A 121,942-nucleotide genomic window follows, 5' to 3' on the forward strand; every position below is an offset into this window, starting at 1 on the left:
GAATGCCTCCCCAGGCCCTGATTTCACAGAACTGCTCTCTGCCCTAGAGGGCTTGGAGGAGCCCTTCTCCTCCCCCAGGCCCTGGTATTTTTGACTTTGTGGGCGACAGCGACGTGGACCTGTTCCAGTTACCGGGTCGCCACGTCCTGCAGATGCCGCGGCACCCTAGGCGACCAGAGCGAGCGCCCGCGCGGGGCCGGGCTGGCGCCAGAGGCGCTGGGCAGTGCGTCATGGCCGCCAGTTGCTCCAAGCATCCACCTCGCCCCCACTGCGCATGCGCGTGCTGTCGTGGACAGGCGGGCAGGAGTCCCCAGGGCTGCACCTCCCTCGCCCAGGCTGCCCCCATTCGGAACTGCTGCCAGAACTTTCCGAGGGACCCGGCCCAGCCTCCATGCTCCTCCTGGCAGCGCGCCGTGGCACCCAGAGGACTGGGATAGCTTTTTCTGTCTGCACACCTGTGAGTCCTGGCTGCCTTGTGCTTCTCCTACTGCATTCCCCGCACTCGCACAACGGACCCCCTTCTCGCGGCAAAATTGGACACCAGGAGGACTCCTCACGTGTTTGCGTTTTATTGAAATAATGCCATGCATATAGGGCTCCATTTTCTTCGTTAACTGCAGTTGACTCTATTTCCTGCCAATGAAGTGTCACAAACATTTGTCCGGTCTGAATTTTTTTTCAATCGGTAGAATTGCTGGATTTTAATGACTATTTCAGTGCTTCCCATTGCCTCTTCATATATCTGTTTGTCCGTTCCATCTGTGACAAACTGGTGCTGTAAAACCGAATGAATTTATTAATAAAAGTTAAAAATGATTTTGACGAGGTGGTTTATTTTCAAATTGACATGAAACTCTACAGAAACCCCCCTGTCCACCACTGTCTCTGCTTTCCCGGTTGTAAACTGTCTTTTAATACATCTAGCAGTGAACGTGTGTGGTGTGAGGTGGGGCTTTAGCTTCCGGGTGGTTTGGGCAGCGGGATGTGTGTGTGTGTGTGTGTGTGTGTGTGTGTGTGTGTGTCCGTCTTCCTTTCCTCCGAAAGTTCAACCTCCACTTTATGGGGAGGCTGGTAATTTGTCATAAGTTAAGGGTCCAGGTAACCACACACCAGGAGGTACACAAGAAATAAGAGAAAGGAATTCAAACATAGCACTGCAGAAAGTCCTCAACATGTTGGACAAGAGAGCGGTGTCATACACAAAAAAGGGGGTGGGGTGGGAAGAGGAACAGAGGACCCTAAGGCAATCAGCAACCCAAACAATGACAAGGACACCTAAGTAGCAATAATCTCTTCACATGTAAATGGCGGACCAGCTCCCATTGAGATACAAATGGGGCCCTACCGGTGTGGCTCAGGAGGTTAGAGCATCCTTTCAGGTATTGGAAAGCTGAGGGCTCCGGTCTGGGTCAAAGGAGTCCTGGTCAAGGGCACAAACTTGGTTGCACGTTCTATCAATGGCTCTGGTAAGGGTGCTTTTGGGAGGCAATCAACCCATGTTTCTGTCACATCTCTCTCTCTCTGTCTCTCTCTCTCTCTCTCTCTCTCTCTCTCATCAAAAAGTAACAACATTTCTTTCAAACGTTCTTAAAAAGTAAAGAAACCGACATTTGCTCCACCACTGGTGTCCTACTCGTGGTCTTTGGCTGAGGGGGCTGTACAGATATCAACAAGTCTGTCTCATAGAGCAGCCCACATGCCAAGGCAAAAAAAAAGGCCCGGTTCCCAATCCTCTCCCCCAAAGCCAAGCCTGGCCCCTCTTCTCAGCTTTGCCCATCCAATCAGCAGCATGTGTCCCCTACTATTTTGATTCTAACACCCAGTTTTTCATTTCGAGGTCATGGAGAAGGGAACCTCTGGACACAATTTATAAAACAGGGAATCGGTTGGGTTGTCCCTTGGGGACATCAGGGCCATCCACTGTCGCGGTGACCAACGTGCTCGCAGGAAAGCAGAAAGCACGGCCAGTTAGGGGAGACCCGACCCTGGGACAGGGCGAGGCAGCTCAGAAGGTGAACTGAGTCTAGCAATGACATCTCATGCTTTCCTTCCCTTTAGCATTTCATCACCCAGGTCACTGTCTCTCCTGTGGATTCTAACAAAGGCCCCCGGGGGCAGTCCTCTTAAGGGCAGGAACGAGGCTGTCTGTCCATTGAGGTCTCCCAGGTCCGGGGGCGTGCAGCGGGTGCAGTAGGTGCTCCATCAAACGACTAATCAATGATTGCGCCTCCCCGCGCACCCTGCCCCCAGGCGCTACACACCACGCGCGCCCACACACATACACGCACGCACGCATGCACACGCAAACACACAGCTGCACAAGGGGCGGGGCCTGAGGGAAGAGCCCCATAGGTTGTGACGTGTGGGTGGCGAGTGCCTACCACGGATTTAAGGAGGCGATCACAGGGCTGCTTGCCAGAGCGTCAAACGCAGAGGGCCCAGCAGCATCCAGGATGCAAGAACCCGGGTCTCCCAGCGGTGAGTCTGGGCCCACCGTGAGGGCCTGGGAACCGTAGGTGGGATCCTGTGGTGGGGGATGGAGACCCCTGGGCATCCAGGCCGAGGCCAGCTTCTCTGTCAGGATTAGTGCGTTTTGGGGGGTGGGACGTCACTGGCGGGGTGAGGGCCGCGGGAGGGGAAGCCTGGGTGAGTCTGAGGGCCCCGCCTTGCCTGGCTCTGGGCCCCGGAAAAAAGAACACGGGCGCTGGTCCCAGTCTCTTTTGGGAGATGCGGACGCCGAGCCCTAGAGCGCCCGGTGGCCCGGGCGGGCGGGTGCCGGGTCGGGGCCCCTGGGCCACATGCCATGCGCCCACGCACAAGCCCTGTTTCCCCCCACCCCCCGCCCTCCAGCCCGAAGCCCCCACCTGCTCACGGGTGTGTGTGGCCCAGGCCCGTTGGGCTGGGGACAGTCCCTGGAGCTCCTCTGACTCCCTTTCCCCCTTCTGCCAGGCTTCGGGCTGTCCCCGAGCGCCCCGAGGAAGAGGAGGCGGCGGCCGCGCACGGTGTTCAGCGCAGAACAGCTGCGGGTCCTGGAGACATTCTTTAAGGAGAAACCCTATGGGACCTTTGAGGAACGCGAGGCCCTGGCGGCCATGCTGGATCTGCAGGAGTATCAAGTTCAGGTACAGCCCCGACCCCAACCCCAACCCCAACCCCGGAATCACCCCGTCCGCTCCCTCTGCCTGCTGCCCGCCCACTATCCCAATCCATGCCCTACCATGGTGCAGAAGGGGGGTGAGGGTTGGGGGCGAAGGGGGTCGGGGGAAGGGAGAGGGCGGAGATAGAAGGGCGTGGGAAGCGGGAGACCAGGCCAGAAGGACCTAGCGCTGCCCAGGGTCACCCGTGTGGTCCGGGGCCTGGCCCCCGAGTCCACCTCAGCCCGGTGTGGGACAAACTGGCCAACACGATACAGCCCCTCGCTTCTCCCCACGCTCGCCCCCAGACCGCCGTGCCTCTGGGAACACGGGGACCCTCTCACGCAGACCCCTTCCTGGTTTCTGGGTGTCCCAGCTCTGCCCCTCCTGCTCTTTGCGCCTCTCCCGGAGCCCTGGCCAACCCGGGGCCAATTGTGGGATCTGGGGGCGGAGGGAGAGGTTTTAGGCCGGCCCTTCTTCCCTGAGCCTCCTCAGCCCCTGGCGGGCGATCACAGGTGTGTGCACACAGAGCTTCTCCCCTCTCACACTTGCTCACGTTCCGTTCCCTCTCTCCCTAGGTGTGGCTCAAGAACCGCAGGGCCAAAGAGCGCAGGCTGCAGAGACCACCGCGCGGGCAGAAAAGCCCTGGAGCCCAGCACGCTTTGCCCCAGGAACCGGGAGCCTGCGCCCCTCAGCCCGCGCCTGCGCCTGCGTACCCTTCCTTCCAGGAGGGCCTTGTGCTCCCTGCCAGCCCCGTGCTACCTCCGCACAGCTCCTGGCAAGTCTTCCCAGCAGCAGATGCCAGCGCCTCCAGCTACAGCCAGGCCTGCTGGCACCCCGCCCTGGGCGTCCGGGGCATGGTCCCCGCTGCACCTGCACCTGCTGCCGCTCCTGCTCCCGCTCCCGCTCCAGATCCAGATCCAGCTCCAGCCGAGGCCACAGTCTGGCCTCAGGTCCCCAATGATGAAGACAATGCCGAAGACGAAGCCGAGGCCGCCCGGAATGCCTCCCCAGGCCCTGATTTCACAGAACTGCTCTCTGCCCTAGAGGGCTTGGAGGAGCCCTTCTCCTCCCCCAGGCCCTGGTATTTTTGACTCTGTGGGCGACAGCGACGTGGACCTGTTCCAGTTACCGGGTCGCCACGTCCTGCAGATGCCGCGGCACCCTAGGCGACCAGAGCGAGCGCCCGCGCGGGGCCGGGCTGGCGCCAGAGGCGCTGGGCAGTGCGTCATGGCCGCCAGTTGCTCCAAGCATCCACCTCGCCCCCACTGCGCATGCGCGTGCTGTCGTGGACAGGCGGGCAGGAGTCCCCAGGGCTGCACCTCCCTCGCCCAGGCTGCCCCCATTCGGAACTGCTGCCAGAACTTTCCGAGGGACCCGGCCCAGCCTCCATGCTCCTCCTGGCAGCGCGCCGTGGCACCCAGAGGACTGGGATAGCTTTTTCTGTCTGCACACCTGTGAGTCCTGGCTGCCTTGTGCTTCTCCTACTGCATTCCCCGCACTCGCACAACGGACCCCCTTCTCGCGGCAAAATTGGACACCAGGAGGACTCCTCACGTGTTTGCGTTTTATTGAAATAATGCCATGCATATAGGGCTCCATTTTCTTCGTTAACTGCAGTTGACTCTATTTCCTGCCAATGAAGTGTCACAAACATTTGTCCGGTCTGAATTTTTTTTCAATCGGTAGAATTGCTGGATTTTAATGACTATTTCAGTGCTTCCCATTGCCTCTTCATATATCTGTTTGTCCGTTCCATCTGTGACAAACTGGTGCTGTAAAACCGAATGAATTTATTAATAAAAGTTAAAAATGATTTTGACGAGGTGGTTTATTTTCAAATTGACATGAAACTCTACAGAAACCCCCCTGTCCACCACTGTCTCTGCTTTCCCGGTTGTAAACTGTCTTTTAATACATCTAGCAGTGAACGTGTGTGGTGTGAGGTGGGGCTTTAGCTTCCGGGTGGTTTGGGCAGCGGGATGTGTGTGTGTGTGTGTGTGTGTGTGTGTGTGTGTCCGTCTTCCTTTCCTCCGAAAGTTCAACCTCCACTTTATGGGGAGGCTGGTAATTTGTCATAAGTTAAGGGTCCAGGTAACCACACACCAGGAGGTACACAAGAAATAAGAGAAAGGAATTCAAACATAGCACTGCAGAAAGTCCTCAACATGTTGGACAAGAGAGCGGTGTCATACACAAAAAAGGGGGTGGGGTGGGAAGAGGAACAGAGGACCCTAAGGCAATCAGCAACCCAAACAATGACAAGGACACCTAAGTAGCAATAATCTCTTCACATGTAAATGGCGGACCAGCTCCCATTGAGATACAAATGGGGCCCTACCGGTGTGGCTCAGGAGGTTAGAGCATCCTTTCAGGTATTGGAAAGCTGAGGGCTCCGGTCTGGGTCAAAGGAGTCCTGGTCAAGGGCACAAACTTGGTTGCACGTTCTATCAATGGCTCTGGTAAGGGTGCTTTTGGGAGGCAATCAACCCATGTTTCTGTCACATCTCTCTCTCTCTGTCTCTCTCTCTCTCTCTCTCTCTCTCTCTCTCATCAAAAAGTAACAACATTTCTTTAAAACGTTCTTAAAAAGTAAAGAAACCGACATTTGCTCCACCACTGGTGTCCTACTCGTGGTCTTTGGCTGAGGGGGCTGTACAGATATCAACAAGTCTGTCTCATAGAGCAGCCCACATGCCAAGGCAAAAAAAAAGGCCCGGTTCCCAATCCTCTCCCCCAAAGCCAAGCCTGGCCCCTCTTCTCAGCTTTGCCCATCCAATCAGCAGCATGTGTCACCTACTATTTTGATTCTAACACCCAGTTTTTCATTTCGAGGTCATGGAGAAGGGAACCTCTGGACACAATTTATAAAACAGGGAATCGGTTGGGTTGTCCCTTGGGGACATCAGGGCCATCCACTGTCGCGGTGACCAACGTGCTCGCAGGAAAGCAGAAAGCACGGCCAGTTAGGGGAGACCCGACCCTGGGACAGGGCGAGGCAGCTCAGAAGGTGAACTGAGTCTAGCAATGACATCTCATGCTTTCCTTCCCTTTAGCATTTCATCACCCAGGTCACTGTCTCTCCTGTGGATTCTAACAAAGGCCCCCGGGGGCAGTCCTCTTAAGGGCAGGAACGAGGCTGTCTGTCCATTGAGGTCTCCCAGGTCCGGGGGCGTGCAGCGGGTGCAGTAGGTGCTCCATCAAACGACTAATCAATGATTGCGCCTCCCCGCGCACCCTGCCCCCAGGCGCTACACACCACGCGCGCCCACACACATACACGCACGCACGCATGCACACGCAAACACACAGCTGCACAAGGGGCGGGGCCTGAGGGAAGAGCCCCATAGGTTGTGACGTGTGGGTGGCGAGTGCCTACCACGGATTTAAGGAGGCGATCACAGGGCTGCTTGCCAGAGCGTCAAACGCAGAGGGCCCAGCAGCATCCAGGATGCAAGAACCCGGGTCTCCCAGCGGTGAGTCTGGGCCCACCGTGAGGGCCTGGGAACCGTAGGTGGGATCCTGTGGTGGGGGATGGAGACCCCTGGGCATCCAGGCCGAGGCCAGCTTCTCTGTCAGGATTAGTGCGTTTTGGGGGGTGGGACGTCACTGGCGGGGTGAGGGCCGCGGGAGGGGAAGCCTGGGTGAGTCTGAGGGCCCCGCCTTGCCTGGCTCTGGGCCCCGGAAAAAAGAACACGGGCGCTGGTCCCAGTCTCTTTTGGGAGATGCGGACGCCGAGCCCTAGAGCGCCCGGTGGCCCGGGCGGGCGGGTGCCGGGTCGGGGCCCCTGGGCCACATGCCATGCGCCCACGCACAAGCCCTGTTTCCCCCCACCCCCCGCCCTCCAGCCCGAAGCCCCCACCTGCTCACGGGTGTGTGTGGCCCAGGCCCGTTGGGCTGGGGACAGTCCCTGGAGCTCCTCTGACTCCCTTTCCCCCTTCTGCCAGGCTTCGGGCTGTCCCCGAGCGCCCCGAGGAAGAGGAGGCGGCGGCCGCGCACGGTGTTCAGCGCAGAACAGCTGCGGGTCCTGGAGACATTCTTTAAGGAGAAACCCTATGGGACCTTTGAGGAACGCGAGGCCCTGGCGGCCATGCTGGATCTGCAGGAGTATCAAGTTCAGGTACAGCCCCGACCCCAACCCCAACCCCAACCCCGGAATCACCCCGTCCGCTCCCTCTGCCTGCTGCCCGCCCACTATCCCAATCCATGCCCTACCATGGTGCAGAAGGGGGGTGAGGGTTGGGGGCGAAGGGGGTCGGGGGAAGGGAGAGGGCGGAGATAGAAGGGCGTGGGAAGCGGGAGACCAGGCCAGAAGGACCTAGCGCTGCCCAGGGTCACCCGTGTGGTCCGGGGCCTGGCCCCCGAGTCCACCTCAGCCCGGTGTGGGACAAACTGGCCAACACGATACAGCCCCTCGCTTCTCCCCACGCTCGCCCCCAGACCGCCGTGCCTCTGGGAACACGGGGACCCTCTCACGCAGACCCCTTCCTGGTTTCTGGGTGTCCCAGCTCTGCCCCTCCTGCTCTTTGCGCCTCTCCCGGAGCCCTGGCCAACCCGGGGCCAATTGTGGGATCTGGGGGCGGAGGGAGAGGTTTTAGGCCGGCCCTTCTTCCCTGAGCCTCCTCAGCCCCTGGCGGGCGATCACAGGTGTGTGCACACAGAGCTTCTCCCCTCTCACACTTGCTCACGTTCCGTTCCCTCTCTCCCTAGGTGTGGCTCAAGAACCGCAGGGCCAAAGAGCGCAGGCTGCAGAGACCACCGCGCGGGCAGAAAAGCCCTGGAGCCCAGCACGCTTTGCCCCAGGAACCGGGAGCCTGCGCCCCTCAGCCCGCGCCTGCGCCTGCGTACCCTTCCTTCCAGGAGGGCCTTGTGCTCCCTGCCAGCCCCGTGCTACCTCCGCACAGCTCCTGGCAAGTCTTCCCAGCAGCAGATGCCAGCGCCTCCAGCTACAGCCAGGCCTGCTGGCACCCCGCCCTGGGCGTCCGGGGCATGGTCCCCGCTGCACCTGCACCTGCTGCCGCTCCTGCTCCCGCTCCCGCTCCAGATCCAGATCCAGCTCCAGCCGAGGCCACAGTCTGGCCTCAGGTCCCCAATGATGAAGACAATGCCGAAGACGAAGCCGAGGCCGCCCGGAATGCCTCCCCAGGCCCTGATTTCACAGAACTGCTCTCTGCCCTAGAGGGCTTGGAGGAGCCCTTCTCCTCCCCCAGGCCCTGGTATTTTTGACTCTGTGGGCGACAGCGACGTGGACCTGTTCCAGTTACCGGGTCGCCACGTCCTGCAGATGCCGCGGCACCCTAGGCGACCAGAGCGAGCGCCCGCGCGGGGCCGGGCTGGCGCCAGAGGCGCTGGGCAGTGCGTCATGGCCGCCAGTTGCTCCAAGCATCCACCTCGCCCCCACTGCGCATGCGCGTGCTGTCGTGGACAGGCGGGCAGGAGTCCCCAGGGCTGCACCTCCCTCGCCCAGGCTGCCCCCATTCGGAACTGCTGCCAGAACTTTCCGAGGGACCCGGCCCAGCCTCCATGCTCCTCCTGGCAGCGCGCCGTGGCACCCAGAGGACTGGGATAGCTTTTTCTGTCTGCACACCTGTGAGTCCTGGCTGCCTTGTGCTTCTCCTACTGCATTCCCCGCACTCGCACAACGGACCCCCTTCTCGCGGCAAAATTGGACACCAGGAGGACTCCTCACGTGTTTGCGTTTTATTGAAATAATGCCATGCATATAGGGCTCCATTTTCTTCGTTAACTGCAGTTGACTCTATTTCCTGCCAATGAAGTGTCACAAACATTTGTCCGGTCTGAATTTTTTTTCAATCGGTAGAATTGCTGGATTTTAATGACTATTTCAGTGCTTCCCATTGCCTCTTCATATATCTGTTTGTCCGTTCCATCTGTGACAAACTGGTGCTGTAAAACCGAATGAATTTATTAATAAAAGTTAAAAATGATTTTGACGAGGTGGTTTATTTTCAAATTGACATGAAACTCTACAGAAACCCCCCTGTCCACCACTGTCTCTGCTTTCCCGGTTGTAAACTGTCTTTTAATACATCTAGCAGTGAACGTGTGTGGTGTGAGGTGGGGCTTTAGCTTCCGGGTGGTTTGGGCAGCGGGATGTGTGTGTGTGTGTGTGTGTGTGTGTGTGTCCGTCTTCCTTTCCTCCGAAAGTTCAACCTCCACTTTATGGGGAGGCTGGTAATTTGTCATAAGTTAAGGGTCCAGGTAACCACACACCAGGAGGTACACAAGAAATAAGAGAAAGGAATTCAAACATAGCACTGCAGAAAGTCCTCAACATGTTGGACAAGAGAGCGGTGTCATACACAAAAAAGGGGGTGGGGTGGGAAGAGGAACAGAGGACCCTAAGGCAATCAGCAACCCAAACAATGACAAGGACACCTAAGTAGCAATAATCTCTTCACATGTAAATGGCGGACCAGCTCCCATTGAGATACAAATGGGGCCCTACCGGTGTGGCTCAGGAGGTTAGAGCATCCTTTCAGGTATTGGAAAGCTGAGGGCTCCGGTCTGGGTCAAAGGAGTCCTGGTCAAGGGCACAAACTTGGTTGCACGTTCTATCAATGGCTCTGGTAAGGGTGCTTTTGGGAGGCAATCAACCCATGTTTCTGTCACATCTCTCTCTCTCTGTCTCTCTCTCTCTCTCTCTCTCTCTCTCTCTCTCATCAAAAAGTAACAACATTTCTTTAAAACGTTCTTAAAAAGTAAAGAAACCGACATTTGCTCCACCACTGGTGTCCTACTCGTGGTCTTTGGCTGAGGGGGCTGTACAGATATCAACAAGTCTGTCTCATAGAGCAGCCCACATGCCAAGGCAAAAAAAAAGGCCCGGTTCCCAATCCTCTCCCCCAAAGCCAAGCCTGGCCCCTCTTCTCAGCTTTGCCCATCCAATCAGCAGCATGTGTCACCTACTATTTTGATTCTAACACCCAGTTTTTCATTTCGAGGTCATGGAGAAGGGAACCTCTGGACACAATTTATAAAACAGGGAATCGGTTGGGTTGTCCCTTGGGGACATCAGGGCCATCCACTGTCGCGGTGACCAACGTGCTCGCAGGAAAGCAGAAAGCACGGCCAGTTAGGGGAGACCCGACCCTGGGACAGGGCGAGGCAGCTCAGAAGGTGAACTGAGTCTAGCAATGACATCTCATGCTTTCCTTCCCTTTAGCATTTCATCACCCAGGTCACTGTCTCTCCTGTGGATTCTAACAAAGGCCCCCGGGGGCAGTCCTCTTAAGGGCAGGAACGAGGCTGTCTGTCCATTGAGGTCTCCCAGGTCCGGGGGCGTGCAGCGGGTGCAGTAGGTGCTCCATCAAACGACTAATCAATGATTGCGCCTCCCCGCGCACCCTGCCCCCAGGCGCTACACACCACGCGCGCCCACACACATACACGCACGCACGCATGCACACGCAAACACACAGCTGCACAAGGGGCGGGGCCTGAGGGAAGAGCCCCATAGGTTGTGACGTGTGGGTGGCGAGTGCCTACCACGGATTTAAGGAGGCGATCACAGGGCTGCTTGCCAGAGCGTCAAACGCAGAGGGCCCAGCAGCATCCAGGATGCAAGAACCCGGGTCTCCCAGCGGTGAGTCTGGGCCCACCGTGAGGGCCTGGGAACCGTAGGTGGGATCCTGTGGTGGGGGATGGAGACCCCTGGGCATCCAAGCCGAGGCCAGCTTCTCTGTCAGGATTAGTGCGTTTTGGGGGGTGGGACGTCACTGGCGGGGTGAGGGCCGCGGGAGGGGAAGCCTGGGTGAGTCTGAGGGCCCCGCCTTGCCTGGCTCTGGGCCCCGGAAAAAAGAACACGGGCGCTGGTCCCAGTCTCTTTTGGGAGATGCGGACGCCGAGCCCTAGAGCGCCCGGTGGCCCGGGCGGGCGGGTGCCGGGTCGGGGCCCCTGGGCCACATGCCATGCGCCCACGCACAAGCCCTGTTTCCCCCCACCCCCCGCCCTCCAGCCCGAAGCCCCCACCTGCTCACGGGTGTGTGTGGCCCAGGCCCGTTGGGCTGGGGACAGTCCCTGGAGCTCCTCTGACTCCCTTTCCCCCTTCTGCCAGGCTTCGGGCTGTCCCCGAGCGCCCCGAGGAAGAGGAGGCGGCGGCCGCGCACGGTGTTCAGCGCAGAACAGCTGCGGGTCCTGGAGACATTCTTTAAGGAGAAACCCTATGGGACCTTTGAGGAACGCGAGGCCCTGGCGGCCATGCTGGATCTGCAGGAGTATCAAGTTCAGGTACAGCCCCGACCCCAACCCCAACCCCAACCCCGGAATCACCCCGTCCGCTCCCTCTGCCTGCTGCCCGCCCACTATCCCAATCCATGCCCTACCATGGTGCAGAAGGGGGGTGAGGGTTGGGGGCGAAGGGGGTCGGGGGAAGGGAGAGGGCGGAGATAGAAGGGCGTGGGAAGCGGGAGACCAGGCCAGAAGGACCTAGCGCTGCCCAGGGTCACCCGTGTGGTCCGGGGCCTGGCCCCCGAGTCCACCTCAGCCCGGTGTGGGACAAACTGGCCAACACGATACAGCCCCTCGCTTCTCCCCACGCTCGCCCCCAGACCGCCGTGCCTCTGGGAACACGGGGACCCTCTCACGCAGACCCCTTCCTGGTTTCTGGGTGTCCCAGCTCTGCCCCTCCTGCTCTTTGCGCCTCTCCCGGAGCCCTGGCCAACCCGGGGCCAATTGTGGGATCTGGGGGCGGAGGGAGAGGTTTTAGGCCGGCCCTTCTTCCCTGAGCCTCCTCAGCCCCTGGCGGGCGATCACAGGTGTGTGCACACAGAGCTTCTCCCCTCTCACACTTGCTCACGTTCCGTTCCCTCTCTCCCTAGGTGTGGCTCAAGAACCGCAGGGCCAAAGAGCGCAGGCTGCAGAGACCACCGCGCGGGCAGAAAAGCCCTGGAGCCCAGCACGCTTTGCCCCAGGAACCGGGAGCCTGCGCCCCTCAGCCCGCGCCTGCGCCTGCGTACCCTTCCTTCCAGGAGGGCCTTGTGCTCCCTGCCAGCCCCGTGCTACCTCCGCACAGCTCCTGGCAAGTCTTCCCAGCAGCAGATGCCAGCGCCTCCAGCTACAGCCAGGCCTGCTGGCACCCCGCCCTGGGCGTCCGGGGCATGGTCCCCGCTGCACCTGCACCTGCTGCCGCTCCTGCTCCCGCTCCCGCTCCAGATCCAGATCCAGCTCCAGCCGAGGCCACAGTCTGGCCTCAGGTCCCCAATGATGAAGACAATGCCGAAGACGAAGCCGAGGCCGCCCGGAATGCCTCCCCAGGCCCTGATTTCACAGAACTGCTCTCTGCCCTAGAGGGCTTGGAGGAGCCCTTCTCCTCCCCCAGGCCCTGGTATTTTTGACTCTGTGGGCGACAGCGACGTGGACCTGTTCCAGTTACCGGGTCGCCACGTCCTGCAGATGCCGCGGCACCCTAGGCGACCAGAGCGAGCGCCCGCGCGGGGCCGGGCTGGCGCCAGAGGCGCTGGGCAGTGCGTCATGGCCGCCAGTTGCTCCAAGCATCCACCTCGCCCCCACTGCGCATGCGCGTGCTGTCGTGGACAGGCGGGCAGGAGTCCCCAGGGCTGCACCTCCCTCGCCCAGGCTGCCCCCATTCGGAACTGCTGCCAGAACTTTCCGAGGGACCCGGCCCAGCCTCCATGCTCCTCCTGGCAGCGCGCCGTGGCACCCAGAGGACTGGGATAGCTTTTTCTGTCTGCACACCTGTGAGTCCTGGCTGCCTTGTGCTTCTCCTACTGCATTCCCCGCACTCGCACAACGGACCCCCTTCTCGCGGCAAAATTGGACACCAGGAGGACTCCTCACGTGTTTGCGTTTTATTGAAATAATGCCATGCATATAGGGCTCCATTTTCTTCGTTAACTGCAGTTGACTCTATTTCCTGCCAATGAAGTGTCACAAACATTTGTCCGGTCTGAATTTTTTTTCAATCGGTAGAATTGCTGGATTTTAATGACTATTTCAGTGCTTCCCATTGCCTCTTCATATATCTGTTTGTCCGTTCCATCTGTGACAAACTGGTGCTGTAAAACCGAATGAATTTATTAATAAAAGTTAAAAATGATTTTGACGAGGTGGTTTATTTTCAAATTGACATGAAACTCTACAGAAACCCCCCTGTCCACCACTGTCTCTGCTTTCCCGGTTGTAAACTGTCTTTTAATACATCTAGCAGTGAACGTGTGTGGTGTGAGGTGGGGCTTTAGCTTCCGGGTGGTTTGGGCAGCGGGATGTGTGTGTGTGTGTGTGTGTGTGTGTGTGTGTGTCCGTCTTCCTTTCCTCCGAAAGTTCAACCTCCACTTTATGGGGAGGCTGGTAATTTGTCATAAGTTAAGGGTCCAGGTAACCACACACCAGGAGGTACACAAGAAATAAGAGAAAGGAATTCAAACATAGCACTGCAGAAAGTCCTCAACATGTTGGACAAGAGAGCGGTGTCATACACAAAAAAGGGGGTGGGGTGGGAAGAGGAACAGAGGACCCTAAGGCAATCAGCAACCCAAACAATGACAAGGACACCTAAGTAGCAATAATCTCTTCACATGTAAATGGCGGACCAGCTCCCATTGAGATACAAATGGGGCCCTACCGGTGTGGCTCAGGAGGTTAGAGCATCCTTTCAGGTATTGGAAAGCTGAGGGCTCCGGTCTGGGTCAAAGGAGTCCTGGTCAAGGGCACAAACTTGGTTGCACGTTCTATCAATGGCTCTGGTAAGGGTGCTTTTGGGAGGCAATCAACCCATGTTTCTGTCACATCTCTCTCTCTCTGTCTCTCTCTCTCTCTCTCTCTCTCTCTCTCTCTCTCATCAAAAAGTAACAACATTTCTTTAAAACGTTCTTAAAAAGTAAAGAAACCGACATTTGCTCCACCACTGGTGTCCTACTCGTGGTCTTTGGCTGAGGGGGCTGTACAGATATCAACAAGTCTGTCTCATAGAGCAGCCCACATGCCAAGGCAAAAAAAAAGGCCCGGTTCCCAATCCTCTCCCCCAAAGCCAAGCCTGGCCCCTCTTCTCAGCTTTGCCCATCCAATCAGCAGCATGTGTCACCTACTATTTTGATTCTAACACCCAGTTTTTCATTTCGAGGTCATGGAGAAGGGAACCTCTGGACACAATTTATAAAACAGGGAATCGGTTGGGTTGTCCCTTGGGGACATCAGGGCCATCCACTGTCGCGGTGACCAACGTGCTCGCAGGAAAGCAGAAAGCACGGCCAGTTAGGGGAGACCCGACCCTGGGACAGGGCGAGGCAGCTCAGAAGGTGAACTGAGTCTAGCAATGACATCTCATGCTTTCCTTCCCTTTAGCATTTCATCACCCAGGTCACTGTCTCTCCTGTGGATTCTAACAAAGGCCCCCGGGGGCAGTCCTCTTAAGGGCAGGAACGAGGCTGTCTGTCCATTGAGGTCTCCCAGGTCCGGGGGCGTGCAGCGGGTGCAGTAGGTGCTCCATCAAACGACTAATCAATGATTGCGCCTCCCCGCGCACCCTGCCCCCAGGCGCTACACACCACGCGCGCCCACACACATACACGCACGCACGCATGCACACGCAAACACACAGCTGCACAAGGGGCGGGGCCTGAGGGAAGAGCCCCATAGGTTGTGACGTGTGGGTGGCGAGTGCCTACCACGGATTTAAGGAGGCGATCACAGGGCTGCTTGCCAGAGCGTCAAACGCAGAGGGCCCAGCAGCATCCAGGATGCAAGAACCCGGGTCTCCCAGCGGTGAGTCTGGGCCCACCGTGAGGGCCTGGGAACCGTAGGTGGGATCCTGTGGTGGGGGATGGAGACCCCTGGGCATCCAGGCCGAGGCCAGCTTCTCTGTCAGGATTAGTGCGTTTTGGGGGGTGGGACGTCACTGGCGGGGTGAGGGCCGCGGGAGGGGAAGCCTGGGTGAGTCTGAGGGCCCCGCCTTGCCTGGCTCTGGGCCCCGGAAAAAAGAACACGGGCGCTGGTCCCAGTCTCTTTTGGGAGATGCGGACGCCGAGCCCTAGAGCGCCCGGTGGCCCGGGCGGGCGGGTGCCGGGTCGGGGCCCCTGGGCCACATGCCATGCGCCCACGCACAAGCCCTGTTTCCCCCCACCCCCCGCCCTCCAGCCCGAAGCCCCCACCTGCTCACGGGTGTGTGTGGCCCAGGCCCGTTGGGCTGGGGACAGTCCCTGGAGCTCCTCTGACTCCCTTTCCCCCTTCTGCCAGGCTTCGGGCTGTCCCCGAGCGCCCCGAGGAAGAGGAGGCGGCGGCCGCGCACGGTGTTCAGCGCAGAACAGCTGCGGGTCCTGGAGACATTCTTTAAGGAGAAACCCTATGGGACCTTTGAGGAACGCGAGGCCCTGGCGGCCATGCTGGATCTGCAGGAGTATCAAGTTCAGGTACAGCCCCGACCCCAACCCCAACCCCAACCCCGGAATCACCCCGTCCGCTCCCTCTGCCTGCTGCCCGCCCACTATCCCAATCCATGCCCTACCATGGTGCAGAAGGGGGGTGAGGGTTGGGGGCGAAGGGGGTCGGGGGAAGGGAGAGGGCGGAGATAGAAGGGCGTGGGAAGCGGGAGACCAGGCCAGAAGGACCTAGCGCTGCCCAGGGTCACCCGTGTGGTCCGGGGCCTGGCCCCCGAGTCCACCTCAGCCCGGTGTGGGACAAACTGGCCAACACGATACAGCCCCTCGCTTCTCCCCACGCTCGCCCCCAGACCGCCGTGCCTCTGGGAACACGGGGACCCTCTCACGCAGACCCCTTCCTGGTTTCTGGGTGTCCCAGCTCTGCCCCTCCTGCTCTTTGCGCCTCTCCCGGAGCCCTGGCCAACCCGGGGCCAATTGTGGGATCTGGGGGCGGAGGGAGAGGTTTTAGGCCGGCCCTTCTTCCCTGAGCCTCCTCAGCCCCTGGCGGGCGATCACAGGTGTGTGCACACAGAGCTTCTCCCCTCTCACACTTGCTCACGTTCCGTTCCCTCTCTCCCTAGGTGTGGCTCAAGAACCGCAGGGCCAAAGAGCGCAGGCTGCAGAGACCACCGCGCGGGCAGAAAAGCCCTGGAGCCCAGCACGCTTTGCCCCAGGAACCGGGAGCCTGCGCCCCTCAGCCCGCGCCTGCGCCTGCGTACCCTTCCTTCCAGGAGGGCCTTGTGCTCCCTGCCAGCCCCGTGCTACCTCCGCACAGCTCCTGGCAAGTCTTCCCAGCAGCAGATGCCAGCGCCTCCAGCTACAGCCAGGCCTGCTGGCACCCCGCCCTGGGCGTCCGGGGCATGGTCCCCGCTGCACCTGCACCTGCTGCCGCTCCTGCTCCCGCTCCCGCTCCAGATCCAGATCCAGCTCCAGCCGAGGCCACAGTCTGGCCTCAGGTCCCCAATGATGAAGACAATGCCGAAGACGAAGCCGAAGCCGCCCGGAATGCCTCCCCAGGCCCTGATTTCACAGAACTGCTCTCTGCCCTAGAGGGCTTGGAGGAGCCCTTCTCCTCCCCCAGGCCCTGGTATTTTTGACTCTGTGGGCGACAGCGACGTGGACCTGTTCCAGTTACCGGGTCGCCACGTCCTGCAGATGCCGCGGCACCCTAGGCGACCAGAGCGAGCGCCCGCGCGGGGCCGGGCTGGCGCCAGAGGCGCTGGGCAGTGCGTCATGGCCGCCAGTTGCTCCAAGCATCCACCTCGCCCCCACTGCGCATGCGCGTGCTGTCGTGGACAGGCGGGCAGGAGTCCCCAGGGCTGCACCTCCCTCGCCCAGGCTGCCCCCATTCGGAACTGCTGCCAGAACTTTCCGAGGGACCCGGCCCAGCCTCCATGCTCCTCCTGGCAGCGCGCCGTGGCACCCAGAGGACTGGGATAGCTTTTTCTGTCTGCACACCTGTGAGTCCTGGCTGCCTTGTGCTTCTCCTACTGCATTCCCCGCACTCGCACAACGGACCCCCTTCTCGCGGCAAAATTGGACACCAGGAGGACTCCTCACGTGTTTGCGTTTTATTGAAATAATGCCATGCATATAGGGCTCCATTTTCTTCGTTAACTGCAGTTGACTCTATTTCCTGCCAATGAAGTGTCACAAACATTTGTCCGGTCTGAATTTTTTTTCAATCGGTAGAATTGCTGGATTTTAATGACTATTTCAGTGCTTCCCATTGCCTCTTCATATATCTGTTTGTCCGTTCCATCTGTGACAAACTGGTGCTGTAAAACCGAATGAATTTATTAATAAAAGTTAAAAATGATTTTGACGAGGTGGTTTATTTTCAAATTGACATGAAACTCTACAGAAACCCCCCTGTCCACCACTGTCTCTGCTTTCCCGGTTGTAAACTGTCTTTTAATACATCTAGCAGTGAACGTGTGTGGTGTGAGGTGGGGCTTTAGCTTCCGGGTGGTTTGGGCAGCGGGATGTGTGTGTGTGTGTGTGTGTGTGTGTGTGTGTGTCCGTCTTCCTTTCCTCCGAAAGTTCAACCTCCACTTTATGGGGAGGCTGGTAATTTGTCATAAGTTAAGGGTCCAGGTAACCACACACCAGGAGGTACACAAGAAATAAGAGAAAGGAATTCAAACATAGCACTGCAGAAAGTCCTCAACATGTTGGACAAGAGAGCGGTGTCATACACAAAAAAGGGGGTGGGGTGGGAAGAGGAACAGAGGACCCTAAGGCAATCAGCAACCCAAACAATGACAAGGACACCTAAGTAGCAATAATCTCTTCACATGTAAATGGCGGACCAGCTCCCATTGAGATACAAATGGGGCCCTACCGGTGTGGCTCAGGAGGTTAGAGCATCCTTTCAGGTATTGGAAAGCTGAGGGCTCCGGTCTGGGTCAAAGGAGTCCTGGTCAAGGGCACAAACTTGGTTGCACGTTCTATCAATGGCTCTGGTAAGGGTGCTTTTGGGAGGCAATCAACCCATGTTTCTGTCACATCTCTCTCTCTCTGTCTCTCTCTCTCTCTCTCTCTCTCTCTCTCTCTCATCAAAAAGTAACAACATTTCTTTAAAACGTTCTTAAAAAGTAAAGAAACCGACATTTGCTCCACCACTGGTGTCCTACTCGTGGTCTTTGGCTGAGGGGGCTGTACAGATATCAACAAGTCTGTCTCATAGAGCAGCCCACATGCCAAGGCAAAAAAAAAGGCCCGGTTCCCAATCCTCTCCCCCAAAGCCAAGCCTGGCCCCTCTTCTCAGCTTTGCCCATCCAATCAGCAGCATGTGTCACCTACTATTTTGATTCTAACACCCAGTTTTTCATTTCGAGGTCATGGAGAAGGGAACCTCTGGACACAATTTATAAAACAGGGAATCGGTTGGGTTGTCCCTTGGGGACATCAGGGCCATCCACTGTCGCGGTGACCAACGTGCTCGCAGGAAAGCAGAAAGCACGGCCAGTTAGGGGAGACCCGACCCTGGGACAGGGCGAGGCAGCTCAGAAGGTGAACTGAGTCTAGCAATGACATCTCATGCTTTCCTTCCCTTTAGCATTTCATCACCCAGGTCACTGTCTCTCCTGTGGATTCTAACAAAGGCCCCCGGGGGCAGTCCTCTTAAGGGCAGGAACGAGGCTGTCTGTCCATTGAGGTCTCCCAGGTCCGGGGGCGTGCAGCGGGTGCAGTAGGTGCTCCATCAAACGACTAATCAATGATTGCGCCTCCCCGCGCACCCTGCCCCCAGGCGCTACACACCACGCGCGCCCACACACATACACGCACGCACGCATGCACACGCAAACACACAGCTGCACAAGGGGCGGGGCCTGAGGGAAGAGCCCCATAGGTTGTGACGTGTGGGTGGCGAGTGCCTACCACGGATTTAAGGAGGCGATCACAGGGCTGCTTGCCAGAGCGTCAAACGCAGAGGGCCCAGCAGCATCCAGGATGCAAGAACCCGGGTCTCCCAGCGGTGAGTCTGGGCCCACCGTGAGGGCCTGGGAACCGTAGGTGGGATCCTGTGGTGGGGGATGGAGACCCCTGGGCATCCAGGCCGAGGCCAGCTTCTCTGTCAGGATTAGTGCGTTTTGGGGGGTGGGACGTCACTGGCGGGGTGAGGGCCGCGGGAGGGGAAGCCTGGGTGAGTCTGAGGGCCCCGCCTTGCCTGGCTCTGGGCCCCGGAAAAAAGAACACGGGCGCTGGTCCCAGTCTCTTTTGGGAGATGCGGACGCCGAGCCCTAGAGCGCCCGGTGGCCCGGGCGGGCGGGTGCCGGGTCGGGGCCCCTGGGCCACATGCCATGCGCCCACGCACAAGCCCTGTTTCCCCCCACCCCCCGCCCTCCAGCCCGAAGCCCCCACCTGCTCACGGGTGTGTGTGGCCCAGGCCCGTTGGGCTGGGGACAGTCCCTGGAGCTCCTCTGACTCCCTTTCCCCCTTCTGCCAGGCTTCGGGCTGTCCCCGAGCGCCCCGAGGAAGAGGAGGCGGCGGCCGCGCACGGTGTTCAGCGCAGAACAGCTGCGGGTCCTGGAGACATTCTTTAAGGAGAAACCCTATGGGACCTTTGAGGAACGCGAGGCCCTGGCGGCCATGCTGGATCTGCAGGAGTATCAAGTTCAGGTACAGCCCCGACCCCAACCCCAACCCCAACCCCGGAATCACCCCGTCCGCTCCCTCTGCCTGCTGCCCGCCCACTATCCCAATCCATGCCCTACCATGGTGCAGAAGGGGGGTGAGGGTTGGGGGCGAAGGGGGTCGGGGGAAGGGAGAGGGCGGAGATAGAAGGGCGTGGGAAGCGGGAGACCAGGCCAGAAGGACCTAGCGCTGCCCAGGGTCACCCGTGTGGTCCGGGGCCTGGCCCCCGAGTCCACCTCAGCCCGGTGTGGGACAAACTGGCCAACACGATACAGCCCCTCGCTTCTCCCCACGCTCGCCCCCAGACCGCCGTGCCTCTGGGAACACGGGGACCCTCTCACGCAGACCCCTTCCTGGTTTCTGGGTGTCCCAGCTCTGCCCCTCCTGCTCTTTGCGCCTCTCCCGGAGCCCTGGCCAACCCGGGGCCAATTGTGGGATCTGGGGGCGGAGGGAGAGGTTTTAGGCCGGCCCTTCTTCCCTGAGCCTCCTCAGCCCCTGGCGGGCGATCACAGGTGTGTGCACACAGAGCTTCTCCCCTCTCACACTTGCTCACGTTCCGTTCCCTCTCTCCCTAGGTGTGGCTCAAGAACCGCAGGGCCAAAGAGCGCAGGCTGCAGAGACCACCGCGCGGGCAGAAAAGCCCTGGAGCCCAGCACGCTTTGCCCCAGGAACCGGGAGCCTGCGCCCCTCAGCCCGCGCCTGCGCCTGCGTACCCTTCCTTCCAGGAGGGCCTTGTGCTCCCTGCCAGCCCCGTGCTACCTCCGCACAGCTCCTGGCAAGTCTTCCCAGCAGCAGATGCCAGCGCCTCCAGCTACAGCCAGGCCTGCTGGCACCCCGCCCTGGGCGTCCGGGGCATGGTCCCCGCTGCACCTGCACCTGCTGCCGCTCCTGCTCCCGCTCCCGCTCCAGATCCAGATCCAGCTCCAGCCGAGGCCACAGTCTGGCCTCAGGTCCCCAATGATGAAGACAATGCCGAAGACGAAGCCGAGGCCGCCCGGAATGCCTCCCCAGGCCCTGATTTCACAGAACTGCTCTCTGCCCTAGAGGGCTTGGAGGAGCCCTTCTCCTCCCCCAGGCCCTGGTATTTTTGACTCTGTGGGCGACAGCGACGTGGACCTGTTCCAGTTACCGGGTCGCCACGTCCTGCAGATGCCGCGGCACCCTAGGCGACCAGAGCGAGCGCCCGCGCGGGGCCGGGCTGGCGCCAGAGGCGCTGGGCAGTGCGTCATGGCCGCCAGTTGCTCCAAGCATCCACCTCGCCCCCACTGCGCATGCGCGTGCTGTCGTGGACAGGCGGGCAGGAGTCCCCAGGGCTGCACCTCCCTCGCCCAGGCTGCCCCCATTCGGAACTGCTGCCAGAACTTTCCGAGGGACCCGGCCCAGCCTCCATGCTCCTCCTGGCAGCGCGCCGTGGCACCCAGAGGACTGGGATAGCTTTTTCTGTCTGCACACCTGTGAGTCCTGGCTGCCTTGTGCTTCTCCTACTGCATTCCCCGCACTCGCACAACGGACCCCCTTCTCGCGGCAAAATTGGACACCAGGAGGACTCCTCACGTGTTTGCGTTTTATTGAAATAATGCCATGCATATAGGGCTCCATTTTCTTCGTTAACTGCAGTTGACTCTATTTCCTGCCAATGAAGTGTCACAAACATTTGTCCGGTCTGAATTTTTTTTCAATCGGTAGAATTGCTGGATTTTAATGACTATTTCAGTGCTTCCCATTGCCTCTTCATATATCTGTTTGTCCGTTCCATCTGTGACAAACTGGTGCTGTAAAACCGAATGAATTTATTAATAAAAGTTAAAAATGATTTTGACGAGGTGGTTTATTTTCAAATTGACATGAAACTCTACAGAAACCCCCCTGTCCACCACTGTCTCTGCTTTCCCGGTTGTAAACTGTCTTTTAATACATCTAGCAGTGAACGTGTGTGGTGTGAGGTGGGGCTTTAGCTTCCGGGTGGTTTGGGCAGCGGGATGTGTGTGTGTGTGTGTGTGTGTGTGTGTGTGTGTCCGTCTTCCTTTCCTCCGAAAGTTCAACCTCCACTTTATGGGGAGGCTGGTAATTTGTCATAAGTTAAGGGTCCAGGTAACCACACACCAGGAGGTACACAAGAAATAAGAGAAAGGAATTCAAACATAGCACTGCAGAAAGTCCTCAACATGTTGGACAAGAGAGCGGTGTCATACACAAAAAAGGGGGTGGGGTGGGAAGAGGAACAGAGGACCCTAAGGCAATCAGCAACCCAAACAATGACAAGGACACCTAAGTAGCAATAATCTCTTCACATGTAAATGGCGGACCAGCTCCCATTGAGATACAAATGGGGCCCTACCGGTGTGGCTCAGGAGGTTAGAGCATCCTTTCAGGTATTGGAAAGCTGAGGGCTCCGGTCTGGGTCAAAGGAGTCCTGGTCAAGGGCACAAACTTGGTTGCACGTTCTATCAATGGCTCTGGTAAGGGTGCTTTTGGGAGGCAATCAACCCATGTTTCTGTCACATCTCTCTCTCTCTGTCTCTCTCTCTCTCTCTCTCTCTCTCTCTCTCTCATCAAAAAGTAACAACATTTCTTTAAAACGTTCTTAAAAAGTAAAGAAACCGACATTTGCTCCACCACTGGTGTCCTACTCGTGGTCTTTGGCTGAGGGGGCTGTACAGATATCAACAAGTCTGTCTCATAGAGCAGCCCACATGCCAAGGCAAAAAAAAAGGCCCGGTTCCCAATCCTCTCCCCCAAAGCCAAGCCTGGCCCCTCTTCTCAGCTTTGCCCATCCAATCAGCAGCATGTGTCACCTACTATTTTGATTCTAACACCCAGTTTTTCATTTCGAGGTCATGGAGAAGGGAACCTCTGGACACAATTTATAAAACAGGGAATCGGTTGGGTTGTCCCTTGGGGACATCAGGGCCATCCACTGTCGCGGTGACCAACGTGCTCGCAGGAAAGCAGAAAGCACGGCCAGTTAGGGGAGACCCGACCCTGGGACAGGGCGAGGCAGCTCAGAAGGTGAACTGAGTCTAGCAATGACATCTCATGCTTTCCTTCCCTTTAGCATTTCATCACCCAGGTCACTGTCTCTCCTGTGGATTCTAACAAAGGCCCCCGGGGGCAGTCCTCTTAAGGGCAGGAACGAGGCTGTCTGTCCATTGAGGTCTCCCAGGTCCGGGGGCGTGCAGCGGGTGCAGTAGGTGCTCCATCAAACGACTAATCAATGATTGCGCCTCCCCGCGCACCCTGCCCCCAGGCGCTACACACCACGCGCGCCCACACACATACACGCACGCACGCATGCACACGCAAACACACAGCTGCACAAGGGGCGGGGCCTGAGGGAAGAGCCCCATAGGTTGTGACGTGTGGGTGGCGAGTGCCTACCACGGATTTAAGGAGGCGATCACAGGGCTGCTTGCCAGAGCGTCAAACGCAGAGGGCCCAGCAGCATCCAGGATGCAAGAACCCGGGTCTCCCAGCGGTGAGTCTGGGCCCACCGTGAGGGCCTGGGAACCGTAGGTGGGATCCTGTGGTGGGGGATGGAGACCCCTGGGCATCCAGGCCGAGGCCAGCTTCTCTGTCAGGATTAGTGCGTTTTGGGGGGTGGGACGTCACTGGCGGGGTGAGGGCCGCGGGAGGGGAAGCCTGGGTGAGTCTGAGGGCCCCGCCTTGCCTGGCTCTGGGCCCCGGAAAAAAGAACACGGGCGCTGGTCCCAGTCTCTTTTGGGAGATGCGGACGCCGAGCCCTAGAGCGCCCGGTGGCCCGGGCGGGCGGGTGCCGGGTCGGGGCCCCTGGGCCACATGCCATGCGCCCACGCACAAGCCCTGTTTCCCCCCACCCCCCGCCCTCCAGCCCGAAGCCCCCACCTGCTCACGGGTGTGTGTGGCCCAGGCCCGTTGGGCTGGGGACAGTCCCTGGAGCTCCTCTGACTCCCTTTCCCCCTTCTGCCAGGCTTCGGGCTGTCCCCGAGCGCCCCGAGGAAGAGGAGGCGGCGGCCGCGCACGGTGTTCAGCGCAGAACAGCTGCGGGTCCTGGAGACATTCTTTAAGGAGAAACCCTATGGGACCTTTGAGGAACGCGAGGCCCTGGCGGCCATGCTGGATCTGCAGGAGTATCAAGTTCAGGTACAGCCCCGACCCCAACCCCAACCCCAACCCCGGAATCACCCCGTCCGCTCCCTCTGCCTGCTGCCCGCCCACTATCCCAATCCATGCCCTACCATGGTGCAGAAGGGGGGTGAGGGTTGGGGGCGAAGGGGGTCGGGGGAAGGGAGAGGGCGGAGATAGAAGGGCGTGGGAAGCGGGAGACCAGGCCAGAAGGACCTAGCGCTGCCCAGGGTCACCCGTGTGGTCCGGGGCCTGGCCCCCGAGTCCACCTCAGCCCGGTGTGGGACAAACTGGCCAACACGATACAGCCCCTCGCTTCTCCCCACGCTCGCCCCCAGACCGCCGTGCCTCTGGGAACACGGGGACCCTCTCACGCAGACCCCTTCCTGGTTTCTGGGTGTCCCAGCTCTGCCCCTCCTGCTCTTTGCGCCTCTCCCGGAGCCCTGGCCAACCCGGGGCCAATTGTGGGATCTGGGGGCGGAGGGAGAGGTTTTAGGCCGGCCCTTCTTCCCTGAGCCTCCTCAGCCCCTGGCGGGCGATCACAGGTGTGTGCACACAGAGCTTCTCCCCTCTCACACTTGCTCACGTTCCGTTCCCTCTCTCCCTAGGTGTGGCTCAAGAACCGCAGGGCCAAAGAGCGCAGGCTGCAGAGACCACCGCGCGGGCAGAAAAGCCCTGGAGCCCAGCACGCTTTGCCCCAGGAACCGGGAGCCTGCGCCCCTCAGCCCGCGCCTGCGCCTGCGTACCCTTCCTTCCAGGAGGGCCTTGTGCTCCCTGCCAGCCCCGTGCTACCTCCGCACAGCTCCTGGCAAGTCTTCCCAGCAGCAGATGCCAGCGCCTCCAGCTACAGCCAGGCCTGCTGGCACCCCGCCCTGGGCGTCCGGGGCATGGTCCCCGCTGCACCTGCACCTGCTGCCGCTCCTGCTCCCGCTCCCGCTCCAGATCCAGATCCAGCTCCAGCCGAGGCCACAGTCTGGCCTCAGGTCCCCAATGATGAAGACAATGCCGAAGACGAAGCCGAGGCCGCCCGGAATGCCTCCCCAGGCCCTGATTTCACAGAACTGCTCTCTGCCCTAGAGGGCTTGGAGGAGCCCTTCTCCTCCCCCAGGCCCTGGTATTTTTGACTCTGTGGGCGACAGCGACGTGGACCTGTTCCAGTTACCGGGTCGCCACGTCCTGCAGATGCCGCGGCACCCTAGGCGACCAGAGCGAGCGCCCGCGCGGGGCCGGGCTGGCGCCAGAGGCGCTGGGCAGTGCGTCATGGCCGCCAGTTGCTCCAAGCATCCACCTCGCCCCCACTGCGCATGCGCGTGCTGTCGTGGACAGGCGGGCAGGAGTCCCCAGGGCTGCACCTCCCTCGCCCAGGCTGCCCCCATTCGGAACTGCTGCCAGAACTTTCCGAGGGACCCGGCCCAGCCTCCATGCTCCTCCTGGCAGCGCGCCGTGGCACCCAGAGGACTGGGATAGCTTTTTCTGTCTGCACACCTGTGAGTCCTGGCTGCCTTGTGCTTCTCCTACTGCATTCCCCGCACTCGCACAACGGACCCCCTTCTCGCGGCAAAATTGGACACCAGGAGGACTCCTCACGTGTTTGCGTTTTATTGAAATAATGCCATGCATATAGGGCTCCATTTTCTTCGTTAACTGCAGTTGACTCTATTTCCTGCCAATGAAGTGTCACAAACATTTGTCCGGTCTGAATTTTTTTTCAATCGGTAGAATTGCTGGATTTTAATGACTATTTCAGTGCTTCCCATTGCCTCTTCATATATCTGTTTGTCCGTTCCATCTGTGACAAACTGGTGCTGTAAAACCGAATGAATTTATTAATAAAAGTTAAAAATGATTTTGACGAGGTGGTTTATTTTCAAATTGACATGAAACTCTACAGAAACCCCCCTGTCCACCACTGTCTCTGCTTTCCCGGTTGTAAACTGTCTTTTAATACATCTAGCAGTGAACGTGTGTGGTGTGAGGTGGGGCTTTAGCTTCCGGGTGGTTTGGGCAGCGGGATGTGTGTGTGTGTGTGTGTGTGTGTGTGTGTGTGTCCGTCTTCCTTTCCTCCGAAAGTTCAACCTCCACTTTATGGGGAGGCTGGTAATTTGTCATAAGTTAAGGGTCCAGGTAACCACACACCAGGAGGTACACAAGAAATAAGAGAAAGGAATTCAAACATAGCACTGCAGAAAGTCCTCAACATGTTGGACAAGAGAGCGGTGTCATACACAAAAAAGGGGGTGGGGTGGGAAGAGGAACAGAGGACCCTAAGGCAATCAGCAACCCAAACAATGACAAGGACACCTAAGTAGCAATAATCTCTTCACATGTAAATGGCGGACCAGCTCCCATTGAGATACAAATGGGGCCCTACCGGTGTGGCTCAGGAGGTTAGAGCATCCTTTCAGGTATTGGAAAGCTGAGGGCTCCGGTCTGGGTCAAAGGAGTCCTGGTCAAGGGCACAAACTTGGTTGCACGTTCTATCAATGGCTCTGGTAAGGGTGCTTTTGGGAGGCAATCAACCCATGTTTCTGTCACATCTCTCTCTCTCTGTCTCTCTCTCTCTCTCTCTCTCTCTCTCTCTCATCAAAAAGTAACAACATTTCTTTAAAACGTTCTTAAAAAGTAAAGAAACCGACATTTGCTCCACCACTGGTGTCCTACTCGTGGTCTTTGGCTGAGGGGGCTGTACAGATATCAACAAGTCTGTCTCATAGAGCAGCCCACATGCCAAGGCAAAAAAAAAGGCCCGGTTCCCAATCCTCTCCCCCAAAGCCAAGCCTGGCCCCTCTTCTCAGCTTTGCCCATCCAATCAGCAGCATGTGTCACCTACTATTTTGATTCTAACACCCAGTTTTTCATTTCGAGGTCATGGAGAAGGGAACCTCTGGACACAATTTATAAAACAGGGAATCGGTTGGGTTGTCCCTTGGGGACATCAGGGCCATCCACTGTCGCGGTGACCAACGTGCTCGCAGGAAAGCAGAAAGCACGGCCAGTTAGGGGAGACCCGACCCTGGGACAGGGCGAGGCAGCTCAGAAGGTGAACTGAGTCTAGCAATGACATCTCATGCTTTCCTTCCCTTTAGCATTTCATCACCCAGGTCACTGTCTCTCCTGTGGATTCTAACAAAGGCCCCCGGGGGCAGTCCTCTTAAGGGCAGGAACGAGGCTGTCTGTCCATTGAGGTCTCCCAGGTCCGGGGGCGTGCAGCGGGTGCAGTAGGTGCTCCATCAAACGACTAATCAATGATTGCGCCTCCCCGCGCACCCTGCCCCCAGGCGCTACACACCACGCGCGCCCACACACATACACGCACGCACGCATGCACACGCAAACACACAGCTGCACAAGGGGCGGGGCCTGAGGGAAGAGCCCCATAGGTTGTGACGTGTGGGTGGCGAGTGCCTACCACGGATTTAAGGAGGCGATCACAGGGCTGCTTGCCAGAGCGTCAAACGCAGAGGGCCCAGCAGCATCCAGGATGCAAGAACCCGGGTCTCCCAGCGGTGAGTCTGGGCCCACCGTGAGGGCCTGGGAACCGTAGGTGGGATCCTGTGGTGGGGGATGGAGACCCCTGGGCATCCAGGCCGAGGCCAGCTTCTCTGTCAGGATTAGTGCGTTTTGGGGGGTGGGACGTCACTGGCGGGGTGAGGGCCGCGGGAGGGGAAGCCTGGGTGAGTCTGAGGGCCCCGCCTTGCCTGGCTCTGGGCCCCGGAAAAAAGAACACGGGCGCTGGTCCCAGTCTCTTTTGGGAGATGCGGACGCCGAGCCCTAGAGCGCCCGGTGGCCCGGGCGGGCGGGTGCCGGGTCGGGGCCCCTGGGCCACATGCCATGCGCCCACGCACAAGCCCTGTTTCCCCCCACCCCCCGCCCTCCAGCCCGAAGCCCCCACCTGCTCACGGGTGTGTGTGGCCCAGGCCCGTTGGGCTGGGGACAGTCCCTGGAGCTCCTCTGACTCCCTTTCCCCCTTCTGCCAGGCTTCGGGCTGTCCCCGAGCGCCCCGAGGAAGAGGAGGCGGCGGCCGCGCACGGTGTTCAGCGCAGAACAGCTGCGGGTCCTGGAGACATTCTTTAAGGAGAAACCCTATGGGACCTTTGAGGAACGCGAGGCCCTGGCGGCCATGCTGGATCTGCAGGAGTATCAAGTTCAGGTACAGCCCCGACCCCAACCCCAACCCCAACCCCGGAATCACCCCGTCCGCTCCCTCTGCCTGCTGCCCGCCCACTATCCCAATCCATGCCCTACCATGGTGCAGAAGGGGGGTGAGGGTTGGGGGCGAAGGGGGTCGGGGGAAGGGAGAGGGCGGAGATAGAAGGGCGTGGGAAGCGGGAGACCAGGCCAGAAGGACCTAGCGCTGCCCAGGGTCACCCGTGTGGTCCGGGGCCTGGCCCCCGAGTCCACCTCAGCCCGGTGTGGGACAAACTGGCCAACACGATACAGCCCCTCGCTTCTCCCCACGCTCGCCCCCAGACCGCCGTGCCTCTGGGAACACGGGGACCCTCTCACGCAGACCCCTTCCTGGTTTCTGGGTGTCCCAGCTCTGCCCCTCCTGCTCTTTGCGCCTCTCCCGGAGCCCTGGCCAACCCGGGGCCAATTGTGGGATCTGGGGGCGGAGGGAGAGGTTTTAGGCCGGCCCTTCTTCCCTGAGCCTCCTCAGCCCCTGGCGGGCGATCACAGGTGTGTGCACACAGAGCTTCTCCCCTCTCACACTTGCTCACGTTCCGTTCCCTCTCTCCCTAGGTGTGGCTCAAGAACCGCAGGGCCAAAGAGCGCAGGCTGCAGAGACCACCGCGCGGGCAGAAAAGCCCTGGAGCCCAGCACGCTTTGCCCCAGGAACCGGGAGCCTGCGCCCCTCAGCCCGCGCCTGCGCCTGCGTACCCTTCCTTCCAGGAGGGCCTTGTGCTCCCTGCCAGCCCCGTGCTACCTCCGCACAGCTCCTGGCAAGTCTTCCCAGCAGCAGATGCCAGCGCCTCCAGCTACAGCCAGGCCTGCTGGCACCCCGCCCTGGGCGTCCGGGGCATGGTCCCCGCTGCACCTGCACCTGCTGCCGCTCCTGCTCCCGCTCCCGCTCCAGATCCAGATCCAGCTCCAGCCGAGGCCACAGTCTGGCCTCAGGTCCCCAATGATGAAGACAATGCCGAAGACGAAGCCGAGGCCGCCCGGAATGCCTCCCCAGGCCCTGATTTCACAGAACTGCTCTCTGCCCTAGAGGGCTTGGAGGAGCCCTTCTCCTCCCCCAGGCCCTGGTATTTTTGACTCTGTGGGCGACAGCGACGTGGACCTGTTCCAGTTACCGGGTCGCCACGTCCTGCAGATGCCGCGGCACCCTAGGCGACCAGAGCGAGCGCCCGCGCGGGGCCGGGCTGGCGCCAGAGGCGCTGGGCAGTGCGTCATGGCCGCCAGTTGCTCCAAGCATCCACCTCGCCCCCACTGCGCATGCGCGTGCTGTCGTGGACAGGCGGGCAGGAGTCCCCAGGGCTGCACCTCCCTCGCCCAGGCTGCCCCCATTCGGAACTGCTGCCAGAACTTTCCGAGGGACCCGGCCCAGCCTCCATGCTCCTCCTGGCAGCGCGCCGTGGCACCCAGAGGACTGGGATAGCTTTTTCTGTCTGCACACCTGTGAGTCCTGGCTGCCTTGTGCTTCTCCTACTGCATTCCCCGCACTCGCACAACGGACCCCCTTCTCGCGGCAAAATTGGACACCAGGAGGACTCCTCACGTGTTTGCGTTTTATTGAAATAATGCCATGCATATAGGGCTCCATTTTCTTCGTTAACTGCAGTTGACTCTATTTCCTGCCAATGAAGTGTCACAAACATTTGTCCGGTCTGAATTTTTTTTCAATCGGTAGAATTGCTGGATTTTAATGACTATTTCAGTGCTTCCCATTGCCTCTTCATATATCTGTTTGTCCGTTCCATCTGTGACAAACTGGTGCTGTAAAACCGAATGAATTTATTAATAAAAGTTAAAAATGATTTTGACGAGGTGGTTTATTTTCAAATTGACATGAAACTCTACAGAAACCCCCCTGTCCACCACTGTCTCTGCTTTCCCGGTTGTAAACTGTCTTTTAATACATCTAGCAGTGAACGTGTGTGGTGTGAGGTGGGGCTTTAGCTTCCGGGTGGTTTGGGCAGCGGGATGTGTGTGTGTGTGTGTGTGTGTGTGTGTGTGTGTCCGTCTTCCTTTCCTCCGAAAGTTCAACCTCCACTTTATGGGGAGGCTGGTAATTTGTCATAAGTTAAGGGTCCAGGTAACCACACACCAGGAGGTACACAAGAAATAAGAGAAAGGAATTCAAACATAGCACTGCAGAAAGTCCTCAACATGTTGGACAAGAGAGCGGTGTCATACACAAAAAAGGGGGTGGGGTGGGAAGAGGAACAGAGGACCCTAAGGCAATCAGCAACCCAAACAATGACAAGGACACCTAAGTAGCAATAATCTCTTCACATGTAAATGGCGGACCAGCTCCCATTGAGATACAAATGGGGCCCTACCGGTGTGGCTCAGGAGGTTAGAGCATCCTTTCAGGTATTGGAAAGCTGAGGGCTCCGGTCTGGGTCAAAGGAGTCCTGGTCAAGGGCACAAACTTGGTTGCACGTTCTATCAATGGCTCTGGTAAGGGTGCTTTTGGGAGGCAATCAACCCATGTTTCTGTCACATCTCTCTCTCTCTGTCTCTCTCTCTCTCTCTCTCTCTCTCTCTCTCTCTCATCAAAAAGTAACAACATTTCTTTAAAACGTTCTTAAAAAGTAAAGAAACCGACATTTGCTCCACCACTGGTGTCCTACTCGTGGTCTTTGGCTGAGGGGGCTGTACAGATATCAACAAGTCTGTCTCATAGAGCAGCCCACATGCCAAGGCAAAAAAAAAGGCCCGGTTCCCAATCCTCTCCCCCAAAGCCAAGCCTGGCCCCTCTTCTCAGCTTTGCCCATCCAATCAGCAGCATGTGTCACCTACTATTTTGATTCTAACACCCAGTTTTTCATTTCGAGGTCATGGAGAAGGGAACCTCTGGACACAATTTATAAAACAGGGAATCGGTTGGGTTGTCCCTTGGGGACATCAGGGCCATCCACTGTCGCGGTGACCAACGTGCTCGCAGGAAAGCAGAAAGCACGGCCAGTTAGGGGAGACCCGACCCTGGGACAGGGCGAGGCAGCTCAGAAGGTGAACTGAGTCTAGCAATGACATCTCATGCTTTCCTTCCCTTTAGCATTTCATCACCCAGGTCACTGTCTCTCCTGTGGATTCTAACAAAGGCCCCCGGGGGCAGTCCTCTTAAGGGCAGGAACGAGGCTGTCTGTCCATTGAGGTCTCCCAGGTCCGGGGGCGTGCAGCGGGTGCAGTAGGTGCTCCATCAAACGACTAATCAATGATTGCGCCTCCCCGCGCACCCTGCCCCCAGGCGCTACACACCACGCGCGCCCACACACATACACGCACGCACGCATGCACACGCAAACACACAGCTGCACAAGGGGCGGGGCCTGAGGGAAGAGCCCCATAGGTTGTGACGTGTGGGTGGCGAGTGCCTACCACGGATTTAAGGAGGCGATCACAGGGCTGCTTGCCAGAGCGTCAAACGCAGAGGGCCCAGCAGCATCCAGGATGCAAGAACCCGGGTCTCCCAGCGGTGAGTCTGGGCCCACCGTGAGGGCCTGGGAACCGTAGGTGGGATCCTGTGGTGGGGGATGGAGACCCCTGGGCATCCAGGCCGAGGCCAGCTTCTCTGTCAGGATTAGTGCGTTTTGGGGGGTGGGACGTCACTGGCGGGGTGAGGGCCGCGGGAGGGGAAGCCTGGGTGAGTCTGAGGGCCCCGCCTTGCCTGGCTCTGGGCCCCGGAAAAAAGAACACGGGCGCTGGTCCCAGTCTCTTTTGGGAGATGCGGACGCCGAGCCCTAGAGCGCCCGGTGGCCCGGGCGGGCGGGTGCCGGGTCGGGGCCCCTGGGCCACATGCCATGCGCCCACGCACAAGCCCTGTTTCCCCCCACCCCCCGCCCTCCAGCCCGAAGCCCCCACCTGCTCACGGGTGTGTGTGGCCCAGGCCCGTTGGGCTGGGGACAGTCCCTGGAGCTCCTCTGACTCCCTTTCCCCCTTCTGCCAGGCTTCGGGCTGTCCCCGAGCGCCCCGAGGAAGAGGAGGCGGCGGCCGCGCACGGTGTTCAGCGCAGAACAGCTGCGGGTCCTGGAGACATTCTTTAAGGAGAAACCCTATGGGACCTTTGAGGAACGCGAGGCCCTGGCGGCCATGCTGGATCTGCAGGAGTATCAAGTTCAGGTACAGCCCCGACCCCAACCCCAACCCCAACCCCAACCCCGGAATCACCCCGTCCGCTCCCTCTGCCTGCTGCCCGCCCACTATCCCAATCCATGCCCTACCATGGTGCAGAAGGGGGGTGAGGGTTGGGGGCGAAGGGGGTCGGGGGAAGGGAGAGGGCGGAGATAGAAGGGCGTGGGAAGCGGGAGACCAGGCCAGAAGGACCTAGCGCTGCCCAGGGTCACCCGTGTGGTCCGGGGCCTGGCCCCCGAGTCCACCTCAGCCCGGTGTGGGACAAACTGGCCAACACGATACAGCCCCTCGCTTCTCCCCACGCTCGCCCCCAGACCGCCGTGCCTCTGGGAACACGGGGACCCTCTCACGCAGACCCCTTCCTGGTTTCTGGGTGTCCCAGCTCTGCCCCTCCTGCTCTTTGCGCCTCTCCCGGAGCCCTGGCCAACCCGGGGCCAATTGTGGGATCTGGGGGCGGAGGGAGAGGTTTTAGGCCGGCCCTTCTTCCCTGAGCCTCCTCAGCCCCTGGCGGGCGATCACAGGTGTGTGCACACAGAGCTTCTCCCCTCTCACACTTGCTCACGTTCCGTTCCCTCTCTCCCTAGGTGTGGCTCAAGAACCGCAGGGCCAAAGAGCGCAGGCTGCAGAGACCACCGCGCGGGCAGAAAAGCCCTGGAGCCCAGCACGCTTTGCCCCAGGAACCGGGAGCCTGCGCCCCTCAGCCCGCGCCTGCGCCTGCGTACCCTTCCTTCCAGGAGGGCCTTGTGCTCCCTGCCAGCCCCGTGCTACCTCCGCACAGCTCCTGGCAAGTCTTCCCAGCAGCAGATGCCAGCGCCTCCAGCTACAGCCAGGCCTGCTGGCACCCCGCCCTGGGCGTCCGGGGCATGGTCCCCGCTGCACCTGCACCTGCTGCCGCTCCTGCTCCCGCTCCCGCTCCAGATCCAGATCCAGCTCCAGCCGAGGCCACAGTCTGGCCTCAGGTCCCCAATGATGAAGACAATGCCGAAGACGAAGCCGAAGCCGCCCGGAATGCCTCCCCAGGCCCTGATTTCACAGAACTGCTCTCTGCCCTAGAGGGCTTGGAGGAGCCCTTCTCCTCCCCCAGGCCCTGGTATGTATGACTTTGTGGGCGACAGCGACGTGGACCTGTTCCAGTTACCGGGTGGCCAGGTCCTGCAGATGCCGCGGCACCATAGGCGACCAGAGTGTGCGCCCGCGCGGGGCCGGGCTGGCGCCAGAGGCGCTGGGCAGTGCGTCATGGCCGCCAGTTGCTCTAAGCATCCACCTCGCCCCCACTGCGCATGCGCGTGCTGTCGTGGACAGGCGGCCAGGAGTCCCCAGGGCTGCACCTCCCTCGCCCAGGCTGCCCCCATTAGGAACTGCTGCCAGAACTTTCCGAGGGACCCGGCCCAGCCTCCATGCTCCTCCTGGCAGCGCGCCGTGGCACCCAGAGGACTGGGATAGCTTTTCCTGTCTGCACACCTGTGAGTCCTGGCTGCCTTGTGCTTCTCCTATGACATTCCCGCACTCGCACAACGGACCCCCTTCTCGCGGGAAAATTGGACACCAGGAGGACTCCTCACGTGTTTGGGCTTTTACTCTAATGATGGCACGCATATAGGGCTCCATTTTCTTCATTAACTGCAGTTGACTCTATTTCCTGCCAATGAAGTGTCACAAACATTTGTCCGGCCTGAATTTTTTTTCAATCGGTAGAATTGCTGGATTTTAATGACTATTTCAGTGCTTCCCATTGCCTTTTCATATATCTGCTTGTCCGTTCCATCTGTGACAAACTGGTGCTGTAAAACCGAATGAATTTATTAATAAAAGTTAAAAATGATTTTTGACGAGGTGGTTTATTTTCAAGTTGTCATAAAACTCTGCAGAAATCCCCCCTGTCCACCACGGTCTCTGCTTTCCCGGTTGTAAACTGTCCTTTAATACATCTAGCAGTGAACGTGTGTGGTGTGAGGTGGGTCTTTAGCTTCCGGGTGGTTTGGGCAGCCGGGCGTATGTGTGTGTCTGTGTGTGTGTGTGTGTGTGTGTTTGTGTGTGTGTGTGTGTGCGTGTGGTGAGTGTCTGTCCGTCTTCCTTTTCTCTGAATGTTCATCCTCCACTTTATGGGGAGGCTGGTAATTTGTCATAAGTTAGCTCTGGGGTTGTTTGGGGTGTGAATTCTCCCCTCAGTAATCCACTGAGTTCATTCACACCACATCTAGACACAGTACCACACACCCAGTAGATGCTCACTAAGCATCTCATGAATATGGGATGATTTCAGGAGGAGGGAGGGGGGAATGCCATAACGCAGAAGGTGCTCGTTCCGGCTGGAAGGAACAGAGAGTCTGGTAGGAGCAGATGTGGTAGCACCTCGGAGAATGGAGAACTTGGAGGATAAACGGGTGGATGGCCCTGGAGAGTGGACTGGAAGCAAGGGGTGAGTGAATAAATGAATGTCATGGCCCCTATACTCATGGCAGCATGATGCACCCTCAGCAGGCTCTGGGGGGACAATCCCCTCCAAGGACCCCGTTTTGGAAACTCCCAGCACCTCAGCTGCTTCCAATTCTGAAGACCTGGCATTTTCTCAGTGTCTTGTTGAGGAGGAAGGGAAATGCTGTGAGCAGGGGAGTCTCACAAGCACAGGAAGTGAATGACAGCTCTCTCCTGTGCTGCTCCACGTGTGGGAGAGCCTCTCTTTAACCACATCCCTCCCCCTCTCTCTTGAGTTGGAATCCTGTGCCTCGCCAAGGCTGTGGATGTTGCTGCGCCTGCCCAGGTATCTGGATCAATCCAGGATCTGCCCAAGTAGCAGCTTGGAAGACTTTGGCTGACTACATGTACACGAATCTCTGATGTGGCATAAGTGCAAAGATGAGATTTGTGAATTACAATGTCCATCACTTTTACCTTAATATAAGTAGTATGAAGGTAAAGATGACATGAGATAGAGTAATGGGGTACTGACATCGGGGATGAGTATATGGGGCTCTCAAGATACAATTCTGTACATTTCCATATATTCAAATGTTTCCCAAATAAAAAGTTAAAAACACACACAGAAGCCCAGGCTTGGAGACTTTTACAGGGAAGAAAAGACATGGAAGCTGGTGAGGTGCATCCCCATACATCAGCAGCTGTAATGAACACACCCTCTTTGTTCTTGGGTGGGAGGGAAGAGGAAGAGGGGGCAGAAATCCCCAGAGTAACAGTGACCCCAATGCTGACATATGGTTTCCCGAGCCAAGATAAGCTTGGCATATCCTCCTCCCCTGTGGGACCCTCCTGCTCCTAGGCCTGCACCAACCCCACCTTGCTGAGGGAGACATTTCATTCACTTCTCTTCCCTGTGAAGCAGCAGGTCCAAAGGAACCATGAGGGGCCAGAGCAAATGGGGACAGAAGCCTGGAGAGCTATCTAGTCACCCCAACAATTGCTGGCACCCACCTATGCCTGAATGCCTTGCTATCCACTACCAGGAGCAACACAGCAGGGTGTTGTAGCAGCTGTGCTCCTCCATGAGGGCCTGGTACTGCACTTTATTGATGGTCTCCACGTGCTGGCTGTTGTGTTTTTCCTTCTGGAGTTCCATCTCCAACCCTTGCATCTGCAGAGCCAAAGACCCAGCCCTTGGGAAAGTCCATTTAACTGAGTGAACTTTACTCTAAAGCAACCCCCAAACCCACAGACCACCTTAACAGGATTTTTATCAAGGAAAACCCTTTCTCCCCACTGCCAAGGCTGGCAGAGTGGGAAGAGGAAAGCCCTGATGGCATCACTGAGCCATTGCCCCAGTGCTGGGCTGCCTTCCCTGGGACTTGTGACAGTGCCAGGCAAATCCACCCTGAAGGTTTGACAGGGTGACCTGAGAAAGGGAGCTCTGACCTGCACAAAGGAAACAGACCAAATGTCATTGCAAACACCTGTCAATTGTGGCAGGAACGTACTCTCAGGGATCCTTCTTTTCGACAAGCTGTATTATTTATGCTAAAACAGTCAGAACTTTTAACATCTATGTATAAACATACACATGGTAGCAAGTACACATCCATGGGGCATACGCTTGCAAAACCAGTCTTAACCGAAACCAGTTTGCCTCAGTACATAAAGAATCTGCCTGTGCACTGAACGTTCCCAGGTTCAATTCTGGTCAAGGGCATGTACCTTGGTTGAGGGCACATCTCCAGTAGGGGGTGTGCAAGAGACAGGGGATCGATGTTTCAATCTCATCTATGTTTCTAACTTTCTATCCCTCTCTCTTCCTCTCTGTAAAAACTCAATAATATATACAATCTGAGTGTACAGTATTAATTCACGGCAACACAGACTCGTGAATGCAGCACTGAGCAACCCACCACAGCACTGGAGCTTCTCTGTAAGCACATCCTCCCATCTTCAAAGTCCAGTGGACTTCCTTGGCCAGCAGCCATCTGGATCCTTGAAAAAAAGACCAGTGTACATCTCTCTCTGCAATGCTGCACATCTTACAGCCCTCATTCTGAAGCCCATGCTGAGCTTGGAGGAGGGGGCATGGAGTCGTTTCAAAGTTACAGTTGGAAAGGGAGACCTGCTCACCTCTGTCATATCTAATTAATACTGGGAATATTTAGGTTTCATGTATGTAGAGACTTGGGTGCATGGAGAATGCTGTTATTTCACATGGTGAACATGCTGGATGATATCAGAGAATGCCTGACACTTCTGACTGGTAACTGGTGGAATAAAGAATACAAGGACTATGTTCAGAAAGCCCACTGCATGGGAGAACATATTTGCCAATGTCATCTCCGACAAGTGTTTAATATCCAACATTTACAGAGAACTCATACAACTTAACAAGAGGAAGAAAAACAACCCAACCAAAATTGGCAACACACCTAAGTAGATACTTTCCAAAAGAACACGTAAAGAAAGCCAGGAGACATATTAAAACATGCTCAAAGTCAGTAATCATCCAAGATATACGAATCAAAACGACAATGATGTACCATCTCACATCTGTCATGAAGGGTATCATCAACATATCAAGAAATGACAAGTGCTGGTTGATGTGGGGTTGAACCCTGGGTTCAAAATAAGACCACCGGAGGCTGATGATTAATTAAAAAGCAGGGAAAGATGTATTGAAATATCTGGCCAGGTCAGACACGAGAGCAACACACACAGGTGGTCTCCACAAGACTGCACCGTTTCAGGGGTAGGCAAACCCTTTTAAAGGTTCAAACCACAGGAATTTTCCTTTGTTCTAAATTCTAAATCCTAAAGACTACATTCTAAAGACTGAGGTCAGCCCACAGGGTCATTGCTAGTCACATCCTGCTGGACATTGGAATGTGGCCCTATCTTGCGACAGCTGATAGCACAGAAGGAGAGCTCAGAGGTTATCTAGAGTTTCTATCTCTGAAGATTACTGAGTTAGTGGGAATTACTCTCCTGTGCTCCTGGTCCCAGGCAAGGAAAAATTGCCTTAGCCTCCAAGTCTCCACCTGAAAGCTAAGGTAAATAGCTCCCTGCCCCCCCACCCCCATGTTTAATCAGGTGCAAGAGGCAAACTAGAAGGGTTAAAATTCAAACAGCAGATTTTACCAAAGTATGGTTGCCACTATATTTCACTGGTGAGGATGTGAAGAAAAAGGAACCCTTGTGTATTGCTAGTGGGAATGCAGACTGGTGCAGCCACTGTGGAGAACAGTATGGAGTTTCCTCAAAAAACTAAAATTGGTACTTCCATTTGACCCAATGATCACACTTCTAGGAATATATCCCATAAAACTAGAAGCACGAATCAGAAAGGATACTGCACCCCTATGTTCATAGCAACACAAATTACAATAGCTAATATGTGTGATCAGACTAAGTGCCCATCAGAAGATGAGTGGATTTAAAAACTTTGGTACATCTACATAATGGACTACTGTGCTACTGTAAAAAGGAAAGAACTCCTACCATTTCCAACAGCATGGATTATGATAAGTGAAATAAGTCAGTCAGAGAGAGAAATATAACATGATCTCACTCATTTCTTGAATATAATGTACAACATATAGTGATGAACCAAAGCAGATCTAGAGACATAGAAGCAAAAATGGAAGGTAGGGGAGAGAGTGAGTATGGGGGAGTGATCAACCGAAGGATTTGTACACATGCTTATAAGCATAAGCAGTCGATACAGACAATAAGGGCCTGAAGGAGAGGGCAAAATTGGTGGGGTAAGGGGACAATAGGAGGGGATAAGGACAAAATACCTTAATCAATAAAGGGAAAAATAATAATAATAAAAAAATCTCCTAAGTCCTGTTCTGAAATCCTTTTTGCATGAAGTCAAGAACTTAACACTATAGGCCAAACTGAGGCAGACCAACTTCAGGCTGGTTCCTGTTTCCTAAAAGTTATGGCTTGGACATCCTGTGTAAAGACTGACAAAGGCATGAATTTGCTTGCAAGACTTAGAAGAAAACATGATGGCTCACAGTCACTTTGTTGTTGTTAAGTCAAATCAATCTTAACACTGCATTTTTAGAAAAATCTTTATTGAAATTTTAGAGGGGAAGAAACATTGATGACAGAGAATCATTGACCAGCTGCCTCCAGCATACCCCCTACAGAGATGGAGCCCTCAAAGTGGGTATGTGCCTTGATCTGGAATCAAACCAATGATATGTTGGTTGATGAGTACACACCCAGCCACTCAGCACCACTGGCTGTGCACAGCATTATTTTTTCTTGGTGACTCTATTATAATGTTCCCAATTTCCAACATTTGATCACCCTACCCTGCTCCCACTGTTTCTAGGCCCCCGCTGCTTCTAGTCCATGGCCTATGCCTATATGTATATACTTGGTTTAAAATATTTTTGTTGAGAGAGAACATCAATGATGAGAGAGAATTGTTGCTGAGTTGCCTCGTGCATGACTCCACATAAACACTGAAAATTGATCCTGCAACCCATGTATGTGTCCTGACCAGAAATGAACCAGTATCACATAACCTCATAATTTGTGGAATATATAGAATAGCATAGCCGAGACCGGTTGGGCTCAATGGATAGAGCGTTGGCTTGGGGACTGTAGGGACTTGGGTTTGATTCTGGTCAAGAGCATGTACCTTGGTTGCGGGCATATCCCCAGTAGGGGGCGTGCAAGAGGCTGCTGATTGATGACTCTCATTGATGTTTCTAGCTTTCCATCTCTCTCCCTTCCTCTCTGTACAAAATCAATAAAATATATTTTAAAAAAAGAATATTATAAATTGGTGAATAAAAACAAATTCAGAGACATAGAAGGATCGAACAGATTGTCAAACTTCACAGGGAATTCAAGAGAGGGAGAAGGGTAAGGGATCAACCAATTCATATAAGCATTGTCAATGGACCCATATGCTACAAGGGAGGGGGGTAAGGGCATGTGCAGAGGCTTTGGGTTGCTGGAAGAGTTCAGTAGGGTGCGGGGGGGAAGGAGTTATATGTAATACTTTAAATAATAAATAATTTACAAATTAATAATAAGAGTAAAAAAAGAAACAGGACGTTCTGATTCATAGATTGAGGCTCAACCACTGAGCTACACCAGCTAGGGGTATATCATTTTAAAATTTAAGAAAATAGATATATTTTTATTGTTCATAGTATTATGGATGTCTCAATACTAACCTCTGTATATATACTTTGGTGGATCTCTTGCATTCCTCCCATCTTCCCCTCAGAGATCTGTTAATCTGCCCCAGTTAGCCAGGCCTCTGGTCTCATCTCCTCCTTCCCTAGGTGTCACTTGCTGGGCCACAACACTATTATTCACCTAAGTCATTGGCAGGAATGCCCATATTCCATGGGCGGTTGAGAAAACTACATTACCCAGAAGGCTCTGCACTCATGTAACATAGGCGGAACTAAAGGGCATTTTGGTGTCTGCACATCCCCTTAGGGCGGGACTTTCCCCTTCCTCCTCCTGGCAAACATTTTGAACTCCAGGTTCTTCAGGGACTCACAGCTTCAGCACACTGGTTGTGAGAAGAAGGAGGCGGAGGAGGCCTAGGACCCAAGGCTCTTGCTGTGCAGGGTGTGTCTGAGGAGCCTGGAGCCCCAACAGCCCAAGATTGGCATATCCTTGCCTCCTGGTTCCTCTCTGCTCACAGCCCCCAGGCAGCCTGACCCTCGTGAACCCTCGAGCCTGGGGAGCAGGCCTCTCAGGTTCTGCCGCCCAGGTCCGAGCTCAGGATGGTGAGTCCCTCCTGGTGACACATTGGTGATGGGGAAAAGGGTGGAAGTGCCACCTTGTGAGGAGGTGATGGTGGGACTGAGCAGGGAGGATTGAAAAACCCGGGCCTGTTTTGTGTGTAAAGGCAACAAAAAGATGAGATGTGGTTTTGCATGAGGAGTTTTACTTTCACTCTCAGGACAGTAGGGCCATAGATGGTTGTGTAAAAAAGCAGGGACATTTTCTGAGGCAGGATTTTAACTTTTCCTAACATTGCTCAGAAGAAGAACACACTAGAAGACAGGACAGCACTTGTGAACACACTTTTAAGTTTAATCTACCTTAATATGTATCCTGACCAGGATTCGATCACTGGCCTGCAGGATCATGGGTTAACAGTAAACTACTGACCCACACCAGCAGTTCTCTCCTAAGATTGGACCTGTAACCAGAATAGCAATGAGCAGTGGCAGCTCATCCTGGGCTACCCCCCTGAATCTGCACTCAAAACATTTTCTCTGAATGCCCAGTGAGCTAACAGCAGCCACCCTGTGGCTCATTTATTTCCCACAATGTTTCTAGAGAGCTGTTAACGAAAAAAACAAACAAAAAACCATTGAAAGCTGTAAAGAATTTTTGTGAATTTATTTGAGCCAAACTGTGGACATATGCCGGGAAGCAGAACCTCAACGGACTGAGATAATGCTTCGAAGAATGGCAGGTTACATTTCTAGTTATACATTGCAATCAAAGGAGGGACATAGGTGGGTTACACGAAATTCATTGACTAATGGAAGCAGAAGAAAGCAAAGCTGTGGGAAACCCCTAGGATTGGATAAAAAGTAAAATGATGGATGTGTACTTAGGTGAGTGCTGGAACAATTAACATGATAACAAAGGAATTTGAGGCACCTATCCTGGTGCCTATCTCATTTGGTTGTACCTCAGGTGCTCCAGAAAAAGGGAAGTTACAAGTTACCTGGACATCTCATTTGTTATCTCAGAGGTTGGAAGGCAAATGGGCTCATTAAAGAAGATCTGAGTTGATCATCTTCAGGTGAAATATCGGTCTAGGACATGACTACCCATTATTACCTGTTTGTAGTTAGATATTTAATTTTCAAACCATCTTTTGTGGTTATTTTAGGTCTCTGAGTTTGCAAGGCTGCCATGCAAGCCTGCCCTGAGCTTGTCAGGTTAGCATGTGGCTCTTTTCCTTCACAGAACTAAAGGAGCCACGCCTAATCTCTCTGCTGTTGCTTGTTCTATCATAAGGCCTACAAATTTTTCATTATACCCAGGTTTAATTAATGTTCCCTCAAAATCTTTTCCAACAGGAAGTAATGAATCAAAAAGTGACCAAATTGAGGCAGACCCACTGTAGGCTACTTCTTGTTCCCAAATACAGCTATGCCTGGGACATCTTCTATAAAGACAGTCCAAGGCATGATTTTGCTTAGAGGACTTGGAAGAAAACGTGATGCCCTCATTTACCTTGGTGTTGTTGACTCAATTCAATCTTAACACTATTCTTTTTTTTTATTGATTTTTTTTTTTTTTTTTTTTTAGACAGAGGGAGATGGAGAAACATAAATGATGAGAGAGAACCCTTGATCCGCTGCCTCATGTGTGCCACCTATAGGGATGGAGCCCCAAACTTGGTTATGTGCCCTGTCCTGGAATCAAACCAGAGATACCTTGGTTCATGGGTCCACTCTCAACCACTGAGTCATGCCATGCGGTCCAAGTACCTTTTTTTATTCTAGTCTCTATTACAAATAGTCCCAATTTCCTCCATCCTCATCCCCCTTTGCTTACCTCTATCCTGCCCCACTATTTCAAGGCCATCACCACATTATTGCCTAGGTCCATGGAGTATTCATATATGTATACACTTTAAAATATATTTTTATTGATTTTCGAGTAAGGGTGAGAGAGAATTACTGATTTCCTGTCTCCTGCATGTCCCCACCCTCACCCAAATGAGAATTGGACTTATAATCCATATATATTTCCAGAGCAGGAATAGAACCTCAAGCTCATGGATCACAGGTCAATGCTAAACCATTGACCAACACCAGCTGGGCTATATTATTTAAAATAAAATAAAATGTATTTTTCCCCCTCATTGATAGTATTACAGATATCTCCCATTTTCCCCTGTGCATATATTCCTTGGAGTATCTCTCCCAATTCTCCCCACACACCTCTCCAGGGAGATCTCCCAGTCTGTTCCAATGAACCAGGCCTCTGGCTCCATCTTGTCCTTCCCCAGGGCCACTTGCTGAACCACATCACCTTTATTGATGAATGTCATTGGCTGGGATGCTAGCCTTCCTCTTAGCATTTTTGAAAACTACATTACCCAGTGAGGAATGTGCCAATACGGGTGGAGCTAAGGGCAATTTTAGTGTCAGTGCATCTTGTTAGGGTAGGACCTCCTTCTTCCTACGCATTGTGTGCATTTTGACCTCTTCAGTTTCTTCAAGGACTCCCTGGCTTCAGTCCACTGTTCATGATTAGGAGGAGGCCTAGGAGGCATTTTCTGTGCACCAATAGGCCACGATTGGAGCCTCTGTGTCTCCCAGACTCTTCTCTGCTTACAGCTTTCTTTGAGCCTGAGCCCATTTAACCCTCCAACCTTGAGGACTAGCACCTGTCATTTAGGGCAGCCCAGAAAGCTACATCCAGAATACTGAGTCACTCCTGGGTGACAGAGTGTGATGGGGGGGAAAGGGCCACAGTTTGCAATGCCAATTTCTAAGGATAAGGTGATAGGGCTGAACTGGTTATGGGGCTGAGCCAGAGAAGGGGCTAAGTAGGGAAGATTAGGAAAACCCAGGCCTGTTTGGGGTGTAAAGGCAACAATGAGATGAGGTGTGGTTTTGCACGAGGAGTTTTACTTTCAATCTCAGGACATTGGGGCCATAGATGGTTGGAAAAAAAGAGGGACATTTTCTGAGGTAGTGTTCTAACTTTTCCTAAAGTTGCTCACAGGAAGAACATACTAGAAGGCAGAGGACAGCTGCTGTGGACAGGAAGAGGGAGTCCTGTAAATAATAAGGTAACTGGCATAAGTGTGCACTAAGGACTGAGCTCTGAGATAATACAGGCATCTCAAGATCACCTGGGCCCATAGATCCTGGCTGTGTTTGCCAGGCTCTAAAAAGACCATTTTTTCCCATGAATTCCTGCAAATGCAGTGTGAATTAGGTGTACTGATTCATGAAGATTATTTTAGGGTTTCACACTCTTGTGGCTTATGAAAGAATAGTGTCCTGGGACTATGAACCGCTCTTGTATCCCATGGATATAAGGTACTTTGAATAGATGCTAAGCCCAGAATCCTAAGGATATGACTAGGGCTTCCTGAAGTGAAACTTCTTCCTGTAAACCAGTGTAACCATTGGGAGGTCCTCCAAGGAAATGGTCACCAACCATTTGTCCATGACCACTGGTGCTTCGTGAGGCTGCAAAGTTTGCTGACGACTGGTTTAAGAAAATTTTTGGAGCAGTGGTCGTCAACCCGTGATCCATGGACCACTTCTCCATGAGGTGGTCCTAAAGGTTGGTGACTACTTTTCCAGGACATAGGTTCCAGAATGTGCAAAGGCTTTGTATGAAGAGTGAGCTGATTCAGGGATCAACAGGTATGTTTATTAATATATAAACACAGTCGTGTTACCTCACCAGTGCATGGGTTTCGATTCAACCAACTAATGCACGTCAGCCAGGGCTGTAAATCATTTTAATATAGAAAATCATGGTCAGGTTGTAAAGGTGGTAGTAGCTCAGGAGGGACAGTGTGAGCCTGAGAACTGGCTTTTCAGCTGGGTCCACTGTTTGTGGGAGGTGGGTGTCACAACACAGAAGAGGGATAGAAGTTGTCATGTAGTGTTTGGGGAGAGGTAATCATTTTTCAGTGGTCAAGGCCTTTTAAAATGAATGGACCTGGGATTAACTGGAGGCTAAATAATTATTCAAACAAGATGTGACTAGATATTAACTTCTCTAAACACTTACCAAGATTTTTCATAACCCTTGGTGTGGCCTGGCTGTGGAAAGGTGCAGTCAGTATTGTGGATTAGCTTAGAGGCTTGAGAGGCCATCTGTGAAAAACTCAGAAAACACAGTCAAGGGGACTTTGGGGCTGGGACTTGAGTGGTGATTAAATGACAGATGTGGAAAGCATTCTCTGAACAACACATGCCAAGTAATAACTCGTAGGCCAAGGCGAGGACTATGGGGTCTGGGACTGAGGGGTTGCAGGTGTGAGCCAGATGTGGTAAAGAGTGATGTCCACTTGAAGAGGGAATGTGAATTGATAGCCATGGCACCCTGATAGTGACATAAGAGAGAAGTTCATTTCTGGTGGTGTCTGAATGATCCAATATGGATCATTTTAGGGTAACTGCCTGTAAAAGGGGTGCTTTGGCACCACATTGAGTTACAAAGCTTAGGTGCTATTTAACTAACCACCTGCCTTTTGTTGTTGGGGATGACACACTGGTTAATACAAATGAGATAGCATACATCAGTGTTACCCAGGCTTCAAAATCTCCAAAGGCATCGGTGAAGGAGAAGGGAAAGAGGTAAGAGATTATGGAGATGGTGAACTATAATTTTGGGGGGAAAGGTGATTAGAAAACAGTTTGTCCTCACCACAGCAAATTTGCATTTCCTTTGAAGTTATGCCTCTGTGAATGAAGCTGTGTTATTCAAATAACTCTGTAACAGGTAGTGCAAAGCTATGGTCTCGGTCTCAGCACCTTGCAATTGGGATCAAAGAAGTGAAGTGTGATGCCATGAATTTGGAGTCTTTGAGAAACAATCTCAGGGTATTGCCTGATAAGACCAGTATCAAATCACTCACACTACCTTTATGGCCAGCATCTCTCTTTATCCTATGTTTTTCACACCCATTCTGTTGAAAAATGTCAGTGTGGCATACATGGAGGTCCAGAGCTCAGGTATGTTTCATCTACTCAAAAATGCCTTTATTATAGTTGAAGACAAAATGTTAAATCACTCTTTGGCCAATATTGGTTTATTTTGTATTGCTGACCTACAACTTTAATGAAAATCTGCATGACCTTTTGGTTCTAAGTTTTTAACCTGGTACCTGTATTATTGGTGAGATCAATAATCACCCAGAAGAAGAGTCCTTTGTTGTGCTCCTGTGATCAATATGAATTATATTCTCTGTTCATAGAATGTCTTACATATACTGCAAAGAAGCCCTGAGCCATGATGTGTGAAATTTCACAGGCTGTTTTCATTTATTATAACACTGTGAAGTGCAAGTAATGTTGGGACAAACACTGTTTTCCTAGTGAGTAGAAGAGACAGCAGTATATTGAATGAAAAATGCCTCTTCTGACCATTACCCACAAATTACCCAGTCCTGAGGCTTGTTTGTTCTTTTTGTAGCTGAAGTGATTGGTTGTGAAAAAAATCTCATGGTTTTGATGGTGCTCACTTCAAGGTTATCACAACAAACAGGAAATCAAAGCTGGACAAAGGATCCTCGCATAATTAGACCCAGGTTATGTGTTTTGGGACAATTCAGCATTCCTGATCATTCTGATGGCAGTAGTCTTTACTTCAAGACAATATTTGCTGCCACAGAGGCAACAATGATTCTCTCAGAAAATGAGGAGAGAGATGGTCATGTCTATATAGAAGTGCCATCTTTATTTTCTAACAATAGAGGGATATCTATGTTTTTATTTGGAACCACATTGTAAGGTGTATGTATAACTGACATGCAACAAAACACACTTTTCTAATGTGGAATATTTGGTGAGATTTAACATACAAATAAAGCTCAGAAACATTACTTGTGCAAGAAGCTTCTCTGTTACCCATACCCATGGTGGGGCAAAAGTATGCTTACGGTTGTGAGTATGCAAAACACAGAATTTATTTTCTTAACCTAATATATAAAAACCCAGGGTTCATAACAGCCACAACGACCAGATGTCTGACCACTATGTTAGGGAACTGAGGGAGCAGGTGGTGATTAATCAGTGGCAGCAATGACTAGCAAGTGGCTGGAAGGCAGACCTCCTGGTCCTTCTTCCTGGCCCTCAAACTCCAATCAATCAGCGGTGGAGGCATGACAGAACTGGGGAATGGCTCCCTTTGTAGTCCTGCAGGGTCTACCTCAAGAGGAAAGGCCAGGCACCAATGTACCAGTTCTGCTAGCTTACTGGAACTCTGCCTCAGGCACTGAAGCTGCTTCCCCTCCCTAAATGTGCAGCAGCCTTGGGTGGCAGGGGACTTATGGCAGCAGGGACCAGATTGGCAGAGGCAGGACCTGTTGGAGGGTGACCTATACTCCCCAAATGGCCAGGTTGGCTGTGAGTGATCCTGATGGCCCACAGGCGCTGCTTCATCTTGGCCAGTTGGCTCAGCTTGGTGCACACAGAAGTGCAAGCACTACCTACATGCCACACCCCCACTTCCATCAGTCCCACCAGCCCCTAGCTGTTTCTGGGAAGACCCCACCCTCTGAACACACCTGGCTCCTGAGGAGGAGGATGGCACCTCAGGCAACATTTGGTGGCCATTATTCTGCCTACCACAGTTTGAATCGGAAAGAGTAAACTGAAAAGGGACAACTGCAACAAACATTTAAGTCTAGAAGGAGGATGAATATGTTCTGTCCCTTTGCAGCCTGGAGACATTGCCCCTGAAGTGAACCCTAAACCAGGAATGAGAAAAGCGAAGAGACACCAGGAGTTACCCCACAAAACCCCCAAAGGTGACTGTGTTAATGAACTATGTATCCCTTGAAGTGGGAGCAAAGCTGGGACCAAAAACAAGAGGATTGGTCCTCAACTCTGTGTTGTTGAGTCAAATCAATTTTAACACTAATCTTACTTTTATTGATTTTTTTAGAGAAAGGGAGAGATGGAGAAGCATCAATAACAAGAGAGAATCATTGCTCAGCTGTCTCCTGCATGCCCCCTACAGTGATGGAGCTCCCCAACCTAGAAATGTGCCCTGACCTGGAATTGAAACAAAGATACCTTGGTTCATGGGACCATGCCCAACCACTGAGCCATGCCATGTGAACAAATTATGGTTTTTTATTTGTTTTGTTTTTTATATTGTTGGCTCTATTACACATAGACCCAATTTCCCCCATCCTTATCTCCCTTTGCCTACCTCTACCCTTGGCATTCAGCACACTATTGGCTATGTGCATTGACTATGCATATATGTATATACCTTTAAAATATTTTTTATTGATTTTAGACAGAGGAATGGAGAAGAGAGATAAATAGATTAATTATGAGAGAATCACCCATTAACTGCCTGCTGTGTATCCCCACCCTCACCCAACTGAGAATTGAACCTACCAACCATGTATGTTCCCTGACCTGAAATAGAATCCTGACATCAAGGACCATATGTCAGTGCTCAATCATTGAGACATACCAGGTGGGCTATATATATTGTTTAAGATAAAAAATGTATTTTTAAAAGTATACATTTTGTTGATATTTTACAGAGTGGAAGGGAGAGGGATAGAGAGTTAGTAACATCAATTAGCTGCCTCCTGCACACTTTCTATTGGGTTTGTGCCCACAACCAAAATACATGCCTTTGATCAGAATCGAACCTGGGACCCTTGAGTCCCTAGGCCAATGCTCTTTCCACTAAGCCAAACCGATTAGGGATAAAATAAAATACAAAATATATTTTTTAACATTGATAGTATTACAGATGTCTCCCATTTTTTGCCTGTGTATGTATTCTTATGGGATCTCACCCAGTTCTCCTCACACCCCTATCCTGGGAGATCTGCCAGTCTGTTCCGGTTAACCAGGCCTCTGGCCCCATCTTGTCCTTCCCCAGGACCACTTGCTTAAGCACATCACCTTTATTCACCTACTTAATTGGCTGGGATGCTAGCTCTCCTTGGCATTTGAGAAAACTACATTACCCAGAAAGAAATGCGACCACGTAGGCGGGGCTAAAGGGCACTTTTGTTTCATTGCTTCCTGTTAGGGCGGGACTTCCGCCTTCCTCCTCCTGGCGGACATTGTGAACTCCGGGTTCTTCAGGGACTCACAGCTTCAGCACACTGGTCCTGAGAGGAAGGAGGCGGAGGAGGCTTAGGACCCAAAGCTCTTGCTTTGCAGGGTGTGTCTGAGGCGCCTGGAGCCCCAACAGCCCGAGATTGGCGTCTCCGTGCCTCCAGGCTCCTCTCTGCTCACAGCGTCCCCGCAGCCTGACCCCCGGAACCCTCCAGCCTGGGGAGCGGACCTCTCAGGTTCTGCCACACCGGTCTCAGCGCTCAGGATGGTGAGTCCCTCCTGGTGACACGTGGGTGATGGGAAGAGGGTGGAAGGCGGCAGTGCCACCTTGTGAGGAGGCGGTGGTCGGACTGAGCTGGGAGGATTAGGGAACCCAGGCCCGTTGTGGGTGTAAACTAAGGCAACAACGTGATGAGGAGTTTTACTTTCATTCTCAAACTTGGGGTCACAGATGGTTGTGGAAAAAAAAGGGGGGATATTGCCGAAATTTGTTTGGCTCAGTGGATAGAGCGTCGGCCTTCACACTGAAAGGTCCTGGGTTCGATTCTGGTCAAGGGTATGTCCCTTGGTTGTAGGCACATCCCCAGTAGGGGAGCATGCAGGACGCAGCTGATCAATGTTTCTCTCTCGATGTTTCTAACTCTCTATCTCTCTCAATTCCTGTCTGTGTAAAGTGAGATAGATAGATAGATAGATAGATAGATAGATAGATAGATATTTTTTTTTTTTTTAAAGAGGGACATTTTCTGAGGGAGAATTCTAACTTTTCCTGACATTGCTCAGAGGAAGAACAGACTAGAAGACAGAGGACAGCAGCTGTGAACAGCAAGGGGCAGTCCTGTAAATGAGAAGGGAACTGGAAGAGTGAGCACTGAGGATTGAGCCCTGAGATCATACAGGCACCTGGAGGGCACCTGACCTCAGGGCTGGGCAAGGGCACTGAGCAGCCTGAGCCCATAGAACCTGGAGGTGCTTTCCAGGCTCTCAACAGACCATTTTCATTCCATAATTCCTGCAAATGCAGAATTGATTAGGTTTGTGGAGCTTATTTCAGGCCTCACACACTTGTGTCCTCTGAGATGGTAGAGTTTTGGGACTGTCAGCCGCTATTGTAGCCCTTGGACCTGGGGACTTTTAACTAACACTAAGCTCAGAATCCTAAGGCTAGTACTACCCCTACATGAAGTGGACCTTGCTTTTGGCAACCAGGGTAATGAGTCCTACAGGGCATAGGATCTAGAATGTGCCAAGTCTTGGAGTGAAGAGTTAGCTGATTCTGAACTCTGCAGGTATTTAAAAAAAAAAAAAATATATATATATATATATATATATATATATATATATATACACTTATACATTTAATCTGCATTGTTTACATCCTGCAGTACCCTTTTTTGAAGTTTAAGCATTGAATAATACATTAAGTGAAATCTAGATTTATGATATTTGTTACTCTTCCTGGTATAAATACTCTCATCATTGTCATTTGCACACTACTAAAATGATGGCACTGAACATAAACATGTTAAGACATATCACTAGCACATCATTATATTTTATTTAAATATGCTGATATAGTAGGTACAAATATGCTCAAGAACTCTCATAATAAAATAAAATTATTGGGAACTGTCCATTTTTAAAAGTTTATTAAAGTTTGATGTAAGTATATTTGATTTAAAGTATATGGTTTGAAGCTTATGCTTTTGTGTTTCCATGCACTCCTGCATTGCTGAAACACATATTCTCCGCCCTTATCAGTTGAAGTGGGAGGAGTATGTCCTGAAGTCCACTGCCAAGTCCCACCAGGTAGGCGGCTTGACCTCAGGTCCTTTGGCCCCCTGCCAGAGTGGGGGTGTGGTCTTAGGTCCCCAGGCCTGGTGCCAGGGCGGGGGGGGGGGGGGGGGGGGGGGGGTGTCAGCTTCAGGTCCCTCGTCAAGCTCTGCTGGGTGGAGGCACGGCCTAAGGTCCGCCAGCCTGGTGCCAGAGTGGGAGTTGTGGTCTGAGGTCCCCTGTCAAGCTCCACCAAGTGGGAGGCATGGCCTCAGGTCCCCTGGCCCAGTGCTAGGGCAGGGGAGTGCAGCCTGAGGACCTCTGTCAATCTCCATTGGGCACAGAGTGTGGTCTGAGGTCCCCCACCTAGACCTGCTGGGTGGGGGGCAAAGCCTAAGGTCCACCAGCCTGGCACCAAGGCGGGGGATGCATCCTGAGGTCTTCAGTCAAGTCCCATGGGGATAGTGGGGACACAACCTCAGGTCCCTGCTGATTGCTCCTTAAGGCTCATTACAGGTACTTGACCTCCACTGTGGGTGCAGCCATCTTTGTTATGGAAACCCCCGCCTCCTCTTTGGGCACCACCACCTTTGTGGAATAGTCAATTTGCACATTTCCTCTTTATTATATAGCATAGATAGTCTGCTATAGGGGCCCTGTGCAGAGTAAATGGGAGGTTCAAAGCCAACTTGCCATACCCATGCATACAGAAAAGGACACAGCAATATTACAATGGCAAAGGCCCCTTATGCCCTTTTTATGTGCGGACACAATCACTCAGCAGTTGCACTATATATACTGCATTAGAGCACACTTATACAACCTGTTTGTGTTCATTTAGCTTGAGCACCACTAATTGACATGAGACCTCTTTTGTTTGAGTGTGTAAATATGCTGCCACTGACCAGCCAGGTTGGGGCTGCTCTGTTTGTAATAATCCATCAACCACCTGTAGTCACCCATGGGTTCTTCCAAATTCCTGAACCAGATGGCTCAAGTCCCTGAAGGAGGAACTTGTCACAAACACCTGTTTTTCTCCTCATAGTGTGATATTTTTCACATGGAAAGCACGAAATGGGCCTCTGGGGGTGGTTCAATTGGTTGAACATGCTCCCATGTGCAGAAATGTTTCCAGTTCCAATCCAGTGAGCGCACAGGGTAGGGGGCATATCAGCTCAGTCCTCAGTGTGGGTCCTTGCAGAAGACAGCCAATCAGTGATTTTCTCTTTCTGTCTCTTTAAAAATCAATTTAAACAGTATGCATATAAATCTGTTATTATTTGTGATCTTTGGGAATAATTGAAACAATAATTTTTACCTCAATGAGCATTCTGAGCATCATAGAACCTGAAATAATATCTTAAAACTAGAGATCAATTGAAGACAATACATGCAAATTATGAGACTTGTAATTTTCTAGTGTGACTGGGTTGCCGGGACTCCCATATTTGCAATGATCAGTCAGTGATTGGGATCCTAATGCCAATTGTTGGTTCTGAAAATGTAAGCTACCAAAAGGGCATTGCATTGTTAACATTCTCTGATATTCTTATTTAAGTCCAAGCCTTCAGTAATGCATTAAGTGAAGTATACATTGGTCATCTTTAATATCACCAGTGTAAATACTCTGATCATTTGAGGTTTAAACTGCCAAAATGATGGAATTAAACATGGACAAGATCAGATATTTCAGTAACACATCATTATCTTTTATTTCAAATATGCTGATATAGCAATATGAAATATGCCCAAGAACTTTAATAAGAGTAAAATTATTGGGAAACATCAAGTTTAAACATGTTTAAAAATTTGATTTAAGTAGAATTAATTTAAAATGTACGTTCAAAAAAAAAGGAAACATGTTCTTTTGGTGTTTCCCTGCATGTTGTGTCACTGAAACCAAGTTTCTCAGGCTATCGGTGCTTTATTTTTGTCACAAAAAAATAACTGATGCAAAAATACAGTCTACCTTTCAAACAGCTTACTTGAAATATATTCATTGTGAAAAAGATAAAAATTTAACCCTATGAACCCTATTCCAGCCTTACACTACTATCTATCATCATGATTTTTTGTTGTTTTTATTTTTTGTATCTATCTATTCCCAGGTACATTGTTGGATTATTTTACTTAATATTCCACATATGTTTGACCATACAGTGAGTCAAAAAAGCATCTCAATAATGCCAAGGTTACAAGTTCCATCCTGGTCAAGAACCAAGCAAAAATGTATAAAAATAATGGATCTCTCTCTCTCTCTCTCTCTCTCTCTCTCTCTCTCTATATATATATATATATATATATATATATATATATCTTTTTTTTTCCTCACTCTCTAAAATATATATATGTTTTAATCACCCAATTAGTCGACACACTTGTGAACACAAGCACAGCCTAGGGCCTGTGGTGACCAGCAGCCGGGGTTCCCATGAGGGCAGAGCAGGCAATGACCCAGAGAACAGTATGGGAGCTGTCATTGCCATCAGTGTAGCAGGTGGGGAACCAGGGCTGAGCTGCACACTCACCCCCAGGGGATGATGGCATCAGTGTGATCTCTGTGACTAAAAGCACCAGGAGAATTATCCTCTGGGATAGGCCCTCCTGGTCCCTGCACCTTCCAGCTGGATGTGGACAATGACCTATTTCAGATTCAGGGGGATGAAGTGTCCCGATTCCTCTCAGGTATCAAGGCTGTGAGCAGGACAGGGTCCAGGGAATCTTCCAGAAAGAATTGGTGCTGAGCCATGTGTATGGCTCTGAGGCCCTCCCTAGTCGTAGTCCAGGCTGGTCGCCCCTCTGTTCTTTGGGGCCTTGGTGAGTGGGAAACGGAGCAAGCTCTGCTGCAGGAGTCCCTGGGGTCATGACCTGGGAATCAGCATGTGCTCCAAGAAAACTGTGACCTAGGCAGGGCCAGCCTAGTCCACTGTAATGAAGTGCTCCAGCCATTGCTCTGCCCAGAAGGGGAGAGAGCTGTCTTTGCAGAGGCTGATTCCCTGTCTGTCCTGCAGGTGGGGCTTCAGGCTGCTGAGCCAGGTGGTCCCCTGCTGGGTTACAAGTATCTTCAAGTTTGGCCACTAAAGGATGTTCTAGATATTTATTAATCCAGAGAGATAAAGTGTCCCTGATCTTTCCTTCCTGGGTAAGCATCCCCCTGCTGCACTGAGACTGGTCTATTGCCTGCACTGCCCACCCCTCTACACTCTTTCCTGGCTGTGCCTGGAATGTTTCCACTAAAGATGAGATATACTTCTCAAGTGAGTTGATGTACCCTGAACTCTGAGCAAAGTGTGCGGCTGAGTGAGTGAAGGAGCAGAGAGGTGGGGGTCTGGGACAGGGCTGGAGAGGGGCACGGTCCCTGAGTGGGTGGGCTGAGGGAAGGCTCTAGGGATGAGAATTTGAATCTGTCTGGATGTAGAGGCAGCAGCCATTTGCGTGCAGAGGTGAGACCTGTAAGTACCAAGGGCATGGACACTGTTGACCCCAACTGTTCCAGATTCCAGAGGTATAGAGGCCCCTTCCCTTAGGAGCTGGTGTCCTAGTGGAGGACAGCCCACAGACAATGAACAGCATAGCCATGAGAGGTGACTAGAGCTCGGGTATAAGGTAAAGCCAGTGGTGGTTAGTGGGGGCCTCCCTGAGAAAATCTGAGCAGGTATGGTAGAGTCCAGTTGGAAAGCCTGCTAGCAGATTTCCCCCCTGTTCCCCCCATTTGGGAGGTGAAGGGAGGTCACTGTGGCTGCTTTGGACAACTGAAGTTAGAAAAGGGGGTTCTGGCTGGCATGTGGGCGCTGAGGCAGGACTTGACCTTCTCCTCAGGAGGCCTCACCGTTTGCCTCCAGCCCCAGGCTGCCTTCAGAAAAGCTGATGGTCAGCCCCTTATGAAAAATCATTGCCAGAGGGGAATTCACAGTCCTGAGTGCACATAAAGAATCCATGTTTGCTTATTTATGAGTAAAGGTGCATCTGGAAGGTGCTTCAGTTTACTCACAACAAGGGTAGTTCTCCAAAGGAAAATGACAAAATGTATAAGGAAACAGTGATGATGGTCAGCTTCCACAGAATTTCAAAATATTGGCTGGAGGACACAGTAATGGGGCAGATTGTGCAATAGATGAAATACTATGTGAGATCCTGAGGAGCCTTGGACATTTTCTAAAAGCTGTCTCAGGAAATCATCTTTTAAATCCCAGCACCAGCCTCCATGTGACCCCCAGAGGAGTCTCTGCTTTAAGAAAGACTGCAAGTTGGCTGACTCATGCCTCCTGTGTCATATTTATAGGCATTAAAACATGGTTTTCACTGGGGAAAGCACAGTTCTAGTTCACCATGGACTCTGCTCACTCCAGTGTCTAAAGTTATGTTGGAATCCCTCAGAAACAGCTTCTCCCATGGGAAAGTTAATTTTTATCACTCAAAGAATAACCTAAGTTAAAAAAATACAGAGATGACTTTGATCAGCAACCAACAGATTTAAGGGCTTAAATAAAACAAGGTGGGGATCGTGACTATGACATTAATAGTGTGTTTTTTTGTTGTTTTTCTTTTCAGAAAGCAGTGATATGATTCTTTTAGCCTCTTACATGAAAGGAGACAGGCTTCCACTGAGTTTAGATGATTCTGACAACTGTTCTAGACATATAGTTTTAGATTTAAACATATGTACTTATGTACTTGAAACATAAACAGCTTATTTTTTTAAATTCTGTCCCAGTGAATTTTTTACTAATTTGAGGGAGGGAGGGAGGGAAGGAGGGTACAGAGAGAAAGAGAGAGGGAGAGGGAGAGAGACAGATAAAGAAAATAAAAGCCAAAACTGATTTAGAGCATCAGCCTCTGGACTGAAAGGTCCCAGGCTCAATTCTGCTCCAGGGCATGTACCTTGGTTGTGGGCATATCCCCAGTAGGAGGTGTGCAGGAGGCAGCTGATCGATGATTCTCTCTCATCGATCTTTCTAACTCTCTCTCCCTCTCTATTCCACTCTATAAAAAAATCAATAAAATATATATTTTTTTAAATAAAATAAAAAAGAAGCATCTTTAGGAAAAGGAAACATGGATCAATTGCCTCCTCTTTGCTTTGTGAACAGAATTTAATTTACAAACTAGTTAGTTAAGTGCCCTTAGCATAAATCAAACAAGACATCAATATTTGGGGGGGGGGGGGGGTTACAAGAGGATGCTCCAATCCACTGAGCACCCTGAACACCTTAATTCTATTTTTTTTAACTTTTTAAAAAAGTTCTTTACCGTTTAAGTATTACTTAAGTTTCCTTTTCCCCCCATTGACCTCTCCCTGGCCACCCCAGTCCCCTACTGTCTGTGTACATTGGTTATGCTCATATGCATGAATGCAAGTACTTTGGTTGATCTCTTACCACCTCCCCCACTACTCCTGTCTTCCCTCATAGGTTAGACGGTCTGTTTGATGCTTCTATGAATTTGGTTCTATTTTTATTCATCAGTGTATATTGTTCATTATATTTCACAAATGAGTAAGATTATGTGATATTTATCTTTCTCTGATTGGCTTATTTCTCTTAGCATAATGCTCTCCAGTTCCATCCATGCTTTTGCAAATGGTAAGAATTCTTTATTTTTTGCAGCGGTGTAGTATTTCATTGTGTAGATGTTCCACAATTTTCTAATTCACTCATATGTTTATGGGCACTTAGGAGGTTTCAGAATCTTAGCTATGGTAAATTGTGCAGTTATGAACATAGGGGTGCATATATCCTTTCTGATTGGTGTTTCTGGTTTCTTGGGATATAGTCCTAGAAGTGGGATCGCTGAGTCAAGTGGTTGTTCCTTTTCTAACTTTTTGAGGAAACTCCATGCTGTTCTCCAAAGCATCTGCAACATTGTGCATGCCCACCAGCAATGCAAGAGGGTTCTTTTTTCTCTGTGTTCTCACCAGCACTTGTTGTTTGTTGATTTGTTGATAATAACTATTCTGATAGCTGTGAGATGGTACCTCATTTTCATTTTGATTTTCATCTCTTGGATAATTAGTGACTTTGAGCATGTTTGCTTATGTCCCTTGGCCTTTTGTATGTCCTCTTTGGAGAGTGTCTATTTAGGTTCTTTGCCCAGTTTTTGATTGGATTGTTTATCTTCCTTTTGTTAAGTTGTATGTATTCCCTATAAACATTGGAGATTGGGCCCTTATCAGAGATAACATTGGCAAATATGTTCTTCCATGCAGTGGGCTTTCTTGTTTTTTTGTTTTGTTTTTTTTGTTTTTTTGTTTTTTTTATTGATTTCAGAGAGGAAGGGAGAGGGATTAAGAGAGAGAAACATCAATGACAAGAGTATCATTGATCTGCTGCCTACCCAACCTGGTAATGTACCCTTGACTGGAATTGAACCCAGGGCCCTTCAGTTCGCAGGCTGACACCATCCACTGAGCCAAACCAGCTAAGGCTTTCTTGTTGTTTTGTTGATGATTTCGTTTATATGTAGAAACTTTTTTATTTTGATGTATTCCCATTTGTCTATTTTCTCCTCAGTTTCCATTGCCTTAGGTAGTAGCTGTATAAGCACCTACCTTAATTCTTAATGTTTCCTTTTAGAGATTACATTAATATGACTCAGCATTTGTGGGGTCTCAAACTTTCTGTGCTTTGGAAGGCACATAATAATGGCAGAAAATCTCTCTTTGTCCAATATTGGCTTCTTTTGCATTTGCTAACTCAGGAATTGAGAGAAAGTATGCATGACTCAGGGCATCCAGGTAGATGTGTCCTCTGACCTGGACTGAAACCAGTGGGCTTTTAGGGCAAGGGATGCTGCCCAACAAACTGAAGTGCAATGGCCAGAGAAGAGATTAAACTTGTGTTATTATTTACTAACTATTGTATTAATTTCCATACCAACAACTCTAAACCTACTTTACTACACGCTAAATTTACCTCCTGCCCTTCTTTCTGCCTTCCCCAGTTCTAAATACAATCACTCATTTTCCTTTCGTGAATACATCAGTTTATATTTTTCATAATATTAAACACTATAATTTGTGCATGCCTTAACAAATATTGAATTATTTCATGCTACAGTTATTTTACTATTGAACACTAATTCTTTTACATATATATATATATATATATATATATATATATATATATATATATATATTTATTTATTATTGATATTTTACAGAGAGGAAGAGAGAGGGATAGAGTTAGAAACATCGATGAGAGAGAAACATCAATCAGCTGCCTCCTGCATAGCCCCTACTGGTGATGTGCCTGCAACCAAAGTACATGCTCTTGACCAGAATCAAACCTGGGACCTTTCAGTCCTCAGGCCGATGCTCTATTCACTGAGCCAAACCAGTTTTGGCTGAACACTAATTCTTATGTGAAAAGTTTATTATTCTTTCTTGCTGAGTAGTATTGTGTTCTGTCAATAACCACTTTATCTTTTGATCTGACTATGGTGGGGTTTTGTTTTTTTTTTATCTCCAGGTTTGGGGTATTATAAACAAATTTTCAGGGAATATTGGGTTTAGTTTATATAAATGTATGTTTTACTTATCTAACTGTTGTAGTGTAGGTGAGGATTTTGCTTTTTAAGACATGCAGAAGTGTAACTGAAATGGTTATTCCCTTTGCCTTTCTAGATACCCACATTGATGAAAATTTTAGTTTTTTTATCCCTGTGAGCTCATGCATTATTTAATATTTTTAAATTGCAGGCCTGAAAATCAGCATAGTGTTAACTTGTTGTGTTTTGAATCCATTCCCCTAATACATTTTTATTTATATATATATATATATATATATATATTATTGATTTTTTTTTTTTTTACAGAGAGGAAGAGAGAAATAGAGAGTTAGAAACCTCAATCAGCTGCCTTTTGCATACCCCCCTACTGGTGATGTGCCCGTAACCAAGGTACATGCCCTTGACCGGAATCGAACCTGGGACCTTTCAGTCTGCACTCCGATGCTTATCCATGAGCCAAACCAGTTTCGGCCCCCTAACACATTTTTATGCTGAACATTTCTTTCTGCATTTTTTTACACTGCCTTTATCTCTTTGGTTGAAAAGTTTGGTCAGAAAATTTTGCCTATTTTTAAAATGAGTTAATGATTTATACTATAGGCAGATAATTCAGCATCTAAGAAATCTAATTTCTTTCATCATCCCAGCTTTAATAAGTGTACCCTCAAAATCTTCTGAACTCCTGTTGTGAAATCTTTTCTGTATGAAGTCAAGAACTCACATACCTTAGGCAAACCTGAAGCACACCTGTTTTAGGCTGGTTATGCCTGGGACATCCTCTATAAAGACAGGTCATGACATGACTTTGCTTACAAGCCTTGGGAGAAAACGTGATGGCCCACACTCACTTTGATCTTGGTGAATCAAATCAATCTTAACACTATTCATTTTTAAAATATTTTATTGAATTTTGAGAGAGAAAGGGAGAAGGAGAAACATCAATGATGAGAAGAATCATTGAACAACTGCCTCCTGCATTCCCCCTCCTAAAATGGAGCTGCCAACCAGGGCATGTGCCTCTACCTGATATGGAACCAATGATAACGTGGTTCCTAGGTACATGCACCACCACTGAGCCACACTGACAGTGCACACTGTTTTTTTGTTGTAGTTGTTCACTCTATTACAGATCTTCCCAGTTTTCCCCATACCACTCCCTCCTTTTCCCCCTCTACCCTGCTGCCATCTCTTGTAGGCCCTCACCACATTATTGTCTATGTCCATGGGCTATGCATGTATGTATGTACAGTATTAAATTTTTTCATTGATTTTATAGAGTGGGAGGGAGAGCTAAAAACATGAATGATGAGAGAGAATCATTGATTAGCTGCCTCCTGCACGACTCCACCCCCACACAGGGAATTGAGCCTCCAACCCATGTTATGCCCTGAACAGGGAAAGAACCAGGACTTCCTGGTTCATAGGTTAATGTACAACCATTGAGACACACCAGCTGGATTTCATTATTTAAAAAAAGTAAACGTGTTTTAGTTTACATCACTGATACTATCACTAATGTCTCCAGTTTCCTCGTGTGTATATCCTTGGTAGATCACTTTCAGTCCTACTACCCTCTTCCCTTAAGAGATCTGTTTGTCTTTGGCAGTTAGCCAAGCCTATGGTCACATCTTGTCCCTCCCCAGCCATCACTCACTCTGCCACAACACTTGTATTCACCTAATTCATTGGTTGGGTTTCTAGCTAGGCTCGGCTGTTTAGAAAACTACATTACCCAGAAAGAACTGCACAAGTATGGGTGGAGCCAAAGGGAATTATGATGTGCTCATCCAGTTAGGGCGGGACTTCTGCCTTCCTCCTCCAGTTAGCGATTTTTACATTTTAGGTTTTTCTTCACAAATTCTGAGACTTTAGGGCACAAGACAGGAGTAGAGGAGGCCTGGGGTCAGCTTCCTGTGGTGCAGGGTGTGTCTGAGGCACCAGGACACCAAGAGCTCGAGATTGGCATCTCTGTGCTTCCCAGTTCCTCTCTGCTCACCACGTTCCAGCAGCCTGACCCCAAGGAACCCTCCAACCTGGGGAGCGGGCCTCACAGGTCCAACGCTAAGGATGGTGACACATGGGTGATGGGGAAGCGGGTGGTAGGCGCAGTGCCACTTAGTAAGGACGTGATGGTGACACTGTGCAGGGAGGATTGGAAAACCCTGGCCTGTTCTGGGTGTAAAGGCAACAATGAGATGAGGTGTGGTTTTGCATGAGGAGTTTTGCTTTCACTCGCAGAACACTGGGACCATAGATGGTTGTGGGGGGGAAAAACGAGGGACATTTTATGAGGTAGGGTTCAAGCTTTTCCTAACATTGCTCAGTGGAAGAATAGACTAGAAGACAGGACAGCAGCTGTTGGCAGGAAGGGGAAGTCCTGTAAATGATAAGGGAACTGGAAGAGTGAGCACTGAGGACTGAGATCATACAGGCACCTAGAGTGCACCTGGCCTCTGGGTTGGGCAAGGGCACTGAGCACCCTGAACACATAGAGCCTGGTGGTTGCCTGGCTCTCAACAGACCATAATCTTTTCACAAAATTCTGTAAATGTAGAATTGATTATGGATACGGGTTTGTGGAACTTATTTCAGCACCTCACACACTTGTGGCCCGTGAGATAGTAGGGCTGTGGGACTATCGCTGCTCTTGTATTCCTTGGACCTGGGCACTTTGAACAGACACTAAGCCGAGAATTCCAAGGCCAGAAGTAGGGGTTCATGATGTGGACCTTGTTTCTGACAACCAATGTAGTCAGTATGAAGTCCTGCACACATAGGTTCCAGAATGTGCAAAGAGTAAAGAGAGTTGAATCAGGAACCTGCAGGGTATGTCTATAAAAATACATATATATAGCCGAAACCGGTTTGGCTCAGTGGATAGAGCATCGGCCTGTAGACTGAAAGGTCCCAGGTTCGATTCCGCTCGAGGGCATGTGTACTTTGGTTGCGGGCTCATCACCGGAGGGGGGTGTGCAGAAGGCAGCTGGTCGATGTATCTCTCTCATTGATGTTTCTAGCTCTCTATTCCTCTCCCCTCCTTTCTGTGAAAAATCAATAAAATATATTTTTTAAAAATACATGTATATTTTTATTGATGTTAGATATATAAAAGATGGGGGAGGAGGAGTGAGAGACAGAGCAACAGGGATGAGCAAAAAATAGGTAGTGGTTGCCTCCTGCAAATATCTACTGTGGATCCAGCCCACAACCTAGGCATGTGACCTCACACCGGTGCATGGGTCTATGCTCAACAAAATGAGATATATCATTTAGGACAGTGTATCACTTTAATACAGGGAATCATGGTCAGGTTGGTAATGAGAGTAGTAGTTCAGAAGGCAAAGTGTGAGCCTGAGGACTAACTTTCTTCCTGGGGCCACTGTTTGTGAGAAGTGGGTGTCACAACACAGCACAGGGACAGAAATTGTCATGTAATGTGAGTAAAAGATAATCGTTTAGCAGTGGCCAAAGCTTTAGTCAAGGTCAAAGAGTAATTTAAACAAGATGAGACTAAGGGGAGTAAATATCAAATTTTCAAAACTTTCACCAGGCTTTTCTTGTGACTCTTGTTGTGCCCTGGCTATGGGAAGTTGCGGTCAGTGTTGTGGATTAGCTAGAAGACTTGAGTGGTCATCTGTGAGACTCACTGGGAATGGTTCAGGGGGCCATTGGGGCTGGGACTTGAGTGAAGGTTAAGTGAGAGTTGTTGGCTAATGAATGAACATCAACTGCAGCATAAGAGGAGGTGTACTATAGATACTTGAGATCTGATTGTTGTTCTTAATAGTTGTTGAGGTTGAAAGAAATATACAGTCATGAAGAGAGGCCTAGATAGCAGGAATCAAAGCTGTGTCTATGAGTGTGGACTATCAGAGTCTGGGCAATGCTTGATCCTGATTCAATATGGCAATCATCCTCTGTACCAGACATGCTGACTAATAAGTAAAAGGCCAAGAGATCCTGATGGGGGCTGGGGCTGGGGAAGTGCAGGTTTTAGAGAGGTGTGGTAGAAAGAGTGATGTGCACTCAGAGAGGGAATGTGAATTCATGGCCACAGCACCATGACATTGACATGAGTGACTAAAGAAAGAGGCCATTTCAGTGCTTCCTAGATGTAACAATAAGGTAAGAGAGAACTAGATTTTGGAGGTGGTAAGAGAGAACTATAATTTTGGAAAAGAAGGTTATTAGGAAAAAAATTTATCCACAACACAGCATATTTGCATTTCCATTGAAATGGTGCCTCTGGAAAGGAAGCTGTGGGAGATATGTGTTGTTCAAGGAACTATGTGCAGCAGGTAGTACAAAGCAATGGCCTCACCAATTGGGATTGGGAACAAAAGGGTGTCGTGTGATGCCATGTTTTTAGTGTCTTAGAGGAATAATCTGAGGGACTACAATGCTATTTCTTGAGAAAACAGTATCAAATCACTTGCACTGTCTTTATGGCCAATATCCCTCACTAACCTATGCTTTTGATACCCAATCTATCGATAAGAGGCAGTGTGGCATACATTGGAGAGCCCGAGCTCAGGTATCTTCTATCTACTCAACTGCCTTAATTGTTATTGGAAGAAAAATATCAGCACGAATATAAGACAGTTCCTTTCATGGAATGAAGGCCTGACATTTTCTCAAATGTGAAGAGTGGAAAGAGCAGATGGATTTGGAGGGTAGGTAGTAGGATAGACTAATAATATTGGGAGTGACTCTGATTATGAGTTGTACTGTCCCCATTATGACAGGATGTGAACTTTGAGGATGTGGCCATTACCTTCTCTCAGGAGGAATGGCGGCTCCTTGATGAGGCTCAGAGACGTCTGTACTGCAATGTCATGCTGGAAGTGTTTGCACTTGTATCATCTGAAGGTAAGATCTTCATGTTTTCCCAGTGTCCTGAGGTGATGATCTCTCTTCCTTTATTCCTCAGGCATAGCTTTCTCTCTCCCACAGCCAGAACATTGCCTCTGCTAATTTCCTCCACTGTCCTGTCAAATGTGCTGTGGCTGCCAGCCTAGTCAAAGGACTCCAAGATCATCTATAATACCTGTTATCTCAAAAAGTACATTAAGTGTTAGGGAGTCAGGCGTCTTGCAGTCAGCTTAATGGGGCTTAGTTTGGACTTTCTCTTCAAGGGAAACTAACAGTGTCCACATGCATGGCTTCAACTTCAACACTCTTTCTCTAGGTAAGGTTCTTTGTGGCAGCTTCTGCCATGTTACGGTTTTATCAACATGAACAATGGGCTGTTCTTGTAAGGCCCCCATTCAAATGCTGTAATATTTTCTTCCCTGAATACTATAGCAAGCTGTGTGGCTCAGACCCAGTGCTGACGGCTCACTACTTCATCACCTCTTCCTCTGCACTGGTGCCTCTGCAGTATTCTGCAACATTGGCTTCCACATGTGTTATGAATTGCACTTACATATGTGCTAAAGAATTTTCAAAACTTACTACTCCTTTATTGATATTTACTTGAAGTAAGATGGGACCAACCTCTTTCCCATCTCTCTCGGTCCCCAACAGATAAGTCATAGTGAATGCTGTTAGGTAAAGGATGAGCTGGAGATCCATATTCTAATCCATGTGGTGCTTCGCATGTTTGTATCATACTTCTGTTGAGGTCTCCTTCTCTTGGAATCTTCATTAGCCCAAAAAAGTCAAGAGAGCCTGTTTTTTGGTTTTTGGTGTTTTTTTTGTTTTTTTGTTTTTGTTGTTTTTTTTTACAAGAGCCTCTTATTCATTCTTCCTGCACATCTTTTATAATAGAATAATTTCATGGAACCAACGTGTAATGTGTAACACACTTTTACAATGAGACTTCCCCCTGTCACACAGTCAATATTCATTTTTTCACCATTTCTCACTTTTCAGGTCGCTGGCATAAAATGGATGATGAGGAGACCTGTTCTAAGCATAGCGTATCTATACAAGGAGAGTCACAGGACAGGGCTTCTAAGACAGCTCCAGCCACCCAGAGAACCCCTCTGTGTAAGCAGTGTTTCTCTGTGTTACAACGTATTTTTCACCTAACTGGTTCACATTCAACATACCTTGAGCAGAAAGCCTTCTGTAGTGATACATGTGTTGGAGACTTATGTTTCAGTGCATACCCTCACCAGCACCAGAGGAATGAATGTGAAGAGGAGGCCTGGAAACAAGCTATGGACTGGGTATCCTATAAGAGCAGGTACAGCTTCTACCTATCGATGGTGCCTTCAACTAACAGAGAGGTTGGGGAAGATTTGCAATGCACCTTGGAACTTCACCAGTACCAGGCCACTGTCAACATTGAGGAGCTACACTGTGATAGTGAGGTTTCACAGGCATTTCCTGATTGTAAAAGTGATCAGCAGTTGAATGACTGTGAAAATGCTGCAAGCCACATCCTGAAAGTTGTTCAATGTCAAGGTGAATTTTCTGGAGAAGTGATTTATGAGTGTAAGAAATGTAGGAAAGTATTTGGACGATTCTTTAACCTCATTGGACATAAGAGAGTTTATCCTGGAAAAGAGATGTATGAGTGTAGTGAATGTGGGGTTTCCTTCCGTCGAAGAGCTCACCTCACTGTACACCTCAGACTTCACACTGGAGAGAAGCCATATGAGCATACTGAATATGGGAAGTCTTTTATCCAAAAATGTAACCTTATTAAACATCAGAGAATTCATACTGGAGAGAAGCAGTATGAGTGTATTATATGTGGGAAGTCCTTCAGTGATAGAAGTGCACTCTTTAAACACCAGAGAGTTCACAATAGAGAGAAGCCATATGAGTGTACTGAGTGTGGAAAGACATTTAGCCAAAAATCTCACCTTATTATACATCGGAAAGTCCACACTGGAGAAAAGCCATATGAGTGTACTGAATGTGGGAAGTTCTTCAGAGAAAGAAGGAAACTCATTAGACACCAGAGAGTTCACACTGGAGAGAAGCCATATGGGTGTACTGAATGTGGGAAGTCTTTTAGCCAAAAATCAATTCTTATTGCACACAAGAGAGTCCACACTGGAGAGAAGCCATATGAGTGTAATGAATGTGGAAAGTCCTTCAGTGTTAGAAGTGCACTCTTTAGACACCAGAGAGTTCACACCGGAGAGAAACCATATGGGTGTACTGAATGTGGGAAGTCTTTTAGCCAAACATCAATTCTTATTGCACACAAGAGAGTTCACACTGGAGAGAAGCCATATGAGTGTACTGAATGTGGGAAGTTCTTCAGTTACGGAAGCACACTCATTAAACACCAGAGAGTACACACTGGAGAGAAGCCATATGAGTGTACTGAATGTGGGAAGTTATTTAGCCAAAAATCTCACCTTACTATGCATGGAAATGTCCACATTGGAGAGAAGCCATATGACTGTACTGAATGTGGGAAGTCTTTTATCCGAAAATCTGACCTTATTGCACATCTGAGTGTCCACACTGGAGAGAAGCCATATGAGTGTAATGAATGTGGAAAGTCGTTCAGTGTTAGAAGCGCACTCTTTAGACACTGGAGAGTTCACACTGGAGAGAAGCCATATGGGTGTACTGAATGTGGGAAGTCTTTTAGACAAAAATCTCACCTTATTATACATTGGAAAGTCCACACTGGAGAAAAGCCATATGAGTGTACTGAATGTGGGAAGTCCTTCAGTGAAAGAAGTAAACTCGTTAAACACCAAAGAATTCATACTGGAGAGAAACCATATGAGTGTAGTGAATGTGGGAAGTCTTTTAGCCGAAAATCAATTCTGATTACACACAGGAGAGTTCACACTGGAGAGAAGCCGTATGAGTGTACTGAATGTGGGAAGTCTTTTATCCGAAAATCTGACCTTATTAGACATCTGAGAGTCCACACTGGAAAGAAGCCATATGAGTGTAATGAATGTGGAAAGTCCTTCATTGATAGAAGTACACTCTTTAAACACCGAAGAGTTCACACCGGAGAGAAGCCATATGGGTGTACTGAATGTGGGAAGTCTTTTAGCCAAAAATCAAATCTTATTACACACCAGAGAGTTCACACAGGAGAGAAGCCATATGAGTGTACTGAATGTGGAAACTTTTTCAGTCAAAGAAATACATTAATTAAACACAAGAGAGTTCACACTAGAGAGAAGGCATACGAATCGTAATGAATGTGGGAAGCCTTAAACCAAAAATCTAGTCTTATTAAAGAGCTGAAAGTTCACACTGGAGAAGAGTGTTAAATGTGCAGGAATATTTTATTTTATTCACTTAAAATAACACTAAAGGTGACTGTTTGGGACCTATTTTTTTATTTTTTTACCTTAAACCTTTTAATGGAACATATAGTGTACTATATTTCTCATGTTTTTCCAGTACAAGTAAGGATTGAAGGACATGCCCAGAACTACTACCTGATACATTTATAGCTGAAGAGATTTTTTTTATTGAATTATGCTTTTATGAATTCTTTTACTTTCTAATTCACCAACCTGTAAATTGCTTACTGTACTCTGTCCGGTGTATGATTTTTTAGTAAAGATAATTTTCTCTAGTACCTTAATTCTTTTATTTCATTTTCTATTTTCACTTCTAGGGATGATTGTCAAGCACAATTATGATATATCATCACAGAGTTAACAGCTATTGTTTGGAGTTAACAGATATTGTTTGAATCTTTCTGTGCTTTTGGAGGGAGAGCATAACAGAAAATTACGCTTTAGTAAATATTGGCTTATAGTGCATTGCTGTCCAAGGCCTTGAAAGAAAGACTACTTGACTTTGTGGTTCCAGTTTTGCATGTTTCATCCCAGCACATATGGGGATGTAGGAGGCATCTGATTTCTTTTCTCTCTCTCTCATATTGATGTCACTCTCAATATCTCTCTTCTTCTCCCCCTTCCCTTGCTCTCTCTCTCTCTCTCTTAAAATATCATCACATGAGGATTATCAAAAAGTCCAAACATTCACTCTGGTGCCCTGAGATGAGGCCTCTGTCTGCACAGCCTAACTTTACTCACTCTTTCATGCCTTTGCCTGGGATATTCCCTCTATAGCTGGGCACACTGTGTCCTTCCCAGGGTTTGGAAGAGAGGAGGCCCAGTCAAAGTACAGGAGGGATTGGGATTCTGTGTCTGTCTGAGATGTGCTGGCCAGAGCTCTTCTATCTCCATCCAGAGTGCATCTCCCCACCCCCTAGGCACTTCCTGCTGCAAATGAATGCACTTTTGTATCTAGGAGAAACTCCTTGGTGCTTTGGACCCCAAAATCAGTTCATCTTTAGAGTCCTGCCTCCAACAACCCACTCACATCCCTGAGACCCTCTGGTGTTTAAGCCTCTTTTCCATTTTAGGGATTATTTTGCTCTTTGATTTTATCAAAAATAAAGCACTCCTCTCCTCTTCCCCCTACCCAAACAGTCCTGGAGGTAGCGTGATGCTACAGGAGATGGTGCTGTATATTTTCAGTGGTGAGAACAAGCTGCATTACAAGCATTTCCAGAAGGAGAGGGTTTGTCTCAATAGAAGTCTACGTTCTGAGGTTGAGATGTGGTTAGTGTACCCCCTCCCTAAGTTTTTCCTTTGCATAGAAGACCTTAAATGAGGTGATAGTTTTTGGATTATGGGGAATAGTGTGCTGCCAGGGTGGGGAATAGTGTAGTTGAGGGGCAGAGAGGTTGGGTTCCTGTGAACGTCCTTTTGCCACCTCTTTGGCCAGGTTCCTTGAGTGGGAGGGCTGAGGGAAGCTGTAGGGATGAGAACATGGATCAGGTTGGATGGAGGGTCAGCAGCCATGGGTGAGCATAATGGACATATATAAAGACCGAAGCTGTGGATACTGTTAAGCCCAACTGTTTCATGTGCTATAAATGCACAGTCCTCTGTCCTTGGGAACTGGCATCTAGTGGGAGACAGTCCACAAAGAATGGAGGACAGTCCACAAAGCCTGCTGTGACTGGTAACAGCAGTATGGGCAAAGGTGAAACTAGAGTTGGTCAGTGGGGACTTCACTAAAGAGTTCTGTGAAGGGCTGGCAGACGCCAGGTGGTAGCCTGCAGGGAGCATGCCCTGTGCATTTGCAAGCTGTATGGAAATCACTCTGGCTGCTTTGAACATCAAGGATCAGAAAGTGGTAAATAAATAAATAAATAAATAAATGGTGTCCGATTAAGCAGTATTGTGATTATTATCCTGAGCCCAATTGAAAATACAACTAAATCCAAGAACATCCACTTGTATTAACAAATTAGATGCAGCTGAGCAAACCATTTACAACTAGGAAGGGCAGATGAGAATGTCAAGAACTCGGAAGTGGACTTTCCAGGGACAGCAACCCAGTGTGTCAACAGGGTCAGGAGAAAGCAGTGTTGTACCAAAGCTGTGTCCCTTCAGGAGGTGGGTAACGTCCAAGTACATAAAGGAAAAGCCACAGGGCAGCTGGCTGCTGGGGAAACTGGACCAAAGGCAAAAGCTTCAAAAGGCTGTCCCCTGAAAAGAGGGCCAAATAGCATGGTCCTGGGGAGAGACAAAAATGCAGTTTCATTGTTTTGGTTTGGTTTTGTCTTTGCTTTTATTCTCTAAACCCAGAACACAGGACTTTTCTATTGGAAACACTCACCTGGGGCTTTGTAGTTGGGAGAGAGGCACAGGTTTAAGGTGCCTGAGGAGGAAAGCAGGGCAGGGAGACATAGCCACAAATCCTGCATGGGACATTCTTTTTTTTTAATTTTTTTAAATTGTTATGTAAGTTAAATTCACCTATCCCCATTGACTTCTCCCTACCTGCTCCTACCCAAAAGCACAGACCCTCAACCTTTTGCTATCTATGCCAACTGGTTATGCTCATATGCAAGCATACAAATCCTTCCGTTGATCTTTGACACCCAACTCCCCTGGCCCTTCCCTCTTAGTTTGGATGGTATGTTCACTGCTTCTGTGACACTGGCTCTATTTTTGTGAATCAGTTTATGTTCATTATATTGCACAAATGAGTGAGGTGATGTGATATTTATCTATATCTGATGGCTTTATTTCCCTTAGCATAATGCTGTCTCGGTCCATTGATGCTGTTGCAAATAATAAGATTTCCTCCTTTTTTACAACAGCATAATATTCCCTTGTGCGGATGCACCACAGGTTTTTAATCAATTCATCTGTTAATTTAGGCTGTTTCCAAATTGTAGCTCTTCTAACTACCATTGTGCTGCTACGAACATAGCTGTGCATATATGCTTTCTGTTTGGTGTTTCTGACTTTGGAGGTATATTGGTAGAAGTGTGACATACTTAATCTTTCAAACCTAAGTGGCCAATTTTCCCCAGAAGAGCTATCTGATCCTAGTAGACTCGGAAGCAGATACTTCCTGCCACACCCTGCATTTTGAGCTTAACAAAAAAAAAAAAAAAAAAAAAAAAAGAGGCAGAGGCTAAGTTTATGGGTCTGAATAGTCCCAAAGAGACTTCAGTGTCTGTATGGGAAGAGGGACTGGTCCATCCTTCTATTCTTGGAATCATATCTAATAAAAGAGCAATATGCAAATTAACCTTCACTTCACTACAACTACCAGCCAAGCACATCAGTTATCTGGACCAACTATGCAAATTAACCCAAAAAAGATGGCTGCAGCCAAAGAGAGAGATCAGAAGGGAGGCTTGACGTTCACATGCCAGGAGGGGAGGAGAGGATGCAGCACACACTGGAGGCCTGCAGTTGCACAAATCCACAAATCCCTGTGTCGCAGCCATGAGGATGTCAATTGGGTCCACCATGGTGGCTGTCCCTGCAATTGCGCACCTTCTTGGCCAGGAAGCGGGACTTGCACAGCCACTCTTTGGCACTGATGACCTGCAGGTGCTACTTCCACTTGGCCCACAAGCTCCACTTGGCACAGTTACCCCTGCCACCATTGCCATGTTGGGAATACATGCTGCCCTCCAGTGACCCACCTCCTCTGCTGAGAGGCTCTTCCAGTGTGCTGTACACAGGCCCAGAGCAGCCTGGGTGGGGCGGGATGCCTGCGAGTTCTGCCCACTGGCTGCTTTGCACCTGCATGTGTGCCCATGCCCAGAGTTTCCTGGCCAAGGCTATGAAGGCAGGCATCTTTCCACACCTTGCACATGCTGCCCATGGACCTGGACCCAGGCGCCTGGCTTCCTTTCCTTGGGCAGTGCTCTCTGGGCTGGTAGGCAGCCTCCTGCCCCACCCACTGCATCCCCACACCTCTGAGTGCTGCCCACAAAGACCAGAGCTACCTTCCTTGCCTTGCCGAAGATCCTAGGAGTCCCAGCCACTTGGTGCCTGCACCCTAGGCCTGGGGGTATTCTGGCACCCAGGACACTCAGAGCCTATGTGCAGTCCTACAGGCTAGGAGCAGCCTGGGTCACCAGGATGTTCTCAGGACCTAGGCCAATTCATGCCTGCATATGCAAAATAACTTGCCAAAGATGGTAGGTTAATTTGCATACTCCTCGTGATTGGCTGGTGAGCATAGTGAATGTATGCTCAGCCTATATGTTTCTGTTTAATTATATAGGATATATATATATTATATACACACATATATATTCTGTTTGCAATATTACATAATTCTCAGCAATATTTAGGAAAACTCCAACAGACTTCAAAAGAGCCATGTGCTATTAAGAATAAAATTTTATACACTGGTATCATTTGTTGTAAGACTCTGAGGTTTAAATGGAACCACCAGAGAGGAAATATCGCAACAGAATAGACAGACATGCCCTGAGGCTTGTCCCGGAGCGGGCAGAGTGAGCAGCTGAAACACGTGGAATTCAGCCCAAATTTGGCGAGGAGATGCAGTTGGTGAGATAGTTTGCACCGGTGAAGGGCAGAGGTCCCTGGATAAAGGTAAAATCAGGGATCTAGGCAAGAGAATCTGCCAAGCTTCTATGGCTAGAAGGTCAGAGGGAATCTACAGGGTGCCAGGCCGCATCCCTGAGGACAGGCACAGCATCTGTTTGTGGGGGGGGGGAAGAAACAAAAAACAAAAAAACGGACCAAGCACTGTGGGAGGTGGGGAATTTTGGACATTGGAGTTTGGACTTTGGATCTGAGCTCAGAGGCAGTTCTGAAAGGCTGGCCGGACCTTACAGTGCAGGCAAGGGAGGAGCTGGTGAGGACAAGGTCCCTCCTTGCACTGGGGCCTGTGCCTTTCCCCACTGAACCTGGTTCATGGGATCTTTCGGATACCGACACCTGTGGCTGAGGGGCAGGAGAAGGTGTGGGCTTCTGGAATCTGGGGAGAGTAGGGGGCAGTCAGGGGAGGTGGTAGTGGTCTAGTGCTGAGTCATATCTAAGCCTCCATCACTATTTTCTCCTGAGAGATAGCCCCTCCCTCCAGTCTCCAGGCAACCAATATAGCCACACCCAGATCACACCTTGAATAATACAAGGAATCTGAATACTCCCTGTGGACATAGGATGGGCCTAAAGAGGAAGCTTTAGCCCCAGCAACCAGAAACTGACAGGGCCTTTGGAGGTCAGATGCCTCAAAAATGCTGACCTGCTGGGCTTGGCTTGATACAGGGCTCAACCAGGTTGCTCCATGCCCTTCTGTGTCTGGCCTGAGTCATGGACTTGGAGACTTCTGGTTCCTGTGCAAAATGACCCTGGCAGCAGCACACCCAGGGAGCTGGGTCTCTGGTCTGGTGACCTATCCAGGGGACTGAGTGGGCTGTTGATGGCTCCTTGGAGATAGTTGTGCGTTCTCCTTTCTCTCTCTCTCTTCTCTCTCTCTCTCTCTCTCCTCTCTCTCTCTCTCTCTCTCTCTCTCTCTCTCTTCTCTCTCTCCTTTCTCTCTGGTTAACCCTCAATTGAGGATATTTTTCCATTGATTTTTGAGAGAGTGGAATGGTTACCTCTAGCACACACTCAGACTAGGGCCGGGGGACCTGCAACCAGGTACATGCTCTTCACTGGAATCGAACCCTGGACCTTTCAGTCAACTGGCGGATGCTCTATCCACTTAGCCACACCAACAAGGCCTAGAGACCTTTGCTCGTGATATTGATATTGATCAGACAATGTCGCAGAAACCAGGACTCCAGGCAGATGGCACCCAGAGCATGTCATAGGGACAGAAAGAACCACCCAGCAGCCCTGGGCCTCTTCCTCCAAGGCGAATCCCTAGGTCTGTTTGCTCCCCCATAGGCGCCTCTTGGAGCGTCCCTTGCCCAATGGCGCCAGAGGGGGGCACTGTTGCCTGTGAGTGAGACCAGGTGAAGAAGCGTGGGTAAGTGGTGCCCATCTCCCCACCCAGGACCATCCCACAGCCGGGCGCATCTCAGCTTGTGCACACCCCAAAGCACAGTTTGACCCCGCATCCAGCTTTCAGGGCTGGTCCTCTGGGTCCCCATGCAACAATGTAAGGGGGCGGTGCCAGCGGCCTCATTTGCATACGCCGGGACTTGGCCAATGGGCAGCGTGGGGGGCTTTGGACCACGGTGTTGTCCACCGCCCACGCGCGGGTCCAGAGTGACCATGGCGCAGGCGGTGCCCGGAGCCGGGGACCTGGAGGGGGGAGGGGAGGAGACGAACACGGAGGAGCCGAGCACGGGGGGACGGACACTGTTGCCGGTTCCCCGGGCATGGCGCTCCTCAGAGGCTGGGCCCAGCGCAGAGACCTTGCAGCTCCCGGGGCGCCCGGCCGTGTTGTCGGTGGAGAGACTGAGGAAGCGGTTACTCGAAGCCAGCAAGGTGGGAGCGCGGGAAAGTGGGGGGCTGGGTCCCCAATTCTCCTGGACTTCGGGGGCTCCAGATCTGCCCGCCTACGAGTGCACGGAGGTGGAGGGAGGGTCTAGGGGCGGAGAACATGGCAGAGAGGGAGGCGATGGGGAACCTTGCTTGTGCCTCCCCCACCCTCTTCCCACGCAGGGAGTGTGGGTTCCCCGCGGACACTGGTGTGTGTGGACACTGGTGTGTGTGGACATTGGTGTGTGTGGACATTGGTGTGTGTGTGGACACTGGTGTGTGTGGACACTGGTGTGTGTGGGCATTGGTGTTTGTGGGCATTGGTGTGTGTGGACATTGGTGTGTGTGGGCATTGGTGTGTGTGGGCATTGGTGTGTGGACACTGGTGTGTTCTGACATTGGTGTGTGTGGACACTGGTGTGTGTGGACACTGGTGTGTGTGGACACCTGTGTGTGTGGGCATTGGTGTGTGTGGGCATTGGTGTGTGTGGGCATTGGTGAGTCTGGGCATTGGTGTGTCTGGGTATTGGTGTGTGGACACTGGTGTGTTCTGACATTGGTGTGTCTGGGCATTGGTGTGTGGACACTGGTGTGTGTGGGCATTGTTGTGTGGACACCGGTGTGTTTGGACATTGATGTGTGGAGAAGCCAATTCTGCAGCCTCTTCTGGCCACAGCAGGGCTCACCCTGTAAAACCTGTCCTAATCTGCACCCCTAGACCTGCACTCACCTCTCCCTCCCCACAGCCCCCCAATGTTGCTAGAACCTGCTGAGGGACATCCTTTGGAATACACATTCCCGAGGTCTCACCCTGCACCTCTCACAAAGTGGCTCCCAAAAAGCTGCTGGGATGAGCGGCTTCTCTTCTTGTTGCCTCAGTCTGAGGCCTAGGCCCCCTTCCCTGGATGCTGCCTGTGGGATGTCTGGGTTCTGGCTGGGGTCCCTGGGTGGACAGGGTTGCCCTTCTGGGAGTTGGTCCTACAGGAGGGTCAGATGGGGAGGGGAGATGGACTCCCTGCTGATCCTCGGTGCTTTGAGGGGTCTCTGGGGACAGGCGCAGCTCCTGATAAGGTAAGGGTTACATACCTTTTGGCCTTTCCAGCCTAAAGGGAGATTTAAAAATATCAGTGCAGCCCTTGCTGGTCTGGCTCAGTGGATAGAGTGACAGCCTACATACTGAAGGGTCCCAAATTCCATTCCTGACCAGGACACATGCCTGGGTGCTGGATCCCCAGTGTGGGGCATGCAGGAGGCACCTGATCCATGATTCTCTCTCATCATTGATGTTTCTCTCTCCCTCTCCCTTCCTGTCTGAAGCCAATAAGAATACATTTAAAAATAATGAACAAATAAAATTTTAAAAGGCTGAATCTGAGAGTGGTGTGTGTGTGTAAAAGAGAGAGATAATTTGCATCAGATACTTTGATCACAAGTCATTGTATATTATACTTACTTGTCTTCATTTCTGCAGAAAATTAGAGAAAAAATGAAAGGCATTGAAGGCACGAAACTAGATGACCACTTTCTTGACATGGAAAGGGTAAGAGCATTTTTATGTCAATTGTGTGAAGAATGTGAGTCTCATCACATGATCTCACTCCTATGTGGAGTCTAAGTAACAAAATACCAAACTGATGGATGTGCACATGGAAGCATGGAACAGAGTTTGTGTGGGAGGGGGGTGGAGGGTGTCCTTCAGCCTGGCCTGCATCCTCTTCAGTCTGGGAATCCGTCTCACAATCCTATCCGCTCACCTGCCTGCCTAATTGCCCCTAACCACTCAGCTGCCCCCAGCTGCCCTCAGCCTGCTTAATCACTCCCAATTGACCCTCCCCCCCACTGGCCTGATCACCCCCAACTGCCCTTCCCTCCTGGCCTGATGGCCCCTAACCACCTCTATCTCAGCTCTGCCACCATAGCTGTGTCGGGAAGGATGTCCGGAAGGTCTCCTGGTCTAATTAGCATATTACCCTTTTTATTAGTGTAGACTAGAGGCCCTGTGTACAACATTTGTGCACAGGTAGGTTCCCTAGGCCTGGCTGGCGATCAGGGCCAATGTGTGGGGCAATCAGCAGGGTGATCAGGGGGCCCATGCTGGCACCCCGCCTTGGCTGGCCTAGGGCCTTGCAGGCTGGGTGCAGCTTCTGTGTTAAGCATCTGCTCCCTGGTGGTCAGTGCATCTTATAGTGACCAGTCGTTCTGTCATTTGGTCAATTGGCCTATTAGGCTTTTATTATATAGGGTATACATTCTTATTGACTTCAGAGAGGAAAACAGAGGGAGATAGAAACATCCATGATGAGAGAGAATCATGGACTGGCTGCCTCCTGCACACCTCTCATGGGGATCAAGCCCACAACCCTGGCATGTGCCCTGGCGGAGAATCAAACTGTGACCTCCTGGTTCATAGTTCGACCTCAACCACTGAGACACACTGCCTGAGCAAGATGGGCAGTCTCGGCAAGCAGTTAAAAAGCCCGAGCATTGTAGTTATGCACCTTGGATAGTATGTTTCTGGGCCGAGATCCTCACCTGGAATCATATTGATGCCCCACATGGAAGCCCTGGCTGTGTCCCCTGGGCATGACAGCTGTGTGATGTATCACCAGGTCCTGGCACTGCCCTGCAACCGGCCTCAGTGCCTGGGTGGGTGGGTTCGCCTTTTCTGACTATGACACAGGGTGATACTCAGAGCGCTGCTCACCTGGCATTTCTGTTGTGACAGTTATGGGAACATTCATGCATGTGAAAGCATTGGGGAAGTACGATGGAACTCCTTTTTTTTTTTTTTTTTTTTTAATGTATTTCACCCCAACTGGTGTGGTTCAGCGGTTGAGCATTAACCTATGAACCAGGTCATTGTTTGATTCAGGTCAGGGCACATGCCTGGGTTGTGGACTTGATCCTCAGTAGGGGGCATGCAGGAGGAGGCAGCCAATCCATGATTCTTTCTCATCATTGATGTTTCTCTCTCTCTTTTTCTCTTCCTCTCTAAAATGTTTCTTTTAATCCTCACCTGAGGATATATTGTATTGATTTTAGAGAGAAAGAAAGAGAGTAAGAGAGAAACATCAATGTGAGAGAGAAACATCTCACTGCCTCCCATATGCACCCTATCCAGGGATTGAACCCGTGACTGTTCGGTGTCTAGGATGATGCTCCAACCCACTGAGCTATGGCCAGGGCATGTCACGACCCTTCAAAGAAGTGATTGTTCCTGGTCTCCTGTGTGGACCGTCCCTGGGGCCCCCAGGAATCGCCACGATCCCCCGTTTCACCCCTTTGTCGTGGGCAAAAGTCATGTCTGTGTTTTCCTATGAATTCACCATTTGTCACTCACCAACATTTTATGTGCTTTTTTTTTAGAAAATAAATAACACCAATAAAGCTGTTACAGAAATTTGTTTGAAAGCCACAGAATACATTCAGCCCAATCCAGGTAACGTGGGACAATGTCTGGAACTGTCCTATTGCCCGTTCATGGTGACCCACACTGAACACCCACATTGGCTGTGCCCACCCTTGATGTGATCTAGAAACAATATCCTTGGGGTCTCAATCATGAAATGTGGATTTTGGTGTTTTTTTTGTTTGTTTTTTTTTAGTATGTTTTTATTGATTTCAGAGAGGAAGGGAGAGGGAGACAGAGAGAGAAACATCAATGATGAGAGACAATCATTGGTCCGCTGCCTCCTGCACACCCTACACTGGGCCTCGAGCCCACAACCCAGGCCTGTGCCCTGACCGGGAATCAGATCGTGACCTCCTGGTTCACAGGTTGATGCTCAATCCCTGAGCCAAACCTGCTGGGCCTGAAATTCATTTTTTTGACATCTAGTCTCCAGCGACGCAGTGGTTGCCTGGGCTGATGAGAGCAGAGTGGACAGTCCTGGGATCCATTGGGAGGGCTCCTGGTTCGGCAGCTGGGCGCTGCTCAGCAAAGACACGTAGGAGATGCTTCAGAAATCCATTCAGCATTTTGTAAATGCTTGCTGCTTACTTAGACATTTCCTCCTTTTTTACTTACCTTTTTTGTTGTGGTTAATCCTCACCTGAGAATAGTTTTCCATTAATTTTTTAAAAATAAATCTTTATTGTTCAGATTATTACATATGTTCCTCTTCCCCCCCCCCATAGCTCCCCTACACCTGATTCCCCACCCCACCCCATGCCCCTACCACCACCCCAGCCACTGTCTTCATCCATAGGTGTAAGATTTTTGTCCAATCTCTTCCTGAATCCCTCACATCCTCTTTCCCCTGAGAATTGTCAGTCCAATCCCTTTCTATGCCCCTGATTGTATTATATTCACCACTTTATTCTGTTCATCAGATTTTTTATTCACTTGATTTTTAGATTCACTTGTTGATAGATAGTTGTTGTTCATAATTTTTATCTTTACCTTTTTCTTCTTCTTCCTCTTCTTAAAGAATACCTTTTAGCATTTCATAAAATACTGGTTTGGTAGTTTGTTCTTGTCTGCGAAGCTCTTTATCTGACCTTCAATTCTAAATGATAGCTTTGCTGGATAGAGTAATCTTGGTTGTAGGTTCTTGCTGTTCATCACTTTGAATATTTCTTGCCATTCCCTTCTGGCCTGCATAGTTTTTGTTGAGAAATCAGCTGACAGTCACATGGGAACTGCCTTGTAGGTAACTAACTATTTTTCTTTTGCTGCTTTTAAGATTCTTTCTTTGTCTTTTGCCCTTGGTATTTTAATTATGATGTGTCTTGGTGAGGTCCTCTTTGGATTCCTTTTGTTTGGAGTTCTGTGTGTTTCCTGAGCTTGTAAGTCTATTTCTTTCATCAGGTAGGGAAAGTTTTCTGTCATTATCACTTCTAATAGGTTTTCAATACTTTTCTCTCTCTCTACTTCTGGCACCCCCATAATTTGGATGTTGGTACGCTTAACGTTGTCCCATAGGCTCCTTACACTATATTCATATTTTTGGATTCTTTTTTTCTTTTTGTTTTTCTGGTTGGGTGTTTTTTGTTTCCTTGTGTTTCAAATCTTTGATTCTTGGGGTCCTTTGATCTACTGTTGAATTTCTGTATATTCTTTATTTCAGACAGCATATGCTTAATTTCTGACTGGTCTTTTCTTTTCTTTTTTTTTTTTTTTTTTTTTGCATTCTCATTAAGATCTTCAAAGTTCTCACTAAGTTCCTCAGAGGTTTTTAGCAGATTCTTGAGTAACCTTATAAATGTGATTTTTAACTCTATGTCCAGTCTTCTGCTTTCCTCTGTTTCTTTCATTTGTGACCTGCCTCTTTGTCTCCACATTTTAGCTGCTTCCCTGAGTTGATGGAGTTGCTTTGTGTGCCAAGTGTCTTTTGGGCCCAGTGGCTCAAACTCCCCAAGGTGGACACTCTTGGTACACCAAGTTATGGGCTGCACAGTCTTGTTGTAGTTAAGCCTTGATTGTTGTTGGTATCACTGGGCAGAGTTGACCTCCAAACCAATTGGCTGTGAGGATCAGCAGTGTCTCCACTGGGAGAGCTTCTGTGCTCAGTTTGGATGGGGTGAGGTCTCAGAGCAGAGCAGGCAGCCTTGGTTTCCCATAAGCCCTGCCTTAAAAGGGTTGGGTCTCAGTGTCCTGTGGCAATGGCAGCTCGCACCTCTGAGAAAAAGCTGCTCTTAAGCTTTGCCTGCTGCCAGACAATCCTATTTCTTAGTGAATGAGTGTGGGTACCCAAAGTCTCACCTGGAACCGGAGTACATGTAGTTCGGGAAGCTTTGTTTCCCTCCAGAACGAGAAAGGCATCCACATGTTCAACTGCCCGAGCCCTCTCCACGAGCGTGCCTCCTTCCCTCTATATTCCACAGTTCCTCTGGGTCTCCGTGCCTCGAGGCAATAGCTGCATGCACCTCTGAGAGAAAGCTGCTCTTGAGCTTTGCCCACTGCCAGACAGTCTAGTTTTTCCCCCAATGAGTGTGGTACGCAAAGTCTCCCCTGGAACTGGAGTATGGTGCAGTCATGAGGCCCTGTTTCCCTTCAGAATAATCAAGGCAGCCACATATCCAGCCGCCCGGCCTTTCCTCTTGTGCATGCATGTCTCTGCATCTCTGCGTCTCTGCAACTCTTTCTTCCGTAGTACCCCAGGGTCTCAGTGCCCCGAGGCTATGGCAGAACACACCTCTGAGAGAAAGCTGTTCTCGGGCCCTGCCTGCTGCCAGACAGTACAGTTTCTCCCCGTATGTGTCTCACCCAGGACTGGATTACAGCACTATGGGGAGCCTTTGATCTGCTCTGGTTAGAGAAAGCCAGTCATGTATTCAGCTACATGCCCCTTCCTCTTGAGAGTGCACCTCTCGGTGTCTCTGCACCTCTGCCCTGTGTTTCAGTGTCCTTTTCTTTTTCTTTCTAGTTGTAGTTTTGAAATTGTTGTGCAAGGCAGCAGTATAGGTGTTCACTTATGCCACCATCTTAGTTTCTCCCCTCTTACTATTTGCTTTCTCCATTGATTTTTAGAGAGAGTGGAAGGGAGGGGGGGAGACAGAGAGAAACATCAATGTGAGAGAGACACATCCATGGGTTGCCTCCTGCACATGCCCCCATCAAGGCCAGGAGACCAAGGTACATGCCCTTCACCAGAATCAAACCTGGGACCTTTCAGTCCACAGGTTGACACTATCCACTGAGTCAGACCAGCTAGGGCTCATTTACTTTTTGAAATACATTTTTATTGATTTCAGAGGGTAAGAGAGAAGGAGACAGAGACAGAAACATCCATGATGAGAGAGATCAAGGATCGGCTACCTCCTGTATGCCCCTCACTGGGGATGTGCCCTAACCAGAATGGAACTCGGGACCCTAAAGTCTGCACGCCAATGCCCTATCTACTGAGCCATACAGACTAGGGATAAATAAATTTTGAGAGAGACAGAGAGAGAGAGGTCCTGATATAGCCTGGTTTCATTGTGTGCACAATTTCCATTTCCCACATGAATCTGCAACCATTCGTTAGGCACCCACCTGGGTGATGCATGTGCCAATCACAGGAAAGAATAAATAGGTCACTGTGGCCCTTTGGCACCTTGGATCTCTGACATGTCACTCAATCTTGCTGGCTCATGCTCTGTGCCAGTGTGAGAGACTGTCCTGTCCCTTGAAGGAATTACAAATGACCCTGTCTTGAAGTATACAGAGTGAAGCTGAGAATGCTGAGCCCGGCGTCGAAGATCCACAACCAGGGGAAGGCCCTCGAGTTCCCGCAGCCGTTGGGCCTGCTGGGCAACTGCATGCTCAAGTATGGCCACGAGCTGGGTGAGGACTCCAACTTCGGTGAGTGTGCAGGGCCTGGAAGGCGGGCGGCCTGTGTCGCCTGTAAGTTATACACAAAGACTTTGTTTTTCTCTTCTTTTCTTTTTTGGATTGATTTCAGAGAGGAAAGGAGAGAGAGAGAGAAACATCAATGGTGAGAATCATGGTTTGGTTGCCTCTTGCGCGCCCCCTACTGGGGGTCTCAGGTATACCCTGAGCAGGCCTCAAACCCTGACCTCCTGGTTCCTAGGTTGATGCTCAAACACTGAGCCATGCAGGCTGGCTGCGAGATGCTTTTTGTTTGTTTGTTTATGTTAATTTTCACTTAAGGATCATTTTTATTTTTATTTTTATTTTTATTTTTATTTTTATTTTTATGGAGAGTGGAAGAGAGAGGGAGAGAAGAGAAACATCAATATGCAAGAAACACATTGATTGGTTGCCTCTTTCATGAGCCCCGACCAGGGTCAGGTCCCGACCCAACAAGCCTGCAACCCAGGTACATGCCCTTGACCTGAATCGAACCTGGGACTCTGGTCCTGTAGGCTGACACTCTGCCCACTGACCACACCGGCCAGGGACCAGGATGTTTTTAAGAGAACCTGCAACCTCATTGTGCACAACTTCGAGGTCACCCTCTTGCAAATGAATGCTGATTAGCTGATGCCCTTAGCGGGCCACACTCGGCATGGCTGCCCATCCTGCTGGGAGCTCCCTGCAGGACACTGCCAGGCTTCCTCCACACCAGGGAGGATCCTGGTGCCTTTCCCTCAGAATGATCCAGGGAGAGGCCCCTGGATGACCTCACAGCAAAAGCTGAGATGAGATGTTCATTCATTCCTATTGGCATCTTTATTGGTGGGTACTTAGCCCTGAGGAGGACTCAATCCTTTTATTGTTTACTAGAGGCCCGGTGCACGAAATTCGTGGGGGTGGGGGGGAGGCAGGTGTTTCTCAGTCCAGCCTGCACCCTCTTTAATCTGGCATCCTATCAGGCCTAAACGGGCAATAGGACATCCCTTTTACAATCCAGGTCTGTCGGCTCCCAACCGTTCACTCGCCTGCCTTACTGCCCCTAACCACTTCTGCCTGCCACCCGGATCACCCCTAACCACTCCCCTTGCCAGCCTGATGGAAGCCTAACTATTTCACTGACAGCCCAATTGCCCCTAACTGGCCTCCCCTGCAGGCCTGGTTGGTGGCCCATAACCCCGAACTACCCTCCCTTGACAGCCTGGTAGCCCCTAACTTTCCTCCCTTGCAGGCTTGACCCCTCCCAACTGTCCTACTCGTCCACAATTGCCCTATCCTGCAGACCTGGGTTCCCAACAACTGCCATCCCCTGCAGTCCTGGTTCCCCCCCAACTGCCCTCCCCTGTTGGCCTGATCGCCCCCAACTGCCCTCCCCTGCAGCCTGTGTTCTTCTCAACTGCCCTCCCCTACAGGGGTGGGCACCCCTAACTGCCCTCCCCTGCAGCCTGTGTTCCCCTCAACTGCCCTCCCCTACTGGGGTGGGAACCCCTAACTGCCCTCCTCTTTAGGCCATCTTTTGGCAGCCATCTTATTTCCACATGGGGACAGTTATCTTTGACCACATGGGTGGAGCCATTTTGTGTGTTGAAGTGATGGTCAATTTGCATATTACTCTTTTATTAGATAGGATAGAGGCCTGGTATAAAGGTGGGGGCTGGCTGGATTGCCCTGATGGGTGTCCCAGATCAGGGTGGGGGCTCCCTTGGGGTGTGGAGCAGCCTGGGTGAGGGTCCTGTGGTAGTTTTCAGGGCAGACATGCCCCCAAGGGATGAGGGCCCATACTGTAGGGGTAGGACAGCCTGCGTGAGGGACTGAGGGCTGTTTTCAAGCTGGCCACACCACCTTTAGGGTGGAGGTTCCCGCTGGAGTGCCTGGCCAGCCTGGGTGAGGGGCTGGTGATTGTTTGCAGGCTGGTCATGCCCCCAGCGGGGACCCTCACCCCAGGGGGCATGGCCAGCCTGGGTAAGATGCTGAGGGCTGTTTTTTGGCTGGCAACATCCCCTTCAGGGTGGTGGTCCTCACTGTGCGCCTGATGAGGGACTGATAGCTGTTTGCAGGCTGGCCATGCCCCCCAGCAGGGACTCTTATTCCATCCCCCCAGAAACCAGACCCCAGCCACTCCATGAGTGGTGGCCACAGCAGGCTAGAAGCTTGGGTTGCCCCTGATGACCCAGGGTTTTAGCCCCTTCTTTTTTTTTTTTTTTTTTTTTTTCTCCAGCCACTCCTTCAGCAGAGGCTAGGGTGCATGGGAATCTTGGCTTCCTCTGTCAGCGGGGGCAACCCCAGTCTCTGCTCCTGTCAGCTCCATGGCCGCTGCCGTCTTTATTAGGTTAATTTGCATACTCGCTCCGCTCCGGATTGGCTGGTGGGTGTAGCAGAAAGATGGTAAATTTGCATGTTTTTCTTTTATTAGTGTAGAAGATTACATGCAATAAACATTCATTTTTCAATAAAACATATTTTAATCACTATAATTACTAGAGGCCCGGTGCACAAAATTCATGCATGGGGATTGTCCCTCTCATAATTCAGGAATGCTGGCTCCCAACTGCTCACCTGCCTACCTGCCTAATTGCCCCTAACCGTTTCTGCCTACCAGCCTAATCACCCCCTAACCACTCCCCTGCCAGCCTGATCGATGCCTAACTGCTCCCCTACCAGCCTGATTGCCCCTAACTACCCGCCCCTGCTGGCCTGGTCACCTTTAACTGCCCTCCCTTAACAGCCTGGTTGTCCTTAACTGCCTTTCCCTGCTCACCTGATTTCCCATAACTGCCTCCCATACTGGTCTGGTCACCTTAACTGCCCTCCCCTGCCGACCTGATTGTCCCCAACTGTCCTCCCCTACAGGCCTGGTTGCCCCCAACTGCTCTTCTTTGCTGGTCCAATCACCCTACAATGCCCTACCTTGCTAACCTGGTACCCCTAACTACCCTCCCCTGCCAGTCTGGTCCCACCCAATTGCCCTCCCTTGCAAGTGTGGTCCCTCTCAACTACCGACCCTTGCTGGCCTAGTCATCCACAACTGCCCTACCATCTTGTGGTGGCCATCTTGTGTCCAGATGGGGGAGGCCCTCTTATGTGTTGGAGTGATGGTCAATTTGCATATTACCCTTTTATTAGATAGGATTACTAGCTACACAGTGCACAAAATCATGCACCTTGAAAGAAACTTTGGGCTGTGAGGCTGTATTTGGCACAGGGGGAGGTCTCAGCCCATCCTCCATACCTCTGCCCAGCCCCTCCTGCTATGGCTTCCGAAGGTGCCAAGTAATTTGGGCCGGCACTGGCAGTGGGTTCAAGCAGCAACTCTGGCACCAGCAGTGGGTGAAAGTGGCAGCTGCCAGCCCAGATCTCCCCTCAGGAGCAGGAGGAGGTGGAGAAGCCCTGAGAGATCACAGCTGGCAGCTACTTCTCACACCACTGAAGGTGCTAAGCAATCAGGATCAGCTCTGGCTACTCATGTGGATACAAGTGTGCCTCCAGCACCAGCAATGGGTGTGTGTGTGGCCAGGGCTGGCAATAGGTCTGAGCACCAGGCAGGACCTCAGCACACTAGAGCAAAGAATTTTCAGTAACCACCAAAGGCTCACCCCGGTCTGTCGCCCCCACTCACCTGCTCCGCCATCCCGCTGTGGCCAACGCCCTCCAGGTTCCACACACGAACCCTGATGATCAGTGCACGTCATAGCAGCCCATTGTTCTGTTTGTTCCATTGGTCTTTTGCATATTAGCCTCTTATTATATAGAATAGTCAGTAGTTGAGTTTTGACCTAAGAACCAGGAGGTCACGGTGTGATTTCAGTCAAGGGCACATGCCCGGGATGTGGGCTTGATCCCCAGGAGGGGCCATGCAGAAGGCAGATGATTCATGATTCTCTCTCATCATTGCTGTTTCTCTCTCTCCCTCTCCCTTCCTCTCTGAAATCCATAAAAAATATGTTTAAAGAAAGAGAAAGTTTTTGTGTTTATTCTTTTCTGAGTCAGTCCCTCAGCAAAGACCTTGTTAAATAAACCATCACCCACATACCTTGGGCAAGAAGTGAATAGTGCCTCCAACCTCTGGGTGCTCCATGAACACCCAGCTTTTTATTTGTGCCTCTGTCCCAGGCGGTGCGATGATCGAAATGGGCAATGCCATGAAGCTGATGGCAGAGGTGAAAAAATCATTTGACATTAACGTCAAGGAAACCTTTATTGATCCACTCCAGTTAGTCCACGACGAAGAATTAAAACAGATTTCAGTAAGTTTTCTCAGCTATAAACCCCCGGCGTTGCTATATAAAATGATGTTTGTAGTTAAAACTGTGGGGACATGTCTGTAGGGAGCCAGCAACAGCATCACCTTAGTGTGGGCAGTGACACAGATAAGCACTCAGTGATGTTCACCTGTCCCCCTGGGTGGGAGCCCCAGAGCCATGAGCCCTTTATCCTGTAGCTGTGTGTGTGTGTGTGTGTGTGTGTGTGTGTGTGTTATGGTAAAGGTGTTTACTTATTTTAATCCTCATCTGAGGATATTTGTTCCATTGATTTTAATTTATTTTTAAAAAATTTTATTGATTTCAGAGAAAAACGGAGTGGGAGAGATAGATCAGTGATGAGAGAGAATCTTTAATGGGCTGCCTCCAGTTTGCCCCCCACAAGGAAGTGACCCTGCAATCCAGGCATGTGTCTTGGCCAATTTGTACCCAGGACCCTTCAGCACACAGACTGACACTCTATCTACTGAGCCAAAAACAGCTAAGGCTGTTCCATTGGTTTTTAGAGAGAGTGGAAGAGAGAGGGAGAGAGAGAGAGAAACATCAATGTGAGAAAAACATATTGACTGGTTGCCTCCTGCTCACACCCTAACCACCACCCCTGCTGGGGAGAAGCCTACAACCAGAATGGAATGCCAGACCCTTAGGTCTGAAGGCTGACACTCTATCCACTGAGCCACACAGGCTAGGGCTCTCTTGTGGCTTATTGAATCCAGAAAGTAACCAAGCTAAGGTACTTATTTCCACAACCATTGTTCGCAGCAAATGATTCTTAAACTGTGCAGTGGATTTTTTACAATGAAAATAATAACCTCGTTGCATTATATATATATATATAGTGCAATGAGGTTATTATTTTATATGTATGTATTTGTATATGTATGTATTTGTATTTATTTAAGAGAGAGAGAGAAATATCAATGATGGGAGAGAATCATTGATCCATTGTCTCCTGCACATCCCCTACTGGGACTGAGCACACAACCCAGGCATGTGCCCTGACCGGGAATCAAATTGACCTGTGTTTTAGGTTGATGCTCAACCACTGAGCCATACCACTCAGGCCTCATTGCCTCTTTTGATACATGGCACAAGTGGTCATTAATTTCCAGGACTTTATTTTATATTGGAGGGCTTTCTAAAATGGCCATATGGAGCTCACACACAAGAGGAGGTGTGTGTTTCGTTCATGGTAATGTTTATTCAACTCATTTTGTAACTGTTGGTGAACCTTATGGAAGACACACAATTACTCCAGAACAAGCATGTCAAACTCAAAGCTAACATGGGCTGTAAAAAAAAAAAAGGTTTCAATTTTTATGAAAAGGTAGGTTTATTTTGATAGAGACATGTTGAATACAAAGGGCTGAAATAAATAAGTCATCATTCACATAAAATAATAGACCATTTTAATACAAATATTTTTTCTTATACATTGTCTTAGCAGATATTGAATAACTGCACAAATGAATAAGTGTTTATGCAAATGAACCCATTTTTCTTGTTCTCTGAAAGCGAGATATTTTCTGTTGTGCTCACCAAACAAGTCAGTCCAAGAATAATGACATGGCCATTGGCTGCTAAAATATTCACTGCTAGTATTAGGGGAGAGAAATTGTGCATCTGCTCATAGGTGAGTAAGGGAAAGAAATGCAACACAATGATAGTAATCAGTCATTAGCAAACATTGCAGTTAGTTATTAAGAATCTACACTAATAAAAGAGTAAGATGTAAATTGACCATACCTTTGTGACGACCACCAGCCAATCAGGAGTGAATATGCAAATTAACCCAACAAATGTGGTGGGTTATTTTGCATATGCAGGCTCCAAGTGGCTGAGGCTAGATGCTTGTGCCATTGCCATGGCAACAACACAGGCATTCATCACCGCCCCAGCTGCTCTGAGCAGTGTGGGTAAGGCAGAAAGGTGGCTCCTGCTGGAGTGAAGGTGGTGCTGGCAGCCAGGGGAAAGTAGGCACATTCTTGCCTGAATCTTTGTGCATTGGGCCTCTAGTTATCTATAATATGATATTGTCAAAATTAAGTTGTAAAATCTTTATTACAACCTTCCTTACATATCTTTATATTGGCTGGGCCACAAAAATACTTGTTGTGGGCTGCACGCAGACAGCAGGCCATGCATTCGACATGCTAGCTCTGGAAGATACTAGGGATGTGTGTTTTTATCATCTGTTTCTTAATAAGGATTTGACAATGGTGCCAGAAGACATATCCCTATTTTTGCTATAGTTAATTTGGTTGGAAATTAAGGACATTAAGAGAGCTGGAGTGAGGGGTCCTGTAAAAATTTTTGAAAATGGAATCTGAGTGTCAATACTGTGTCTTTATGTTCCATATTTACAATCATCTATCATCCATCCATCCACTCATTTATGCTATCACTCACCCAGCAATCCACTTATCTGATCTTCCGTCCATTCATTCATGCTATCATCCACCCATCCATCCATCCACCCATCCACCCATCCACCTATCAATCCATTCGTCCATCCATCTATCCATTTACTAGAAGCCCAATGCACAAAATTTGTGCAAGGGGTTTGGCCCTCACAGCCCCAGCCAGCCCTCGCAGTCCGACTTCATCAGGAAGGTTGTCTGGAATGCCAGTTGTCATTTGGATGGTCACTTTATTGTTTGGTCTAATTACCATGTTAGTGCTTTATTATATAGGATGCTATGATCCATCCATCCACCTATCCATTTATTTATGCTATTATCCATTCATCTGCCCATCCATCCATTCATTTATGCTATCATCCATCCAACCATCTATCCACCCATCCATCCATTTTTGCTATCATCCCTCCATGAATCCATGCATCCATTCATCCATTTATGGTATCATCCCTCCATGAATCCATGCATCCATTCATCCATTTATGGTATCATCCCTCCATGCATTTATCCATTCATCCATGTATGCTGTCATCCATCAAACATCCATTCATTTACTTCATAAATATTCCTTGATAATTTACAGGGAAAGAAACATCTCCTAGATGCTGAGGGGCTGACCAAAAAGAAAAAAGTAACTGAGTCCTTGCTCCCTAAAATGTAGACCTAGAAAAAGTAATGACCTTCCTTGTAGAGGCACGGCAGGCCTCCCTGGGTCACATGCCGAAGTAGCAGCTCCAGGTCTGTCTCCTCTCCCTCAGAACCAACTGAAGAGGCTGGAGGGCCGCCGCCTGGACTACGATTATAAAAGGAAGCTTGTCGGAAAGATCCCCAACAACGAGATCACACAAGCAATGGAAAAGTTGGAGGAGTCCAAGGAGATAGCAGGGAGAAGCATGTTTAATTTTTTAGAAAATGACGTAAGTATTGACCCCAAGCAGGAGACCCTCCTGGGAATAAAAACATTGTATGTTTGTGGGGAAGCTCTGGGAGCCTTTGTTATAAAAGTTTCCAGAGATACTTGTGGCCCAGTGCACAGATTCATTCACATTGAAAGTAAATTAATTAGAGGAAAGATTCCTGAGGTACATATGTTACTGAAAAAATTAAATGTCAAAATAGTATATCTATCTAATAAAGAGGTAATATGCTAATTGACCATCACACCCTCACAAAGATGGTGGTGCCCACAGCCAATAAGGAGGGGATATGCTAACTGACTGTCACACCCTAAAAATGGTAGCCCCCAACCCCCTCAGCACCTGCCTCCAGAGTCCCCCAGTTCCCCAGCCTCCCAGAGCCAGCCCGAGGCACAGGCAAGCTTTGAATGGCAGCTGCCCAGCCTCTCAGAGCCACCCAAGGCTCAGGTAACCAGGGCCAGCCAAGGCTTGAGCTGCCAGCAGTGGAAGAAACAGAGTTGTGATGGGGGCGTCACCTTCCCCTGAGAGTTGGGTAGCCTCCTGCCCCTAAGGGCTCCCAGACTATGAGAGGGGGCAGACCAGGCTCATGGACCCCCCTCTCCAGTGCATCAATTTTCATGCACTGGGCCTCTAGTACTATTATAAAATTAAAATGTGCATGATTGGCACCAATGACAGCTATATTTGTATTGCGTATGCGCGAGTCATTATTTATTTTTAAATTGCTAGTGTGCGTCATATATACTAGATAATCTGTCAGATGGATGTATAGTCAGCCACTTAGCCTTTTATATATAGAGATATATTTAATTGATTTCAGAGGGAAAGGGAGAGAAACATCAATGATGAAAGAGAATCATGGATCAACTGCCTCCTGCATGCCCCCTACTGGGGATCCAGCCCACAACCCAGGCATGTGCCCTGACTGGAATTGAACCATAACCTGATTTCTAGGTCAGCACTCAACCACTGAGCCACAGCGGCCATGTCCCAGTATTTCATTCTAAGTGTGGTGTGGGAAGCAGAGTCCACCACACACAGCTGGTGCTTATGGCCTGAATACAGCTGGGGGCCTCCATATGACAACAGTCTCAGCTTAGTAACCACCTCTCCCTTGGTTGCATTGAGCACCTACTATGTGTGTGCACAGCGTCCCAGGATGCATGTCTTTCCTGATGTCAGTCAGGAATGGAGAAAGTGCCTAGTGTTAAATGCATCTCTCCATGACATAATCGTGCAAGAGAAGTGCTGCTGATGTCCCCTCCGACCCTCTCAGCCCCATAGTGTTTCAAAGAATGGTCATTTAGCCCTAGCTGGTTTGGCTCAGTGCAAAGAGCTTAGGTCTGTGGATGAAAGGGTCCCAGTTTCAGGCATGTACTTTGGTTTCAGGCTTTATCCCAACTCTGGTTGAGTCATGTGCAAAGGCAAACTAATCGATGTGTCTCTCTCACATCAATGTTTCTTTCTCTGTCTCTCTCTCCCTTCCACTCTCAAAAAACCAATAGAAGGAATATCCTCACATGAGGATTCAAAACAAAACAAAAAGAATGTTCATTTAGTTCTCTTCCATGATTCCTTTTCATGTTCTGCAATGCCACGCAGATTGCAAACAGGGTGTTAAAATAGAAATTCACTTTCCTGAGGACAGAGGTGGCAGTCTACTAGGATCACATGAGGTTGAGGCCCTGCCCGCCACGCAGGAGAGGTGGGGAGAGGGAGAGAGGTGGTGGTGGCGGGCCGGAAGTCTTGCAGGAATATTTCTGCAACAGGTCACTAGTTGATTTATAGAGCGAGAGGAAGAGAGAGGTAGAGACAGAGGGAAACATCCATGTGAGAGAAATGTCTATCGGTTGCCTCCTGCAGGTGCACTGACCAGGGCCCTGGCCAGGGAGGAGCCTGCAACCAAGGCACATGCCCTTGACCAGAATCGATCCTGGGACCCTTTGGTCTGTAGGCCGATGCTCTCAGATCGATGAACTTTATAGCATAATAGAAAATCTGAGAATATTCTCTCTGTGGGATAGTCGGCATTTTATTGAGTTAAAACACATTTATAATCAGAACTCCATGTGCACATGTGTGGCCGGCATCACTAGCTCTATTCCCCATGGATCTGAATGATGCTCACCAGCTCCTGTGACATTAAATGAGCCAAGGTGGATGGGGCTTCCTGCAAGGCCTGGTCCCTGGGCTCATGTCCCACCTCCGGCCCCCATGGGCTCCAGCCTCCAGGTACTAACATCCCCTTCCCTGCAGGTAGAGCAAGTCGGCCAGTTGGCCCAGTTTGTCCAGGCGGCTCTAGAATATCACCAGCAGTCGGCTGACATCCTGCAGATGCTGCAGAAGAAGCTGTGGATTCGGTAAGAGCCTCCCGCGCCCGCCCAGGGATGCAGGGTCCCAACAGTGGGAACCACTCCCTCTGGCTCTCTGCTCTCCGTCTCCCCCGCCCCTCCCATTGTCCATTTCTTTCTTTCTTTCTTTCTTTCTTTCTTTCTTTCTTTCTTTCTTTCTTCTCTCTCTCTCTCTCTCTCTCTCTCTCTCTCTCTCTCTCTCTTTCTAAAAAATATATTGTTATTGATTTCAGAAAGGAAGGGATAGGGAGATAGAAACATCAATGATGAGGGGAGGCATGGACTGGCTGCTTCCTGCATGCCCCCCACTGGGGATCAAGCCTGTAATCTGGGCATGTGCCCTGACTGGGAATGAACCATGACCTCCTGCTTCATAGGTTGATGCTCAACCACTGAGCCATGGCCGCCTGGCTACTCAAGACTTTTTTGAGAATGAGTGATATCCTATGAAGTATGCATGGTACCCTGTGCATTAAAGTGAGGGGTGAACAAAAACAAAACAAAACACAAATTTACCCTATTGTTTGGCCAGGTTTGGTTAACAGAAAATTGTCTTACATAGGACTAGCATAATGAATATATGTGAAGGGGTTTTGGCTTGTATCAACACTCTTCTGACAAAAGGAAAAGTGGTGTCTGATCAGCAAGGTGTCCCCTCTGTAATCAGGTGGTCAATGGGAGCTCACAGGAGCAGCATTTCGTTTTCTGTCTTTGTTTCCCGGAGAAAAAGAGACAGAACATAAAAGCCCCTCCCACTGGCAAAATCCTGCTGGTCACAGAGGAGCTAAGCCCCTCCTACTGTCAGGATCCTGCTGCTGACTCAGGAGCTAAGTCCCTCTCACTGTCAGGAACCTGCTGGTCACACAGGAGCAAAGTCCCTCCCACATGAGCTACACTCCTCCCACAAAAGGTAAGCTCCTCCCACTGATAGGATCCTGTTGGTCACATAGGAGCTAAACCCCTCCTACCTGATCTAAGCCCCTCCCATTGGCAGGGTCCTGCTGGCGCTTAACTCCCAGGTGATCACTACCCATTGCCAAGACCAACTTCACAATAGACGCTCTTCCAAGGCATGGTTGAACATTGACATCTCGAAGTGTCACCTCTAGCACTTTGGGCTACTCCAGAGTCAGGGTATAAAAGTCACCTCCACCTCTCCCCTCAGTGTGTAGGTGTGTGTGTGTGTGTGTGTGTGTGTGTGTGTTATGTGTGTGTGTGTTACAGAATCGCGGCTGCCTCCACTCTGGACACAAGAAATGTCAGGCCCCAGCCCCTGAGAAGGTGTCCCAGTTCATTCAACCTGTCCATCTCCTACTCGAAAGGTGAGATGCCCACACTGGGGCCAGGTGCGCCCTGCGGGAGGGTCTGCCAGAAGCCTGTGATCCCTGCGTGTGGCCTGTGCTCCTCTGCCACTGAAGACACTGACACCCTGAATTTCCTACATCCCCTCTTCCCCTACCACCATTCCCAGGAACTCCCCTTTCCCTGCTTCCTGGACTCAGGTACTTATATCAATTTTTAAAAACCAGCATTCAGGGCCCTGGCCAATTTGGCTCAGTGGATAGAGCATCAGTCTGCAAACAGAAGGGTAAGAGTCCATTTCTACCTTTTCTATCCCATATATCACACTTTTCTGACTTGTCATTTCATCTGTGACTTCCTGGCTTTTGACTACCTTCACCTTGTGGCCGTTTTGCATCTCCTGGCCCATACAAGGCTTTCTCTGCAGTATTCTCCAACATTGACCTGCACATGTGTTATGCGGTGTGCATGCATAATTAAGTAGACCTCAAACACAAGCTATTCCTTTACTAAGTTTTATGTGGAACAAGATGTAACTAACTTTCTGTACAGCTTGCCCATATCACCAGCAGACAATCTCTGCTGAATGCTTTTAGCAGAGGAATGAACAGGTGGTCCCTATTCTGTTCCATGTGCTGCTTGCCATGCTTGTGTCATATTTCATTTGAGGTCTTCCTTCTTCTTGATCTTCAGTAGCCCAGAACTTCATTGCAGCATCCTATAAATGAATGTTGACCGCTGGAAATCTTCTGTTTTCATCCAGTTGCATGAAGCCAAATGCAACACACTTCTGTAATGGGACATCCCCGTGTCAGCGGTCAACATTCATTTCCTCACCATATTTCTGTTTTCAGGATATTGGCCTAAAATGGATCAGAAGGAGGCCTCTTCTGAGGAGAGTGTATCTATACAAGTGGATGCAAAAGCCATGGCTTCCAAGAGCTCCAGCAACTCAGAGGACCCATCTCTGTAAGCGGCTTTTCTCAGTTTTGAAAGAGTAGTCTGCACCTGACTGAGTCACAAGCAGAAGACTTTGAGCATAAAGCCTTCTTCAGTGACACATGTGTTAGAGCCTCTGTTTCCATGTAAACCATCACCAGCAATAGAGGGATGTCTGTGGAGAGGTGTCCTGGAAAGAAGCAATTGGACAGGACTTCTCTCCACTTCGTTTGTGTGCAGATGCAGCTGCTATATCCCAGGGGTGCCTTCAACCGCTAGGGAGCCTGGGAAAGACTTCTCATCCATCTTAGGGCTGCTGCATCCCCAGGCATCTCTTAGCATAAGCAGCCACACAGTGGTAGTGAGTTTTCACAGAAATTTCTCAGTGGAAAAACTGATCACCAGTGGGGCAAATGTAAAATGCTGCAAGCCACAGATATAAATTTGTTCAACACCAGGATGACTCCTCTGGTGGAGTGACATATGAGTATCACAAATTTGGGAGAGGTTTTAGATGTGACATTAACCTCAATTGACAGGAGAGTTCACACTAAAAAAAAAAAAAGTCTTTTGAGATTGATGATTTTAGGAAGCTCTTTCATCAAAGTGCTTCTCTACCTGAACACCATGGAGTTCACACAGAAGAAAAACTTTTTGAGTTTAGTGAATGTGGGAAATCATTTAGGCATAAGAATCTTTTTACCAAAAGAAAGTCCACACTCGAAAAAAACCTATATGAGTGTACTGATAGTGGTAAGTCATTACGCATTAGCTGTAATCTCATTGAACATCAAAAAGTTCAGACTGGAGGAAAACTATGAGTGTACCGAATATGAAAAATCTTTTAGGTACAACTCCTTAACCACAAAAGAGTTCACACTGGTGAAAAGCCATATCAATGTAGTGATTGTGGTAAGTCCTTCAGTCAAATTGGTAACCTCTTTCAACAGCACAGAGTTTATTCACACTGGAGAAAAACCATTTGAGTACAGTGATTGTGGGAAATCCTTCAGATACATGTCCAACCTCAACCAACACCATAGAGTTCACACTGAAGAAAAATGTTTTGAGTGTAATGAATGTAAGAAATATTTTATCCACAAACGTGCCCTGATTAGACACGCCTTAAATGTCCAGAGAATATTTTATCTCTTACTCAGAATGACAACACTGACGGAAATACTTTGGGACCTACTTACCTGAATGTCATCTCCCTTTATAGAAACACCAGAGGCCAGGTGCACAAAATTCATGCATGGGAAGGTGTCCCTCAGCCCGGCCTGCACCCTCTCCAACCTGGGACCCCTTGATGGATGTCTGACTGCCAGCAGTCAAACATTCCTATCGCAATCCGGAACCTCGGCTCCCAACCACTCACCTCGCTGCCTGCCTGATTGCTCCTAAGCACTCTGCCTATCAGCCTGCTCTCTCCCAACTGCCCCCCTGCCAGCCTTCTTGCCTCTAGCTGCCCCTCCCCCCCCCCCACTAGCCTACTCACCCCAACTTCCCTCCCCTCCTGGCCTGATCGCCCCTAACTGCCTCTGCCTAGGCCCCACCACCATGGCTTTGTCCGGAAGGTCTCCTGGTCTAATTAGCATATTATCCTTTTATTAGTACAGATACTGTGGATTTAAAATAAATGTAAACACCCAATATAGGAACTTCCTCCTCATTATGCTTCTATTTCAAAACTTCCTCTTCTCACAAAATTTCCTGAAGTTCAACCAGATAAACTTCAAGTATCAAGTTTCACCCTGGCCGGTGTCACTCGGGTAGTTGGAGTGCTTCCCCATACACCGAAAGGTCACAGGGTCGATTGCCTGTCGGTACATACCTAGGTTGCAAGAGGTGGCCGATTGCTGTTTCTCTCTTCCTCTCCCTTCCTCTCTCTCTCTCTCTAATCAATAACAACATATCCGGCCTAATTGGTGTGGCTCAATAGATAGAGCATTGGCCTGCGGACTGAAGGGTCCCAGGTTCGATTCCGGTCAAGGGTATGTACCTTGGTTGCAGGCACATCCCCAGTAGCGTGCAGGAGGCAGCTGATAGATGTTTCTTTCTCATTCATGTTTCTAACTCTCTGTCCCTCTCCCTTCCTCTCTGTAAAAAAATCAATAAATATATATTTTTAAAAATAAATAAAAACATATCCACAGGTGAGGATTTAAAGTGAAAAGTATCTAGCTCCCATCTCCCTCCAAAAAATTTTTTTTACTTCAATTTTAACTGGTTCATATTTTTTTGAGTAATAAAATGATTAATTTTATAAGATTTTTAAAAAATGAATGATAAGCTTCATCCTGCAGACTGAAGGGTTCTGGGTTCGATTTAGGCCAAGGGCACGTGCATGGATTGTAGGCTCGATCCCCAGCAGGGGGCGTGCAGGAGGCAGCTGATCCATGATATTCTCTCATCATTGATGTTTCTATCTCTCTCTCCCTCTCCCTTCCTCTCTGAAATATATAAAAATAAAGAATGACGTCTGACTACCTTAAATAAACCACACTTATGTATGTGTTATATAGCAAGCATGTCCAACTCATGGCCCACAGGCCACATGCAGCCCAGCCAATATCATGGAATGTAAGAAAGGTTTTAATAAAAATTCTGTAACTTCATTTTTACCATATCCTGGATTTTCCGGGTTCCCCAAGACTTTGAGGGACCCAAATTCGGAGAGCCTCATTGGCCGTGTGAGTGTCTGTGTGTCTGTGTCTATGTGTCTGTGTGCTTGTGGTAGCTGGCTCTGAAGAGATGTAGGATCTCTATTGGTGGTGCCCGAACACGTCTTGAAGACGCGCCATTAAGGACTACGGGCCAGAGAGTGGGAGGTGTACCCAATATCTCTCAGGGAAGTCGATGTGTGAGCACGCCGGCATGCAGGAGACCAGTGTGAGCTGAGGTCTCAAGTGCGGGGAAGTGACGGGAGCCTTTCCCAGGTATGATTTTGGTGTCAGCAGGTGGCGTGGCACCCCAGGATGGAGCCAGTGAAGTGGGGCTGGCGTGGCAGCGCGGGCCCCTGGTGGTGTTGGGTAGGAGCGGGGGCTTCGGCAGGGCTCGGTCTGCATGTCCAAGCGTGGCTGGGGAGCAGCGGCCTCGCTCTCGGAGTGGGGCCGGAGGGTCCTTCCAGTGGATCGCCCCGGCATCCCTATTATGTGACTGTTCTTTTATTTCATGTTGTCCCAGAGCTGTCTTAGACTCTTACTGCTTTCTATTTTTTTTCCAGTTGCTGCCCTGGTTGGGTGAAATTTTTTCTACCTTATCTTCAATATGGCTGATTTGGCCCTTAGCCTCTTCTAGTCTCCCATAGAAACCTTCCATTGTGTTCCTTGTTAAGTCTATGTCATTCTTCACTTCCTTTAGATTCTCCAACGTTGGTGAATTTCTCAACCTTATAACATTTGTGCATCCTTTTAATCATTACTTTGAATACTTTCTCTGACAAATTGCTTGCTACCATTTCATTTAGTTCCTTTTATTATGATTCTTCTCTGTCTTTCATTTGGGGGTGTTTCTTTGTCTTCCTATTTATTCTATTCCCTTAAAATTGAATATATATTAATCAAACTGCTATGCAACCCATTTTTTTTAAATTGGTCTTAGGTAATATTAGATGATTTGTAGTACACAGTGGTGCAGTCTCTCAGGTGACCAGGGCTGGGTATTCTAAGGAGGCATCCTACTTGATATACTTGGGTTGTTCTGGTGTAATTAGGTCTTAATTATTATTGACCACTTCATGGATGGAGCCTGCTCTCAGGGTTCTGATTATGTGGCTTACGTCCTACCACCTTATGCCAAAGATTATGGAGGCACTGAGCCAAATGCACAAAATACAACAGGACAAGACATGACACAGAAGGAAGAGAACATGAATGTAAAGAAGACACCTATAACCCCCAATAAAAGTGACCACCAGAGAAAAAGTGAAAAGATAATTAAAAGAGAGAGCAAGAATGATACAAAGGAGTAAAAAAAGAAAGAAAAAATAGGGAAAGAAAACACTCAAAACAAACCAAAAGTCACAAACACCCAGAAAAAATTAGGGGTAGTAGATGCTTAGCTTAAAGAAAATATAGGTAAGGAATTGATAAATAGGGGAGACCACACCTACACTCTCTCCAACCTGAGACCGCTTGAGGAATGTCCAATCCAGGACTGTTGGCCCCAAACTGCTTCTGCCTGCCAGCCTGATCAGCCCCTAACCACTCCCATGCCAGCCTGGTTGTTGTCTTAACTCCTCCATTGCCATCATGTTTGCCCCCAACATCCTACCTCTACCAGCCTGGTCACCCCTAACTGCCCTCCCCTGCAGGCTTGGTCAACTCCAACTGCCCTCCCTTGCAAGCCTGGTCCCTCCCAACTGCCCTCGCCTGCTTGCCATCTTGTGTCCACATGGGGGCAGGATTTTTGACCACGAGGGGACAGCCATCTTGTGTGTTGGAGTATTGGTCAATCTGCATATTACTCTTTTATTAGATAGGATAGATGCCTGTGCATGGGTGGGAGCCTGCTGGTTTTCCCTGAAGGGTGTCCCAGATTAGGGTGGGGGTTTCCTTGGGGTGTGTGGCGGCCTGGGCCAGAAGCCTGCGGCAGTTTGCAGGCCAGCCATGCCCCCAGCTACCGAAGCAGAGGCCCTATTATCTGGGATTTATTTATCTTCTACAATTGAAACTGCTATAGCCTGGAGTGGAGCCAAGTCTTCTGCTTGCTCCGTGGCAGCAGCCATTTCTGTTGAAATTTATTTATCTTCTATAATTGAAACTTTGTACCTTTAAGCAGAGGTCAAAGCAGGCCAGGGCTGCAGAATCTTGGCTTCCTCCATTGCTGGTGGCAATCCTAGCCTCCTGCTCTCTCCAGTTCCATGGCTGCCGCCATTTCTGTTGGGATTTATGTATCTTCTACAATTGAAACTTTGTAGCCTTAAGCGAAGGCCTGGGCTGGCCAGGGTGTGCAGAAAGATTGGCTTTCTCCATCAGCAGGGAAACCCAAGCCTCCCTCCTGCTCTCTCTCTGGCTGCAGCCATCTTGGTTGGGTTAAATTGCATACTCATTCCTGACTGGCTGATTTGCATATCACTCTTTTATTACATAGGATTCAGAAAATAGAATGATGGACCAGTCCCTCTTCCTATACAGACACTGAAGGCTCTTTGGGACTATTCAGACCCATAAGCTTGGCCTCCTCCTCTTTTTTTCTTTCAAGCTCAAAATGCAGGGTGTAGCAGGAAGTAACTCCTGCCCTGAGCCTACAGGGCAAGAATAACTATTCTGGGGAGAATTGGCCACTTAGGTTTGAAAGATAAACTATGTCACACTTCTAGCAATATATCCCCAAAAGTAGGAAACACCAATCAGAAAGCATGTATGCACACCTATGTTCATAGCAGCACAATGGTAGCTACAAGAGCTACAATTTGGAAACTGCCTAAATGCCCATCAGCAGATGAGTTGATTAAAAACCTGTGGTATAGCTGAAACCAGTTTGGCTCAGTGGATTGAGCGTCTGCCTGCGGACTGAAGGGTCCTGGGTACGATTCCAGTCAAGGGCATGTACCTTGGTTGTGGGCACATCCCCGGTGGGGTGTGTGCAGGAGGCAGCTGATCAATGTTTCTCTCTCATCGACGTTTCTAACTCTCTATCCCTCTCTCTTCCTCTCTGCAAAAATAAAACATATTTTTAAAAATAAAAAATAAAAAACTGTGATACATCTACACAACGGAATATTATGTGCTGCTGTAATAAAGAAGGAAATCTAATTATTTGCAACAGCATGATGCAATATAATAAACATAAACGCATGCACAAAAACAGAACCAGTGTCAGAGAAGCATCGAACAGACCATCCAAACTAAGAGGGAAGGCACAGGAGGGGAAGGTGTCAAAGATTAACAAAAGGACTTGTATGCTTGCATGAGAATAACCAGTTGGCATAGAAAGCAAGAGTCTGAGGGCATGTACTGTTGCGTAGGAGCACGGAGGAAGAAGTCAATGGGGAGATGGGAAGGAGACTTATGTAATAATTTCAAAAAATAAAGAATTTAAAATAAAAAAGAAAAAAAATGTCCCAATGCAGGACTCTTAGCAATGTATCCCTGCCCTGCTTTCCTCCTCAGGCACCTTAAGCCTGTGCCTCTCTCCTTCCTCAAGGTGAGTATTTGCAATAGAAAAGTCCTGTGTTCTGGGTTTAGAGAGAATAAAAGCAAAGACAAAACCAAACCAAAATAATGAAACTGCATTTTTGTCTCTTCCCAGCACCACGCTCTTTGGCTCTTTCATGGGGAAGCCTTTTGGGGCTTTTGCCTTTGGCTCAGTTTCCCCAGGAGCCAGCTGCCCTGTGGCTTCTCCTTTATGCAGTTCTGTGTTACCCACCTCGTGAAGGGACACAGCTTTAGTGCAACACTGCTGTCTGCTCACCCTCTTGAACCATTGGCTTGCTGTCCCTCGAAAATCCATTTCCCAGTTCTTGCCATTCTTCTGTGCCCTTCCTTGTTGTAAAGCAGGGGTCCTCAAACTTTTTAAAGTGGGGGCCAGATCACGGTCCCTCAGAGAGCTGGAGGGCCAGACTATATGAACTACTAATTCCTACTGTAACACCTTGGCTGCGCTCACTGCCCAAAAAACCTGGCAGGCAGGATCAGACTCCCCTGGGGGCTGCATGTGGCCCGCGGGCCGTAGTTTGAAGACCCCTGTTGTAAAGAGTATCTGCTCAGCTGAATCTAATTTCTTAATACCAAGTGGATGTTCTTTAATTTAGTTGCATTTTCAATCGGGCTCAGGAAGAGATGCACAATACTACTGCCTAATCGGCCACCATTTATTTTATTTTATTTTATTTTTTACCACTTTCTGATCCTTGCTGTTAAAAGCAGCCAGAGTGACTTATATACAGCTTGCAAATACATAGCGCATGCTCCCTGCAGGCTACCACCTGGAGTCTGCCAGCCCTTCACAGAAATATTCAGTGAAGTGCCCACTGACCTACTCTAGATTCACCTTCCCCTATACTGCTGTTACCAGTCACAGCAGGCTTTGTGGACTGTCCTCCATTATTTATGGACTGTCCTCCACTAGATGCCAGTTTCCAAGGACAGAAGACTCTGCATTTACAGCACATGGAACAGTTGGGCTTAACAGTATCCACAGCTATAGTCTTTATATATGTCCATTATGCTCACCCATGGCTGCTGACCCTCCATCCAACCTGATCTAAGTTCTCATCCCTACAGCTTCCCTCAGCCCACCCACTCAAGGAACCTGGATGATGAAGTGGCAAAAGGACATTCACAGATACCCAACCTCTCTGCCCCTCAACCATACACCCTAGGAACACACTATTCCCCATAAATCAAAAACTATCACCTCATTTAAGGTCTTCTATGCAAAGGAAAAACTTAGGGAAGGGTTACACCAACCACATCTCAATCTCATAACGTGGACTTATATTGAGACAAACCCTCTCCTTCTGGAAATGCTTGTATTGCAGCTTGTTTTCACCACTCAAAATATACAGCACCATCTCCTGTAGCATCCACGCTACCTCCAGGACTGTATGGGTAAGGGGGAAGAGGAGAGGAGTGCTTTATTGTTGATAAAATCAAATAGCAAAATAATCCCTAAAATGGAAGAGACTTAAACACCAGAGGGTCTCCGGGATTTGAGTGGGTTGTTGGAGGCAGGACTTTCTAAGTGAACTGATTTTGGGGTCCAAAGCACCAAGGGGTTTCTCCCATATACAGAAGTGGGTTCATTTGCAGCAGGAAGGTGCCTAGGAGGTGGGGAGATGCACTCTGGATGGAGATAGAAGAGCCCTGGCCAGCACATCTCAGACAGACACAGAATCCCAATTCCCCCCGTGCTGTGACTGGGCCTCCTCTCTTCCAAACCCTGGGAAGGACACAGTGTGCCCAGCTATAGTGGGCATATCCCAGGTAAAGGCATGAAAGAGTGAGTCAAGTTAGGCTGTGCAGACAGAGGCCTCATCTCAGGGCACCAGAGTGAATGTATGCATTTTTTGATAATTCTCATCTGAGGATATTTTAAGAGAAAGAGAGAGAGACAGAGAGAGAGAGAGAGAGAGAGAGAGAGAGAGAGAAAGAGAGAGAGAGAGCGCGCGCGCAAGGGAAGGGGGAGAAGAAGAGAGATATTGAGAGAGACATCAATATAAGTGAGAGAAAAAAAATCAGATGCCTCCTATATCTCCATATGTGCTGGGATCAAATATGCAAAACTAAAACCACAAAGTCAAGTAGTCTTTCTTTCAAGGCCTTGGGCAGGAATGCATTATAAGCCAATATTGGTCAAAGAGTAATTTTCTGTTATGATGCTGTCCCCCCAGAAGCACAGAAAGGTTGGGATTCAAACAATATCTGTTAACTCCAAATAATAGCTGTTAATTCTATGATGATATATCATAATTGTGCTTGACAATCATCCCTAGAAGTGACAATAAAAAATAAAATAAAATAAATTAAGGTAATAGAGAAAAATATCTTTACTAAAAAATCATAAACCAGAGAGAGCACAGTAAGCAATTTACAGGTTGGTGAACTAGATTAGAAATTAAAAGAATTCATAAAAGCATAATTCAATAAAAAAATCTCTTGAGCTACAAATGTATCAGGTAGTAGTTCTGGGCATGTCCTTCAATTCTTACTTGTACTGGAAATATATGAGGAATATAGTACACTATATGTTCCATTAAAAAGTTTAAGATAAAAAAAATAGGTCCCAAACAGTCACCTTTAGTGTTATTTTAAGTGACTAAAATGAAATATTCCTGCACATTTAACACTCTTCTCCAGTGTGAACTTTCAGACGTTTAATAAGACTAGGTTTTTGGCTTAAGGGCTTCCCAAATTTATTACCATTTGTATGGCTTCTCTCTAGTGTGAATTCTCTGGTGTTTAATTAATGTACTTCTTTTACTGAACAACTTCCCACATTCAGTACACTCATATGGCTTCTCTCCACTGTGAACTCTCCGGTGTTTAAAGAGTGCACTTCTATCACTGAAGGACTTTCCACATTCATTAAACTCATATGGCTTCTCTCCAGTGTGGACTTTCAGATGTCTAATAAGGCCAGATTTTTGGCTAAAAGACATCCCACATTCAGTACACTCATATGGCTTCTCTCCAGTGTGTACTCTCTGGTGTTAAATGTGTGTACTTCTGTAACTAAAGAACTTCACACATTCAGTACACTCATATGGCTTCTCTCCAGTGTGAACTCTCTGGTGTGTAATAAGAATTGATTTCTGGCTAAAAGACTTGCCACATTCAGTACACCCATATGGCTTCTCTCCAGTGTGTACTCTGGTGTGTAATGAGTACACTTCCGTAACTAAAGGACTTCCCACATTTAGTACACTCATATGGCTTTTCTCCAGTGTGGACTTGCCGATGTATAACAAGTTGAGATTTTTGGCTAAAAACCTTCCCACATTCAGTACACCCATATGGCTTCTCTCCAGTGTGTACTCTCTGGTGCTTAATGAGTTTACTTCTTTCTCTGAAGCACTTTCCACATTCATTACACTCATATGGCTTCTCTCCAGTGTGGACATTCAGATGTCTAATAAGGTCATATTTTCGGATAAAAGATTTCCCACATCCAGTACACTCATATGGCTTCTCTCCAGTATGAACTCTCTGGTGTTTAAAGAGTACACTTCTATCACTGAAGGACTTCCCACATTCAGTACACTCATATGGCTTCTCTCCAGTGTGTACTCTCTGGTGTGTATTAAGAATTGATTTTTGGCTAAAAGACTTCCCACATTCAGTACACTCATATGGCTTCTCTCCAGTGTGAACTCTCTGGTGTTTAATGAGTTTATTTCTTTCTCTGAAGGACTTCCCACATTCAGTACACTCATATGGCTTCTCTCCGGTGTGCACTTTCAGATGTCTAATAAGGTCAGATTTTTGGCTAAAAGACTTCCCACATTCAGCACACTCATATGGCTTCTCTCCAGTGTGTACTCTCTGGTGTTTAATGAGTGCACTTGTGTAACTAAAGAACTTCCCACATTCAGTACACTCGTATGGCTTCTCTTCAGTGTGAACTCTTTGGTGTTTAATGTATTTACTTCTTTCACTGAAGGACTTCCCACAATTAGTACACTCATATGGTTTTTCGCCAGTGTGGACTTTCCGATGTATAATAAGGTGAGATTTTTGGCTAAATGTCTTCCCACACTCAGTACACTCATATGGCCTCTCTCCATTGTGATCTCTCTGGTGTTTAAAGAGTGCACTTCTATCACTGAAGGACTTCCCACATTTAGTACACTCATATTGCTTCTCTCCAGTGCAAATTCTCTGATGTATAATTGGGTTACATTTTTGGATTAAAGACTTCCCATATTCAGTATGCTCATATGGCTTCTCTCCAGTTTGAAGTCTGAGGTGTACAGTGAGGTGAGCTCTTCGACGGAAGGAAACCCCACATTTACTACACTCATACATCTCTTTTCCAGGAAAAACTCTCTTATGCCCAATGAGGTTAGAGAATCGTCTAAATACTTTCCTACATTTCTTACACTCATAAATCACTTCTCCAGAAAATTCACCTTGACATTGAACAACTTTCAGGATGTGGCTTGCAGCATTTTCACAGTCACTCCACTGGAGATCACTTTTACAACCAGGAAATTCCTGTGAAACCTCACTATCACAGTGTAGTTCCTCTATGTTGAGAGTGGCCTGGTGCTGGTGAAGCTCAAAGGTGTATTGCAAATCTTCCCCAACCTCCCTGTGAGTTGAAGGCACCATCGATAAGTAGAAGCTGTACCTGCTCATATCGGATGTCCAGTCCATAGCATGTTTCCAGGACTCCTCTCCACATTCATTCCTCTGGTGCTGGTGAGGGTATGCACTGAAACATAAGTCTCCAACACATGGATCACTACAGAAGGCTTTCTGCTCAAAGTATGTTGAATGTGAACCAGTTAGGTGAAAAATATGTTGTAACACAGAGAAACACTGCTTACACAGAGGGGTCCTTTGGGTGGCTGGAGCTGTCTTAGAAGCCCTGTCCTGTGACTCTCCTTGTATAGATAGGCTATGCTCAGAACAGGACTCCTCATCATCCATTTTATGCCAGCAACCTGAAAAGTGAGAAATGGTGAGAAAATGAATATTGACTGTGTGACAGGGGAAAGTCTCATTGTGTGTTACACATTACACGTTGGTTCCATGAAATTATTCGATTATAAAAGATGTGCAGGAAGAATGAATAAGAGGCTCTTGTAAAAAAAAAAAAAAAAAAAAAAAAAAAAAAATAGAGGCTCTTGTGACTTTTTTGGGCTAATGAAGATTCCAAGAGAAGGAGACCTCAACAGAAGTTTGATACAAACATGCGAAGCACCACATGGATTAGAATATGGATCTCCAGCTCATCCTTTACCTAACAGCATTCACCATGACTTATCTGTTGGGGACCGAGAGAGATGGGAAAGAGGTTGGTCCCATCTTTCTTCAAGTAAATATCAATAAAGGAGTAGTAAGTTTTGAAAATTCTTTAGCACATATAGAAGGGCAACTCATAACACATGTGCAAGCCAATGTTGCAGAATACTGTAGAGGCACCAGTGCAGAGGAACAGGTAATGAAGTAGTGAGCAGTCAGCACTGGGCCTGAGACACAGCTTGCTATAGTATTCAGGGAAGAAAATATTACAGCATTTGAATGGGGCCTTACAAGAACAGCCCATGGTTCATGTTGATAAAAACCATAACATGGCAGAAACTGCCACAAAGAACCCTTACCTAGAGAAAGAGTGTTGAAGTTGAAGCCATGCATGTGTACACTGTTGGTTTCCCTTGAAGAGAAAGTCCAAACTGAGACCCATTAAGCTGACTGCAAGACGCCTGACTCCCTAACACTTAATGTACTTTTTGAGATAGCAGGTGTTATAGATGATCTTGGAGTCCTTTGACTAGGCTGCCAGCAACAGCACATTTGACAGGACAGTGGGAGAAATTAGCAGAGGCAATGTTCTGGCTGTGGAAGAGAGAAAGCTATGCCTGAGGAATAAAGGAAGAGAGATCATCACCTCAGGACACTGGGAAAACATGAAGATCTTACCTTCAGATGATACAAGTGCAAACACTTCCAGCATGACATTGCAGTACAGACGTCTCTGAGCCTCATCAAGGAGCCCCCATTCCTCCTGAGAGAAGGTAATGGCCACATCCTCAAAGTTCACATCCTGTCATAATGGGGACAGTACAACTCATAATCAGAGTCACTCCCAATATTATTAGTCTATCCTACTACCTACCCTCCAAATCCATCTGCTCTTTCCACTCTTCACATTTGAGAAAATGTCAGGCCTTCATTCCATGAAAGGAACTGTCTTATATTCGTGCTGATATTTTTCTTCCAATAACAATTAAGGCAGTTGAGTGGATAGAAGATACCTGAGCTCGGGCTCTCCCATGTACGCCACACTGACTCTTATCGATAGATTGGGTATCAAAAGCATAGGTTAGTGAGGGTTATTGGCCATAAAGACAGTGGGAGTGATTTGATACTGTTTTCTCAGGAAATAGCACTGTAGTCCCTCAGATTATTCCTTTAAGACACTAAAAACATCGCATCACACATCACCCTTTTCATCCCAATCTCAATTTGTGAGGCCATTGCTTTGTACTACCTGCTGCACATAGTTCCTTGAACAACACATATCTCCCACAGCTTCCTTCCCATTTCAATGGAAATGCAAATATGCTGTGTTGTGGATAAATTGTTTCCTAATAACCTTCTTTTCCAAAATTATAGTTCACCACCTCCAAAATCTAGTTCTCTCTTACCTTATTGTTACATCTAGGAACCACTGAAATGGACTCTTTCTTCAGTCACTCATGTCAATGTCATGGTGCTGTGGCCATGAATTCACATTCCCTCTCTGAGTGCACATCACTCTTTCTACCACACCTCTCTAAAACCTGCACTTTCCCAGCCCCAGCCCCTATGAAGATCTCCTGGCCATTTATTTATTAGTCTGCATGTCAGGTACAGAGAAGGATTGCCATATTGAATCCGGATCAAGCACTGCCCAGACTCTGATAGTCCACACTCATAGACACAGCCTTGATTCCTGCTATGTAGGCCTCTCTCCATGACTGTTTATTTCTTTCAACCTCAACTATTAAGAACAACAACCAGATCTCAAATATCTATAGTCCACCTCCTCGTATGCTGCAGTTGATGTTCATTCATTAGTCACAGCCAAAAACTCTCACTTAACCTTCACTCAAGTCCCAGCCCAGATGGCCCCCTGAACCATTCCCAGTGAGTCTCAAATGACCATTCAAGTCTTCTAGCTAATACACAACACTGACTGCAACTCCCCATAGCCAGGGCACAACAAGAGTCACAAGAAAATCCTGGTGAAAGTTTAGAAAAGTTGATATGTACCAGACTTAATATCATCTTGTTTAAATTACTCTTTGACCTCAACTAATCTCAGGTCCACTCATCTTTTAAAGGTTTTGGCCACTGCTAAACAATTATCTTTTACCCACACTCCACATGACAATTTCTGCCCCTGTATTGTGTTGTGAAACCACTTCTGACAAACAGTGGCCCCAGGAAAAAGTTAGCCCTCAGGCTCACACTATGCCTTCTGAACTACTACTCCCATTACCAACCTGACCATGATTCCTTGTATTAAAGTGATATACTGTCCTAAATGATATATCTCATTTTGTTGAGCATAGACCCATACACTGGTGTGAGGTCACATGCCTGGGTTGTGGGCTGGATCCACAGTAGATATTTGCAGGAGGCAACCAATACCTATCGAATATTTTTTGCTCATCCCTGTTGCTCTGTCTCTCTCACCCCCCCCCCCACTCTCCCCCCCGAATCTTTCTACATCTAACATCAATAAAAATATATATATATGTATTTTTTAAAAAATTTATTTTATTGATTTTTCACAGAGAGAAGGGGTCAGGGATAGAGAGCTAGAAACATTGCTGAGAGAGATACATCTACCAGCTGCCTCCTGCACACTCCCCACCGGGAATATGCCCGCAACCAAAGTACACATGCCCTTGACCGAAATTGAACCTGGGACCTTTGAGTCTACAGGCCGACGCTCTATCCACTGAGCCAAACTGGTTTCGGCTATATATGTATTTTTATAGACATACCCTGCAGGTTCCTGATTCAGCTCTCTTTACTCATTGCACATTTTGGAACCTATGTGTGGAGGACCTCATACTGACTACACTGATTGTCAGAAACAAGGTCCACATCATGAACCCCTACTTCTGGCCTTAGGATTCTTGGCTTAGTTCTATTCAAAGTGCCCAGGTGCAAGGAATACAAGAGCAGCGATAGTCCCACAACCCAATCTCATGAGCCACAAGTGTGTGAGGTGCTGAAATAAGTTCCACAAACCCGTATACATAATCAATTCTACATTTACAGGATTTTGTGAAAAGATTATGGTCTGTTGAGAACCTGGCAACCACCAGGCTCTATGTGTTCACAGTGCTCAGTGCCCTTGCCCTTGCCCAGAGGCTAGGTGCCTGTATATCTCAGTCCTCAGTGCTCACTCTTCCATTTCCCTTACCATTTACAGGAATGCCCCTTCCTGTCCACAGCTGCTGTCCTCTGTCTTCTAGTCTATTTTTCCACTGAGCAATGTTAGGAAAAGCTTGAACCCTACTTCATAAAATGTCCCTCTTTTTTTTCCCCCCCACAACCATCTATGGTCCCAGTGTTCTGAGAGTGAAGGCAAAACTCCTCATGCAAAACCACACCTCATCTCACTGTTGCCTTTACACCCAGAACAGGCCAGGGTTTCCCAATCCTCCCTGCTCAGTGTCACCATCACGTCCTTACAAAGTGGCACTGCGACTTCCACCAGCTTCCCCATCAGCCATCAGGAGGGACTCACCATCCTTAGTGTTGGACCTGAGAGGCCCGCTTCCCAGGCTGGAGGGTTCTGTGGGGTCAGGTTGCGGGAACGCTGTGAGCAGAGAGGAACTGGGAAGCATGGAGATGCCAATCTCGAGCTGTTGAGGTCCCGGTGCCTCAGACACACCCTGCACAACGGAAGCTGACCCCAGGCCTCTTCCTACTCCTGACTAGTGCCCTAAAGCCTGAGAATGTGTGAAGAAAAACCTAAAATGTAAAAATCGCCACCTGGAGGAGGCATAAGTCTGGCCCTAACTGGATGAGCACATCATAATTCCCTTTGGCTCCACCCATACTTGTGCAGTTCTTTCTGGGTATTGTAGTTTTTAAAACAGCCAAGCCTAGCTAGAAACCCAACCAATGAATTAGGTGAATACAAGTGTTGTGGTAAAGTGAGTGATAGCTGGGGAGGGACAAGATGCGTCCATAGGCTTGGCTAACTGCCAAAGACAAACCGATCTCCTAAGGGAAGAGGATAGTAGGACTGAAAGAGATCCACCAAGGATATACACACAGGGGGAAATTGGAGACATTAGTGATAGTATCAATGCTGTAAACTACACGTTTACTTTTTTTAAATAATGAAATCCAGCTGGTGTGTCTCAATGGTTGTACATTAACCTATGAACCAGGAAGTTGTGGTTCTTTCCCTGTTCAGGGCATAACATGGGTTACAGGCTCAATTCCCAGTGTAGGGGTGGAGTCGTGCAGGAGGCAGCTAATCAATGATTCTCTCTCATCATTCATGTTTTTAGCTCCTCTTCCTTTCCCTTCCACTCTATAAAATCAATGAAACAATTTAATACCGTACATACATGCATAACCCATGGACATAGACAATAATGTAGTGAGGGCCTAGAAGAAGTGGCAGTAAGGTAGAGGGGGAAAAGGAGGGAGTGATATTGGGGAAACTGGGAAGATCTTAATAGAGTCAGCAACTACAACAAAAGAATAGTGTGCACTGTCAGTGTAGCTCAGTGGTGGTGCATGTACATAGGAGCCAAATTATCATTGGTTCCATATCAGGTCAAGGCACATGCCCAGGTTGGCAGCTCCATTCTTGGAGGGGGAATGCAGGAGGCAGCGGGACAATGATTCTTTCTCATCATTGATGTTTCTCCCTCTCGCTTTTTCTCTAAAAATTCAATAAAATATTTTAAAAATGAATAGTGTTAAGACTGATTTGATTCAGCAAGATCAAAGTGAGTGTGGGCCATCATGTTTTCTCCTAAGGGTTGTAAGCAAAATCATGTCATGACCTGTCTTTATAGAGGATGTCCCAGGCATAACCAGCCTAATACAGATGTGCTTCAGGTTTGCCTAAGGTATGTGAGTTCTTGACTTCATACAGAAAAGATTTCACAACATTAGTTCAGAAGATTTTGAGGGTAGAGTGGGATGATGAAAGAAATTAGATTTCTTAGATGCTGAATTATCTGCCTATAGTTTAAATCATTAACTCATTCTAAAAACTGGCAAAATTTTCTGACCAGACTTTTCAACCAAAGAGATAAAGGCAGTGTAAAAAAATGCATAAAGAAATGCTCACCATAAAAATGTGTTAGGGGGCTGAAACTGGTTCGGCTCAGTGGATAGAGCTTTCAGCCTGCAGACTGAAAGGTCCCAGGTTCGATTCTGGTCAAGGGCATGTACCTTGGTTACGGGCACATTCACAGCAGGGGGTGTGCAGAAGGCAGCTGATTGAGGTTTCTAACACTCTATTTCTCTCTTCATCTCTGTAAAAAATCAATAAAATTTATTTTTTTTAATGTCTTAGGGGAATGGATTTAAAACAAGTTAACACTATATTTTCAGCCCTGCAGTTTAAAACTTTTAAATATTGCATGAGCTCACATGGATAAAGTAAAATTTTCATCATTGTGGGTACCTGGAAAGCAAAGGGAATAACCATTTCAGTTCCCAGTTCTGCGTGCCTTAAAAAGTAAAACCCTCATCTATACTACAACAGTTAGATAAGTAAAACATATATTTTATGAAGAACTGTACCTAATATTCCCTGAAAATTTATTTATAATATCCCAAACCTGGAAATAACAAAAACCATAGTCAGATCAAAAGATAAAGTGGTTATTCACAGAACAAAATACTACTCAACAATAAAGAATAATAATCTTTTCACCTAAGAATTAGTGTTCAGCTGAAACCGGTTTGGCTCAGTAGATAGAGCATTGGCTTGTGGACTGAAAGGTCCTAGGTTCGATTGTGGTCAAGAGCATGTACCTTGGTTCGGACACATCCCCAGTAAGGGGGTGTGCAAGAGGAAGCTGATTGATGATTCTCTCTCATCAATATTTTTAACTCTCTATCCCTCTCTCTTGCTCTCTGTAAAAAATCAAATATATATACACATATATATGTGTATATATGTATAATAATTAGTGTTCAATCATAAAATAACTGTGTACCATGAAAGAGTTCAATATTTGTTAAGGCTTACACAAATTATAGTGTTTAATATTATGAAAAATATAAATAATCTTTTCAAGAAAGAAAAATGAGTGATTTTATTAAGAATGGAAGGCAGAAAGAAGGGTAGGAGGTAAATTTAGGGTGTACTAAAGTAGCTTTAGAGTTGTTGGTATGAAATTAATACAAAATTTAGTAAATAATAACACAAATTTATTTTCTTTCCTGGCCATTGCACTTCAGTTGGTTGGGCAGCATTCCTTGCCCTGAAAGCCCACTGGTTTCAGACCAAGTCAGAGAACACGTCTACCTGGATGCCCTGTGTCATGCAGACTTTCTTTCAATTCTTTGGTTAGCAAATGCAAAAGAAGCCAATATTGGACAAAGAGAGATTTTCTGCCATTATTATGTGCCTATCCAGAGCACAGAAAGTTTGGCATCCCGCAAATGCTGAGTCATATTAATGTAATCTCTTAAAGGAAACATTAAGAATTAAGTAAGATGCTGCCCTGCTCAGGGGGCTCAGTGAACTGGAACATCCTATTTTAAAGCACACCCCCAAAATTGATGTCTTGTTTGATTCATGCTAAGTGCACTTAACTACCTAGCATGTAAATTAAATTTTTGTTCACAAAGCAAAAAGGAGGCAATTGATTCATGTTTCCTTTTTCTATCAATGCTTCTTCTTTTTTATTTTCTCTCTCTCTCTCTCTCTCTCTCTCTCTCTCTCTCTCATTCTCCCACTCTCCTCCCTCCCTCAAATTAACAAACAATTCCTTGGGACAGAATTTAAAAGAACAAGCTGTTTAAGTTTCAATACATAAGGTACATATGTTTAAATCTAAAACTACTGTGTTTCCCCGAAAATAAGACCTACTTACAGGTTTCCTTCTGAGTGTAATATAAGGCATCCCCCGAAAATAAGGCTCCCCCAAGGCTAAACATGAGAGATTTGGTCCACTGATTCTGAAAGAAATGGAGTCACAAGAAATTCACCAGGAAATTCAGGAATTGGATTGTTATGATGATGTTCCAGAAGATGATGACTTGATTGTCATTGAATAAATGAGTAAATTCTTGATACTATACGATTCACAGTTTGTCTTGTTTGTGTTGACATCTACCGTACTACCGTATCGTCTACAGGTAATAAATGTCCTTTATTTTCATTGAACAATACATGTGTACCATATTCTTCTTCATAGTAAAATAAGAATTCGCCTGAAAATAAGACCTAGCACATTTTTGGGAGCAAAAATTAATGTAAGACACTGTCTTATTTTCAGGGAAATAGGGTATATATCTAGAACAGTTGTCAGAACCATCTAAATTCAGTGGAAGTATGTCTCCTTTCATGTAAGAGGCTAAAAGAATATCATGGATTTCTGAAAAGAAAAACAAACAAAAAAACACACACAATTAATGTCATAGTCATGATCCCCACTTTGTTTTTATTTAAACCCTTAAATCTGTTGGTTACTGATTAAAGTCATCTATTTTTTTTAACTTAGGATAGTCTTTGAGTGATAAAAATTAACTTTCCCATGAGAGATGCTGTTTCTGAGGGATTCCATTATAACTTTAGACATTAGAGTGAGCAGGGTCCAAGGAGACTAGAAACTGTGCCTTCCCCAGTGAAAACCATGTTTTAATGCCTATAAATATGGCCAGTGACACAGGAGGCATGAGTCAGCCAACTTGCAGTCTTTCTTAAAGCAGAGACTCCTCTGGGGGTCACATGGAGGCTGCTGCTGGGATTTAAAAGATGATTTCCTGAGACAGCTTTTTGTAAATGTCTAAGGCTCCTCAGGATCTCACACAGTATTTCATCTATTGCATATCCTGCCCCATTACTGTGTCCTCCAGCCAATATTTTGAAATTCTGTGGAAGCTGACCATCATCACTGTTTCCTTATACAATTTATCATTTTCCTCTGGAGAACTATCCTTATGGTGAGTAAACTGAAGCACCTTCCAGATGCACCTTTACTCATAAATAAGCAAACATGGTTAAGCCCCTGGATTCTTTATGTGCATTCAGGACTGTGTATTCCCCTCTGGCAATGATTTTTCATAAGGGGCTGACCATCAGCTTTTCTGAAGGCAGCCTGGGGCTGGAGGCAAACGGTGAGGCCTCCTGAGGAGAAGGTCAAGTCCTGCCTCAGCGCCCACAAGCCGGCCAGGGCCCTCTTTCTAATTTCAGTTGTCCAAAGCAGCCACAGTGACCTCCCTTCACCTCCCAAATTGGGGAATAGGGGGTGAAATCTGCTAGCAGGCTTTCCAACTGGACTCTACCATGCCTGCTCAGATTTTCTCAGGGAGGCCCCCACTAACCACCACTGGCTTAACCTTAGGCCTGAGCTCCAGTCACCTCTCATGGCTATGCTGTCCATTGTCTGTGGGCTGTCCTCCACTAGAACACCAGCTCCTAAGCGTAGGGGCCTCTATATCTCTGGAGTCTGGAACAGTTGGGGCCAACAATGTCCAGGCCCTTTGTACTTACAGGTCTCACCTCTGCACACAATTGGCTGCTGCCTCTACATCCAGTCTTATCCAATTCTCATCCCTAGAGCCTTCCCTCAGCCCACCCACTCAAGGACCCTGCCCCTCTCCAGCCCTGTCCCAGATACCCACCTCTCTGCTCCTTCACTCACACACCCCAGCAGCACACTTTGCTCAGAGTTCAGGGTCCATAAACTCACTTGAGGAGCATGTCTCATCTTTAGTGGAAACATCCCAGGCACAGCCAGAAAAGAGTGTAGAGGGGTGGGCAGTGCAGGCAGTAGACCAGTCACAGTGCAGCAGGGGGATGCTTACCCAGGAAGGAAAGATCAGGGACACTTTCTCTCTTTGGAATGATAAATATCTAGAACATCCTTTAGTGGCCAAACTTGAAGATACTTGTAACCCAGCAGGGGACCACCTGGCTCAGCAGCTTGCAGCCCCACCTGCCAGACAGACAGGGGATCATCCTCTGCAGAGACAGCTCTCTCACCCTCTGGGCGGAGCAATGGCTGGAGCACTTCATTACAGTGGAGGAGGCTGGCCCTGCCTGGGTCACAGTTTTCTTGCAGCACATGCTGACTCCCAGGTCATGACCCCAAGGACTCTTGCAGCAGAGCTTCCTCCGTTTCCCACTCACCAAGGCCCCAAAGAACAGAGGGGCCACCAGCCTGGACTACGACTAGGGAGAGCCTCAGAGCCACCCACATGGCCCAGGGAATCTGCCAGAAAAATCTACCAATTTTTCTGGCAGATTCCCTGGACTCTGTTCTGTTCACAGCCTTGAAACCCGAGAGGAATCGGGACACTTCATCCCCCTGAATCTGAAAGAGGTCATTTTCCACATCCAGCTGGAAGGTGCAGGGACCACGAGGGACTGTTCCGGAGGATAATTCTCCTGGTGCTTTTAGTCACAGAGATCACACTGATGCCATCATCCCCTGGGAGTGAGTGTGCAGCTCAGCCCTGGTTCCCCACCTGCTACACTGACAGCAATGGCAGCTCCCATACTGTTCTCTGGGTCATTGCCTGCTCTGCCCTCATGGGAACCCCGGCTGTGCTGGTGTTCACAAGTGTGTCGACTAATTAGGTGATTAATACATATATTTTAGAGAGTGAGAAAAAAAAAGATATATATATATATATATATATATATATATATATAGAGAGAGAGAGAGAGAGAGAGAGAGAGAGAGAGAGAGAGAGAGAGACACTCATTATTTTTATACATTTTTGGTTCTTGACCAGGGATGGAACTTGTAATCTTGACATTATTGAGATGCATTTTTTGACCCACTGCATGGTCAAACATATGTGGAATTTTAAGTAAAATTATCCAATAATGTACCTGAGAATAGATACAAAAAACAAAACAACAACAACAATAAAAAATCATGATGATAGATAGTAGTGTAAGGCTGGAATAGGGTTCATAGGGTTAAATTTGTATCTTTTCCACATTGAATAAATTTCAAGTAAGCTGTTTGAAAGGGAGACTGTATTTTTGCATCAGTTATTTTTTTATGACAAAAACAAACCACCAATAAGAGCCTGAGGAACTTAGTTTCAGTGACACAACCATGCAGGGAAACACCAAAAGAGCATGTTTCCTTCTTTCTTTCTTTCTTTTTTTTTTGAATGTACATTTTAAATTAATTCTACTTAAATCAAATTTTTAAAAATATTTAAACTGGATGTTTCCCAATAATTTTACTCTTATTATGAAAGTTCTTGGACATATCGAATATTGTTATGTCAGAAAAAAAAAATATAATGATGTGTTACTAAAATATCTTATCTCATCCATGTCTAATTCCATTATTTGACAGTTTGAACCTCACAATGATGAGAGTATTTACACCAGGAATATTAACAAAGATTACCAATGTAGACTTCACTAATGCATTACTGAAGGCTTGGACTTACATAGGAATAGCGGAGAATGTTAACAATGCATTCCCCTTTTTGTAGCTTACATTTTCAGAACTAACAGTTGGCATTAGGATCCCAATCACTGACTGATCATTGCAAAAAAAAAAAAAAAAAAAAAAAACCCTGTCACACTAGAAAATTACAAGTCTCATAATTTGCATGTGTTGTCTTCAATTGATCTCTTAATTTATTATTTCAGGTTCTATGATACTCAGAATGCTCACTGAGGTGAAAATTATTGTTTCAATTATTCCTGAAGATCACAAATAATAACAGATTTATAAACATACTGTTTAAATTGATTTTTAAAGGGACTGAAAGAGAAAAACACTAATTGGCTGTCTTCTGCAAGGACCAACACTGAGGACCCAGCTGACATGCCCCCTCCTGTGTGCCCTCACTGGATTGGAACTGGAAACATTTCTGCACATGGGAGCATGTTCAACCAATTGAACCACCCCCAGAGGCCCATTTCTTGCTTTCCATATGAAAATATCACACTATGAAGAGAAAAATAGGTGTTTGTGACAAGTTCCTCTGTCAGGGACTTGAGCCATCTGGTGCAGGAATTTGGAAGAACCCCTGGGTGACTACAGGTGGTTGATGGTTTATTACAAACAGAGCAGCCCAAACCTGGCTGGTCAGTGGCAGCATATTTATACATTCAAACAAAAGAGGTCTCATGCCAATTAGTGGTGCTCAAGCTAAATGAACACAAACAGGTGTATAACTGTGCTCTTATGCATTGTATATAGTGTTACTGCTGAGGGATTGTGCCCTCACATAAAAAGGGCATAAGGGGCCTTTGCCATTGTAATTCTGGTGTGTCCTTTTCTGTATGCATGGGCATGGCAAGTTGGCCTTGAACCTCCAGTTTACTCTGCACTGGGCCCCTATAGCAGACTATCTATGCTATATAATAAAGAAGAAATGTGCAAATTGACTATTCCACAAAGATGGTGGTGCCCACAGAGGAGGCAGGGGCTTCCATAACAAAGATGGCTGCACGCACAGTGGAGGCCAAGTTTCTGTAATGAGCCTTAAGGAGCAATCAGCAGGGACCTGAGGTTGTGTCCCCACTAACCCCATGGGACTTGACTGGGGACCTCAGGCTGCATCCGCCCCTTGGTGCCAGGCTGGTGGACCTTAGGCTTTGCCCCCCACCCAGCAGGTCTAGGTGGGGGACCTCAGACCACACCCTGTGCCCAATGGGGATTGACGGGGGACCTTAGGCTGCACCCCGCTGCCATGGCACTGGGCCAGGGTACCTGAGCTCATGCCTCGCACATGGCGGGGCTTGACAGGGGACCTCAGAGCACAACTCCCACTCTGGCACCAGTCTGGGGGATCTTGGGCCGTGACCCCACCCAGCAGGGCTTGATGAGGGACCTCAGGCTGCAGCCCCCCTGCCTTGACACCAGGCCAGGAGACCTGAGACCACACCCCCACTCTGGCACCAGGCCAAAGGACCTGAGGCCAAGCCCCCTACCTGGAGGGGCTTGGCAGGGGACCTCAGGACATACTCCTTGCACTGGCACTGATAAGGGAGGAATGTTTGTTTCAGCAATGCAGGAATGCATGGAAACACAAAAGCATATGCTTAAAAACATAGGCTTTAAATCAAATATACTTATATCAAACTTTAAGAAAGTTTTAAAACTGGACAGTTCTCAATAATTTTATTTTGAGAGTTCTTGAGCATATTTGTACCTACTATTATATATCAGCATATTTAAATAAAATAGAATGATGTGCTAGTGATATATCTTAACATGTTTATGTTTAGTGCCATCATTTAAGTAGTTTGCAAATGACAATGATGAGAGTATTTACACCAGGAAGTGTAACAAATATTATAAATCTAGCAGAAGCAGGTTTGGCTCAATGGATAGAGCGTCGGCTTGGGGACTGGAAGGTCCCGGGTTTGATTCCGGTCAAGGGCATGTACCTTGGTTGCGGGCATATCCCCAGTGGGGGGTGTGCAGGAGGCAGCTGATCGGTGACTCTCTCTCATCGATGTTTCTAACTCTCCATCTCTCTCCATTTCTCTCTGTACAAAATCAATAAAATATATTTTTAAAAATATTATAAATCTAGACTTCACTTAATGTATTATTCAATATTTAAACTTCAAAAAAGGGTACTGGAGAATGTAAACAATGCAGATTAAATGTATAAGTATATGCTACAAAAAATATATATATTTATTTTTAAATACCTGCAGAGTTCAGAATCAGCTAACTCTTCCCTCCAAGACTGGGCACATTCTAGAATCTATGCCCTGTAGGACTCATTACCCTGCTTGCCAAAAGCAAGGTCCACTTCATGTAGCCCTAGTACTGGCCTTAGGATCCTGGACTTAGTGTCAGCTAAAAGTCCCCAGGTCCAAGGGCTACAAGAGCGGCTCACAGTACCGAGACTCTACCATCTCAGAGGCCAGAGGTGTGTGAGGCCTGAAATAAGCTCCACAAACCTAATCAATTTTGCATTTGCAGGAATTCATGGAATGAAAATGGTCTGTTGAGAGCCTGGAAAACACCTCCAGGTTCTATGGGCTCAGGCTGCTCAGTGCCCTTGCCCAGCCCTGAGGCCAGGTGCCCTCCTGGTGCCTGTATGATCTCAGGGCTCAGTCCTCAGTGCTCACTCTTCCAGTTCCCTTATCATTTACAGGACTTCTACTTCCTGTCCACAGCTGCTGTCCTCTTTCTCCTAGTCTGTTCTTCCTCTGAGCAATGTCAGGAAAAGTTAGAATCCTTCCTCAGAAAATGTCCCTCTTTAAAAAAAAATAAAAAAATAAAAAATAAATATATATATATATATTGTATATACACACACATATATACATATATATACATATATGTGTATATATATATATATATATATATATATATATATATATATATATTAATGATTTTACACAGACAGGAATTGAGAGAGATGAGAGTTTGAGACATCAAGAGAGAAATATTGATCAGCCTCGCCCTGCAAGCGCCCACAACCACGGTACATGCCCTTGACTGGAATTGGACCTGGGACCTTTCAGTCCGCAGGTCGACGCTCTATCCACTGAGCCAAACAGGTTTCGGCAATATCCCTCTTTTTTTCACAACCATCTGTGGCCCCAGCGTTTGAAAATGAAAGTGAAACTCCTCATCACGTTGTTGCCTTAGTTTACACCCACTATGGGCCTGGGTTCCTGAATCCTCCCAGCTCAGTCCCACCATCGCCTCCTTACAAGGTGGCACTGCCGCCTTCCACCCTCTTCCCATCACCCATGTATCACCAGGAGGGACTCACCATCCTGAGCACTGAGACCTGGGCGGCAGAACCTGAGAGGCTCACTCCCCAGGCTGGAGGGTTCAGGGGTTCAGGCTGCGGGGACGCTGTGAGCAGAGAAGTGTAGGGAGGCACGGAGACGCCAATCTCGGGCTGTTGGGGCTCCAGGCGCCTCAGATATACCCTGCACCGCAAGAGCCTTGGGTCCTAGGCCTCCTCTGCCTCCTACTTCTCAGGACCAGTGTGCTGAAGCTGTGAGTCCCAGAAGAACCTGCTGTTTAAAATGTCCACCACGAGGACGAAGGCGGAAGTCCTGCCCTAACCGGAAGCACTGGAACAAAAGTGTCCTTTAGCTCCACCTATGTTACCGCAATGCTTTCTAGGTAATGTAGTTTTCTCAAACGCCAAGGAGAGCTACCATCCCAGCCAATTAAGTAGGTGAATAAAGGTGATGTGGTTCAGCAAGTGACCCTGGGGAAGGACAAGATGGGGCCAGAGGCTTGGTTCACTGAAACAGACTGGCAGATCTCCCAGGATAGAGAACTGGGAGAGATCCCCTATAGAATATATGCACAAGCAAAAAATGGGAGACATCTGTAATACTATCCATGTTAAAAAATATTCTTTTATTTCATTTTAGCCCTAATCGGTGTGGATTAGTGGAAAGAACATTGGGCTAGGGACTCAAGGGCCGTAGGTTGGATTCTCATCAAGGGCATGTATTTTGGTTGTGGGCACATACAAATAGGGAGTGTGCAGGAGGCAGCTGATTGATGTTTCTAACTCTCTTTCCCTCTCTCTTCCACTCTGTAAAATATCAACAAAATGTTTATTTTTAAAAATACATTTTTATCTTAAATAATACAGCGCACCTGGTATGTCTCAATGGTTGAGCACTGACATATGATCCTTGAGGTCATGGTTCTATTCCTGGTCAGGGAACATATTTGGTTTATAGGTTTAATTCTCAGTTGGGTGAGGGTAGGGATACACAGCAGGCAGCTAATCAGTGATTCTCTCTCATCATTAATGTATTTATCTCTCCTCTCCCTTCCTCTCTCTAAAATCAATAGAAAATATTTTAAAAGTATATACATATATGCATAGTACATGCACAAAGCCAAAATGTCTGAGTGTCTAGAAACGGTGAAGGCAGGGTAGAGGAAGGCAAAGGGAGATGAGGATGGGGGAAATTGGGTCTGTGTGTAATAGAGCCAACAATAAAAAACATAGCTTGCCCATGTGGCATGGCCCAGTGGTTGGGCATAGACCCATGAGCCAAGGTATCTCTGGTTTGATTCCAGGTCAGGGCACATTCCTAGGTTGGGGAGCTCCATCCCTGTCGGGGGTATGCAGGAGACAGCTGAGCAATGATTCTCTTTCATTACTGATGTTTATCCATCTCCCCCTCTCTCTAAAATATTAACAAAAGAATAGCATTAAAATTGATTTGACTAAATTTTAAAGCTATCCTCTTATTTTTGGCCCCAGCTTTGCTCCCACTTCAAGGGATATATAGTTCATTAAAACAGGCACCTTTGGGGATTTTGTTGGATAACCCCTGGTGCCTCTTTGCTTTTCTCTCTTTGGCTTAGGATTCACTTCAGGGGCAATGTCCGCAGGCTGCTAAGGCACAGAACACATTCATCCTCCTTCCAGACTTTTATTTGTTGGGGTTGTCCCTTTCACTTTATTCTTCCTGATTCATACTGTGGTTGGCAGAATAATGGCCACCAAATGTTGCCTGCAGTGGCATCCGCCTCCTGAGAAGCCAGGTGTGTTCTGAGGGTGGGGTCTTCCCAGAAACAGCTGGGGGCTGGTAGGACTGATGGAAGTGGGGGTGTGGCATGGAGGTGGTGCCAGCTCTTCTGTGAATGGAACCAAGTGGAGCCTGCAGGCCAAGCTGAAGCAGTACCTGTGGACCATCAGTAGCACTCACAGCCAACCAGGCCACATGGGGAATAGAGGAAACCCTACAATAGGCCCTGCCTGTACCAATCCAGTCCCTGCTGCAACAAGTCCTCTGCCACCTAAAGTTGCTACACATTTAGGGAGGGGAAGCAGTCTCTATGCCCGAGGCCGAGTTCCAGGAGGCCAGCAACACTGGTCCTTTGGTGCCTGTGCTGTCCTATTGACATAGACCCTGCAGGACTACTAAGGGAGGCAGTCCCCAGTTCTGCCATGCCTGCACTGCTGATTGACTGTAGTCATAGGGCCAGGAAGAGGGACCAAGAAGTCTGCCTTCCAGCTGCTTGCCAGTCACTGCTGCGACTGGTTAATCAACATCAGCTCCCTCAGTTCTCTAACATAGTGGTTGGACATCCGATCTTTGTGGCTGTTATGGACCCTAGGTTTTACTTATTTATTATTTGAATATATTTTATTGATTTTCCACAGGGAGGAAGGAAGAGGGATAGAGAGCTAGAAACAGAGATGAGAGAGAAACATCGACCAGCTGCCTCCTGCACATCCTCTATCAGGGATGTGCCTGCAACCAATGTACGTGTCCTTGACCGGAATCAAACCTGGGACCTTTCAGTCCACAGACCGATGCTCTATCCACTGAGCCAAACTGGTTTCAGGAGTTATGGACCCTAGGTTTTTATATATTAGGATAAAAAAATAATTCTGTGTTTTGCATAATCACAACTATAAGCATACTTTTACCCCACCATGGGTGTGGGTAACAGAGAAGTTTCTGGCACAAGTAATGTTTCTGAGCTTTATTCCCATGTTCAATCTCACCAAATAGTCCACATTAGAAAAGTGCTTTTTGTTGCATGCCAATTATACATACACCTTACAATGTGGTCCCAATTAAACCATACATATCCCTCTGTTGTTAGAAAGTAAAAATGGCACCTCTATATAGACATGACCATATCTCTCCTCATTGTCTGAGAGAATCACTGTTGCCTCTGTGGCAGCAAATATTGTCCTGAAGTAAAGACTACTGCCATCAGAATGATCAGGAATGCTGAATTGTCCCAAAACACAAAACCTGGGTCTAATTATGCGAGGATACTTCCTCCAGCTTTGATTTCCTGTTTGTTGTGATAACCTTGAGGTGAGCACCATAGAGGGGCCCAGGGAATCCCCAAAACCATGAGATTCTTTTCACAACCAATCACTTCAGCTACAAAAAGAACAAACAAGCCTCAGGACTGGGTCATTTGTGGGTAATGGTCAAAAGAGGCAGTATATCATACAATATACTGCTATCTCTTCTACTCACTAGGAAAACAGTGTTTGTCCCAATATTACTTGCACTTCACAGTGTTACAACAAATGAGACCAGCCTGTGAAATTTCACACATCATGGCTCAGGGCTTCTTTGCAGTATGTAAGACATACTCTGAACAGAGAATATAATTCATATTGTTCACAGAAGCACAACAAAGGACTCTTCTTATGGGTGATCATTGACCTCACTAATAATACAGGCAGCAGGTTAAAAAATCAGAATAAAAAAGTCATGCAGATTTTCATTAAAGTTCTAGGTCAGCAATACAAAATAAACCAATATTGGCCAAAGAGTGATTTGACATTTTCTTTCAACTATAATAAAGGCATTTAAGTAGATGAAATATACCTGAGCACTAGACGTCCTTGTATGCCGCACTGACAATTTTCAACAGAGTGGGTGTCAAAGCCATAGGATATCTATGGGGCTGAGCTAAATGTATTTTTATCTCTCTATGGCCAAAGAGAAATGCTGGCCATAAAGGTAGTGTGAGTGATTTGATACTGGTCTTGTCAGGCAATACCCTCAGATTTTTTCTCAAAGACACCAAATACATGGCATCATACTTCACCCCCTTGACCCCAATTGCAAGGTGCTGAGGCCATAGCTTTGCACTGCCTGTTACAGAGTTCTTTGAACAACACTTCTCTCACACAGCTTCATTCCCAGAGGCATAACAACAAAGGTAATACAAATTTGCTATGGTGAGGACAAATTGTTTTCTAATCACCTTTCCCCAAAAAATTATAGTTCACCATTTCCATAATCTCTTACCTCTTATCCTTCTCCTTTACCCATGCTTTTGGAGATTTTGAAGCCTGGGTAACACTGATGTATGCTATCTCACTTATGTTAACCACTGTGTCATCCCCAACAACAAAAGCAGGTGGTTAGTTAAATGGCACGTAAGCTTTGTAACTCAATGTAGTGCCAAAACACCCCTTTTATAGGCAATTACCCTAAAATTCACCTCATTGGATCATTCAAACACCACCAGAAATGGACTTCTCTCTTATGTCAGTATCAGGGTGCCATAGCTATCAATTCACATTCCCTCTTCAAGTGGACATCACTCTTTACCACATCTGGCTCACACCTGCACTCCCTCAGTCCCAGCCCCCATAGTCCTCTCCTTGGCCTACGAGTTATTACTTGGCATGTGTTGTTGTTCATAGAATGCTTTCCACATCTCTCATTTAACCACCACTCAAGTCCCAGCCCCGATGTTCCCCTGCACCATGCCCAGTGAGTCTCACAGATTGTCACTCAAGCCTCTAAGCTAATCCGCAACACTGACTGCACCTTCTCACAGCCAGGCTACACCAAGGGTTATGAAAAATCCTGGTAAGTGTTTAGAGAAGTTACTATCTACCAGCCCTGGTCACATCTGTTTGAATAATTATTTAGCCTCCAGTTAATCTCAGGTCCACTCATTTTAAAAGGCCTTGACAAAAAAAAAAAAAAAAAAAAAAAAGCCTTGACCACTGCAAAATGATTACCTCTCCCCAAACTCTACATGACAACTTATATCCCTCTTCCGTGTTGTGACACCCACCTCCCACAAACAGTGGGCCCAGCAGAAAAGCCAGTTCTCAGGCTCACATTGTCCCTTCTGAGTTACTACTACCATTACCATCCTGACCATGACTTGCTATATTAAAGTAATTTATAGAACTGGCTGACGTGTATCAGTTGGTTGAATAGAGACCCATGCACTGGTGAGGTCACACGCCCAACCCATGAACCAAGGTATCTCTGGTTTGATTCCAGGACAGGGCACATAACCAGGTTGGGGGCTCCATCCCTCTAGGTGGCACACATGAGGTAGCAGATCAAGGGTTCTCTCTCATCATTTATGTTTCTCCATCTCGCTCTCTCTAAAAAAAAAATAAAAAAAAAAA

General features: G+C 48.7%; 3 protein-coding genes and 1 long non-coding RNA gene across 5 annotated transcripts; 2 read left to right on the plus strand and 2 right to left on the minus strand.

Moving 5' to 3' along the window:
- Positions 1-62,330: 62,330 nt before the first annotated feature.
- On the plus strand, positions 62,331-89,621 carry LOC311616136 (endophilin-A3-like). 2 transcript variants are annotated; one of them, XM_084907366.1, is made up of 7 exons: positions 62,331-62,439; positions 73,708-73,776; positions 75,603-75,675; positions 79,378-79,521; positions 83,644-83,777; positions 86,971-87,129; positions 89,386-89,621. In XM_084907366.1, exons 1-7 carry the CDS (start codon positions 62,332-62,334, stop codon positions 89,491-89,493), a joined length of 795 nt encoding a protein of 264 aa, XP_084763492.1. In that variant the 5' UTR covers position 62,331; the 3' UTR covers positions 89,494-89,621. The 2 variants fall into 2 exon arrangements, with proteins under 2 accessions (XP_084763492.1, XP_084763493.1); XM_084907367.1 differs by lacking the exons at positions 62,331-62,439; positions 73,708-73,776 and having other exon boundaries at positions 75,612-75,675; positions 79,385-79,521.
- Positions 63,590-67,254, plus strand: LOC311616132 (uncharacterized protein; the record flags this gene model as incomplete). The annotated part of the gene is made up of 3 exons (XM_084907364.1): positions 63,590-65,220; positions 66,881-67,038; positions 67,246-67,254. The coding sequence occupies exons 1-3, from the start codon at positions 63,735-63,737 to the stop codon at positions 67,252-67,254; spliced, it is 1,653 nt and encodes a 550-aa protein (XP_084763490.1). The 5' UTR covers positions 63,590-63,734.
- Positions 89,622-99,126: 9,505 nt separating the features above from the next.
- LOC311616135 (uncharacterized protein) lies at positions 99,127-106,726 on the minus strand (the record flags this gene model as incomplete). Its single annotated transcript, XM_084907365.1, has 4 exons — positions 106,641-106,726; positions 103,814-103,937; positions 101,344-102,834; positions 99,127-99,269 (listed from the first exon to the last, which is right to left on the minus strand). The coding sequence occupies exons 1-4, from the start codon at positions 106,641-106,643 to the stop codon at positions 99,127-99,129; spliced, it is 1,761 nt and encodes a 586-aa protein (XP_084763491.1). The 5' UTR covers positions 106,644-106,726.
- Positions 106,727-106,816: 90 nt separating this feature from the next.
- LOC311616134 lies at positions 106,817-117,076 on the minus strand. The gene is made up of 3 exons (XR_014793847.1): positions 116,819-117,076; positions 108,210-108,396; positions 106,817-106,845 (listed from the first exon to the last, which is right to left on the minus strand). It is a non-coding gene; the product is annotated as an uncharacterized lncRNA (long non-coding RNA).
- Between the last annotated feature and the right edge of the window lie 4,866 nt (positions 117,077-121,942).

The sequence above is a fragment of the Pipistrellus hanaki genome (assembly GCF_964339955.1).
Source record: "Pipistrellus hanaki genome assembly, contig: scaffold_67, whole genome shotgun sequence".
NCBI classification, from domain to species: Eukaryota; Metazoa; Chordata; class Mammalia; order Chiroptera; family Vespertilionidae; genus Pipistrellus; species Pipistrellus hanaki.

Bases quoted from the DNA above. Each gene is read 5' to 3' on its own strand.
- LOC311616136 (XM_084907366.1), top strand. From the start codon at position 62,332: ATGTGGCCATTACCTTCTCTCAGGAGGAATGGCGGCTCCTTGATGAGG. The intron at 75,676-79,377 runs GTAACGTGGGAC...CCTGTCTTGAAG, and splicing joins ATACATTCAGCCCAATCCAG to TATACAGAGTGAAGCTGAGA. The intron at 83,778-86,970 runs GTAAGTTTTCTC...CCTCTCCCTCAG, and splicing joins AAGAATTAAAACAGATTTCA to AACCAACTGAAGAGGCTGGA.